The 141185-nt window shown below is 42.9% G+C and overlaps 1 protein-coding gene across 1 annotated transcript; it reads left to right on the top strand.

The window, feature by feature from the left end:
* Nucleotides 1–19638: 19638 nt before the first annotated feature.
* Nucleotides 19639–94150, top strand: FER1L6 (fer-1 like family member 6). Its single transcript, XM_013302347.3, has 42 exons — nucleotides 19639–19761; nucleotides 19878–19882; nucleotides 21934–22016; nucleotides 25067–25193; nucleotides 25816–25870; nucleotides 25966–26097; nucleotides 26825–26887; nucleotides 28409–28487; nucleotides 32205–32361; nucleotides 33332–33518; nucleotides 35127–35319; nucleotides 36368–36711; nucleotides 40095–40203; nucleotides 41981–42161; nucleotides 49431–49551; nucleotides 50851–50951; nucleotides 51583–51673; nucleotides 52460–52579; nucleotides 53675–53827; nucleotides 55168–55354; nucleotides 55926–56050; nucleotides 57982–58116; nucleotides 58680–58829; nucleotides 62654–62764; nucleotides 64933–65094; nucleotides 66245–66428; nucleotides 66629–66813; nucleotides 68312–68434; nucleotides 68566–68605; nucleotides 70321–70433; nucleotides 71565–71696; nucleotides 72730–72855; nucleotides 73877–74004; nucleotides 75865–76035; nucleotides 77216–77376; nucleotides 79372–79514; nucleotides 80831–80919; nucleotides 82899–82997; nucleotides 85421–85662; nucleotides 86008–86171; nucleotides 88886–88986; nucleotides 93637–94150. The coding sequence occupies exons 1-42, from the start codon at nucleotides 19639–19641 to the stop codon at nucleotides 93815–93817; spliced, it is 5676 nt and encodes a 1891-aa protein (XP_013157801.2). The 3' UTR covers nucleotides 93818–94150.
* Nucleotides 94151–141185: the final 47035 nt, after the last annotated feature.

Raw genomic sequence — 141185 nt, 5'->3', positions numbered from 1 at the left:
ATTTCCTATTCGAGCTTGTTGTGTGATCACTGTGACCCACTTACTCATGTAGCATCAGTTGCATGAAGTGTAGAAGGGACTCTCCCTTTGAACATCCAGCTCAGCACTGACAGTCAGAGCGCCAAGAAGAGCTGTGCCTCAGTACCAACCACTTCTGAAGCAGCTTGAATCTCTTCATATGCTGCCAATATTTCTTTTTCCATTGGAGTACAGCAGGCCTCAGATCCTCTGTATCCCTGACTCCAAAACCCTAAGGGTTGACCTCTAGTCTCCCCTGATGCTTTCTACCAGAGGCTCCTGGTAGGGCCATTCTCCTCAGCTGCGCTGTAGACCATGTTTTTAACATCTTGTCTTGCCTGGACTGGCCCAAGGGCCACTGCATAAACTATCTCCTGTTTAATTTGTTCAAAGGCTTGTCATTGTTCAGGGCTCCATTTGAAATCATTCTTCTGGGTCATGCAGGTAAAACCACAGGATTGTCCATGGTGTGTTCCCACTATATCCTCTCCCTTGACTAGAGCAATGCTTACTCCTAATAGCTGAGATACTGATCTGTACAGGTGGGGAGCAGGACGTACCTTCTTCAAATTGCTGCAACTCCTGGAACAGTTTTTTGGATAGTTTCTCCACAGTCAAGACGCAGGCCTAATACTTCCTCCATATTGCTGGAGTTGGCCAACCAATTCATCCATCAGTTGTTCCTCTCTGTCTTTCCAGGTCATTACTGCCAATGAGTTGGCATACAATGATGGTGTGCTCCATATAAACTTCTGCCACATGGGTCATGTGCACTTGACTTCATCTGGGTCTTTGGATAACTGCTCATCATCATAAATCAGCTCCATTATAGTTAATTCCCTCAGGTACTGGATACCTCTCTTAATGGTGGTCCACTTACCTATGTAACATACATCATTCTTGAAGAGATATCTTTCTTTCACGCTTGACAGGAGTCATCTCCAGAGGCTGAGGGCTTGGCCTGTGCCCCTTTTCCAATCACTTTGTCAATGCCTCCTTCCCTAGGAAGGGATCCCAACTGTTTGGCTTTCCTACTCTCTTATTCCAGGCTACTGGCCCTGTTATCCCAGCATCAGAGCAGCCAGGTGAGAATGTGCTCTCCTGGGCGATGGCTGCAGTGTTTTCACATATCTCACAGCTCGCTCAGGAAGAGGGATTGTGTTACTGCCTTGTGTATGGGTTCTGCCTCTTCCTCCTCCTGTCCTCGTCATGGCCTTGCTTTGGAGTAGCCTGCCTCATCCACTTCTTCCCTTACCGAGGGAAGAGTTTCTCCCTTTACTAGACAAGCTGACTTTTCACTTCCAACATTTCTTCTTGTGTGTAGGGGTGACTGATGCTGGCACAGGTTGGTTCTTGGGTTCAGCTACAGTGCTTATCACCGGTGTGAAGTGGCAGCTGTGCCTGTCATGGTGGTTGGAGTAGCTGCAATACCTGTCACTTTGTCACCAGATCCAGAGACCTTCCCTTCCCCTGGAGGGTACTGAATAGTGTTGAACTGGGCTCGTTAGGCACGAGCCAGGCCCAGCACGTTGCAGTGATTTGTGTCGCTCTGGAATTGCCAGGGTGACAGCATACTTCTAAGTATTTTACCAGTTTTTCAGGATTCTGCACTTGTTCAGGGGTGAAGTTCCAAAACACTGGAGGTACCCACTGTTCTAGCTACATGCTGATACTATCTCACACACCCCACCACTCAAAACTCTCCAGAATAAATCTCCGGATGCTGTTCTTAATTAGTTGTTTAACTTTAAACAAGATCTGGAACACATTCAGGAGACATATCAACAGGAACGTGCCAGTCTGAACTTCCCAAGAATATTCAAAATTCTCAAGAGCTATTGTAACTAGCTGGGAGGAGAAGGGGAAAGGGAAGGACAAAAGGAGGTGAAGGAGCAGGGTCTGGGTCTTCAAGGAGGAAAGATGATGTGTGTAATTATTAACAGTTTCCAAGAGATGGCCCCCAAAGTATGGAGATGATGGCAATGCTGAGTACAGATATCAGATTAGTCTCATGACCAGAAATTTTATCAGATCATTAGCTAGTATTACAAATTACAACAAAATGATAACCTTAATCCAGCCCCCAGAGGTGAGAAACAGCACAACAGGGAACATATATAGCAAGTAAGACATCATGCAGCTTTCTGAACAAGCACAACTCTTGAGACCAAATAAACCAACATCATGACCAGTCTATTAAACTAGTACAATGAATCCTTATAACAAATGTGGTTTAACATGCTCTGGTCAGTCTGTCACTATCTTAACCCTTTGGGCCCCATCTTGGGTGCCAAAGAGGACTGCTGTGGATGAACTAAGCACCACACAGACGCTCACTCACTCTCCCCGCAGTGTAAGGGTAAAAGTGAGAAAAATCACGGGCTGAGATAAGGACAGTTTAATAGGTAAAGTCGCATGCTCAAGTCAAACAAAACAAGGAATTCATTCACCACTTCCCACGGGCAGGCAGGTGTTCGGCCATCCCTAGAAAAGCAGGGCTCCATCATGCCTAACAGTTACTTGGGAAGACAAACGCCATCACTCCAACCATCCCTTCTTCTTCCTCTCCCAACTTTCTATTGCTCAGCATGATGTCATGTGGTACGGAATATCCCTTTGGTCACTTGGGGTCAGCTGTTCTGCCTGTGTCCCCTCCCAGCTTCTTGTGCACCCCCAGCCCCCTCGCTGGTGGGGCAGCATGAGAAGCTGAAGAGTCCCTGACCACTGCCTAACAACATCTGAAACATCAGGGTGTTATCAGCGTTATTCTCCTCTTAAATCCAAACCACAGCACTATACAAGCTACTGGGAAGAAAATGAAAGTTATCTCAGCCTAAACCAGGACACCTAGTCTCTGTAGGACAATTTACTTCTCTGTTCCTCGATTTTGCCATCTTTAAAAATGAGTCTATGCTTGCCCTTGAAAAGTGCTCTGAAATCCTCGGAAGAAATGATTTCTAGTTATTATCAGATAGGTACTTCTGTTGCGTTACTGAGGAATACATTTACAATAAACAAAATGGAAGTGTCTTTTGAAAATGGCTTGTCACAGTAGAAAGGTGGCTGGGTGGGGTTATTCTGATTAATTTTAGGTACTGTGTAGGATCCATGCTGCTTGGTGTCATTGAGGGAAGTATTCCTCCTGAAAACAATTCACATAATGCCAGATAAGCTGTTGCTGTTAAATGCTGTCTGGAGGAGCCTGTCTGTCTCCACTCGTCTGCTAGGAAGATCCTGCCTTATGCACTGCTACTACGGCGTGGAACCCTCCCTTCCTCAACCCCAGCAATGGCCAACACAGTGGGTGACTTTTATTTCAAGTTTGGGGCAATATGCTTTACATGAGCAGCAGTTCTGTTAGGGACTGCAACACAAGAAAAAGCAAATTGACTGTCCTAGGGAAGAAATGTTTTTGAGGCAGTGGGTATGGAAAATGTCTTCAGGGGTGTATTCCTTGAGTAACATGAATACCTTGAGTAATATGAATACCCTCAGCAAGTTTGCAGAAGACACTAAGCTGAGTGTTGTAGTTGATTCACTTGAGGGAAGGCATGCTGCCCAGGTGTAGCTTGACAGACTGGAGCAGTGGGTCCATGCAAACTTCATGAAGTTCAACAAGACCAAGTGCAAGGTCTTGCACCTGGATTGGGGAAATCCCCAATATCAGTACAGAATGGGGAATGAATGGATCGAGAGCAGCTCTGCAGAGAAAGACTTAAGGGATAATGGTGGATGAAAAATTGGACGTGAGCTGGTAATGTGTGCTTGCAGCCCAGAAAGCCAACCACGTCCTGGACTGAAAAAAGAAGTGTGGCCAGCAGGTGATTCTTCCCCTCTACTGTGCTCTCGTGAGACCCAACCTGAAGCCACCCACCACCACTGCATCCAGCTCTGGGGCTGCCGGTACAAGAAGGACATGGACCTGTTGAAGTGGGTCCAGAGTAGGGTCACAATAATGGTGAGAGGGCTGGAGCACATCTCACGTGAAGAAAAGCTGAGAGAGTTGGGGTTGTGCAGCCTGGAGAAGAGAAGGGTCCAGGGAGACCTTATTGTGGCCTTTCAGTATATAAAGGGCACTTATAAGAAAGATGGAGAAAGACTTTTTACCAGGACTTGTAGTGACAGGACAAAGGGCAACAGTTTTAAACTGAAAGAGGGTAGGTTTAGATTGGGCATAAGGAAGAAAACTTTTATCATGAGGGTGGTGAGGCACTGGCACAAGTCACCCAGAGAAGTTGTGGATGCGCCATCCCTGGAAGTGATCAAGGTGAGGTTAGATGGGGCTTTGAGCAACCTGATCTAGTGAAAGATGTTCCTCCCCATGGCAGGGGGGTTGGACTATGTGATTTTCAAAGGTCCCTTCTAACCCAAACTATGATTCTGTGATTTTATGAACAGAATCACACAGAAGATTAATTATTTCTCTGTATGTTTGTACAGAAGGGTGCATATTAGTCATTCCTCCAACAATCTTTCTTCATACAATAATCTGTATCTTATTTCATGTTTGTGTACTTTTCTTCTTTACCAAATAGTCCCAGTAAAATATGAATGAAATTTGAAGCACAAGGGTTGCAGACCTGATCCTTCACAAGGAGATTCATTCCAAAATTTTATTTGGAGATAGGCTCCTTGCCAAACTACGCAGACAGCTATTTTTGACCAGTCACTTCCATCTCTGGTACTAACAATGCTTATGGCAATTGCTGGAGCTTGGCTATTTGCAAACACCTTGAGAGGTACTGCAGTAACTGAAAGTTCTTAGTTCAACCAAATGTGCTTATTGCTGGCAAAGTGTGAATCATACCCCTGAAACAGCAAACTCCTTTGAGTTGCACCCTGTGTAGGCAGGATGAGTTCAGAGACATTGATGGGAAGCAAATATTGAGACATGAAAATGTTTATTTTAGACACTAGTAGTGCTCTAGCCATTTTATACAGCCTTTGTTTGAACAGCTTCCCTCCAACTCCTGTAAAATGAAGGAGCAATATTGATGAAAGCTGTTACGTTGATGGCTATGATAAAGGTGGAGAGAGGAGATGTTTGGGAAACTTTCAGTCCCTCTCATCTGAAAGGTACAGCTGGCTTTGAATGAAAGGGTGATTTTTTGGAAAGTCTGGGCTGGTGGCACTCTTTCTTTTTACAGGTTTGGATTTTCTGGTAGCAAATGGAAACTGAATTGCTGTAGCACCAGTGAAGACTGATTTCCAGTCCAGTTTAAAGGCATTTGACAGCATCAGTGTGAAGTATGTTGTCCTGATTTCAGCTGGGGTAGAGTTAATTTTCTTCCTTGTAGTTGGCATAGTGCTGTGTTTTGGATTTAGGATGAGAATAATGTTGGTAACACCCTGATGTTTCAGTTGTTGCTGAGCAGTGCTCGCTTTCAGTCAAGGACTTCTCAGCTTGTCAAGCTGCCCTGCCAGCGAGGAGGCTGGGGGTGCACAAGAAGCTGGGAGGGGGCACAGCCAGGAGAGCTGACTCCAGATGGCCCAAAGGATATTCCATACTGTATGACATCATGCTGAACAACAAAACTGGGGTATTTGGCCAGAGGGTGGTGGCCCTGCTGCTCAGGGACTGGCTGGCCATCGGTCAGCAGGTGGTGAGCAATTGCATTGTGCATCACTTGTTTTGTACATTCTTTTATCATTATTATTATCCCTTCCTTTTCTGTCCTATTAAACTGAATTCATCTGAACCTGTGAGTTTTACCTCTTTTCCAGTTCTCTCTCCCATCCCACTGCGGGGGAGTGAGTGAAGGCTGTGTGGTGTTGAGCTGCCTGCCGGGTTAAATCACGGCACACGTGCACTTGTGGCTGGCCATGGCTGCCTTCCTGACCAGCACCTCCAGCGGGTCACCTGGTGCTGAGTGGCAGCAGCCCCCTGTCCTGCTTGTAGCCCTTGGAAGCTCCCTGGGATTTGGCTTGGGCAATAACCTAATGCTCTACAAATAATTGTTCAAGGTGATATTATTTTTTTCTCTCTCTTATGACTAGCTCAGGACTAGAGAAGGAAGAAGTCTATGTGGCCTGAGAGGGTACAGGCTATCCAGACTGAAAATCAAATTACCCTGCAATGATTGCTGTCTGAAGTTGTACACGATTACTGTACCAGCTATATCATAAAATGCTCCTTTTAAACTTGTTACCTGTAGAAAGGCTGAAGGCAGCATCTACTCTTCTAGCTTTCGAAAGTGTAAGTCTGTTATGGGGATAATCCTCTAAAATCACACTGAAGATTAATTTGAAAGTTTTGCAGAACAGGAGGTTGTTCTGGAAGATATCTGAGTGTTCAGCCCTAGCATTTCACAGCCCCACTGAGCCAGAAATAAACAAATTCTTAGCACTTTAAGAGAAGTGGGACATTCATCCTGTTACAAGAAATGTCAGAAACACCTGCTACCTCTTAGCTAGCCTCTTCATCTAGGAGCGTCTTCTACATTCTTCAAGGGCTGTCTTGTTACATATTTAGACTGGGACTAAAGTAGGCACAATAACAACAGATTTTTGATGGAAGGATATATTTAAAAAGGAAAGAGATACAATGTTCGTGATGTAGGATCACAGGGACATGGGAAGTAAAAAAGTGTTGTCAGCACATGCCAAAGCAAAACCCATGACTCTCATACATAGGCAGTTGTAAATAAAAACCTGCATTACATGCTCAAGAATTGGCAGTAGCTTTTGGTAAAGCTCTGGGAGGGCAAGCTACATCCCTTATCCTTCACATCTGTCCATCAGGGTCCTTGCGTGTGCCCAACGGGTATCTCGCTGCTGGACCTCTGTACTTCTCTTGGCAAGGTAAGCTACATCCTTTCTGAGGATGGAATAAAAAAAGGCTCTCTGCCAGGTGGAGTGACTTCTGAGCTGCTCTGTGCTCAGACACCTTTTTGATTATGGAATCCAACCTGCTTGGCCTCCTGAAGAGTGTTTAAACTTCATGCCTACTTGGTAGAGAACCTCACCATGTGTGTGATGAGCTCAGATGCTGAGCACTTCCCATAGCAGTCAGTCTGGTTTGTTCTTATGCTGGAAAGGATTCATTTGGGATTAATACTCCCTGCTGAACAGCCAACAGTTACATTCCAGTGCAAACAACATGCTGATAAAACAGAAGCATTTTTGCAAATGTCACTGCTTAATCGGCATTATACTTTATATCATCACTGGAGAGTGATGAACCAGCCAGCAGCTTGGGGGTCGTATTTGTGGGCTGTAATTTTGGGCCATAAGTCCTAATAGCTGTAATGAGCAGAAGGAGCATGGAAGAGCTCTCAGCTCTGCCTTTGGGACTGACAGGGTTTGGTACAAAATAGGGCAGCCCTAAGAATGTTTTGTATCCATGGTCTAGGCAGCCTACGATGACTGGGAATGCTTGTATGGGGAAGGGAGAGAGAGGAATTAAACCACTGTGGCTTAATTCATACCTTGACAAGAGCCTAACTACTAACTTGGGACCGATCCTACAACCGTGTCCAAACCTCACGTATTACTATGTGCTGAGTCCATCCAGATGGGGCTTTTTCTTCTTCTCTTCTAGTTCCACATTGCTAATAACTGTTGCCAACTGTCTTTGGAAAGTTGAAGATTAAGTATGTTGGGAGTACCATAAAATAACAAGACCACTGGGGAGAAGCAGGATGCACAGCTGAGCTGCAGAACACGGGCGTGAATGCTGAGACCTGGCACTGACTGTGAAGGGTTGAACCACTGCTTGTGAGAAATGGCTTGGTAAGGGGTGCTTGTCTGCCTGACTTCATGGGAACAAAGCTTGGCTGGGAACAGTTCCTGTCCAGCACGGTGACCCAGGCTTGTTTTTACACCCACAGGGCACTGAGTGAGGTATCAGCCCTGACTGCAGCCTGATTGCAGACCCCTCCTGGCAATGAGGCTTCTCTCTGCCTTTCTGGCTGAGCAGTTTCTTTTGCATACCAGCACAGACCCAAGCCTGTCACTGATGCTTCATTACTTCTGTAAATACAGTAGGGTTTTATGACATTGCAAAAGTAGAACCGAAGGCATTAGAAGGTGTCTGAGCCACTTTGTGCTGCCTGAGCCACTCTGTAGCACCCACTGGACAAGCCGGTAGGTGGAAGGGGAAGCAGGGGCAAAGAGACCTGCCAGTAGCTGCTTGGTTGCCTTGAGGCAAAATTGGGATTACAATTCAGGGCTTTCGAGTACCACCCCCTCTGCACTGCAGTATGTTTTTTTCTTCCTAGAATAAAAAAATTTAGTAAAGCAAGTGCAAAAAGATTGAGTTTGAGATCTTATCACAAAGCCGAGCTCGCTCTGGGTATGTAATACTTCACATTCACAAAGCGTTTGTTTTATTTTTCAAATTTGAAATATTTTGCTTTACATCGAAGCAGCCATCAGTTCAATATTCAGGAAGAAATGCACTCACTGAGGGTAACCCAGCAGCATTGCCCCACACCAGCCAGGCCTGGCAGCAGTCGGTAGCTCACCATCCTTGGCTGACAACCCTCCAACAGCTGCAAGAACCCTCCCCGGAGCTGCAAGAAGCATCGGGAGAAAGCTCCTGCTATGGTCCCGTACAGATACTTCCATCTCTGCACTTATCTTGACCCACAGTCAGGTCTGCAGCGTCACTTACAAAAGCCAAATCCTGCTTTTTATACTTGACTCTATCAAACCTCTTTACTTATTTTCAGCTGGATCGTTAGCTAGATGCTTCTGCATAGTTTTTAGCACGTGGATTCTCCCATTAAAAATCACAGTAATCCCATTTCTAGGGCCACCCAGTCACTGACATAGCACACCAATTTATACCTGCTGAGGAGGTGGCCTATTGAAGCTTCTCAGTTTTTCTAATCAAGTATCGCTTTCTCTCAAATCAGATTGTTCCAACCCTTTGAGGACTCCCTTGTAACAGATGATTTATGGCTGATGTTTTCTGGCATACCACAAAATGAATTAACTCCTGTTTATAGCTGCTTGCATTTGGCATCAACATGCCCTGTTTGGGGTCATTTAGATTCATAGAATGGTTTGGGATGGAAAGGGCCTTTAAAGGTATCTAGTCCAGCACCCCAGGAATAAGCGGGAACATCTTCAACTCGATCAGGTTGCTCAGAGCCCTGACCAACCTGACCTGGAACGTTTCCAGGGTTGGGGCACCTACCACCTCTCTGGGCAACCTGCTCCCATGGCTCAATGGAGCAAAAGGCACCAGGTCCCTCAGGGTTTCAAAGATGATTAGGAAATGCACTCACTGAGGGTAACCCAACATTCTGCACCAATTCCAGAAACTGAAAAACAACACACGTGCATCACTAAGTGCTTATGGTAGTTGTGAGGAACCACTTTGTTCAAGCCTTAGATGCACTGGCCCATCTCTGTAAACACTGGTTTCAATCAGAGCACTTCTAAACCAACACTTAAGTCTCCTGATGCTCTTCCCATTGGATAGGTAAATATTTTAATTCCGTTAACTTGCCAGACCACCCGAAGCTATTTAACTTTATGGATGTGGCAGGAATAAGGCTGGAAATAGACTCTGTATCTCAGCTTTCTTGCTATCCGTTCTCTTCCACTGGAAGCCTGGCTTAGCCCAGGGCTGGTCTACATTTTTATAAGAGAAGAGGAGCTGAGTCACTTTTAAAATGTATTGACTATTGAAAACCTCCCCTTATGTAAGCTTTCTGTTTCTTTACATCTGATAACTTGGCGCTGGGCACAGCCCCCACCTTGATTTATCAGGTAGCTCAGAGAAACACCCTATTTGTAAATACAAGGGAGTTTTTGCTTGGCCTCAGATTCATAAGATGCAAACCCCAGCACTTTCTGAGAAAGAATGAATGAGCGAGAAAGAGAAAAAAGTCCCAATTAGGTCAGAGCAGCTGCTGAAAGGTCACCTCAGCTTTTGCTACTCAAGTACTAATTCCTTTGCTACTCAAGTACTAATTGGGTGCTCAGGGTAGAGCCACTGTTTCCAGCTGAGCAAAGAGAAGGCTTGCTGGCTTGTTTCAGGTGCTTCAGGATGCTTTGTGCAGTTAGCAAAGAAGCTGTTTGGATGATGGAGATGGCTTGTAGCCTGGCAAGGGAGGCTCTCAGCCTTCACAAGGAGAGTTTGTTTGCCTGCTTGCCTGCTGGCGAGAAAAATTGATCAGCAACTGGTGGGTACTCAGGGTGCCCAGGACCTTTCTCCTGTAGAGCTGCCCGTTCAGCTTATTCAGTGGCAAATTTTTTGGGTAAGGTAGCAAAACCATTCTGTATTGGTAATGAATCATTTCTGAATTCAGCCCTGCAAGAGAGACGGGGTTGGAAGTCATGAAATGAAAAAATGGATTTTTTTTAAATTATGTTTTCTTTTTTTCCTTTTTTAAATGTTGCCAGACTGTGAGCAAGCCTCCACTGGGAGGGCTCATTGGCTGCTCATGGTGTTTAGGATTTCATCTAGAAACAGAGTGCTTTAAAACCTGGCTTTGGTGAATGTGCTTTGAAGTGGCAGTGTTGTGTGGCATGTCCTAGGGGACCATGCTTTTTTGCTATCAGACAAATCTGCCCAGACTAGATGTGCTATTGTACACGTTGCTATACCCTTCCTTAGCTCATTCCTTTCATTGAAAAAGTTAAACCTTTTAAGAGAATTAGGTAGATAGAGCAACAGTAACCCCCTGGGGCATAGGCACGTCACCCAAACCTAAGGCATGTGCTGCTGGTGATTTCTGTCCTTATTACTATTTCTTACGGTGGCTTGTTTACATTAGAAAAAGAAAGAAGATAAGAGAAAGTAAGAAAAGAAATTGAAAAAAAAGCACTCCCAGAGAAAGCCAGAATAAGACCTCGGGGCTGACTGCAAACTTCAGAAGTGTGAATGAAGAAAAAAAGCATTTAGTTTTCTGTTCCAGTGGAGAAAAGGGGATTTTGCATGTGCTTTTTAAAGATGTAGGATTGTACGAGATACCTGATTTAATTACCATTTTTCCTCCTAGGAGAGCTTTGCCCAACCACTCAAGTCAAACAAGAATGGGATTGGTGCCAGTGAAGGGCAGGGCAGCTTCTGGACAGCTACGCTGGAAGCTCGTACCTTGTTGAAACGAGGCAGAGCAAATAAGCCTGACCTGCAGAGGCAGCCGTCTCCCAAAAGTCACCCAAAAGAAATGAAAGGATGCAGAATTTTGCACCTGGCTGATCGCTTGGGTTAAGCTCCCTAATGTCATTTCAATTTCTCTGTTATATTTCTCACTCCAGTAAGACTACTGATGCCTTGCATGGTATGGGTACTTCATCACAGCAGGGAACTTAATTATGCGCCTTGGGAAGAATGAATCCCTCCACTCTGCTGGGGTTCAAACACTTCCTTCCAAAGGTGTCTTTAGAGACACTCAGCCTCATAGTAATAGGCTTTCTTCTCTATAGGTCAGTTCCCATCAGACAAAGGTAGGAACTGTGTGAAAATGGTCTTGTGGGAAGTGCAGAACAAAAGAGATCTTGTGCCTCTGTAACCTGTTCTCAGCAAGGAGTGGATCATGTCCAAGAGGAAATGTCAAGGAGGTAGCTGTACATATGAGGCTGGAGGCAACAGCTGTGAATAATGTGAAAGTTTACATTAAGCCTTTTAACTGGGAAGACAGTAGAAGGGGGAATCGCAATCCAGGAGCTCTGTACACTGGGCTGCAATAGAGAGGTCAGGCAAGATATGGGTGGAAAAAGTGAGAAAATAGAGAAAAAGAAATGTTGTTCTGTTCTTATTAAATAATAACTGGACGTAAATACACGAATAGTTAAAATAGGCCTGTTTTTTCCAGACAGTGGTTGCTTAGACTGACGTCCAAACCTTTCCAAGGTGTGTTGGTGGGTGTGAAAATCTCGGCATCCTTTTAGCTTGGAGCTGTTGCTCGAGGGCAGCATGTGGCTTGCTGGCTTGCTCCTGCAGGTCTCTGCAGAGCCAGAGGAGTTAATGTTTGCACAGGGCTAAGTCTTTGTTCTTGTTCAGTGTTTACCAACTTGACTAACCAAGTACCACATTTGCTACCAGCAAGTAGCAAACTTGAATGCAAATATAAGCTTAGAGAGCCTGCTCACGATGTAAAAGGTAGTGACTGCAAGAAAAATAGCAGGATGGAACCCTCATCAGTGGCACCTCAGGCCCACAGGTATGTCTAATTCTTCCAAGGTTTGAGTTAAATTCAGCTAATTATATTTAAAGACTTCTTGAAGGAAAAAGAAAAAAAATAAACAGGTCCTTAAATGCTTGTTTAACTGCTCCTAGCAGACATGATTATTATTCCTGGTATTTATCTATTCAATACTGCCTTGTGCTTTCTTTAATCTTTTCTACCTGCACAAAATCAAGGGAAAACTTTCTGAGACCAGCAGGTGATGGCTTAAGGTCCCTGTGGAGGGAGGAAAGGACTCTTAAGAAGTGGTGCAGGAACAGGAGAAATGAACCCCTTTGTGTATGATGACTGCATTCTTTATTTTGTAGACATATGTTAGTATTTAGTAGATCTGTTACCCGGCTCTTGTGCACTGACTTAAGGAAAGTTGTTGAATATGACCGCTACTTTGCATCTGTTCAGGATGTGACTTCTTTGCTGTCATGACTCGGGGTGTATAAAAATGCTAAATGTGTCAATAAAACATCATCGCTTTACTGCAGAAGGGACAGGATTTTAAAGAACCGAGGCTGCATGTGCCTGGGTAGATGTCCAGTGTTTGCAGAGGTCCTGTGCTGTGGTGCTGCTATTTCTGAAGCCTTCACAGATCTTTTAAGATCACTTGTGGCAGAACTGTGCACAATTAAAAAGTTCAAATTATAGGTTGTGCAGAGTGTGTTTGAATACACCTGGTATTTCCTCTTCCAGACCATCTTTTAATCATTCTGTATATAACAGCATCTAGGGAAATAATATTTTTCTTAACTGAAATGCTAAAAACATAGAAGCAACTAGATCAAACTGTAAAGTCTCCTTCACCTCTGTTTCTGCCTTCCAAGAAGGGCCAAGTGTGGATACTTGGGAAAAGGGTCTATGAAACGGGTATGAGCAAGTAATCTCGCCCTTAGCAGTTCCATGCACTTAGGAAGTTTATGAGCTGGATAGATACCAGACCCTGTGGCCACAAACTCCATAAATTTACCTGAAAACTCTTAGAATTCCTTGATCTCAACAAACTGCCTTGCAACATGTCTCATGATTTACGTGTCTCATTGAAGAACACTGATGCTAATTTGTTTTAAATTCGTTGCCTGATAATGTCATTGAGTGTTCCTGTTTTGTTGTCTCAGGACTGAAACTGAGAAACTCTTTATCTGTTCCTCTCTCCATGTCACTCATCATTCCAAATGCCACTTCAGCTGCAGTTAGATAATATAGTAAATCCAGGTACCTCTCAAGAACATGGTGATCACACAAAACCGTGCTAACTGGGGATGAACCGTTCAAGTGTGTTGAGAGAACAGATGACTTTTTTTTTCACTGTCAGGCTTTATGCTGGATCAGGTATAATTCTGGAAAAATCTTGTATTGTGTGCTTTGATCATTCTGACAGAAATGTGGTAACGAGCCCATACCTGAATGGAATCTAGCATGACTTCTAGGTGACCCAGCCATGCACAGATCTGGTATTTATGATGAGGGACCCACCAGAATATGAGAAATACCCCATGAGGTCAGATCCAGTATCGATCTGGCATGGTGCTCTGTCTCCAGCAGTGGCAAAAGGAGGTGGTATTCAGGGAGAGCACATGAACCTGGCTACTTTCTGTGATCCATTCCTCCCAGCATCCAGAACGTTTTTATCACAAGTGTTAATGATTACATCCCTGTCTGGTCCTTTTAATATCTTTAGACTTGTTCCAACAAATGCATCCTCATTCTAGTGTTGTGGGTTTTGCTGAGCAGCAAGCAGCTCTGCCTTCACCTTATTCACCAGCTTAAGTTTATAAACTTTGATCCTATTCCCACTGAGTCATCCCTTCTCCAAACAAAGAGCCCCAGCTGTTTCAGCCTTTCATAAGGTGGCTTCTCCACCCCTTTTCTGTGCCTCCTCTAACCCTGTTTTCTTCCTTGAGGGGGAAGACCGAAGCCATGCACAGTATGTGAGATGTGAACACACACAAGATCCTGAGACAGGATCAAAGAATAATTCAGGTTGACCAGTGCTTTAGAGGCAAAATGACACTCACTGCCTTCTTCCTAGTACCCATCCTGACAACACCCACCCAGCACCGTGCTGGCTTTTTTTACTGATGCTGCACACTGAGCTGCTGACTTTGGAGACCACTGGTGATGACTCCAGGACCATCTCCTTGAGTCTGATTTGCCAGTTCAGTGCTTCTCAGGCATGCTTAGTTCTTTTTACTGCACCACCTTAAAAACACAGGCTGTCATCTCTTATACAGGCTGAATAGACCCTGCCAAGAGCAACTACCATCCTCTGATCGCGCTTACCAGTGTTTTCTGCACATTGCTAAGTTCTGAGTTCCTTTTGAGATGGGCCATCAAAGCAGCAAGCAGTAGTCAAAATGCAGTAATCTAGTGGCATATGATGTTCCCTGTCATATTTTGGTCTAATTTCTTAGACTTCCTAATGGCTGCTTTCAGTTTTTGACTGCTGCAGCGTGATAAGCTGAAGTTTTCCAGAGAATTATCCACAAAGGCAGCAGAATTTCTTTCTTGAGTTGCAATAGCTGATGTAGTGCCTGCTCTTGATTATACAGAGTTAGTGTATAATAATGTTGACCACTGTATTGGCATCTTGTAATTTTATTTTCTTATTGATGAGATACCAATAGTTGAGACAAGACCTAGAATATCGTAGTCACATAGGTGTGAAAAACCCCAAGCTTCAGAACTGATACTTGTGCGTGTGCCACAGGTGGTTTTTAAATAGCAGCTTATCATACAGGACTGTGCATTCACCCCCTTGAGGAGCTGAAGATTTTCCATTGCAAATCCTTAGACTTGTTACAACAGCAGAACCAGTGGGAAATCAGGAAAAATGGAAACAAGTTAAGATAGCTAGTGAGAGCCCTCAGCTGTGAAAGAACCACAGCAGAAGTAATGGATTTTGAGATAAAGGGAGTCTTATTACTGAATTGGGATAAAGTATCTGACAATACACTGTAGAAAGCAACCCTGCACTAGCAAAAGAGATACATTAAATGAATAAACAGGCAAAATCTTCCATTAACTTCTGTAATCCTGAGAAAAGAAGGCATGAAATGAGTACATCATTAACCATTCATTAAGATGTTTTTTGCTCTCTGTGTGTTCAAGAACACAGAATCTATTTTATCCAGCTGTCTGTGACAATTAAATGTAATGCAATAAATTTCTTCCCTGGGACTTCATTTATTATCACAAATGACATACTAGCTTAATAAAAGATGTTTCAGAGTTAAACAGTTATGCCTCTGTTATAGTTTAGATTGATTAGGCTTTTTATTTGGAAGCCCCATCTTTGTATTGTAATTATGTTTTACTCTGAAAAGAGCGGTTTAAATTATGAGATAATTTACTTTTCCTTTCAGTTTCATTGACTAGTACATATTGTGGAAGGATAAAATGAGCTGAGAGTCTTTCTGATGTTTTTGCATTTAAAAAGGAAAGAAAATATTTTTATAACATAGAGAATTAGAGAATCTTTTTGCTTGTGTTTATTTGATAAAAATTAGAACTAATCACACAGCGATAATTATCCAGGTTGTGCAATATTGTTTGATCTACTGCAAAATTCTTTGGAAAATGAAATTAAGTTGACAGAAGCAGAATTTTAAGGAGTTGCAAAAAAAAACCCAAAAAACCAACAAAAACAAAACCCCAACCAAACCACATTATAAAATGCAAATAACAGAATGCAAAGATATAGACCAACCTAACAAATTTTACATCTGTGTGCGAGAAGGCTGAAGGCTGTTTTTCTTCTTTCTTCAGTTTTGAACACTTTCTCAGTCACGGCAGTGACCGTACTCATAGCTTTACAATGCTCAGGCACTGGAGCTGGCTCAGATCTGAGCTGCACAAACCTTTGATTATCCCTGAATGAAATCATTTTGATAGTTCCAGAAAGTTTTCTGAGACTGCTGCTTCCGGGGAGGAAGGGACCTGGGGGAAAAGCAGAGCAGCTGCTCCAATAAGGATTTTCTGCTGCCAGGAGCGCCCTGGCAGCTCACTCATCCTGTCCACTTGAGGACCTGTGGATGGTCTCAGGAGAGGTACTGGAAAAATGGGGTTTGTTTCTGTGTCTGCCCTCCGTGTTTCCAAATCCAAATACCCTGGTTTAATTCCTTTGTGCCCACCAGGAGCATGGCTCACACACCAGCACTAGGGAAGGGCATCCCAAGGCTCATGGTTATGAAACTGACCTTGACAAGTACCTCGGTCTGATGCAGGTTAAGCCCAAGACGGGGTTTTGCTTGAACAAGAGGAAGAAAAGTGTGCTGAGAGAAGGGGGCCTTATGGAAGGGGACAGAAAATCCCTTCTTGAACTACACATGCCTGTGTTTAGAGGGCTGAGGTTATTCTTCTGACTTCATAACCAACGGAAAACTGGCTTCTGCCATCCCGCAGTAAGTATCTACAGTGATCTATTACCTGCACCCTAGAAGTGCCCGTTTGCCTCTGGATGATGTGTGACCATTGCCACAGCAAGAAGCTGCTCTCCTGATATGTCAGTTTTCTGGGCATACGGACTTTTTGAAGGATTTTGCTGGAAGAAGAAACTAAGTTTAAACAATGTGGAAAAACTCCAAGGAGATTCAGTATTTAGTAAGGTCACTTGTACTCTTGTGGACTACTCCGAAGTGGGTTTTTTTTTGCCATCTTTCCTTTTAAATTAGACTGCAAATTGCAATGATTGGATATCTGAGAGAACATTATGCTGTGCAAGAAGAGATCGTGAAGCCTCTGTGATGACAGGACAGATTAAATGAAAAAGAAATGGCACGAGTGGATTTCTTTGAAAGCTAACAAGCTGGAAAGCTGGAGGCTGCCATGGATAGATCTTGACGTGAGGAGAACACAGTTTGTGAGTCTTTTTCAAAGAGTATGAAAATTAATTCACTGACAACGGGAAATGAACCTTCATATGTACAGATTTCTGGTGCAAATCCAACGTGGTCTGAGTACAGTCAAAATGCTGTGGGATGGTTGGTGTCCCACTCTTATATACTATTTATAGCAGGGAAACCTCAATGAATCACAGGCATAAACTAGGGCCCACATTGCCACTGTACATATGCAGAACAGAAAAAGTTGTCCTTTCTCCAGCTTTTTTTACAATCCCCACATGGAGGGAGCTCAGAGACTCAGTCCTCTTTGAACTAAGCAATGTTCTTGATTAGCTGAGATGGCTGATTTTTAATTGCTTCTAATCAAGGCATTTATGATAGAAAACCTGTTGGTAGTGTGTAGGAACTCTCCTCCACCTTCTCTTTGGACATTAATTTGTTTTATTGTATCTTAAATTAGCTTGTTGGATCCAGGAAGGAGCAAAATCCTTATCTGTGTTTGTGCATCTTGTAGCATATGGGGGCTAATCTTCTCTGAAGTCTGTCAGTGCTGCTGACAACCTCACCGGGTTTCAGCAGGTCCAAGATGAAAGATTTTTTTTCTGCGCCCCAAGTCTCTCCTGGTTTCCCAGGTTCTTGCAGTGCCATGTTTGTGCCTTGCTGACAGCCAGGAGGTCCTGTGGGGAACATGGGAGACCCTTCCTCATGACATCTCTGGGGTCTACCTAGAGGTGGCACACAGTTTTAATGCCTGGCTTAGGGCTGACAGATGGGTGTGGATAACTTTGGGAACATTATCAAGTTTGGTGAAACAGCATGGAAGCCTGAAACTTTCCCTTCTTGGCAAGATTTTCCTGTGAAATTTTTCACAATCTCGGGGAGAGAGGAAGGAGTAATTTCCGAGTTTTCAACAACTGATTGAATTTATCTTGAAGCTGTGGTGAAAAGGAACATTTGTGGAAATTGGAAGAAAGATTACTCTCTTTTTTGCTTTCCAAGAGAACAGACTTTCTATTGCAAAAAGGGTATCCACAGAACATTTTAAAGAAGCCTAAATGATTTTTTTGAGCATCATGGATGTTACCTATGTACACAATATTTGGAGCAAGTACACTGTCACTGGATGACAAGCAGTTTACCTATCAAAGTGATGGAACATCTCTGTTGTGAGGGATTGATACCCTCCATTCCCTGAAATCTTCATTTACTTAGCTTAGACCTTTACAGAGAAAATTCTCTCTGGCAAATCCTGTGTATAATGAATGCTGCCCTGCCATCTCAGCAAACAATCCCGTGCTCTTCTCCTTTCTCATTAGCTGAGCTTTGCAAGTGGCTTGTGCTTGCTGCCTCCCCGGTGCTTTTGAGGGGCACTTCTCTGCATGGTCACAACTGCCCTTGGCCGAGGTAGCCAGTGGGGCCAGGGATGCAGGAGAGCTCAGGTGCACCCTGGTGCCTTTCTGTGCCCAAACCTCTGGTAGACTAAAAAGCTGAGACTGAAATCTGATTTTCTTTGAAGACAGATTTTGCTGTTGGCACCTGTGGAGTGATCTCAAGCTTGGCTCTTTCTGTCGCTCTATGGCACCCACTGCAGTTCTGTTTTTAAGAAGTTTCAGTGTTATGTAAATATGAAAATCATGGAAGGTGGCCCAGTTTCCACATCAGGCTTTAATAATGGCCATTCCCTTCAGTTGTCATCTGACTCTTTTTTGCTCAAGACATTTTTTGTTTTGGTACTACACTGCCACTTGTACTGGTCCAGTTTTGGCATTCTTTGGTATGTAGTTGTGCATTTGCTGTGATTGTGCCCAGCATTGCTGACATTCCTCTTAGGCCTGGTCAGTAAACTTAATTTGCTTGCTCTGAATACAACTTTGAACGTTATCAGCTTTCCTTTCCAGTATGCAGTAACTTTTCCTCTATAGCTAAATGCACTTTGAGTTTGCAGGTGATTTCAGATGTCTGAGCACTGGTTGCTATCAGGTTTGCTCAGCTTGTAGGTGCCTGCTTGTTTGGGCTAGGCAGGCTGTGCACTTCCCCAGGTGGATTTTTATTCCTACAGCAATTTAGGCAAACAAGTTCTTTGATGATGGGGGGGGGGGGGGGGGGGGGGGAGGGCAGAAAATGTGCTGAATGTTTATCACTGTGTGCTTGTGGCTAACAGAGAACCTGAAAAATAGTGCCTTTATACTAAATCCTTAATTTTTCCACTCACATCCCCTGGTTTGTTTGTCAGTAGAGTTCATAGCACAAAATTCTCACGCAGCATAGGTTGTTTCTCCTTTTTAAATAGGCGGCATATTTGTTTCCTTGGGAAAACTGTAGAATGAAATCATGCCCAGAGACCTCCTCTTTAAATTATGTGACCAATAATTGGGAAAAAAGTACAGAGCAATATATTAATAAAAGTGAAGTTCTAGATGGGTTAAAACCCATCACTGCTCACAAATTTGCAGAGGATTTAGTGAATATTTTTCAGCTCTCAAAACGAGGTGTATAGAAGTATATATTTTCAAACTATAAACCCATGTAATGTCAAGATTTCAAAATGAAATTTTCAGGTGTTCTGAAGTGTTCTTGACACTTCAAATTGAAAAGGACCAAATTGCCTGCAAACAGAATCACATATTTCACTACTATGCAATATGAAATCTGAACTATGTTCATTTCAGCAAGCAGTTAAGATCTGCAACAGTGGGGTTTATATTTTCACCATCAAAGAAAGCCAAGTGACCTGTTTGCAGTTTGGATTTCTGAGTATAAGTCAGGTTGGTCTGCTTAATTCAAGACAGTAAGTCCACAGGCTTTTATTTGATGAAAATAGCTTCTCAAGCTGGGATTGGTTCTACTGATTTCTTTCCCATTTTTTCTTTTTTTGTTTTAGTTCAGGTATTCAAAGCCAAGAGTCTATTATCGCCCACTCTTCTCCCAACCACTGCCCAGTTTACCATTAAGGAAAAACTTTTGTGTATGTTTCCTGCATTACTGTGACTGTTTTACCAGATCTTGATTGACAGCAAGAAAAAACATGTGCAGCCTCTAAGGGTCATTATTAAACATTGGTTCAAACCTCCAGAAACCTGGAAAAATTAAACTGCACGCTCCAGTGCTCAGAGATTTGATTTCCATTCCCCAACACCCTCTCAAATGATGAATCATGTGGCTTAAAAACACACACTTTGTAAAAGGAAGAAAAGATAAGAAAGTCATGACGATAGAAAGTAGCCAGTCCTTTCCCGAAGTGCAAGGATAACTGTGCAAACTGCCAACTTTAAACTCTCAGGCAGGCAATTGCAGGACAGCCGGCTGCTTCCCACCCTATTTCCGAAACCTTGGGTTGAAAGGGCCTCTCTGGGCACAGCTTTAACACAGAAAATGGTATTTCTCTTCCACATTGCTAAGAATGGATGCTGTGCTGAGCCCTGCTCAGGGGCAAGGGGGAGAAGTCCCACCTTCTTCCCACAGGTTTCCCTCTCTGTCAGCCCCTGCCTCAGCTCTTGGGAAGAGCAGAAGTTGGAGCAGTAGGTCAGGTGTAAATTGCAGACTGCTAAAGGTATTAGTCTTGTAGTCATGCTTTGTTCTGTTCTTGCAAAATCTCAGAACAGCATCGGTGTCCTATTGCAGGACAAGTGCTCCTGGATCCTCACATGGGGCAAACAAAGTTCGGTGGGATGAGGCTGGCTGGCAACCAAGAAGGGACTGGGGGCTATGGGAGGAAAAGAAGAGACCCTTTGTTGAAGGGAAAATACTGTATGGCATTTGTAGAGATACTTTCACCTCCCTCTTTAAAACCAACTCTACAAAACACAACTGTTCTTTCTACTCTGTCTACTCGCTGAAGAGGTGAAGGACCAGTAGAAGAGTAAAGTAGGAAAGGAAAACCAGCACAGACCTCTGAACAGCCACCCTGGGCTTGTGCTGTCACTGGGAGAGGTGCTTTATCTTAGCTGGGCAGCTGTACTGCCTTGGAGTCATGGGGAGTTTTGCCATCAGTTTCCCAAGAAGCAGGACTGCACTGTGAGTCCTTGCTGAATGTCTTGGCATGTTTTATCCGTGATGGCAACCAGATGGGGGCCATGCTTCCCTTCCTACATCTCATCCCATGAACACACCTCATTCCTGGATGACTATGGTAGGCTCCCAGCAAGGCGCTGTAGCCAAAACTGAGTTGAATGCGAAGAATAAGGAAGGCCTAACGAGGCTGTAGAGCCACCGTAGTCAGTTATGATCTGAAAAATGACCTCACCAAGCTTTAACTGCATTAGTTGGTTTCAAGCTGGATCAATTCCCTAATCCAGTACAGGAACAAGTGGGAGGCAAAAAAGCCCCACGCAGTGGTAGCTGGGGTTGATGCTGGGCAGAAGCCTTTCTTTAACACAGCTTGAGAAGAAACCCTTGTCCAGTCCTGTTCACAGCTTTGCTGCTGCGAGGGAGTGAGAACTAACTAAAGAAATGGCAAAAGCTTTTGTGGTGTATGTGCTGCTGCTACAGTGGGTGTGCTCACCAAGAAAGTTAACACAATTGCTTTTATGTTTTGCTTAGTTCACTGGAAAATTGCTTTTGATCTGGAACCTGTAATTTGTGAGAAGCTTTTATCTCTGATCTTGTCACAGGTATAAGAATTACGTGTGTGGGAAGTCAGTAGGTTGGAAACTTGTCTTGGATTTCCTTTCTTTGCCTCTTGCTGTTTTGGTTTGAAAAGAACTTTCGGTTCTTCTTTCAGTGTGTTTGCCGGTAGCCAAATTTTAAAAATAAACAAAGTTAGATGTACTATAAAATCGGAGCCTTCTTTTGTTTGTTTTCAATAAAAGAAAAATCCAAATATAATGATCTTACTTGGAAATCAAGACTCCATCTTAACAGCTCCTTGAGTTAAATTAGAGTCCATCTCAGAAAAGGGCTGAAGATACCGTACTGATTGCTTTTCTTTACTTTTTTAGAAAGGGGCTGTTTGCTGGCATGAAGCTGAAGAAGAAGAAAAAAGGCGAGAAAGGGCTGACTATTGCAAACAAAGATGCACTGGGTAAGGCCTCATAAATGAATATTGCAACTGGAAGAGCAGGTGGGGGATTATATTATATCTAATTTCATGTGAACTCATTTGAATTGTGTCTTAGGGCTTAGTATTGATAAAACGGGCAATAAATCCTTGGCACTCCCAAGTAAACAGAGAGTTAATTCTTTTTTGTATTAACTGTTTCATTAAGTCTGCATTCAGACTCTGTGAGTTTGGACTGCTGTATGTGGTAGAGTAAAACAAAAATGTCAGCATGACTCTTACCATAGAGAGACGACACATTTTTGAAAGTTTTTTTTTCTGCTCTAGAGATAGATAATTCATTACAGGTATGTAATTCCTCCAGATCTGTTGCTTCTAGAAACCATAAGAACAAAGCCTGAGTAGGCTCTGATGGCTGGATGGGCTGGCTTGGTAAAGTTGGGAGCTTTACTTAGTAGCATTTCTCCTCTTAAGTGTACGGCAGGTTTCTTTTTAATTATTTTTTATTTTTAACAGATGTGGGTACATCCATATGACATGCAGGGTCTCCTGTTTCTTTCCCTTAATACACCATTGGTTTCCAAGCTAAGGACACATTCCCTTGCACATCCAACCACTGTAATTTTTTCTCCTATCACCACAGTCCTCCCAAGCATCAAAATCTGTAGTTCAGCCGTGTCTTCACCTTCTATAGCTTTATCTTGCATTCTCATGCCTCAGATTTCATGGAATTTTTAAAACATGGACTACTATGTATTTAGTACAGCCCTTGAATCACAGTGTTGTAATAAACCAGCCATGTGAGTCTGTGCTCACTGTTGGACAGAAACAGGGATACCTATTTTGTGCCATAAGCATTATTTACCTAAAGGGCACACTACTTCTGAAAAGATTCTGCTCTGGTCCTTACAGCAAGGTGTTTAGACTTCTGGACCATCAAACTTCTTACCAATTACAGATATGTTGGAGTTTATCTTATGCCCCATGAAAAATACCATGCTCTACAAGATACAGTATACTCTAGTTTACTTCAGTCTTCCATGTGAGCATTCAGATCTCTGTTTATCTCAAATGACTGAATCATTGAATAGATTGGGGTACTTATGCTGCATCTTCATCTTTTCATTAGTGTCTTTGTTGCTGAAGAATCTGAAGTAGCAAAGAAAACAATCACCAGTTCTCTCTTGTCTTTGTTGGGATTTGGGCTTAGGAGATCTATCGGGGAAGCGTGCAGTAGGGGAATGTTGTCACTCAGTGAACCATCTGCATTTTCTGTCATTGGATCCGTACAAGGGAATAATTCCTGCTGGTTGGTTATGCACAACATACATATGGTTATTGAGAAGGGGGAAAAGATAGCAATTCAGATATTCAAGTTACAGGAAAATGGAGCTATAAAGGGAAAGAAGCTTTGGAAAGAGTTTCCATCTCAACAGAAACCACATGGAACTCACAAAAAGTGGCCCAGACAGGATGTCATACTGACACATCTGTCCCCCAGACATGTCATGGGGGGAAGTTTAACGTGCTTTGGCCTCAGAGCAAACAATACAGACTACTACACACCCATAATCAAACAGCATGTTCTAGAGTAAATAGGATATGGAGGGTAGTCATGGGAACTTGGTGCTACAGAAGCAAACCCATAGACAGACGCCTTTGCCTCAAGGGCTGAAAATCAGGCTATGCCTACATGGATGTGAAGGCAAGTTCACCTTCCCTGTGCTCTAGGGAAGTTGGACAAGAGCCAGGGCGGCAGTCAGGGAGCATATATGTTACATGAGGTTGCTAGTGGAGGAACCTTCATTGAGTGGACTCCTGCCTGGCTGCCTTGCAACACAAGCAAAAGTTGTGCCTGCCTGTACCTGACGGGTGATTTGCCTCAGAGTAGGGGCTTGTGGAAGCCAGCTTCAAAGAGGAACATTCACACCTGATGAGGGCTATCCATGCGAATTTTATTGTACAGTGGATGGTCCTTTGCTACCATCACCAGTTTCTAAACACCCCTCAAGTGACCAAAGAGACAAGGAAGCACTGTTACAGCTCTTTGTCTAGTTTTGTAGTGGAGCACAGTGTTGTAGAGTACTTGCAGAAAATGCACTTGGATGTGTTTCCTTTCCTTTGATGTGAGATCATCCATAAGGTCACCTAGGCCCCTGGATATTGCTGGGCAAATCATCTTTACTGTTGCAGCTACCACTTGACAGTTTCTAGACCTGAAATTACACATCCAGAGTCACTGAACATTTCTGGCTTAAAAATGTAATTCTTGGAATGAACTACAGGCACCCAAATTTTAAACTTTCACCTAAAGCGCACAGCTCCCTTCCCAAGGCAAGTGTTGAACACAGACATGTTCAGCAAGAGGGAGAGATCCTGGCAGGACTTCTGTCAAACCACGAGGACAAAGCCGAGCAGCATGGGAAGGGCCAGATGTAGATGTGTACATCTGAGCTAGCTGCTGAGATTTTGTTTATGGTCGGGAAGAAAACCAAGTATTTTTGGAAGCAATTTTTCTCATTTAAATATAACTTTCTACAAGAAAACCCATAAATCATGCTCTTCAACTCTATTTCTCTGTCTTTGATTCTCCAGTTCATCATCTCTGCACAGAGGAAAGGTGAGAAATGATTTCTAAGCTAGGCTCTGCTGCTTTGGTTGCTTGGAAGGGACTGAGGTGTGTCAAACTGTTAAAGACAAACCATGAATGGCAGGCTCACTGCTGCAAATTAATACCTGCAAAACCCAGCAATAATCTGTCCCGCTGTCTTTCTGGCAGATGAGAGGTGGGGCAGTCAGACGTGACTGGTGTACATGTGACTGTTGTGTGTGCACATGGGGTGAAGAGAGCTGCTATAGCTGCAATTTACATGGTATATGATATTGCACAGGAGGGGAGCTGCTGCTGTAATCAGCACTGCTCAATACAAACCACTACTGTATCTCTAATTGTGATACCCGAATAAATAAAATATTCAGTTCATGCTGATGAGTTTGTGGCTCTGCTCCAAGTTAGCTTTTTGCAAGCAGAAATCGGAGGTGGGTTTTACTTTCTTGATTGTTTTCTTCATCAGGTGATCATGATGAAAGTGCAAATCTTCACCATGACACTCTCAGAAGACAAGAAGAGGGAGAGGAAGACCTAATGAACAGTGATGCACGGTCCAATGTTTTGGGATCCTCAAGCCCAAAGAGGAAAAGGTATTTCTTGGTGTACCTTACCTAACATCCTCTAAAAAACCTTTACCATCATTCTTGGGAGTGGCATTGCCCCAGGACAATACATCTGCTGACAGAAAATCCATTTGCTGACAGCAGTGATCCCTTCACTCCTGCTCTCCCACATGATAGAGCGGGATGTACTTGTCAGCAAAATATTATCAGCTCAAGACCAATTGTCACCAGGTGCTATTCAGTTCAGGGAGAGATTGAAATGGAGTCTGAGTGCCTCAATTGTGCTAATGAACTCTGCTAATGAAAATGAGTCAAAGGGGCCAGCAATCTCTATAGCTAAGAGTTTGTGTAGTTGTGTGTTTTCCATACAGGGGAGGAATGGAGTCAGGTTTAATAGGATCAACAAATGAAATAATTCTCATGCATGGCAGGTAGCTGCACTGGTCAGTGTGGATGCAAAATATTTCCCTATCACCAAGTATATTAGAAAAATCGGTGGTCTCTGCTGATGAAATCCAGCCTAACAGTTCACAACCAAGCTACCTGCCATAAACAGTGCTTGTTTAGTGACACAAAGTCTTTCCAACATGTGTCCAAGTACCAGCTTTTGCCTAGACATTCGTAATTACCTGTTTTGTTATTTAATCAGGGCGAAGCTGGTGACCCGAATTCACGGAGAGGAGCTGAAATCCCAGAACTACCAGGTGAGCAGGGGCTGACTGCCCTTACGTGCCTGTGAAATTCTCGGACAGGCCAGACCTGATCCCAGGAGTGCACGCTGTGTCCTTGTACCCCACAGATTGCCATCACCATCATTGAGGCCAGACAGCTGGTGGGTGAGAACATTGACCCTGTGGTGATGATCGAGATAGGTGATGAGAAGAAGCAAACGACAGTAAAGGAAGGCACAAACGCCCCTTTCTACAATGAGGTAGGTGCTTGCTCCTGAAGAAGACACTTTCTTCAATGCCTCTGGGTAGCCTCCACCACTTGGTAGCTCAAAAGGGGATGAACTAAGTTTGTAGCACTTACATGTCTGAGCAGGGAGATCTGTGCAGGAACTGCTTGAGTTTCAGTCTTGGCCAAGCACCACCAGTAGCTCCCTTGGGTTTAGCTCTGTTTGCTCTTTCTCTTCTCAAATTCAGTCCATCCTGTTCCACACCCCGTCCACTGCATCCTGCCCTAATACAACTGCCTCTGCATTTTTTCAGATGGCCCATTTGGGAGCTTTGTCTTAAATGCCCCCCTTCAGCCTCCCGTTTCTACCATTTCACCATTTCAGCGTTTCCTTGAAATATATTTGTCCCAGCTGGTAACAAATGAGACCAAAGCAACCCCCAAAACCAACCAGTCCTTTGGGTTTCCTTGTGCCGCCTGTCCCTTTGGGCAGTATCCTGGGATGCAGAGTGAGGGCTGTGGGTATTTGCAAAGGGCAGTGCTGTGCAGCCACACAAGGAGGAGAGTGGAAAACAGGTCTGGGCTACGGCAGACATGAGCCAGGGAGCAAGGAAAGGGATTTTCTATGTCCATCACTGCCTCCTCAGCACCCCTACACCAGGACTTTTTAAAGCAGTAACCCAAAAAGCTAAATGATGCTGCTGAGGGTGCTGGCTACCAGCACAAAGACAATTCTGATCTACTGTTCCCTTTTCCCACAGTACTTTGTGTTTGATTTCGTTGGACCACAGGTGTTCCTGTTTGACAAAATAATCAACATCTCTGTAAGTACTTAGGAAAGCTTTGCACAGTAAGTAAAGGTCAATGGTGTCACTTTGGCTCTAAATGATTCTTCTTAATGTAATTAAAAAGAGAAATAATTTTAGGTACCAAGGGCACTATAAAGTCAGCATGAAATATAGGAAAGAGAAAGGATAGGGAACAGAAAAAGGAGGAAAGGCGGCAGCTGGCAGTGATTTGAAGGAGCATAACCCTAAAGGAAGATTGTGTGTTTTCAGGGACACTCATTGCTGGCTTGGCAACCTGTGAGGTAGAATGAGAAAATTCAGCTCGGTTAAGTGTTTTCAGCATTGTCTCCATCCCTCTAATTTTTAAGCTACCACTTGTTTCAAATGGCCGAGTTGAAACTTCTGGCTTACCTCAGTTCTTCAGGTACAACTGTTTCTACCTAAACTATCCAGGTACCTTACCCTCAGCAGCAGCTCCCAGGCTGCCTGGAAGTGTCACTGGCTGGTTGCTATTGGCATGGGAGTGGGCTCCGGTTGCTCAGTGCTGCTTCCGCAGCTTGCTGCAAGTCCTGGTGAAGCTATGTGACATCTTAGAACAGCCCTGATGGAAGACACACATGCTCTTGGACTTCTTGCAGTTTGGAAGGCCAAGCCTATGGAGCCATGCTAGTTGTCTTACCAGAGGCTCCTGAGGTTCATCACCACGTTCAGCAAAGCTGCTAAGGAATTAAGGAAGATGTCCTGAGACTGTGGACAGCGCTGTATTTGTGTTACTTAGAAATATCACAAGCTGTGCTGTTCATGAGCTGTTTTTTGCATTTTTAATACCAAAAGTCCCACCACTTGGCCAGAGAAATGAGCACTGAGTTGTTGCCCCAGGAAAGGTGCTTTCCCCCTGAAGTTCTTTGTCCATTTCCAAAATATACACCAGGAAAGGGTCGGTGCTGGTTGTGCTTGACAGAGACACACTCACTGGGGCCTGCTTGCCATCTCATTTACATCTATATCACTTCTCTGATTTCATTAATGTTGTGAGAGGTAAATCAGAATTGAGTCTCTTAGTTTATATGCACATTGAAATATTGCAAAGAAACATTTTAATTCTTCCTCCTCTGGGTGTACTCAGTTCTTATGGCAATTCGGATATTGCACAGAGAGTTACATGGTTTCTGCAGCCTAGTGTGAAACCAGTTATGCCCCATGTGTTTATATTCATCACAATTTATTTAAACCTGCCAGGGTAAGTAATAACAACTGCATCCTCTGAAGACGCATCCATCTGATTCCTGCACTGTATAATCCTGGGACCTGGGATGAACCTGTGTGATTCCACTTGGATGCAACTATATCAGTTTCTAAATTGGCACAATATTGGGTTAAGAACAGATTTCAAATGCTTGCTGTATCTGCTGTGGTTGTGTACACCCAGTTTTGGGTGGTGTTGGATGTCACGGCTTATTACCTCCGAACCAAAGGAGACCTTTGTTTGGATTACTTTTGCTTATGCTCACTGGGAAGAGAGATAATGATACTCTTTAACCAGCCTTTTTCTAACAGGTTATGCACAATAAACTGATTGGGAGTGTGCTGATAGGCTCCTTTAAAGTAGATCTGGGGACAGTCTATAGTCAGCCAGGTAAGTCGTGCATTTTCTGCCCTTTTTGGCTATTAAATGAGATGTGAGGCAGGGAAGGAGAGGAGAGGGAGGTGTGCTGCTATTTCACTTAGATGCTTGTGGTTTATGCCAAGGGATAAACTTAACAAGGTTTTTGGAAAGATTGTTTTTCCATTTGGATACCAGCCACATTTTTGGAAACAGGTTCAACACTGGAAACACCTTGAGAATCTGCCCATTGGTGGGAAGCACTTACAAAGAACAGCTTTTCTTCAGGGGTAGAGAGGGCAGCTCAATGCTCTACAAAACCTAACTCCACTCATTGGTAGCAGAGCATCCAAAACTGTGCAGCGTGTGTTGGGGTAGAAGGGATGGAGGGAGGGAGAGTGGGATGGAGTGTGGAAGGAATGATGAGGAGAGCATGAGACGAGAGGAGGAGCAGCCCATAATGGGAGAGAAAAGAAGGAGATGACAAAGATGTGATCATGGGTCCACTTGACCTGCCATCTTCAGAGCTGTCCAGTGCTTTTGGAAATCTAAAGCTAAGAAAAGATCACTTGTCTCTTTTTTGGTCTGTTTTTATAGCCATCCACAAAACATGTATCTTTCTTCTATAGTTATTGAAGGACCTAGTCTTTTCTCAGTCTTTAAGAATGAATGTATTTAGGCCACTTCCTATAGATGTCACCCAGTTATGGCAGAAGTGTAGAGTCATTCAAGCCCCATGCTGCCTTCAGGGTTTCTGCAAGAGTCAGAAGAGAGTATTGGCCTGACTGGAGTGAGCAGCCTACGTCCGTACTCAGACTGCGTTAGTCTCTGAAGTCTGTCCTGTATCTTCTGCTCACACTTCTACAGGAGGGTGGTGTCTGAGGGGTGATCCTGAGCTCATATCCCTGGTATATTCTGGTCTCTCCCTCCCACTCCCTTACACACCCAAGGTGATGGCCAAGGACTTTACGTAAAGTTTTAGGGGGGTTGCTGAAGCAGGACTGCAGCAAGGGCTGTTGTGGGTGAATTGTCTTGTGCATTTTCCCACTGGAAAGATGGAGCCAAACCTGCTTCTGGCTGCTGCTTCTTCCTCTGATAGCTGCCCAGCCTCCTTTCTCAGCTGGCTGCCGGTGTTATGCCTTGCCATTGCTCTCAGCAAGGGTTTTGCCGCTGGAGAGTTCTGAGATCTTCAGACAGTTCTCATCAAAAAGTTGGTTTTCCCTCATAAAGCCTCAGCCTTAATTCAGGTTGTCCTGGTTTCAGTTGGGATAGAGTTAATTTTCTTAGTAGCTGGGGCAGTGCTTTGTTGCTGTGTTTTGGATTAGGTGTGAAAACAATGTTGGTAGGACACCGATGTTGTTAGTTGTTGCTGGGTGATGTTTATACCAAGTCAAGGACTTCTTAGTTTCTTGGGCCCTGCCAGAAAGAGGGCTGGAGGGGCACAGGAAACTGGGAGGGGACACAGCCAGGACAGCTGACCTGAACTAGCCAAAGACGTACCATGGGACATCATGCTTGGTGTATAAACTGGGGGGGGGGAGGGTTGGCAGGGGCTGCCGATCATTGCTCAGGGACTGGCTGGGCATCAGTCATCAGGTGGTGAGCAACTGTATTGTGCATCACTTGTTTTCTTTTCTCCCTTCCCTTTGGATTTCATTCCTCTCCCCTTCTCCCTTTTTATTGTAACTATTTTTGTTCTTTTGGTTTTATTTTATTTCAGTGGTTAAATTGTTCTTATCTCAGCCCTCAAATTTTACATTCCAATTCTCCTCCCCATCTCTCTGGGTGAGGGGGAAGTGTGCGAGCAGCTCTGTGGTACTTAATTACCAGCTGGGGTTAAAACATGACTGTCATGTGAAAGAGGGTGTGCGTGTGTGGTGTGTGTGTGTTATCCTCTCAACCCCAGGTGTTTGATCTGTCTGTTGGCACCCCAGGAAAGCCCAGACCCTTGTGCCGGGCCAGTCTGTCAGCATCCCGTTACAGGGACCCTTTGCTGAACAGTCCCGCTGGATCGGAGGGCGATTCAACTGCCTTGTTCAGGGAAACACGCCAACAGCATGAGGGGGACCCCTCAGCTGGTCTTCCCACTTAATTTGGATGTGTTACCCACTGCTGGCAACTGCTAGTGCCCACAAAGGACCAACACCAACAATTTACGGAATCGCACTCTTTATTAGTATGACATCATGACAAATTAAGGTTTGTGATTGCCGATGATAGGGACTGCCTGCAAAAACAAGCTTGAAATGATATGCAACTAAATTACATACAACTAAATTATAATCACTAATAACAGCTGTTGTGAGTTAGTTATTTAGCATGCATAAGTCAACGCATCCCTATGGGGGAGAAGACAGGTTCAGCCTGTCGACTGATCCCAGAAGTTATGATGGAGTCTTCCCTCACTTCTCCCCTCATCTGTCCACTTTTTATACTTCATAGTACATTGCATATTCATTCATCATACACAGGATTGGTTACAAGTTTCTCGCTTCCAATGCAAATTAGTACTCATCTTCAGATAGGGCTACTGAAGTTCTCTACTAACTATGCATGCTCCTCAAGTGGGGTTTTGCCCTCTTTCAGGGGGACTATTTGAGTTGGAGGTCATGATCTCCCACTACCACAATTATCTTTGTCTTATTTTCAACTAATTTTCTGATGATGTCAGTGGATTGCAACACCTTATCATCCTGTTTCTTCTCATAGCCAGAACTTCCCTCACTTGAAGGCTTCTTTCTGTGTAACTTAGATAACGGTGTTCTTTTCACTGTCTGTTCTTTGTTTCTCATCCTCCCCAAGGGCGACTACCTTGATTAGAAGTCCCTTCATAACAACTTTAGAGAGTGATTCAGCTTGACCTAGCTTTGTGAACACTGAATCAGAGTTGGGCAATCCAGGAGTTTAGATGATAATTCCCCCGCTTTGGATTTATTTCAGTCCAGGACTAGTCCATTTCCATGACATTTAGGTGGAGCTTGAGTGACTCTAGTCATACATATTGTTTTTACTAACTGGTATCGTGTGCCCAGTGAGGTGTAGAAGTACCTTGGAAGCAGATAACTTTGAGATGGAGTGTGCATTAGTATTATGAGATTATTTCATCTGAGGAAAGTAATTGTACCACGGTAGTTGGCTCAGCCACAGGTATCTCATGGATTCTTCATGCAACAACTGGTATGCAGCTTATCAGCTGTATGGTGCTATCGAGTTCCCATTCCTGCAGGGAGCACAACAGAGCATGGTCGCAGTGTTTTCGCTCTGCTCCATTCTCCGTCACTCCTACCAGCATGTGCTGAGCTGGCAGGATGTGTGGCTTAGGGAGCTGTGGTGATGTAGATTCTGTGCATACCACCCATCCTGAAGGTGATACCTGGATTTTAGCCTAAAAAAGCTTTCTGTAATACTGCACTTGTTAGGACCCAAATTTCTCTGATTTCCCCCCCTGAAGGTGATTTTCCCACAATGACACAGGTGCTGAAATCTCACCTGACCTTCCACTGGTCTTTAGTCCCTGATCTCAGTAACCTTTGATGAAGATGAGCTTGTTCCTGATGAGCTCTAGATCCGTTCTTTTTGGTCACACAACATTTTGGACCCTCCAGATGTGCCTGGTAAAAAAGTGTGCTTCAGCATGACCCTCCTGAAAGCAGGCAGGTTGTTTGCAGTGCCCTTTCTGAGAGTGGAAAGGAGAATTATTTACATTTTTTGCATCTACTGTTTGGATATTTAAGTTTGTCCTTCTTACAGGTCATCAGTTTTGTGACAAGTGGGCGCTTCTCACAGACCCTGCTGACATTAGGACGGGAGCCAAGGGATACCTGAAGTGTGACATCAGTGTGACTGGGAAAGGTGATGCAATACAAGCTGCACAGAAAACAGCTGATACTGAGGAGCAGATTGAAAAGTACTGCAATAGTTTCTTTTTTACTGCTTTCTTCTTTACCAAGTACCTCAAGGGGGTCCTCTGTGCTCCTTTCAGTCCTTTCCTTGCTAACTTAGGGTCAATAGCAGGGTGGCATTGTACACCTGGCTGTTCTGATGTGCTCAAAGAGAGCTTTTACAATCCCCTCAATTAAATTGAAGGGCATGTTAGGGTCACTTCTCTGCAGCTGATGGAGTTGACCATGCATTGTGGCTAAGTGCCAGATTACCCCTGACAGAAGGTTCATTGGTCTAAAACCAGCTAAATATTTCTGAAGAGCAGTGCAATATGAATTAAAAATATGAGGAAAAGCTATTCCTTCTCCTCTATCAGATGTGTGTGTATGGATATTTTCCATACCCTTAGATAAACTCAAGTGCATTGGCATTCTCCTTCAAGGTGGTAAAGTATGCTGCCAGCATACTTCAAATTTTACAAGATCAATGTTTCTGGTCAATACTGACATACTGGACCAAGTCCATGGAGAGTCACCAAGATGATGGAGGGCTGGAGCACATGGTCTACAGGGAAAGGAGTGTGTGTATGTGTGTGTGAGGTGGTTTCTTGGGCCTTAAGAAGAGCAAGTAAAGGGGTATCCTACATGAAAGCATTGGAACAGGCTGCCCAGGGAGGTGGTGGAATTATCATCCTTGGAAGTGTTTAACAAGAACATACATGTGGTGCTTAAAGGCATGGTTTAGTGATGGACTTGGCTGTCCTGGGTTAATGGTTGGACTTGATGGTCTCAAAGGTCTTTGCCAACCTAAACGATTCTATGATTTTCTCATGGTAACCAGAAATTTTTTTGGTTTAGATGCAGAAGCAAATTCTTACACCTTTTTTTGTCTTGTCAGGGTGCAAGCTAACTAGAGATGACAATTTTGTTGGAAAAAATACTGCTTCATTGTTTGAGTTTTCAGTTTTAAGGAAATGGCTTCTTTTTGTCTTTCAGGAACCTATTGATCCCCAAAGGCTTTCCATCTGAAAGACCATGGGCCAGGTTTTATGTGAGAATTTACAAAGCAGAAGGACTTCCAAAGATGAACTCTAGTATCATGGCCAATGTCACCAAAGCTTTCGTAGGTGACAGTAAGGACCTTGTGGATCCCTATGTGGTGGTCATGTTTGCAGGTCAAATGGTAATTGGGATCCTCTTGATTACAAATGTAGGACTTCTTTCCTATTAGCTGTGCTGCAGGCATGTGATTATGCTTATGTCCTTTATAGTTACATAAATTAAGTAAAAAGCGTATTTCTGTAATCTGAAAGAAAATTTTCAGTTCTTAAATTATGCAGGAACAAAGTGATGGAAACATTTAATGCCAGCTGATCTAATATCAGCCTCACAGCAGTAGGTTAGAGTCAGGCAGCAGGAGGGGAAGGAGAATTCTGTAGATCTGTTATTAAAACATCAAGTTACAAGACAGTGAACTACCCAGTGTGGTATTAATTAAGTGCTATGTTCTGGTCTTCCTAGAGTGAAAAAGGGAAGCAGGGATGAAATCAGTGAAGATGGTTCAGTCTGGATTGTAGGGCTGTGTTTTGACTTCTGAATTACTCTGCTGTGATTCAGGACTTCTGTAGCTTTTCTGTGGGTAGCAGAAGTGTTTGAGTAGACTGTCTCAGTGTTGCCTGTCTTCATTGCTCCCAGAGCTCCTTCAACATCAAACATGGTGCTACAGAGACCTGCCGAGAGGGACCTTCTGACTTTGGTGCAAGAGGAGTACAGAGGAATTCCAGGGACCTGGTCCTCTGGGGTACACCTGTGAAGCACCGTGTCAGCGAGTTTGTCTTGATTATTGGTGTAAATAGGGAAAGAATCAAACTGGAAATGATTTTAAGCCAGCAATGCTTTCTGTGTGCAAGGAAGCCTTAGGGAGAACTCCAGCAAGTAATTTACAGATGTTTCAGGCATGAGAATGAGTGCCTCAGTGCTGATTTTGTGTTTTGCTGTGAATCCAAACTGCAAAGTATTACATCCCAAACCAGTATGGGTTAAAACGGTCGGATGCATGCAGCTGCTGCAGGTTTAATAGAGGGCTGAAGGAGACATGAGAATGGATCAGTGATGTGAGTTTACATGCTGGTGTATAAAACATGGGTTTAGAGGTATCGTCAGTGTGTTCCCTGACTCTGTTCTCCCCACCAATGTGAAAGTAGAAGGCCTCCCACAGCCTGTGGCTGCACAGACTGTGATAATGGCCCTACTGTCTCCTGCAGGCTAGGAGGCATGGCTCCAGTCTCTACATCCCTAGCACACAGGCATATGCCCAGAATGTGAGCTGCAGCAATCATATTTTATACTAGATAAATTGCCTCATTTAAGGTAGTTTCATTGGTACATGCTGTCTGGCAGCTGTAATGAATTTCACGTTTTATGAGACAAATTGCGCTGCATTACCACTACCCGGGTATTTCAAAAGCCATTTGAAGATGTGCAGTTTGTAACAGAAATGCCAGAGCCTGGCTTCCTAGTTATGTTTTGTGCATAAGGGCCCTGAAGAACTAGATCTTATTCCAGGCTCTGCCGCGTGGAGGTGAGAATTCTTTAGCCATAATGTGGTCTTTTATTAGATATGGAGGGGAAAATAAACAAGCTGATAGAAAAGCCCAAGTACTTTCAAGACAGCAATTTGTGCTTTAAAAATGTCCGGAGAGATGTTGCTAAGTGCAATTTGTGCTACACTCATTGCTATTCTCCAGAGTCTGACCCCTCTGGGGTTAAATTTGCTGGACTTTCATTTCAGGGTCGAACGACAGTGCAAAAGAGCTGTGCAGATCCAGTATGGCACGAACAGATTATTTTCAAGGAAATGTTCCCTCCACTCTGTCGAAGAGTCAAAATCCAGGTCTGGGATGAAGGCAGCATGAATGATGTGGCTTTAGCTACCCACTTCATTGACTTGAAGAAAATATCAGATGAACAAGACGGTGACAAAGGTAAAGGGGAAAATGTCTGCTCTAGAATATGCCCTTAAGGTAAAATCTGTTTGCTTGGTATCTGGGCACTGGCTAATCCCATTTTAGGAATGCCCAGAGCTCAAGTGAACATCCATATAGTTTTTGTTGGTTCTGAGAGACCTTTTCTTGCTTAATTTGAAGCTACATTACATTGTGCTTGGTGCATGGAGGTCTGTCACTGCTTGTCTTGTTACAGAGCTGCTACATAACTTGGTACCCTCTTTGTGACTGGCAATAGTCTGCTCTAGTCCATTAGGGATGACTGATATAAGCTTATAGTTTGTGCAAGTTTCAGTTGGGTGATGAAAGCACAAAGTGCAAATCATGGACAGAGTAGGGTTGTGGTTTTGATCTATCCAGTAAGAGCAAGGCGTTTAGGTAAGGCTCAGCTGGGTGCTATCGCATCCCAAGGAGGTATGATGGACTAGTGTGTTTGTCCTCACTTATGTGAGGTAAAGCTCGCTACCTGGAGTCTTTTTACTGATGCTTGAGTCTACATGTGTAGCCTTATTGACGTTCTGCGATCTACATGTGGAACATGGTCAGTTATCACCGCTCAGCAAAGGCATAGTAACTCCTTAAACTTGGCAATTCAAATGTGTATCTGAGTCCTTGATCAGAAAATAAAAGATAAACCATGTAAACTGAGTAGTGACATGGGCTTGGGAACAGTTTGAACTGGGTGAAAAAGCCTCCGTTCCTCTCCTACCATGTCCCAGCCCCCAGTCTGTGGGAGAAAGTTCTTTTTTTCAAGAGGTGCAACAGACCTCATGTCCCAGCACGTGTGGTATGAACACCTTCTGAGAAAGAGCTCCACACCAGCAGAGTCCCTGGCTGGGTATTGGCAGAGGCTCTTTGGTGCCAAAGAATTGCTCTGAAAATAATGCTGAATATGAGGTATCCCAGCCTGCACAGAAATGAGTCCTGTCTGGCTTTTGGTTGCAAGAGGCAAGATTTCTTGGAGCAGACAGTAAGGAAAGCATGCTAACACCTAGCAGAAATGCCACAAAAGGTGCTTTATCTCCAGGGTTTTTGCCTACCTTTGGGCCTGCCTGGATCAATCTCTATGGTTCACCCAGGAACCACAGCCTCATGGATGACCACCAGGAGCTTAATGAAGGTTTTGGAGAAGGGGTCTCCTTCAGGGGGCGTCTCTTCATTGAGATTGCTGTGGAGATACTTTCAGGAGGAGCCCGTGAGTCGAAGTTTTCAAGTATTATCAAGGACATCAAATTGCCATCTAAAGACTTCAAAGCACCCAAAGGAAAAGACAAAACTGAGAAAACAGGAGAGGATCGAAAGTCACCTTCTTTTTCAGATAAGATGAACTCAACTGAAGTGGAAGTGGAGCCATTCGATGTGCCTTCAGAGGTCAGTATGATATTAAGAGATTGATTGACATATGTCCTTAAACCTCCAAGGATGGCACTGATATGTGTATTTGGGTTCAGGCCATGTAATACTGCTTTTATGTGCTCCCTACGGCTTCTTGCATGCCTCCATAGTCTTGGGACTTTCCCTTAATAATGCAGCAAAAATGGAGCATTAATGTGTACCTGTAACTCATAAAAACATCGCAAGTAGGACTTGGTTTCCATAAAACTTAGTCTCCTGTCCTGTTGTCCCTTCTGCACTAGCTGCATCCATGTGTTCCTGGTAGAAACTTACATGTTGTCATATCTGCTAAATACAAATCTGATAAAGAATTGACAGAAAGCCAATCGCAGCAGCTGTTAATTATAAATTCTAATTTCCTGCATTCATTTGACAAAATCGGTAGTGGTCAGTTTTGTCAGTTGAAGTCAGTAGGGAATACCTGACACGGAATTTGTGCAAGTGCAGAGAGATGCATCCCAGCCTGTTTTACTCTCCTCCTTTAACCCTAGATTTTCAACATAGTTTTAGATTGCTAGTCTCTTTACGAGAAGGGCTGCAGATCATGTGCTCAGTCTCAGCTGGCATTAACTGGTGTTACTTTCCTAACTCCACCTGTTGTACTGGGTTACATTATAGGCAGATCTGTGCTATGATGCTCTGAGAAGGTCATGCAGTTGTGGCAGGACATGTGGGCTCAGGTGCTGAGCCACACTTAAGCTTTAATTCCCTGCTCCATCACATCACTGTCCGGAAGCAAAAGCACATTGGTACATGTATATGCAAGCTCTATTTATTTTTTTTTTTTTACCCAATAAATAGAATCCTATAATCATTTAGATTGGAAAAGACCTTTGAGAGTCCAACTGTTAACCCAGGACTGCCAAGTCCACCACTAAACCACGTCCCTAAGCACCATGTGTGCATGTTTTTCAAACATCTCCAGGGATGGTGCTTGACCACCCTTTCAATGAAGAAATTTTTCCTAAATCCAATCTAAACTTCCCCTGGTGCAACTTGAGGCCATTTTGTCATGTCCTGTCGCTTGTTCCCTGGGAGAAGAGACCGACCCCCCCCCTGCCTACAGCCCCCTGTCAAGGAGCTGCAGAGAGCGACAAGGTCCCCTCTCAGCCTCCTTTTCTCCAGGCTGAACACCCCCAGCTCCCTCAGCCGCTCCCCATCAGACTTGTGCTCCAGCCCCTTCCCCAGCCCCGTTGCCCGTCTCTGGACACGCTCCAGCCCCTCCGTGTCCCCCCCTGCAGTGAGGGGCCCAGCACTGAACACAGGGTTCGTTTCCTTTATTATATCTGATTCTTAGTGTTTTGACTCCACCTCTACACGTAAATAGGGGAGAGGAAATTGTCCTTTGGTCTTGAAGCCCAGCCCTGAGAAGTGCTCTTCCCTGGCCTGTGCCCTGGCATTGCCAGCATGAGTGCTAGCTGGAGCAGATCAAGGAGTATGTTAGCGGAAAAATGGCAAGCCAGTTGGGCAAACCTGTGCACTGGTCTTGCTTTACCTACTCATATAGTTGTAAATTGCCTCTGTCCCTCGGTTCGTCTCTGAAGATTGTAATCAAGGTGATATGAGAAGAAATTTATTTCTATAATATAGATTATCCTTTATATGGCAGAAATCCATTATTGTGAGGGGCTCAAACACTATGGTCTTAGGTGCTAGCTAAATACTCCAAGGTGCTAGCTAAATACTCCAAGTAGAGGAACAAGTCCCTTTGTACACCAATAAATATTAATAGTAGTAAAAAGGATTTATTTCTGGCTACTCTGCCTCAGTTTTAAATACAGAATGAATAAAAGGCAACAGCATAATACAGTGATGCTTAATATTCTTTTGTTTTTGACATTCAGCAATATTTCATGCTACAGAAGACACAGTAATTGTATTACAGCTCTCTGAAAGGAAAAGCAGGAACTGGGGACATTACAAATAAGGCAAAAAATGTCTCATAGGGCCTCTGAGGCAACAGAGGCAAATTGCCCAGCCCCACCGCACAACTTTTTTGACCTATTCTGGCAGCAAGATGATGTAAAACATATGCAATTTGCTTTCTTTATAATGAGAGATAGATGTTTGTGTCATAGTTTCTGAGCCTCAGCTTTATTAGACACCCTATGCTCTGGGTTCATGCTGAAAATAATCAAGATGCAAGGAAGCCAAAGTTACTCCAGAGCTGCAATCTGTTTGTGGTGTTATCTTTGATGTGTGATGCTGCTAATCCTTTCACCTAAACCTATGCCCTTCTATTGTCTATAGCAGATGTTTTTCAAAATTAAGAGATCATGGGCTGTGTCAAAAGCTGTTTCTGCTTTGCAAAGTCAGGGAAACAAATATTCATATACAGCTGATGTTTTATTCAGTGCCTCACTCGGTTGCAAAATAAGCTAGTGGTGATCTTGCCTAATGGGCTTCAGCACACTGGTGCCCATACTGTGAAATGAGTAGGGTTTGCATTGGAGAGATTGTGGCAGTCAGGGTGTAAATCTGGGGAAAACTCAAAACTTAAAACATATCACCTTTGAGCTTAGCCTTGGTTTGAGGCTAGTGATACCAGGGAAGGCAAAGAGTGGAGGAATGTGCTCCCCTTGGCCCCTTAGATCCCACCTTTGGCTCTATGGTTTAAAACACAGCAGGATAAAAAAAAAAAAAAGGGAGGACTGCTTGGTTTCAGTAGGCTTTGGCATAGGGCTGCCATCTAAAATGTGGATACCAGAAATCTCTCTGTCTTACTGGTGTCACTGGGAGCTGAGTGTCAAAGTCTTGACTTTGGGCAAGGTCAGAGTCTTGGCAGTACAAACACATGGGCAGTAGGTCAAGGTCATCCTGGGGAAAGCAGAGCTGGGTGAGCATTCCCCTGCCTGGATGCAGTATGGTGGCAGCATTTACTATTGCAATGCGAAGGAAGACTACGGCCACACTCACTGATAAATGACATATTCGGATGGTGATAGTTTGTTACTGCTGCGCTAAAAGAGTGCCCTTAAACTGCCCTTGAACGGCCATAGATGTATAATTTGAATGATGGTACAAGAGTATGTGAAGGTGCTGAAACCATTTAGCAGCGACCACTGGTGAGGCAGAGTATGAAGTGAGGGGTAATGACTTTTATGTAACCAGTTCTGATATAAACTAGACAATATTGACAAGGCCAAAGCACATAGGCTTATCTCTTTTTCCAGTCATACCTATTTCTCAGAGAAGACGTATTACTTCTTCCTACAAATTGTGCCTCGCCAACCACTTCAGACCAATAGGTTTACGACAGTAACACTGCTGCTAAAGGCTTATAAAGACTCCTCTGTGCTGCAAAAAAAGAGTAGAAGGTAAAATAAATGTGATTTTCCTGCTTCTTTCTTCTCCAATAGATCTATGAAGAGAAACTTCAGGAATTTCTCCTCTTTGGGACATTTTTTGAAGCCACGATGATTGATAGGAAGGTCGGAGACAAGCCAATAACCTTTGAGGTTTCCATTGGTAAGTGTGTTAAGCTCTTCTCCAAAGGAGAGAGGGAATCTCAGGAGCAAGTGAAGGCTCTGTGTTACTGACGGCTGTGTCTCAGGGCTCAGGAGTCAGCTTCAGAGTCGGGCTTACATTTGAATTAAACCCTGATCATAATTTCACTGGATAGTAGTCAAACTAGGCATACTGATCTGTCTCTAGTCCCAGATACCCAGTGTTAATACAAATCCTCTCACCCACTATATAGAGCAAGTTACCCCATATTCAGCCTCCTAATCTCTTGGGAAACAAAACTCAAGTAATTTACTTTAGGTTAGAGTTCATTCTGTAGTGTCCACTGCAATTAGTCCCTGGCTGTGAGGGACCCCCTTTGCACAGAAGATCCATGTGGACCATCTTGGCCAACCCTGCTGAGCTGCATGTGAGTCTGTGAGTGGGGCATGGGGGTGATGTAGAGCCAAACCTCAAAATGCATGCAGCAGCTTGTCCTCTAAGATCTCTCTGGTAAGGCTTGTCCTCTTTCTGAGTAAAGCAGGACTGTACTATGCGAGTGATACCCTCATGGAGGAGCTGAATTGTCCCCAAGAGCAGACTAAAGAGAAAATGAAGACACTTTCATGAACATTGAGTGGGTATTTTCAAAAGCAGAACACATTTCCCTTGAGAGAAGCTTGAATTTGTCTCATTTCCCATATAGAAGTTTGCTTATGTCTGTACAAACCCCACTTCGAATCCGAGTGCACAGTAGCACCCTGGCACTTCCCATCTTTGTGCTTGTGTACCTTAGTGTGCTCAGCTGTAAGGCTATGTGTGCAGGGAGAGATGTCTGTGACAAACAAGACAATCAATGAGTGATATAGATTCCTGCTGAAACTTAGCAGGAAGCTAAGCTGAGAATGACAAGAAGCTCGTTTGTATAGTTAGGCAAGAAATTATACTGATTCTTGTCAGAATTAATACTAAAGATAAATCTGGCTCTGAATTCTGGACCTGAACATCTACCAGCTACCTGTGCAGTTGAAATTTGGATCCGAATTTGGCAAATGGCCATTATTTACATGAAAAGCTGGACCAAAAGTCCAGATCAAGATGTATGGGGTGATTCTTCTCCAGCAGGGAATGGTTTCTGCCTGTCTGTAATAAAATCTGTAATTACCCGTCTGATGGATGCACCTCTTTCCCAGTGCTGATAATTGCCCTTTAAGGCAAAATCCTATGAGAGAAGATGGCTGTATTGTTAGCAGAGTTGTCTGGTGTTAGGCTTGAAGCTGGGGCCTCAAAGCATTGTTATTACTAACTCTGCAACACCACTATGCCAGATTTGCTTGTCTGAAAATGAGCTTTAGCCCTTCTGAGATCAGACTTTGAAATTATCATCCATATGTTGTAAACAAGACATACATTTGCTGTGTAAATCAAACACATAATTTGGGCTCTTGGGTCTAGAAATATCAACAGCAGTATTGTTTCGCTTCTGAGTTTCTTTAACAAAAGCAGAAAGTCCTGGGGGCCAGCAATCAGAAGATCACATCACTTAGTGGTGGGGGTAGTATACCAGGTATATATCACATAGGGCAGGTAAGGAAGCACAGTCCTGGAGTCTGAAAAGTCATTGGGACCAACATACCCCGTCAGGAGCTTTATAAACTGCGTTATGGCTGGAACACCTAATGAACAGGAGGGGATAATGATTTTCCACTGGTATGACTGGTCTTTCTCTTTTTTTTAAACCTCATTCAGGTTTACTGCCTCCAAGCTAGTCATCTCTTCACTTGTAACTCTCTGTCTCTAGGTAATTTTGGAAATATTACTGATGGGGTGTCAGCAGGAGCTGGAGGGAAAAAGAAGTTACATGATGGAGAAGCAGAAGAAAGCTTGCTACATGAGGTGGAGGGTGAAATTTCGTACAACCTTGGAGTACCCCTGATATCCACCACCCCCCCCGAGAAGCCACTGATCACAGGTGGGAACAGGTAAGAATTGGTTTCAAAACTTCATTGTGCAGGATTCTAGTTTCTATTTTGTGATCCTGCAGGACTCATTCATGAACCCTGGCAGCACTAAACAGGTAGTGTGCAACTGAGGATTTCAAATCCTCAATTACATCTTTCACAACAGTAAATTTTGCAGGCTACACTGAAGTGAATGGGATTTGAGCTATTTTACACTCATATTCTAATCTTGGCCTCATGAGCTCCTGAACTTCTGGTGTTTCTAAAAAGGAGGTGTTACACCAGCTATAGATCAGAAAGCTATAGGCAAGTGCAACTCCTTTCAGTGCTGTCCTTGGTGTAGGGTCCCATAGTCTGATCACAAGTAACATCCACCCAGTGACCACTCCAGAAGCAGAATAACACATCAAAAATATTGAAATCTAGTCGAAACAAAGTCAGCTTCCCAGAACACTTCCCAGAGCTCATAATTATAGATGCAAACTTAAATAGCAAAAAGTAACAGAAGTAGGAGGAAATAGTCCTTGAAAAAAGGAATGGAGCAATGGATTAAAACATGCAGAACAGTTTTTTTAAATAGCCTTGATTTTAAGGAAAGGTTTTAAGGTGTAAAGGTTTAATTAATTTCAAAGATGCTAATAAAAATAAATATTTTCTTTGTTAATTTTGTAGGTGTAATGATCCCTGTACTGCTGAGTGCCAAGACTAGGCAGTACCTCTTTCTTTACCAGGCCAGGCACTGCCAAGCAGTTTACAGATCTAAGGACCAGGTGGGAAATACCAACCTGGATCTGTTTGGTTTCTGGACCTCCCTCAGTTAAAAAAGTACTTTCATCCTTTCTTGCAATCAATGGCTCAGATTAAATCAGAGCTAGTAGAAGAAAAAAAGACTGAAAATACCATAGCAGAAATTTTTGTTTCTTCAGCAAATGAACAGAGAAGGGAGAAAACCCCCAATATTTGACAGAAAGTTGTCTCTCCTCATTAAAGGACTGCAGATTTGGGTACATGCTGGGTGATTATCCTCTCTGGGAGGTTGTGGGATTTTTAGTTTTTCCCTTAACAAGAATTTAGATTTAAAGAACTGCTGTAAAAGAATGAATCATTCTTCAAATCTTCTATTCACTGCTTGGCTCACTCCAATATTAACAATTTTTTTTCTCATTAAAGAAGATCTCTTTTCCTCAAATTTATGTAAAATGCTGCATCTTTTTTTCCCTCCTGTGCTATCTAAAACAGTTTGGCCAGCCACAGACACCAACTACTGACTTTATGACTGTCATCTTATATTGGCATCATACTGGTCTCATCGCTGGATGTTTTTAGTATAATCAGTACTTAATGGGATAGCCAATAGTTTAGATAAACTTTGCATTTTAAAATCATAAATGAACAGTAGAAAAGGATAACAAGGGTCCATTTTGGAGATTAAAACCACTAACTAATTAAAGGAGAAGGCAGAGCAGTAAGACTTGTAAAGCAGACATCATGAAATTGCCAGGAATTTTCCACATTTATGTCAAAATGTATAGCAAGGGTAAGCTAACATTGAAAAAGTGGTTCCTCTGAATTCTCATAGTGGGAATAAGAGACATGGAAGTTCAGTCTTCCATGTGAGTTATTTCATGGCTATATATTTTTCTTAGTAAATCCTGTAGGAAGACTCCATAAGCTCTATGAATTTCAGGTTAAGACGTTCTGGCATTGGGGGACAGTTGAAGTGGTTTTCCCTCTTATGAAACCACCAAAATTAATGATTGCCTGAGACTCGTGTAGCTCTGCTATGCACCGAGTAGAACGGGTAATGCTCACCTTGCTGTAGGTTATTGAGGAGAAAGTAAATGGAAAATTCTGTTTCTCTTTTGATATCCCATAGGGCAGTAAAATGAAGTTGTAGAGAAAATCTTAATCTTTTTAAACAGAAACATTCTTGCATAAACCTGTTAGGCGTGTGTGAAGTTAGGAGTTAGGGATAGGACGCTCAAGAGCAACAAGTGATTTGGTTTCTGTGGGCTTAGCTTAGTGGTTACACACGTGTGCCCAGTTCTATCTGAAATGACTTAGAGTATCTGAGGGATCCTTACAAGCAAACATGAGAATCCCAGCCCCTTCTGGTCCCACAAGGTGAATGACCATGCCCAGCTAACTCAGCCTACTGGGACTCTGGATTTCAGGAGCAGGTGAGCAGGACTTTCTAAAAATTTGGCTGTGCTCAGACAGAGAAACCTTGAAATGGAAGAACAAGTCTTCTCTCCATACCAAGTGCACTTTCCTTTCTTGGATACCACAGCCTTTCCCAGGGTAGAGGAAATAGAAAATGCAACCATTTTTGCAGCTAGTTGTTGAACGTTCTGAAGAGCAGGAGGCTTGGGTAGTTTTATTTATTATTTAGAGAATCGGTTTCTGTGGAGAAATACTGAAGGCAAGTTGTGCTGGTTTTGACTGGAATAATTTTCTCCATACTAGCTTGTATGGTACCATCTTTTGGATTTGTGCTGGAAACAGTGCTGATAACACAGGGAAGTTTTCGTTACTGCTGAGCAGCGCTTACACAGTGCCAAGGGCTTTTCTGCTTCTCACCCCACCCCACCAGTGAGCAGCTGGGCGGGCACAAGCTGTTGTGAGGGGACACGGCTGGGACAGCTGACCCCAGCTGACCACAGGGATATTCCATACTATATGACACTATGGTCAGCAATGTAAAGGAAGAAGCAGGAAGAGCCAGCAGATGAATACCTGGCTCCCGAGCCTGGTGTCACTGGCAAATTCTGGGGTTTTTGATCATGGCTGGTCTACACGACAGCAGGCCTGCTGGTGGCAGGTGGGGTATTCTGGTCTCAAAGAGGGAAAAGGATCTTAGCGCAGGAGTTAACAGGGCTCATTGAAAGAGCTTTAAACTGGATTTGAAGGGGAAAAGGGTTATACCCAGGCTGGCTAGAGATAAGCCTGGGGGAAGCATGCCAGTGTCTACGGGATGATGTGCTGGTGAGGTCCTTGGATCTTCCGTTTCAGTGGAGGTAGGGGATGAAGATCCATGTGCAAAGATGCAAGGGTTATTCATGTGTTAGAAACCGCAGAAATGCCTGAGAATGGTCATGTAGGAATGAGGGCTTCTCCCTCCAAAAAGGTGGTAGGATCAGGCCCAGCTGAATTGCATTTACACCGATGCACGCAGCATGGGCAACAAACAGGAGGAGCTTGGAAGCCTTTGTACAGCAGGAGATCTATGACATAGCTGCCATCATGGAAACATGATGGGATGGGTTGCACACTGGAGTGCTGCAATGGATGCTGTAAACTCTTCAGAAGGGATAGGTGAGAAAGGAGAGGCAGGGGGGTAGAGCTGTATGTTAGGGAGCATTCTGATTGTCTAGAGCTTAATGATGGTGACAATAAGGTTGGGTGTTTATGGGTAAGAATCCGGTGGAAGGCCAATGAGGCAGATATCATGGTGGGAGTCTGTTACAGACCACCCAACCAGGATGAAGAGGAAGACAAAATATTCTACAAGCAGCTGGGAGAAGTCTCACAATTGTTAGCCCTTGTTCTTATGGGGGACTTAAACTTACGAGATGTCTGCTGGAAGGAAGCAGTCCAGGTGGTTCCTGGGATGTGTGGAAGATACCTTCCTGACACAGCTGGTGAGGGAGCCAACTAGGGAATGTGCCCGCTGGACCTGTTGTTTGTGAACAGAGAAGGACTTGTGGGTGATGTGATGGTTGGAGGCATCTTGGGCACAGTGAATGTGAAATTATAGAGTTTTCTATTCTCAGAGAAGTAAGGAGAGGGGTGAGCAGAACTGCTACCTTGGACTTCCAGAGGGGAGACTTTGGCCTGTTTAGGAGCGTGGTTGACAGAGTCTCAGGGAGAAAGGGGGCAGTCCTGAAAGGCCAAGGGGTCCAGGAAGACTGGACATTCTTCAGGAAGGGAATCCTAAAGGTGGAGGAGCAGGCTGTCCCCATGTGCCAAAAGACAAGCTGGAGGGGAGGAAGACAGAGGAACAGAGAGCTTTGGCTGGAACTTAAGAAAAAAAGGAGCACTTATGACCTTTGGAAGAAGGGGCAGGCAACTCAGGAGGACTACAAGGATGTCATGAGGTTGTGCAGGGAGAAAATCAGAAGGGCCAAAGCCCCACTTTGGAACTTAATCTGGCTACTGCCATTAAAGACAATAAAAAATGCTTCTGTAAATACATTAGCAACAAAAGGAGGACTAAGGAGAATCTCCATCCTTTTTTGGAAACATAGGATGAGGAAAAGACTGAGGTACTTAATGCCTTCTTTGCCTCAGTCTTCAATAGTAAGATGAGCTGTTCTCAGGGTATTCATCCCCCTGAGCTGGAAGACAGGGACAGAGAGCAGAATGAAGCCCCCATAATCCAAGGGAAATGGTTAGTGACCTGCTACACCACTCAGACACACACAAGTCTATGGGGCCAGATGGGATCCACCCAAAGGTACTGAGGGAGCTGGCAGAAGCGCTCACCAGACCCCTTTCAATCATTTATCAACAGTCCTGGCTAACTAGGGAGGTCCCAGTGGACTATAGGTTAGTAAATGTGCTGCCCATCTACAAGAAAGGCTGGAAGGGGGATTTGGGGAGCTACAAGCCTGTCAGCCTGAATTTGGTGCCGGGGAGTGTCATGGAGCAGATCACCTTGAGTGCCATCACATGGCACATACAGGACAAGCAGGTGATCAGGCCCAGCCAGCATGGGTTTATGAAAGGCAGGTGCTGCTTGCCTAAAGTGATCTCCTTCTATGGCAAGGTGACCTGCTTAGTGGGTGAGGGAAAGGCTGTGGATGCTGTCTGCCTAGAGTTTAGGTAAAGCCTTTGACACCATTTCCCACAGCATTCTCCTGGAGAAACTGGCTGCTCATGGCTTCGATGGGTGTACTCCACGCTGGGGAAAAAAACTGGCTGGATGGCTGAGCCGAAAGAGTTGTGGTGAATGAAGTTAAAGCCAGTTGGTGGCTGGTCACAAGTGGTGTTCCCCAGGGCTCAGTGCTGGGTCCAGTCTTGTTTAATGTCTTAATCAATGATCTGGACAAGAGGATCGAGTGCATCCTCAGGAAGTTTGCAGATGACACCAAGTTTGGTGGGATCATTGATCTGCTTGAGGGTAGGAAGGCTCTGCAGAGGGATCTGGACAGGCTGGATCGGTGGGCTGAGGCCAATTGCATGAGGTTCAACCAGGCTCAGTGCCAGGTCCCACACTTGGGTCACACCAACCCCAGGCAGTGCTACAGGCTGGGGCAGAGCAGCTGGGAAGCTGCCTGGGGAAAAAGGACCTTGGGGTGCTGGTTGACAGCCGGCTGGGCATGAGCCAGCGGTATGTACAGGTGGTCCAGAAGGCCAATGGCATCCTGGCTAGTATCTGAGACCGTGTGGCCAGCAGGATCATGGCAGCACTTGTTCCCCTGTACTCAGCACTGGTGAGGCCAAACCTCAAATCCTGTGTTCAGTTTTGGGCCCTTTGCTACAAGAAAGACATTGAGGTGCTGGAGTGTGTCCGGGGAAGGGCAATAGAGCTGGTGAATGGTCTAAAGAACAAGTCACATGAGGAGCGGCTGAGGGAACTGGGGTTGTTTAGCCTGGAGAAAAGGAGGTTCAGGGCAGACCTTATTGCTCTCTACAGCTACAACAGGAGGTTGTAGGCAGGGTGTTAGTCTCTTCTCCCTACTAACAAGTGATAGGATGAGAGAAAATGACCTCAAGTTGTGCCAAGTTTAGATTGGATATTGGGAAAAATTTATTCCTTGAGAGGGTTGTCAAGCAGTGGACCAGGCTGCCCAGGGAGGTGGTTGAGTCACCATCCCTGGAGGTATTTAAAAGATGTGTAGACTGGCAATTAGGGACATGGTTTAGTGTCGGACTTGGCAGCGCTGGGTTTATGGTTGTACCTGATGATCTTAAAGGTCTTTTCTAACCTATAATGATTCTATGATTCTATAAAGTTGGGGGAAGAAGAAGGAAGGGGCAGAGGAACATTTGGAGTGAGGTTTTTTTGTCTTCCCAAGTAACTGTTACGTGTGATGGAGCCCAGCTTTTCTGGGGATGACTGAACACCTACCTGTCTGTGGGAAATGATGAATTAATTCCTTGTTTTGCTTCGCTTGCATATGCAACTTTTGCTTTACTTATTTAACTGTCTTTATCTCAGCCCATGAGTTTTCTCACTTTTACCCTTTCTGATTCTCTCCCCCATCCCACTGGGGAGGAGTAAGCAAGTGGCTGCGTGGGGCTTGGTTGCTGGCTGGGGTTAAACCACAACAGAAGTATACAACAGAAAATAGCTCTCCAGTAGCCTGTTCTCAGCTGCAGAGCATGTATTGGATTAGAGCCATTCCCAGAAGAACATAAAGGATTATATAGATCTTCATTTCCGTTAAAAACCTTTCCACTGTGCCACCATTAGTAAGGAAAATTATGAGACCTCAGGTGTTAAATCCAGTATGCCTGAGCATGGTGTTTCATAGGGCTAGAGAATTTATATAAAGGGAGGACAACGTGCTTATCAGGTTCAAGGTTTTGACATAGTGCATACCACAACTCCAATCAAACATCAGTCTTTGTGGCCGGTGTGCGTTGAAGTCATCAGAGCCTCTGGTTATGCTGTCATCTTGCTCATTCTTTTCAGTACAAGATATTCATACAGCTGGACACCCAAAGAAAGTAGCATTGCAAAAAGAGTCAATATGGCAACTTGGACCTAAGAAAAAAAGAGAAAAGGGAGATCAGCAGGTGCATTTTATCACAGAGTTATTATAAGCTTGGTATCCCTTTTACTAAGCAGGGTCCTGCAGATCAGCTTCTGCCAAGAAATGTCAATCTCTGCTAGCTATTTCTTCTGAAAAAAAAAGCACTTTTGAAAGTAATGTGGTGGTGAGACTCTGCCATGCCTCTCCTGCTGTGTAGTATGCAGAGCCATTGCTCTTGAAGAGGTGATCAGATTTTAATTTTTGCTCCTTTTTCCCATGTTGCTTTCTGCCATTAACAGTATTTCAGAGCTTCTCTGCATGGCTCTCTGCCCAGCTTTTCTCCCACCCTGGAAAGCACTGAAATTAGATCTATTGACTTCAAGACGTTTCTCTTCGGGGATCTCACATGTGGCAAAAGTGAGGTTCATGTTTGTTCTCCCCAGCATTTACTGGTTAGCACATGTGAACACATCCTGTTGTGTCCTCACTTTCTGCGCTGTGAGAGAGCACCAAACAGTTTTTCTTTCCCACACCTTGCCCTGAACTCCTCTCTCACCTTTATGATCTGCTCTGTACTTTGTTTTCACAGGAACTATCAGTACCTACCGTATGATGAGAGGAAGCCCTGTATCTGTGTCAAGAGCTACTGGGGTGACCAGACCTTCCGTCTGTACTCTGCCAACACTCTGGAGAAAATGGCAGATCACCTGGTAAGTGGCAACTGTGTTCCCAGGCTCACGTATTCAGCAGGGTAAGTCAATGAGAGGTCACGTTCCTCAAAACAGCCCTTCAGAACTTCCCTCGACTGCATTCCTTGCTGTTTGTTTTGTGAAAGATTAGCCTCTTCTCACCGCGCCCCCCCCAGCTCCCAATTACTTTGATCTATTAGAGCTAGTGAAGTATTCCTGTCCACCGGTTCTTTTTTTTTTGGCTGTAGGGCTGTCTTGTTTTGTCAGAAACAGTTTCTTCTTTGTAAGAACAGTCTAACAATTAAAATATGAGATAAGAATAATCTGTCTCCTATGGCTCTTCCTCTGATGTCTTCATCCTCAGACCACATGGCTTAACCTGTGTTTATGCTGGAGACTCTTTAAAGGACACTTTTTGGTTTTAGTATTCCTAAAAACATTGATAAAGACAAAATGGCATATCGTCCCATGGGCAGTCACTGCAATGCCCTAGTCATAGCATTTTCCCATCATGATGGTTTTTCTACCATTGTTTGAAGTTGACTATCAAGTCTCAAGAAAGTAGTTGTATTTTTTTTTGAAGTGACTTCTAATGTTGGATATTTTAATTTGGGGCACTCAGATTAAGAGTCTGATTCATCCCTCATTTATCCTTATATACCTCATGAGCACAACACTGAAGTCATACTTACGCAAGGTTGTATCATGAGAAGACAGTGGCTTACGGGCCAATATTTTGAACCCAGGTATTTGAAAATCAAACATTTGACTATACATATAGAGAGATGTGTTTGTCAGTGTACCTGAACACCCACACGCCTTGCTGGAAATCCAGCTTTTTATTTTAGCTTGCAAGAAGAGACTCCATTTCTCAGTGATGACAGTACGTGTTGCGGTAGACCTTGCACGTGGATTCAGGTGCCCACTAAAGTTTAAGAAGTTTACTCTAGCAACTTGCTAAATTTAAGCAGCAAGGCTGGAAACAGAACCAAGGAGAACTACAGTTTTTCCTCCTACCTAGTGGAGAATCTTTCCCAATGGCTGATCTTTACCAAAGAAGTGAGACACCAAAGCTGCTCCAAGCAGTAGTGGCTTGGACTAGTAGTTGGAGAGGCTGGGCAAAGGTGAATATAAATTATGCTGCTGGAGTCCTCTCTGTGCACTTCAAGCATAGTGATATATCAAAGGTCCTGTTCTGTCAGGTTACAAAGTCACCTCCCTCATTCTTGCTAGTCATACAGTGAATAATGGTGTTATAAGACTGGCAGAAAGACAAAGTGCCATCCATTATGTAACAGCTTTTTCATGTGTTTCTCGTAGGAAGAATCATTAGAGCAAGTAAAGGACTTGCTCAAGGTTTCAGAGATAGCATCTGAGGAGAAAATGAGGACAACCCTAAATTATTTTATCAATCAAAGCAGGTAACTACATTTACTTTAGTAAATAAACTTTATATGTTGGCTACAAATTTGAGGCTAGACAAGGAAACTGATGATAATAAAAAAAAGTACAGTAAACTTACTGAGATATAAATTTTATTTATTCTGCTATAAAAGCAAAGGCCTTCCCCAGTTGTAGTTTCTGTTTATACGGAGAAAATATTGTCTTGTTTTTAATATTCAGTATTGGCAGTAGACTACTGCCAATGATTGTCATATTATTTTGGCTTTCTGGACTAGAATGTATATGGGATAAGTAGGATTTAATAAAGCATGTGATAGACATACTGTAAAAAAGGACAAGGTTAAGATAAAAACAAAGGATTTCACATGCTGGGATAAATCACCCAGTGGGCTTTGTGTCAGCTGACGTGATTGGGCTCAAAATAGATACAAACCCTGATTTCTAGATATAAACCCTGTTTCTGTGAAATGTGATGCAAAGTTTTTGGACCCTATCTTAGAGGTGTTCAATACTTATTTTAGAGAATTTCATCATCGGTTTTCTGGTTCATGTACTGCAGTAGGCAGAGAACATTTCATTCCAAAGTATTTTAGCAGCTCACATTAAAAAAATAGCATATTTAAAGACCCTGTTATTCCTTTGTCCTAGGGCCTTCATTACCATTGCTGAAAAGAAGCCCAAAGGGCTGAACTACACTGCTTTGGACAAAAAGAGACTCATGCTGTTCAAGCAACAGCTGGTAGGTGTGTTTTTTCCTTTAAGCATTGATGCAATGATATTAGCTGAAAGCACACTGGATGTATACATTTTCATTTCTATTTGATTTCATTATACTGGAATGCTTTGCAATTAGTATGAATGTAATATCCAAGAATATTTTTTTCAATAAACCCTGCTGTGCTTAATAAAGAGTTGTAAGTTATGCTAAAATAATTAATTCAGAACCTGTTGTTTTTAAATACAAATAAGACATTATAATATTGAGCTGATTTTTTTCGCCCTCTCATTTTAAGATGAGATGATGCTGAGTTCAGTGGAAAACCACCAAATTAACATGCTGTTATGCATTTAGTTACTGTGGTGGGGCTCAACTTCAAGACTAGTAAAGTCTGGCATTTGGTATTCCTGGACCTAATCACCTCCTGCAGGGAACCAGTGAGAAGAATCTGAATTGAGTGGAGGTCATCTGAGTATTTATTAGCTTTATTTACTGTTTTTTCACAGAATTTGGTTGTGACTTCTGTCAGGACCAAGGCCTGATAAATCTAGGTGGTAATCACATGTCTCTTGGGACTTCCATACATGCAGTATACATACAAAGAAAATGGGGGACATTCACATTTTATGTTACTCAGCTCCAAAGAATTGATCACTGTCTGTTGTGAGAAAGAAGGTAATTGTTACCTTGAACCAGGTGTCTCCATCTTTTCTTTTCAACTTGAATTGAAGACTGTTTTCTCCTGCTGTGTCCAGTTCAAACTACTTGATAATACATAAAAATACGTATTCTCTTTCCTGGCTGCAGGAAGCAATGTCCAGTGACGCCAAGGGAATTGTTCAGCAACAGAAAAAGAAGATGTCACTGGATGAAATGATGCGTGAGACTCAGAGCTTTATAGATAAAATTCGATTCTTGGTTGATGAGGTAATCCAACATAAAATCAGATAATTTTAAAATCTAGGCCTTGACTTTGATTTTCATCACCCTGTGTGAATAATAACTCCTGGCCTGGTTATTCAAAGAGGTCGTCTTTGGATATCTGGACCCAATCCTGTTTTGTATTAAATGGAGCTGTTAGCAGACTGGGGTAGGAAACACTGGGCTGTGTGGTGTGGAGAGGATGCGGTATGGAGAGTTTTTCCTTTTTTTTAAATAAGGTCATCTCATATATGCCCTCTTTGGGAGTGGTTTGGAGACAGCTTGTTTTCTGATCTGAATTCATGTCTCCGCTTGTATGGACACAGTGATTCGGACTCGCGTGAACTCGAGGGTCTCTGTGCTATACTTCATTGTGCAGACACTGCTTAGACATGCTATTAAGCCTGAAAATAACAGAACAGACATATCTCATCAGGCCAAAATGCAGTCAGTGCAGTGCTGTCCCTCTGAGAGCTCTCTCTGCTAGCAAACTAAACAGGGCCAAGGCTATTCCCTGGCTCAGAGAGCAAGGGGTACAGCCTGGCATGGTTTGCAGCCTACAGCTAAATTCCTTTCCTTCCCAAAACAGTGACCTTGCTCACAGTGCCTCCTGGGAACAGCCCCTGGCTGGTCTTTGCTTCAAAATATGCTCAGGCTTTGCTTGCAGAAATGTTACACAAGCATAATAGATGGTCAGATGCCAGTGCTTGAGTTTGGCCCCAGTCCTTTTTGGTTGCTGGTATAGATGAAATTGATGGCATTTCCATGGTAGGTACTTTCAACTTAAGCAGTGTATGGGTAAGTTGCTTCCTGAGAGAGAATCAGACCCAGATTTTTAGTTTCAGTTTCTCCTGAAATGGTTTATGGCATGGGTGCTCCTTAATCACTCGGCAAAGCTCTTTACCTTCAGCTGTGCTTAGGAATGGAGGTTTGGACTGCAAAGCATGAAGAGACAGCCTTTTTTAGTCCGAGTGCACATCTGCCACTCCATAGGAGCTGTGAGGGAATCAGCTCTTGGCAGGGAGTGTTTTAACAAAAAATAACGGTGATGGCTCATAGAAAGAATTCAGTTTTAGTTCAGTGTTCCTCATCATTTAACAGCCACAGAATACAGTGCCTGATGTATTCATCTGGATGCTCAGCAACAACAAGAGACTTGCGTATGCAAGAGTCCCAGCAAAAAACATCCTCTATTCCCCAGTGAAAGAACAGAAAGGCAAGGACTGTGGGAAGATTAAAACTCATTTCCTGAAAGTAAGTCTGGGGCACTCTGCAAACACAGGTAATGCCTGGGGAGCATTCGGTATTCAGATTTCTTCCAGGGGTTGTATTTTACAGGCTCATATTTGTAATGTAGTAAAAATGTGTATACATTTATATCTGCCGTTAGTTTTCTTCTTACATTTATGCTTGTCCTTCTTTAAGCACTGTTTCATTGCTTGGTTTTTGGTGTATGAGTAATTAATCCTCTCACTACTTGTTATGGCAAGTATGTAACATTGTCTATCTATATCTGTATACATAAACAGAAGAGGTACAACCTCTTCACTGGCAAAGATGTCAGAATGCAGCACATGAAAGTCTGGGAGGAGACTGGTAGGACATCAGCATGCAGCAACTCAGATAACAAGGAAACCTAGGTATTCAGAGGTAATACAGCACTTACTCATGCTTGCTATTTCAAATGTGCCTAGGTTTGTGCAATGTATGTTCAAAATATTGTTATGGAATTATTCATCTGAAAGGAAAGTGTTAGTGGATATACTCCTACAAAGGCACTGTGGCTGGGTAGTACCTGGCAGTGGAATATTATGCAATGTAATTGTTACTATGGCCATCTGGAAAAGCCCAAACTCACAAGACAATGATACCTTCATATAATAACATTTTAGTCATTTTCCACCTGGAGTTGCTGGGAGTACTCCCATAAAGCACAACTAAAGAACAGATAGAAATATCTAAGCTCCTGATCGTGGCCATGGGTACTTGTTAAGCACAGTACTCTTTGCCTGTATGAACAAAAAATACCACAAGTTACCCTCCAGCCCCTTCAATATCAATAATTACCTTAGGAATGGATAATGCTAAATATTTAGCTTAGCATATCTAGTTGAAGTGGGAAGGGAGAGGAAGGAAATAATTCTACTCTTTGTCAAGACTAGTAGTGTTTTATACTGGAATATGTTTTCTGACCCGCCCAATGGAATAGTATTTCTGGTAATACATGGGACTAACTATTGGAGACCAGCAAAACTGTGTGGAATGGAAAACAGGCTGAAGTCTGGGAAAAGTAGGGTATCAGCTAGCACTGATATGCTTGCAGCTGTTAGGGTAGCCTGCACAAACCTCTGCATATATGGCAGTATGCCATTTACATAGACTTTCAACTGAGCAAACTACTCATTTCTTCCCTAAGAACCACGAAAGTTCCTTGTGCTAAATGAGTCTCAGGGCCACTCACTGTGGAGAAATGCCATTTATCAGTATATCAACTCAGTGAATGCTCCTTTATTTTACTCTGGCTTGGTAGGACTCAACATCTAGCCATCTCTCTTTCTTGAGCTTGTTGGTGATGAGTGGATTCTTTTCATCAGTTACCAGGCAAGCGCCCGCTGGGCTGGACTGTGCAGGCAAAGGTGGACGTCTACCTATGGCTTGGACATGCCAGCTATGCCTACAGCATCATGGAGAATTTGCCTGTAGGATATGAGACTGAATTATCATCTAAGACCAACTCAGGGCACAGTGCGGTGCCCTCACCTGCCTGCCTGCTGTATAAAAGTAAGGCACTGTTTCTTCTCCATTTTAGTAACTAAGAGATGTGGCCCCAAAAGCTCTAGTTCGGAGGGTGGCACAACCTCTGTTTAAAGTAACTGTTTAAGATGATCATGACTTAGCATCTTTTCATCAGAAAAGGCTGGCTTTATTGCAAAGTCATCAGTCCTGCCACTGACACTTTGCAGATGTGAGGGAAAGAAAGGACCTATTTGTTTGCAATTTCTGTTCCCCGTCCCATGGGTCTGTCTCCTCGTAATGAGGAGTATCCTCCAGTTGTCTTGGTTGTGAAGCTACCATGTTGAACACCTAGTAAATAAATCAGTGATGGGAGATAAAAAGTGGCAGTTAACCACCTTGCAGTAGAGACTTAGATTGGGCATTGATTTTAAGTGAATACAGAAGTCTTACACAACTTCTGAATGTCTCGGGTGTTTCTTTAGTGAGCCAGCACTAGCAACAGTTCCCCTTGTCAGATACTGGTTGGATGGCAGGTGATGATGAATCTTCCCTTCCTACCTATGTCCTGCATCACTTCCATGAAGCTGACATGACTGTTTTCTTTGCAATGCCATAGCCCCGCACCTCTTCCAGCTGAGAGCCCACATGTATCAGGCAAGGGGGCTCATTGCAGCTGACAGCACGGGACTTTCCGATCCATTTGCAAAAGTTACTTTCACATCACGCTGCCAGACCACAAAGGTAAGTTCCAAAGTCTCTTTCAGTAAATGAAAACACATTGTTTTTCCAATTAAGCTGTGAAAAGGAAAAATCTTGGTTTTGCAAGGAGGTACCTAGCAGGAAAACCTAGATGCGTGCTCTTAAAGGGCAACTCCTGACAGTCCACTGCAAGCAAGGCAAAAGTTTAAGCATAACCTGCTACTCTCCTAACATGAAGTGCAGTAGTACTGCTTTATTTTTGGCCAGATGTCACATTCTCTGGGGCTACTGGGACTTTGTAGCAAGTGAATTACCTTTGTCTATGTCTTTTTCTGTATGTTTTTAATTTGGGCTGTTGTCACTGCTTGGTATGAGGATGAACTCCCAGAGTTCTCTTTTCCTACAGTCTATGCGTGCAATGATTGAGCAAAGAGTGAAGACCTTTATATAGCTTCTGTAGCCATGTGAGCCAGCATGGTTCTTTGCAATGGAATTTGGCAACGCATACTGGTGGTTTTAGAGTGGCAAAGTTGAAATAAGCTGAAAAAAAGAGGTGTGAGACTTTCTGCACCACTTAAATGCTGCAAAAATGTGCCCATAAGGAGTGATCTCACATCTCCCTCAGGCAGGCATCTCCAGGGGGAGAATGGTCTCCTGTGGACATTTAATTGACCCTCTAAAGAGAAGGGGGATCTTCAACAGAGCTCCAGCAAGAAGGGTTGAAGTACAACCCTGGCAAATAAGCAGGAAGATGGTCCCTCACAGAACATGAAGACTGAATTTCCCAGGTCCTGAGGCCTCTACAATTACCCTGGAGTTAAAATGGGTCTGGAAGTTCTGAAGCCCATGCCACAAACAGAATTTCCTGTGTCAAATATGGTCTCACTTCAGGAAAATTATTTAACCCCTCCATCCATCCTCTCCCCCCAAAACCACCACAGAAGACTGTCTTAATTTAGTTAAATATAAAATTCCTGTCACCTGCTTTTTTTACAAAGCAAGTTCTCTAGCATGTGCTAAATGGAGCAAGAAGCAAAAACCATTCTCTGCTCTAAGTTGTAGGTGCCTGTTTGTGCTGCTTTTGCCTCAAGGATATGAATTGTTTTTTCCCTGTGATGTGATTTTATCTTCTAATAGAAGTTGGTGAATTGTTTAGATACACCAGGTTCAGAAAAGTAGAATTTGGCCCAGGAAAAATAGGATTTTATAGGCACAGTGTGTTAAGTTTATTTGCTACCTGAATAAAATATTGCAGTCAACAACTTGCATGTTTTTAGAAGACTGTCAGGCAAGTGCCAATAAACTAGTTAAGAGATTTATTTCCATTCAAAAGAATGATAGCAGCTTATGAGTTATTTTGCAGTTGGCATATTTTTCCTTTAAATATTATCTTTGTTAAATATATTTCCTGCCAAGACAGATAAAACATTGTCTATGATGAAATGCCATAAGCATCCATGCAAGCCAAATTACAACAAATTAAAAACTATTGATTTATTATGAGTGATTTATTAAATATATTTCTCTTTTTATTTTTTCCCCATAAAGTGTTGCATCATTACGCTGCAGTAAAAGCAAGATTGAAAAAGTGTACCCCGGAGAACTGAAAACTGGCCTTGGTTTAGGGCAAAGCTTTATTTTAATATCATCATCGGACCTGAGCCTGCTTTCCTAAGCCTACAGCTTTCCTCTAAACTTAATGCTGAGTTTTGTCTACACAGACCGGGGGTCGTATATTGATATGCTTGTGGGGGGTCTGTGAGGCAAACGGGATAAGGAAATGGGAGATACCGACCTCAAAGTGAAAGAATCCTATTCTTCTGGCTGGGAATAGCAGCTGAAAAACCTGGTGTCTCAGGCAAGGAGTTGTTCTGGCTGTGGGAAGGGACGTCACCAGCAGATCAGCATGCCCTGCAGAAGGACTCCCAACCAAACAGTTCATAGCTCATTAAACTTCTCCTCTCTTTCATTAGATCATTTCTCAGACGTTATCCCCCACTTGGAACCAGATGCTGCTCTTCAACAGCATTGTGCTTCATGGTGACCGGGAGGAGATTGCTCAGTTTCCACCAGAGATCGTCATCGAGCTGTATGATGATGATGCAGTGGTAAACTCAAAATCCTTCTTAGTAAAAACCTGGGCTCTTACATCTTACTGCCAATGTGAAAGCAAAGCTGTATAACTGAATAGGTATTAAATGCATGATCTTGCTGAATGGAGCTCAGTTTTACAGTGGTTTGCAGTTGAACATCTGAAAACAGCCTTGAGATTCACTTTATGTCCTTGCAAAGCTGTGGTCTTTTTTTTTTTCCCCCAAGTGAATCACGCTCCCAAAGACCGGCTTACAAAAATCAGAAGCATCTTGCCCCCACATTCCTTGCACACAACCGTAAATACTGTATCTAAGTCTGAGGAGATACAGATTTATCTCTGATGATGCAAACTCTGACACAGTCTCACTGACTGAATATAGAGCTCAGAAACTTTTGATGCTCTGAAGAGGTAATAAATAGTCAGCTTCCATTTTCATAGCTGCCTTGCGTTTTACCTTGCTCTTTCCTTCAGGGGAAGTTGGGTTTGTTTTCTTCACAAATACTAACCTCTGAATCACCTTGGCCGCTATGACAGCTGTGTAGGTCAAATGCCTTTGACACCTGTACTCTCCTTTAGGGTAAGGCAGAATATATTGGGTCTACAGTGGCTGTCCCTGTGGTGAGACTTGCTGATCAAAACTATGAACCACCTAAACTTTCTTACCACCCACTGCATTGTGGAAATATTTCAGGAGGAGACCTTCTTGCTACATTTGAGCTTCTGGAGGTAAGCGAGACTTTCTTGACTGTTACACCTTTACACCCCGCACTCACAAAAGCAGTCATGGCACCAAGGCCTATCGCACTCTTGAATTAATGGGAATTGCAGCTGGAGCAGGACCATTCTGCTGTTGGACCTCACAGTCCCCATGGAATCTCTGTCATTCCCTCCAACCTGCCAGGGGCCACTGTCCATGCACACCACCACCAGCCCCTTGCATACTCTGAGCGTCATTTGCCCATCACTTTGCCCTTCCCTAAACTGGGTTCTGGCCTGTGAAACAACTGGGAAAATCCTACCGCCGTCGCAATGACCTCCTCTTTGGAGTAGCATATGGCCCTGACTTTAGCAGCCTCAAAGGTCTCAATACTGCTTTCACTCTTAAGGAAAAGAAAGTGGTGAATAATAAGGATTGCATTAGGGAGACTGAGTTTTCAGATATCCCTAACACGTTGAAGAGAAATGTTACACTGGTTTCCAACTGCAAGGCAAAAGGTAAATTCAGCAGATGCATGAGTGAGGTGTATCATGCCTGGGATTTCAGTGAATTTCAGTGGAATCTACAGAGCCACCAGTTAGAGGAAACTTCTCTCTGCTGAAAAGCTATATCAGTTTATTCGGAAATCTGAAATGGGAAAAACGTGGAACTCCATGACACGTTTTACAGATATTCCCAAGGTAAAACAGGCTTTTAAGCATGATGGGCTAATTATGTTCTTGATGAAAGCCTAAAATACGACACCATGTGGAACATTTCCTCATTATGGTGGGTACCTAGGGATAGAGTCTAGTAGCTTAGCCATAATTTCCCTGTTTTTTAATTGAAATCAACTTTTTGGTGAATAACGAGAGCATTGTATATTTTTTTTGGTGATCTTTTGGGACAAGGGAAGCAGCACTGCTTCTGGGATATATCCAAATATACCCCTAAGACTTCTCTAGAGTGTTGACCAGAACTTTAAGTAAAGACCCCACAGTCCTTATTTTCAAGCTCTGTACTATTATTCTCAGTGACAACACTCTAGAGCATCTCACGTAGCAGATAATAGCAATATGGACATTATAGAAATTTTTAGGTAAAGACATATGTAAACATCTGCCAGGCTTCAAAGCACTCCCAAAGCTGATGTGCCGGTGGCCTCTTCCAACATCAGGAGATTCCTGATGATGCTCTGTGAGGATGGAAACAAAAATCTCTTATCGCTAATCTATTCTCATTCCGAGCCCATAACCTTTCCCATGACATACCGTGTTTGATAACACTGATCTGCAGGTACCGTTTGCTTCAGCTGAAGGAGTTTTGTGTGAGTTAATGCTCCTTTTTCAAAATGAATGCTATTATGTCTTGCTGAAGGGACAAAATGATTCTTATAGGAAAGCACCCTGGCATTTAGGAAAATAGGAGGCTTAAAAGAATACTAGGAGTCATGGTTTTGCTCAAAGTGGGCTCAGGATTTACTGGTTTTATTTTTTTTTATAATCAAAAAAGTAAAATCCCCTTTTAAACACACCTTGTGGGTATTTTCCTCAAGTGTCATTTGAGTGCTAGATCAGCCTTCACCTCTTGCTCTGTGCAGTTTCACTGTAGCCATGAAGCAAAGTCCTTTCTGAGTTATACCAAGCTAATTTCACTAAAATTAACAGTGTAATACAGAAACACTCTCACGTCCACTAATGGCTGTTAGATTTTGGAAAACTGGGGACCTTGCAATAAGAACTGTTCAGTTAACTGCAGTACTTAAAAAGAACAAAAATGAAGATCCAGGTAATCTTGATTTGATATCAGTCTTAGGTTTTGCAGTCACAGAGTGCAGTTTAATAAAACTCTTTACGAGGCACTTCTGTCCTCAAATGTGAGCTCTCACTAGCCTTACGCTCCTGAGCTACATCCTTTGGAACTAGTCCCTTCTCACAGCTGTAAGAGGAGACAAAATTAGCTATGTATGTTATAGTTTAATTTTTTTTTTTAAATAAATGGTGAGGTTTAGAAATTACATATGCATAAGGTCACTGTAACGTGCAGATTAATATATTTTTCTTGATCACCTGTCATCAGAACCCAAGTCAGAGAATGCAATGGAAGTGGGTACCCTGGGATGTGAACTGTGTGCAGGGACACGGCAGCTGGTCTGTGATCTGGTTCAGGTGGTCTTTGCCTCTTCTTTTATTTAAAGTACCAGTTAATCTATTATGGGGTAAATTCTTTGAGCATTTAATGTCAGTTAATGTAGAGTTGTAAGCTTGGAATATAATTAAAGCTAAACAGGTGGATTTCTAGACAGGCAAGTATTGTGAACAAAGTTGTGTGTTTCTGTTTGGCTTTTTAAATGGTATGACAGAGGTGACTGATAGAAACCAGATACATTGGGGAACTAGACCTAGATCTCTGGCCTCAAGTTCCATGAAATCTATGAAGTGAATTGCTTTGGATTTTTAGTGATAAAAGGTGTTAAACATGTGCATGTGAGTTATTGCTGTTAGTTGTGTGAATACTCATATATGCTGCAGGTGCTCTGCTGAAAGACATGTTTTCCACCCATCTCCCTCACCTGCAAGGTACTAGGGCACACATCCTTTCTCCCTGATGCTAATTAAACTCCCGCACAACTGTACATCGCTGCAGATAACAGACAGGTGGCCTAGTTAAATGAAGCAGAAGACTTGAACTTTACAGGTCCTTTGAAAGCTGCACCTCAGTTGCTTCACCTTTCAAAACTGACAAGTTAGCTTAGGAGCGCTGAAGCGCTCCAGCAGTTGCGTTTCTTTTTCCCAGAAGCTGTACGCACAGTACGCTTTAGGTACTGTACTGCCTGGGAAAGCTGAGGAGAGCTCTGTCTGTAGGTTGTTAGCTCACCTGTGAAACCTGTGTTCTTACTGATCTCTGCTATTGCAGCCTGAGCTCCTGGTAGGGCTCATCGGCATGTGCTGGCTTCAGCTGTTCTATGTAGAAATTTGCTAAGTCAGGCCAGGCTTCAGATCTGCCCTGAAAGGACTGAGAAGGTCATGGAATAATAGTTGATCATTAGAAGGGACTGGGAAATGAAGCCAGGGAGCTTTCTCACAGCAGGTGAAAGCAACAGGCAGCAGAGCCTGGAGCACAGCAAGAGACAAAGAGACAGTCAGGCCCCAGGGCTGTGGTGGAGCCTGCCATCCTTGCAGCCACAGGGCACTGAGTGCTCCCATACACCCCAGTAAGCTCCTGGAGGTGGGGCAGGCTTATGTGCGATCACAGGCAAAGAATGTAAGTGCTGCCCGCAGCAAGATTTTTGTATGGCACTGAGAAGACCCAGCCCAAACTCTGGAGACGCGATCTGCAAGTTCTTAAATGATGGCAGCATGCAATGATGCAGGACAGCGCTTCCGCAGCGGCCAAAGGCACACTTGCCTAGCAAGTGTGCGGTTTCGCTGATGTGTGCTGTCTGTTCACCAGCCTTTTTGAACTAGAATCAGATCTAGAATTTTCCCATGAAAGTCTTCTAAGCATTTTTTCTTGGGACTTTTTGTTAAACAGAATTACCATGCTTTCCATTTTTAGTAAATAGAACTATGCTTCAGCACATGTATGTCTTCAGGGCAGCCTAGGACAAAGGAGCCTTTTTATTGGAAAGGTGCATAAACCAATTCTATGGAATACTCTTCCTGCCAAATGTTTTAGCGTCACAGCAGGACACATAGCAATCCAGGTCACATTCACAGCACAACCTGTCTGCTCTGCAATGTGTCTTATAAAACTGCATTAAATTGACGTGTTCTGCGTGCCATTCACAGAGACTTCTGATTTTTTTATTCTTCTGAAAACCAGCCTAAGTTATGACTCCTTCATTTTTCAGATTCCTGAGTCGGGCCCAGACAGACTTCCCCCACTTGATCCACCAGATGTTGGCCAGATTTACACAGTCCCAGCTAATATCCGACCAGTTTTAAGCAAGTACAGAGTGGAGGTGAGCAAGTTAGAATATTTCCATTTCCAAATCTCAGCTTCTTTTATTCTGTTCCTGAACTGTGACAGTAAGAGTTGATGAGTTTAAAATCCTGATCAACAGGAATCACCTAAAAATAGCGTATGGATCCCAAATTACATGCGGTAAGCTCAGATCACATTGATTCTCTGTGGCTGGGCATGCAAGGCAGTGCTTCCACCTGAGGCCAGGGAAGGCTACATCTCAGTCCTGACCTGCTGGGAGGGGATGGCTCCAGTGGCAAAGCGTGGCTGGCAGACCTGCTCTCTGTGCCACCCAGGGAGGTGTTTCCATGAGATGGAGAAATTCCCCTTGCAGCTGACCTCACTGGAGGTGAAGTTCAGCATCAGCCACCTCCCAGGCTTTTTCTGATCCCAAACTTCAGTCAAGCAATGTCTCCTGCCTGCTTACAAATGTTTGCACCTTCTCTACCCTCCTCTCTTGCACCATTTGGGTCTAAAGTCCCCTTATGTTAGAGAGCAGGGAAATGTGACATCTTTTCATATCAGCATAATGCTTGGATGCTGCCCAGACTCACCACTCACTGTCACTCATCCTGCAGCCTTCACACCACCTGCCTATTTGCCCATTTTACTGTGCCAAGTCAGATCCTGCTTGCGTTACCTGGTGGCTCTTCCACAAAAATACTCCTTCAGGAGCCCAGAAGCAGTTCCAGCTTTGCCTTCAAAGATCAAGCAATCGAGGTGCTGAAAAGGAGAGAACAGTTATTAGCCCTGCTATATCATTTAGTTAAGCTGCTGTTTTCTGTACATAGGGAAGAGGTTTTGTTAGCAGTGTTACTTTTTTTACACCTGATATTGCAAGGTAGATAAGCCCATGAACTAATCTGCTGATGCTTAAATCCTTAAACTTAGGTGTTCCTCTAAGTTTTGTGCTCTGAAAGCCTTCCTCCTGCCCTTGCAGCATGATTGCTTTGTGCTGCTTGTACATTTTCTATTTCACACTGCTGTGACATTCATCCTAACTAACTGTAAGGCACTCAGCTTAGAAGCATCCTCGCTGCAGGCTTCTTGTTTGGACAGCTGAGCAAAGCAGCCACCCTTCCAGAGTGATTCAGATCTTAAATCACGTTTTGAAAGTGCATATCTGTCTCCTTTGGTTCTGGAGAGAGCACAGGATAAGTCTGCTTCTCAGTCTGATACCTCAGGCACCTTGAAATCAGGGAAATTGCATCCAGATCCAGACAGTTAAATTGCTGCAAGAACAGGTTTATAGTTGAAGTGCATGTATGTAAAGGAAAATATGAACTCTGGAGGGCATCCAGCAAGGAAATAACACAAAATGAATGTAACACAACTGTATTCGTTAATATACTATAAACTGTATCTCACACTAGTAGAAAAGGCCACAGAGCCACAGAAGTGTTCCCCAACTCTAATCGGGAGCCTCTGGGAACAGAGCAGGATCTCACCAATCCCCACGCCCCTCCAGTGCCCCTTGCCAGTCCCGGACTCACACGGATCTCCAGTCCTGCCAGTGTTCAGTTGTCCACAAAGCCACCCATGCTCCCTTTTGAAAGGTTCCAGTCTTCATTTTAGGTTCATGAGACTCACGGCTTCTCTCACCAACTGTAACGTAACCATCTCTCGCAACCCCAGTGCTCTCCTTCATGGCCCCCCATCGTGTGCTGTATAAAGTCCCATTTTTCCTGCAGACCTCTGTTTTACAGACCCAGTCTCCTTGTCCTCCAGACCAGGAGCATGGTCTTTTGAAGGAAAGCTGCTCAGAGACCTCCTGTCATCCGTTGCAGACCTGAGGGCTAGCTCAGCTGGCAAACCTCTGCTCGTATGGGATTTGTTTGCTCCTTCAACAGCTCTGACACTTTAAACAAACCAAGCCCCTGCTGTTCAGATGAGTAGTCCCCTGGCCCTGCTGAAAAGACAACTTTTTCAAATGTCACTATTATGTCTTGCTGTTGGCAATTACTCCTTGATAACTGTTTGATGTTATTAATTGTTTTAACTTCCACCGTTAACCCTGATGGATATTGAATATTGGATTTAAGTTGTTTTTTTTTCCTGGTAGTCCTGCATACCCAAAGGAATACAAGGTGATGGGATCCCAGCAGTGGCTTCCCACAGACTGAGGGGTCTCTGCAGGCTGCTGATGTTTCTCTCTGCCCACCACAGGTCCTGTTCTGGGGTGTTCGAGAGCTGAAGAAAGTCCAGCTTCTCTCTGTAGATCGCCCCCAGGTTCTCATCGAATGTGCAGGGAAAGGAGTGAAATCCTCTGTCATCCAAAGCTACAAGAAAAATCCCAATTTCAGTGGCCTTGCAGACTGGTTTGAAGTGGTACGTAGAGCATGCTGCTCCTTGCCTCTCTGTTCTCTTGTTAGGCAGGGTGTTAATTACTAATTTCCTTCCTTTCTTGTCAAATAATTTCCACTGTGTCTTGATTAAATACTAAGGGACATCAGTTCTCATGCAAAAACTACTGATTTGAAGATACCTTAAAAGACTTCTGCTAAAACTATATGATAAAAGAAGGTGATGTTCCTCATGTTATGTCCCAAGTAGGCAAGGAAATATGCTGCAATCAGATTTTTACTGATAGGTTGGAACTTGTTGGCAGATAACAGGGATATTTTTCATCATTTTTCCTCCTCCTTTCCCATTTTGCAGGGTAGTGCTGTTTCCTTTATTTGCTTTCAATTTTTTAAATTTTCCTTCATATATTACTGGGCCATTAAGAGGATTGATGATTTCTGGCTCGTGAGCTTTGGACTGTTTCATATTGTAACATTTGCTGTTATGGACTGTAAATCTAATCATTGCCTGTTGTCTGGGTTATAAAAGCTGGTACTTTCAGTGGACAAAGGTCAGCATTAGAAAAAAATAATCTATTCAATTTGCTCTAGTTACTAACACCAAAAGAGAAGTTTATTTATAAGGCAAAAGGATATCAAAACACTAACCTGGATACTAAAATACAGTTGCTAAAGTATATTTAGCTTCCACTGTATGTTACATGTCCAAAGAGCTGTTTTCCCTTTCGTAGTTCATCCTATAAGACATGTAACCACCCAGTGTTCACATCTCATGGCTGGGCAAACTGAGGCAGATAAGGTTAACAGCCCTCAACAAAGCAGCAGTGGCATTAAGACTCAGAACTTCCAACACAGCATTCATTCCTTCTGAATGTTCCTGATTCTCCCAGTTTATTCTAAGAAGAGATGCTCTTAAATGACAGCGTGGGACTCAACTCTGTAGCACAGTCACACAGTCCACTCTCTGTTCTTAAGAGCAAGGCTTTCTCCAGACTTTGCAGAAAACCATGAACAGAACTATGTTGCCTATGCTGTATGCATTTTGCCTCTTGAGTATGTTAATAGCTGAGGAGAAGGGAGGGAAGAGTAAAAGCCTCACTGCTGTGCAAGACAAATATTCTATATGTGTTCTGTATTCTGTAGCAATTCTCATGCTGCTATTTGTCCTCCACTAGGAGCTGCCTGAAAATGAACTTTTGCATCCACCACTAAGCATCTGTGTGGTTGACTGGAGAGCGTTTGGGAGGAGTACTCTTGTTGGAACACATAACATCAATTGCCTTAAGCAATTCCTGTGTAAAACTCAACTGGGTCTTGAAGCTGCACCAAACAGACTAGACGTTGTAGAAACTGAGAGAGGTAAATGTCCAACCCTGACCCCAAATAGAAAGACAAAGTACCTACTCGGAGGCTTAACACTAGGCACACACTTCGAGGATATGCTTTATTGTGTTGAGTGTAGGGTCAAACCCTTAATGATATGATCTTTTGATGATCACCAAATGTGGTGATAGCATTTCTGGCTAAATCTTACCTAACTTGCAAAGTTTCAATTGCAGTTTCACCTGAGTCATCCCAGTCTGCTGAGTTACCCCAAGAAGAACCATTTTCAGCTGATTACATCTATGCCGAGGTGGAGCAGGGTAAATGTACAGTGGTAGAGCCAGACCCATATCTCACAACACGTCCTGCTACTGAACCAGAGTACTCTGCCTCTGAACCAGGAAAAGAGAGAAAACGGAAGGTGGGTATAGCTGAAGCTGTCAGCTTACTTTCTGTTGCAGTCCTGCAGACTTCAACCCTTCCTTATAAAATGGTAATCTCTTACTTATCTCCCGATTAGAGATTCTGGGTACTGATGTTAACACCCATGCTATCTTGCTGGCCCTTGAGAGAGCTAGGTAGCAATGTGGCTTTGAGCCCATATAATTTCATTATTTCCATTAACAGATACTTCCTTTCTTTCCTTTTGTCCTAGACTGTCATCTCATGGGCAAGTACTACTGTAGTAATAGGATTTTTGCTTTTCCTGACCTTGAATGATCTACTTAATTGCAAAACTCCCACTGTGAATGACTGTTTCTGTGTCCATAGCATTTAGTCAGGGATGACAGCCTCCCTTGTGTTAGATGCTGTACAAATGCGGAGCAGAAAGTCTGTTTCCAAAAGATCTTGCAGTCAAAATATAAAACGGGTGTTAATCTATGGGTAGAGGAAAGGAAAGTATGTGAAAACAGGCAGTTCAAATCAGCATGGGGTTTACAATACAGTATATGCTTTAGATTGTACACATTATTTTTTATTCAGATGCACATGCTCCGCCTTGCTCTGTAGTTTCTCCCATCACAATCACTCTTTTATTAACAACAATAAAAGCAGAGGATGCAGGAGCGAGTTCCATTTCAGAAGCTGTTTCTGCAGCTACATAAAGCATGCTTCTTTATTTGATGTTTCAGTGGTCAGATGCTTCCAGCATCCTTCATGATTAGAAGGTCAAAGAAACTGCAGGGATGTCTGGTTCTCCAGATGTACACACCAGTCAGTCTGCATCTTTCATCTGGTATAGAAAAATTTTAAAGTATGACAGCAAAGTATAGTAAGAAAAAAGTCCTATAGGGAACCCCGTAAATTAACCATTTTTATTATTATTCCCACTTATATATCATTCCCAATTATCTATCTTTGCTCCAGCTTCCCCAGCCAAGTTGACAACTTTCTGTAAGGGTGTAGGATGAAATGAAGTCAGTAAGATTTGCCACATGAGCAGGTGATCTTCAGATTCAGATTTTAGCTTTTTGTAAGAAGAGAACAGCTGAACTGCAGCAACCATTGGGACTCTTTCTTCTTCCAAAAGGCAATAAAGTAATGATGGGAGTTGTTAAAATACTTGCAGACTTTAGTGGGAGAAGCCAATCTGTATCTGAATGTTTCCATCCCTTAAAACATCATTACCTATTTCTCTGTGTAGATTTTCCTGCTGTATGGGTTGCTCCTGTGACAATATTTCAAATGCTCTAAGTTTTGGCATCGTTGGTAGGTAATAGAGATAGCTTTAATAATATGATGTTTGTGATGAAGTGTCTTGGATTAAAAGATGGAGACACTAATTCATATTGCATTTATTTAGCTTTTGGAGGTTGATAATTTCTTCATATAGGTTTGTTCATGCTTGACCTCATGAGTCAGGTGATTAGTTTTATTCAGTTCTAGTGTTCAACAGTGTTTCCCCCGTTCTTCGGTAGGATATGAAAAAATCTATCCGACGGTCAACAAAGAGGAAAAAAAGAACAATTGCAGATGAATCAGCTGAAAATGTTATTGACTGGTGGTCCAAATACTATGCTTCTGTGCTCAAAATGCAAAAGGTAAGTCACTCAGCATGCCTAAAACTCTCATGGATGAGCAATGTTGTAAAAGTAGATTTACTGCTGAATGATTCCTCTTCGGTATTACGTTCATAATGAGGAGTTTGTCCATCGTCTTTTTCTTTTGAAAGGCAAAAGGAATTTTTTCCAGTGAGGGAAAACCTGAAGACAGTAAGTAAATTGTTTGCATTTTTCTATTTACTTGTCCTACTAATACTTTGCTTCTCTACTATTTTACTGTCTGGTAATGGAGTACTGGTGGTATACCAGATTCTTTCCTCTACAGGTCAGACAGTGAGTAGGTTAAAACTTCATAGGCAGTGTTGGTTAACATGAGGTTTCTGTCTTTCTAATCTCATGTGCAGAGATTTGGAAAGTCGAAGTCCCAAATGATAGAAGGTGGAGATTAGGATAATCTTAGGTTGCGGTTGTAACAGGTTCAGAAAAAGCAGCTTCTCTCCATCTTGAATTCAATTCAGCATCAATGATGTAGGAACAGCTTCTGCTAGGCGACTTCATAGTCATGTGTGTTACTTCCATAGCTGAAAAGCTTTGTGTCTAGCTTAGGTTCTAGCGGAATTTTTTTTGCACAAGAACTCAAAAAAGTTGGCCAGAAATAGGCTTTTGGTGTGTGTATGTATATTTGTCTCCATACCTGTATACTCCATGGCTTAGCAGGTCCTCCCACAATCAAACAGAGCTGTAGAAAAAAATTTTTTAGACAAATGTGACTGCTTGAGCAGGCAGGGAAAGAAAAAAAATGTTTACTGCTCCTAACAGTAGCTGGTATTCAGAATTAAGCTATAACATCTTCCCATGTCAGAGCTGACTGCATTCACCAGTGATTGAGGTGATTTCGGTTTTAAAGGAGGTGTTGAGATTGCTCTGGATGGAAGACACGACCTACATGTCAGACGGTATAATTCTGGGAATAGCAGCTGACAGTGTTTTAGTGATCATCAGGGCTGTTGAGAGATAAGGCAGAGATCAGTTTCTGACTGAAACTCACTTGTTACAGGGTGGAAATTGATAGAAAATGTTCTACAAAGGTGTGATGTTCACTTACAATTAGAAATTTATTTGCTATTGTGACATCCATCCACATGCTATTCAGGCAGCTGTGGCATGTTGTTTTGGACCACTGACTTCAGATCTCATAAATTCTCTTCTGATAATTTTTGTCACATATTTTCACTTACGATAATCATTGTACAGACGAGACAGAACTGATATAATATATACATATACGTATATTTCTAAACAGTGGTATCAAACATACATGAACTACTCAAAAAATGAAAGTAAAGTGAACTAAAAATCCAGATTTCAATCTACGAACTCAACCATCTCAGTGCCATATTTGAGAGCTCACCCTCTTTTTGTTGGGAAGTCCCCTCTCGGTGTTTGGAGTCTGGCTTGAGGCTGGTCATACCACCTCCCATTTCTCATACTTGTAGGTTATCACAAGGTGAGATACACTATTTTGTGATGCCTTTGAGCAGAGAAGGACTTGGATCAGTCAGCCTAAATAGCAGCTTCCAGTTTTAAATAAGCTTTAAATTTTATGTGAAAGCTGTTAAGATCTGTCAGTTTTATCTGGGAGGAGGAAGGAAAAGGGTGTTCTGTGAAATGGCCAGCAGGGAAGGAGTGATGCTGGACACCATCACACTCTGTCAACCAAACTCATCATGAAGACTGTTAGCCACAGAGACGATCAAATGCCACCTCTCTGCCTGGGAGGAGCAGCGGGAAAATAGAGGACCCCATGCTTCGCAGCAGAAGAATGAATGGAGAAGGAACATTTCAAATGTATTTTGCATCCTTATCTGAAGCATTTGGTGTGCTTTGCTCACTAAAACCTACATGATGTCATGAAATCTCTGCAGATAAGCAGACTTTGGACCACATTGCATTGATCATAGAAGAGGAGCCAGAAAAAAAGAAGGATAAGACATTGAAAAGGAAACAGAAAGAAACTCCAAACCTAGCAACACTGCAGGTAAGTGAGAAGTAAGGCTCTGAGGTAAGGTTGTTATTCACTGTCTCCCCAAAGCTTGCCATCAGCAGGTGAGTTTAGTAAACCTTCCATACATTTATTTCATACACCTTAAAGGAATAAACCAACCAAAATGATAGTGATAATGCACATCAGCACATGGGCCCCAGAGGAAACCAGGGCCTCATAGGGCAGGTGGCCTTAGACTGTCAGTTTATCAGTATAGACACACCTAGAGAGACTTTAGTGAAAATTCTGTTTTGTTGTTTGCCTGTAAAACACCAAATTTGGAAATACCCAATTTCATGTTGGAAATAATACAGCCTATTAAGAATGAATTAAAAATGAGTAATGAAAGCATTGCTGTAATCACTAGTGCATCGTCCCTGATGGGGAAGTAATATTCATCTTGCATTAGATTTGATTGGGTAACGATAGAAGGAATTCAAAGAAACTATATAGGTCATGCAAAATGACTGGAGAGATGAAGAGGTTTGAAAAGATTAGAACTGCTTGGATTAGATTCTAGCTGAATAAAGGAGAATTCGGAACCGCTGCTTCCATTTTTTAAGAGGTGGCACTAGTCTAGGCCCTTCTATTTCACACTGAATAACTCTTAACAAATTACAGGGGGAGAGTGTTGAAAAAACCCCATCCTTTTAAAAAGGATTTGCTGTTTTTACATATCCTACAGCTCTGTCTCCACAGGACTTTATTGTATTGTCTGCTTCGCTCTCACATCCTGACATATTAATATACCAGAATGGGTCAGCACATCAAAGGCACATTGCAGAGAGAAAACAGAAGCAAAGAGCAGTGCATCCACATTTTTTTCACCCACACCAGTGCTTAGAAATGTTTGTTCAGGCCCTTCTAGAGCCGCTTCTACTTGCTGCATTAATGTGTTATTCCAGTAGTTGGGAAGGACACCGGTTAAGGACAAACCTGCTCCTGTTTTAAGTGGGGAATTAACTCCGCACCCCCCCCCTCCCCCAAGGAATTTTGCAAAACCTTGGTTTTATTAAAATCTGTATTTTGAGTCAAAATGGATTTCTAGTCATCCTGTAATAAAAAAAAGTTGCTATAAATATATTACCTGCACCACAAAAAATAAGCATTCTCCTGTTTTCAAAGATTTATGAAGGAGACTTGGAGAGTGAATTTAATAACTTTGAGGACTGGGTGAAAACTTTCCAGCTTTTAAGAGGAAAATCTAATGACGAAGCTCATGCTGACTCTGGAGACAGAATAATAGGAAAATTTAAGGTGAGCTTAACGTTGAATAAATGGGTAATAATTTAGAGACTTTATGTTTTCATGCATATTTCAGGTATACCAAAGATGAAAGAAAAAGAAATTGACAGTCTGTTGTAAATAGAATTATCTCTTTTATGGGATCTAGAGTCATATTTTTCCGTTCCCTTTACCTGATAGATGAAAGCAGCATCCACCACCGGGTGTTCACTCTTATTTTGAAACAAGGTATTACAAAAAAGTTTTAAATCACAGAAGGAAAATAAGAGATGTGTTATATAATCCACGTTCCACTAATGCAACTTGATTACTGCACTGTCAGTTACAGCACCTTGTATTTAATTTTCAGTAATTTAAATGAAGCTTACAGTGCTCCAGTTAGAAAAAACTGCACAGCCTGATCCAGGGCACCATTAGGCAATTTGAAAACACAGCTCAAAGTGTGAGTAATATTAGTAGGAATCCAAGCACTTTGTACTTCAGAGGAACTGATTAAACTCAGTGATACTGCAATCAGTTTGCAATGCAGACTTCAGCTCAGATTACTTGCTAGTTGCTTTCAGGCAGTACGAGCTACTCAGCAGAGTGAGTCAATATTGATTTATATGAATTCTATGGTGGCTGCAAAAATACAGTTGGATTCCAGTCACACTGTTGTGAAACTAACCCAATGGAATTCTCAGTTTGCAAATATACAGTTAAGGGCAAAATATTAATTTTAGAATATTAATACTAAGAAAACTAGATTTAGAACACCTGCAGGTGCTTTTCCTTTAAATAATAGAGAGTTAAGGGAATAAAAGTACTTCTTGCAGTCATCTAGATGTGATGATAGTACCATGTTATAAGTTAAAGACATTTTAAAAGATTATATTTAGTGCACTGAAGCCTATGTTCTCTTTGAGCGGTACCTCAAAATGTGTTGTGTATATGTATGTACTGCAGTGCAGGCTGCATGAATGAGGTTTTGTTTGCATTCAAAGGATTGTTTTTTGTATTGCACTTCATCTGTTTTCGAGGGAGATAAAAGGCACTGTATTACCAGGGCTCTTTCTGCATATACCCAAGTCCTGAGGATGGCAGCTTGTTGGATGGAGGGCAGCCCCGCATTCTGCAAGGAATACCACCAAACCACTTGGTCAAAGTCCTCATCAGGGTTTATATTGTGGCAGTAAGTAGGCAGATGTTCTTTTAACCTTGAAATAACTTGGATGTTTCTTTTCAACTCAGTTTACCTCCAGTATCTTTGCAGTGAAGCTTGTGAAAATCCTCATCCATGTGGTAGAAATGTTTTGGTCGTATTTCAGACGACGTTTCATGTTGTAGAAATGGGTGTTCAGAGTAGAAAAATTGTTACATATTCCTCACGATAAATCACAAGATCGGAGAATCACACTACTTGTTCAAACTGAAAGCGCTAGAGACATAGCTAACGTAGTATGGACAACCGGTTCCAGCTACATTATGCAAATGTATCCAGTTTCAATCAGTAGAGTTGTTTCAAAATTGCACACATTCAAACAAAACCTCAGTAAAGGGGAAATGGGAGCATATTTTTGAGGGCTATGAACTGCATATAATCAAAGTGGTAGATGTGAATGAGTTATGGGATGGAGAAAGAGGTGGAAATACAGAGGACAAGATGATGAGAGAGTGCAATGTGAGAAGTAAAAGGGGTAGAAGGAGCTGGTATTTCAGAGAAACAAGAGTTGCAGGTGGTGTAAGAAGGAAAGAATGGCAAATAAAACAGAAGAGAAGACTAGGAAGAAGAATAGGAAGAGATTGCTTTGTTTCCTGAATATAAAGACTTCCAAGCTATCTCATAAATACAGTCTGAAAAGTTCTTTTACACTGTTCAGTGATCTGGACCAGTATTTTTGGGAAACCTTTCCTGAATCCTACATGCACTTGTGCAGCCATCTTCTTCCTCAGTGTTGCCTCTCCCGCTCATCTTTTTTTCTATCTTAGTGGTGGGACAGCATTTAAACCTTCCACCTTTGCGAACTCTTTTCTCCAGATCATCTTTCCCCAGTACCTTGCAAAGCTAAATGCCCAATTTTATATTACATGAGGCAAGCAAAGCCCCTGCATTTGCAGGACACCCAGGATTGGGCAGGAAACCCACGGTCCTATGTCGTGACCATGCTGTGTTTAAGCATGCTTCGTGAGGACACAGTCTTTCTTTATAACAGGCGTTCAACCTCAGCCCAGCTGATCCAGATGGCAAGTCAGATCCCTACATTGTGCTGAGACTGGGCAACACAGAAATAAAAGACAGGGAAAATTACATCCCCAAGCAGCTAAATCCAGTATTTGGAAGGTCAGTGGTGGCTTATTTTCTTATTCAGGGGTGGTTTCTGCTTTATCACTTGCCACAACTATTGCTGTTACTATTCCAAAGTGTTTGTTATATGCTGATTCCTGCCTGTTTGGATGTTTTGCAATTCTGCTGGTTAAAATGTTGAAAAGTGGTGTCACCTTGTATGATTATAAATTATTTCATTTTCATACCAGTCAAAAAACATCGCAGAATACAATTTGTGAGAAGTTTTGCAAAATGATGCATGAGAGGAAATGAGGCAACAAATGATCTTGTCTGTGCAAATTAATGTAATTTTTAAGTTTAAAGTGAAAAAAATATTAGCATAGTAAAGTGTGATTTCACAACCTTTGTTGCTATTTCAGGTTGACTAGAGAGCCAAATAAATCTCCTAATTTTAGGACTAGGACAAAAACCCCTAGTTTTTTGAACCCACACAGCCTTCTGAATGGGGGAGCCAGGGGCAAGCTGTCAGTAAACATCAACTTTGTATTATAAATGTTTTATATGTATTTCTATTGTTAATTCTAATAGCTGTGATTTTTTTTTGCCAGTAAGTTTCCATGTTTTAGGAAGATCGAAAATGTTCTTCTGTAAGAACATTAAGACAGAGAAACTATATTATGTTGGACAGAAAGCCCCCTAGGCCAGGGTCCTGTCTGCAAAAACAGAGATTTAAAGAAAAAAGTTTAAGGGGAAAAGACAAGAACAGAGCGGTCCCTCCATAGCACGCCATCTCAGTTGTTATGATTTAAACTCTTCCTTAGTAGAAGTTCCAAGTGAATGATCATTATGATAAACTGTAAAGTACAGCCATCATAGATGCATATAGATGGAATGGAAAATTGCCACTGTGTTTATTTTAGACAAGGTTAGGAATGGGCTGTTCATTTGGATGGTCCTTGATGCTGCTGCCAGTGGCTGGGGTGGCTGGACCAGCAAATCCTTCACAGCAGTAGCATCACTCATAGTAACCACCTCTCATCATCCTGGAAGCCCTGGTCATCATGGCACCACCAACTTCTAGCAATAAAAGACCATTGCCAAACCCCTCTGTCCTCCAGAGACTGCTTTGCTGTTGCTACAAAATTTACTTTGGCCACTTTGAGAAAAAGGACAAAATTTGTTTTTCAGGAGACAAAGCTCAGTTTTACCTGTGCTTTGGAGAAATCTGGAGGCAGTGTTGTGCTGATGAGGATGTCCTGTCTTCCACCAATTTGTTAAATCCCTTTTAAAATCACTTTTATATTTTTGGCTTCCCTAAACATCTCAACGACAATGATTCCTATCCCTGACAAATGCACTCAGTGAAAAGGGAGTTCTGATCTTTGCTTCTTTGAGACTTGTTTAAAACTGTTGCCTGATCATTTTGTTGGGTGCCCCCAGATTCCTATATTCAATATTTAACCTGGAGCCTTTGAAAGAAAACAGCCAAGACTCAGATGTCCCTTTTGGGGCTTCTGAAAAGCATGTGAGAACTCTTACATAGAGCTTCATTAGCCTTGTAATTTCCATGCTTCCATCTCTATTGGATTCAGGATAAACCATTGCAGCTGACCAGCTCTGTCCCATTGCTCTGTCTGCTGTAGGTGGGAAGGATCTTAGAACTGTACAGGGGATGGTACGGAAGCAGGGGAAAGAAAAAAAATTTTGCCCTGTGTGTTTCCAGTGTGTTCAGGTATTTCATTGAAACAAAAAACACTACCAAACACTCATGCATACACACGCGCACACACACACACACACTGTCTCTTATTAGAAGAGACACTGTCCACATGTTGTTTGCACAGTATTTGTTAACTCAGTCTTTTGGGCTTCCAAACTGATTTGACTGCATGTAGGTCTCAATTTTTGCTGTAGATCATTTGAAATACAAGCTACATTCCCCAAGGATTCCTTGCTCACAGTCCTGATCTACGACCATGACTTCGTGGGAACAGATGATCTCATTGGAGAGACTAAAATTGATTTGGAAAATCGTTTCTACAGCAGGCATCGAGCTACCTGTGGGCTACAAAGTCAATATGAAATGTAAGTACCTCTTCAGACAGCAGCAGAGCACACAGTGAGTTACTTGACTTGAAGGAGAAATTCCAGATGTAGCTAAATATTGTGCTTTCTCCAGCACAAAAGTGCACAGGAGGCATTTTAATTAAAATTCACCAAAGAACTTAGCAGTGGCTTTGGGTAGCTGCCAGGCTCAGTAGGAAGTGGATATTTTAAAATTAACAACACTCTTTGTTCACCAAGTATTTTAGATGGTAACCAGCCTATGTTTAATATACCTGCTTGATAAACTGCCTTTGGACAGGCATAAAGGGCAAATGGGAAAAAAATCTGTCAGAAGTAATGACAGGGCTCTGCTCTCCAGTATTCATCTGCAACTGGAGTTGTTGCAGCAAAACTGGTGGGACGGGCGTGGCACTGAGGGGAGCAGGAGCAGAGCGGGACTGCTGTCATGGCCGCTGCAACAGTGGTGAGTCACAGGGCGGTGGTGCTGAGCTCCTGGTCCCTGTCATACAGCTGCAGCCTCGAGGACGTTGTGCACAAAGATTAATTAATGCAGAGAAAGTCAAATTAAAATAACTCCATTGCCCTGGGGTGGGGCACTAATGTGGGAGATGTGGGCTTGGGGCTCTTCCCCTGTGGTTGTTCCTCTATCTACAAACAAAGAGTGGGCAACATGGAAAAGCAATCCAGGAGCGCAGAGCAAACCCCAGGACTTCCCTTGCCAGCTCAGCCTCCAGTGCGAGGTATTTCTTTATGTGCTTGTTCCAGGTCCGAGATAATCTCAGCTTCTCCTCTGCATGTGGGAGCCGCAGAACACTTCTCATTAAATGGAGGTAGAACATATAGACATGAATCCTTTAGGCAGAACAGGGAATGAGCTCTAGTCCTTGAATGAGCTCTGCTCCTTTTCCTCTTGGGGAGCATGCCAACGTCTGGGCTACTTTACCTAAGCTGTGGGTGAGGCTGCTTCAACTTTTCCTGTTTTTAAGAGAGAAGAGTGTTTGGCCCCAGGACCTGAGGAGACAGAAGGGGTGTCTCAAGTAAGACGTAGCACTGGACAATTCAGAGCAGTTTGCCTGAGCAGATGTTAGGGCCACTGACCACAAAGTGAGTCTCTGCACGGGAAGTCTTGATTTGCAAGTGGACTTTGCTGAAGGAAAATCTCACCCATTTCTCTTTGCTCCTTGTTCCCTCCTTACAGAGAAGGGTACAATGCATGGCGAGATGCAACCAAGCCTAGTGAGATCCTCACTAAGCTGTGTAAGGACTACAGAATAAATGGACCCTTCATGCGGCCAGGGGAGATACAAGTAGGAATGAAAGTCTTTAAGGGACAGACAATCTTCACAGAAGATGACAATGGTAATGAAGCAGTTCATCGTTCTTCAACTGCATTGTAGACGTACCAAGAGCCTGCCCAAGCTGTAGCTGGGGCCCTGTTGTGCTATGTGCTCTAAAGTCAGATTACTGGAACCTGCCTCTGCTTTGAAATACTGTGGTGATGAAAGCTGTGTCTACATTAGCTATTGCCATGGCTTATTTTCAGAGAATCTGTAGGGTGAGAGAGTTATTGCTGATCACCTGACATCCCCATGGTAGGCATTGGGGGATACTTTGGACTAGCTCCTGCCTGATCCCAAGGATGGGATGCCCAGGATTGGTTGGAGTGCAGGTGACCCTCTTGGAACATGTCTTCTGGCTTTGTTTCATCTGAAAGAAGTCCACGTGCATGCTCTGAGATCCTTCCACACAGCAAGTCAAAGCATGGGAAGTCAGGGAGAGTCTTCAAAAATGCATTCCCTGTCTAAATTAAAACACTAGTGTAGGCAGGCCCAAGAAGTGAGAAGAAGGGGGAAGGGAAATACAGATGTGAAGTGAGTTACTCAGGGTCAGACTAAGTCTCTGACCAGTTAAGTTCTAGGCCAATTATCTGCCAGTCCTACCTTACCTACTTTGCTTTCCTCTCTGCTTTTTTCCTCCTCTTTATTATCACTCTGACTGGTCTTCTGAAGCACTGACACAGTGCTGTGGATAGCTGGGTATCTGTGGGGTCCATGAATCCAGGGTGTAGGACAGAACTTGCTTTCAGAGCTCCCAGATTAAAAAGAAGTCAAAGCTACCAGGAAGTTGAGTATCCGTATCGCTTAAGTGTGGAGTGGGACAGAGCCATCAATGAAAGATGTCTCTGCACATAGCAGGGAGTTTGGACAAGATGATCTTTAAAGGTCCCTTCCAACCCAAGCCATTCTATGATTCAGTTTTATACCCAGGGTAAGGAAAAAGGATGGAGACTTTCAAGGGGGAACAAAAGGAGCTGGTCTTGGAGACAGTAGTGGACAATGTGGCAGTGTAGGGAAACCTCTACTCCCTTATCTGTCCTTTAGCTGGCTAAAATCAGATGAAATACATCACATCTCAAACACACGTTGGTGCCCAAAAGGGAACCAGGACTCATAACCACAGGGTCATCCTTCCTCACTCTTTAAGCCATTGTGAAGTGTTTAATATCTACTATTTAAATCACAAACAAACATTTTTGTGAACTATCAGCAACTCAGAGATAGCAACACCCCTAGGAAAAGTGATATCAGTTTGCTGACACAAAGAAGCCAACTTCTCACTTGGGTACTTCTAATCTAGGAGATACCCCTCTTCAAAAGTCTGGGTTCCTTTTGTGTTGAGCCCACAAAAAATGACAAGAAAGAGAAGCTCAAGAGGTCAAAAGCCTGTCTCTGCTTTCCAATATCCACCCTACTTTCAGTATTGGCACTGATCCTTCCTTGAGGTGCTATCTCTGGCGTCTCCCTTCCTCCAGTGGCCAAGCTAAAATGGTCAAGAGGTGACATGTTGTTGCCTGTGAACTTCAACCCTTTTCCTTTGAGGTGTGGTTCAGTTGTCCAGGAGGGTTTTCACTGCTGCCATCATGAGGCAAAATAAGGCGCATTATATAATTACTAATGCCTATTTTCTGTCAGCTTTGTCACAATCAAGTCTCCTTGTCTTTCATGAGCTGTAAAAAAGCCTCACATTTGCAATTTTCTGTGAAAAGGTTAGTTCAGTCTTCTTTCTTGCTGTTAGAAACTACTGCTGTAATAGCAAAATTACTTGCTGTGTGTTGCAGATAAAATGCTGCCTAAGTGCTAATCTCCTAGTTACCATGGTGTGTACCTTTATTTACAAGAACTAAATGCATTTCAAGACCTTTCTTTACTTAGCTGGGATTCATAAAACCTTCCTTTTAGCTCAAGAAAATTTTTAATGACCAACTTGAATAATTAATGGAATGTGTTACCAAGGGGTCCAACATTGTAATTCAGCTCTCTCTGTTCTTTTTGTTTGACTTTTTTTTTTGTGTAGAGGAGCCAGTTGAATCGTATGAACATCTCTCCTTAAAGGTTTTACATGCTTGGGAAGAAATCCCTGGAGCTGGATACAAACTGGTACCAGAGCACATTGAGACTCGGCCTCTCTACCACAAGGATAAGCCAGGCATGGAACAGGTAGAGCAGCTCAGAGGTGGTGGTGATGGACCACCTTCTGATAGTTGCTTCTGGTAGACCCAGGAGCAGTTTTTCTTTCCTCCAGTTATTGTGGTTTCTATTTGCACCTGCAAACTTACAGAGCATCCAAGTGTTGTACCACAGATGAGACTTTGTACTGTATCAACCTGGAAATTGTCACACATGTATGTACGGCCAGTTACCCAAATACACAGTAATCACAAAAGGTGTAACTTCACATTTTCATACTTTCAAATGCTTTACTGCATTAAGTTAACCCAAACTCTGCTTGTGTTTAGACTTTAGTTCTTGGGAGTTGCTCTTTGTGTGAGAGAGCAAATGGAAACATATTGAGCTCTGCCTAGGGGCGCGTGAAGAACGCATTGAAAGTTTATGGGTGAGGATTAAGGGGCAGGCTAATGTGGGTGACACTGTTGTGAGTGTTTACTACAGGCCACGTGATCAGGAAGAGGAAGTTGATGAGGCCCTCTACAGACAGCTGGAAGTACCCTTATGATCATAGGCTTTGGTCCTCATGGGGGATTTATACCAGTCTGATACCTTCTGGAAAGACAATACAGCTAGGACACACAGTCCAGGAGGTTCCTCAGAGTATTGCTGATGACTTTTTGACACAGGTGGTGGAGGAGCCAATGAGGCAAGGTGTGCTGCCTGACCTTGTACTCACAAACAGAGAAGGACTGGTTGGGGTATCCTTGTCTGCAGTCACCATGAGATAGTGGAGTTCAGGGTCCTGTATGGAGGAAGCAAGGCAACAAGTAGGATTGCAGCCCTGGACAGGTGGTTCTGTCTAAAAATGAGGACAAACTTCTTTACCTTGGGGGTGACAGAGCACTGGAACAGGCTGCCCAGAGAGGCTGTGGGGTCTCCTCCTCTGGAGACATTCAAAAGCCACCTGGACACGATCCTGTTCAACCTGCTCTAGGTGAACCTGCCTTAGCAAGGAGTTGGACTAGATGGTCTCCAGAGGTCCCTTCCAACCCCAACCATTCTGTCATTCTGTGAATCTTTTTTTCCCCATTCATAAGGTACTATTTTAATATGATTTTTACCTTAAAGTTGCCAATGTTTGAGCTCAATTCCAACTTCACCAAATCCCTGAGAGACTGATAGAATACGTGTATGAAAAAAATACATTGTATAGTAACCTTATAGATTAAATCATCGTTACAGGATAGTGAGCTGGTTGGTGTTTATAGAGGAAGTGGTGGTTTTGGACATCAGGACTACAGTTAAAGGCTTTTAAAGTCTCTCTAAAATAGGGTTACAGAGATGTTTCTCTCTTTGTTTTCAAGGGGCGTGTACAGATGTGGGTCGACATGTTTCCTAAAGACATGCCTCTGCCAGGACCCCCAGTGGACATTTCACCAAGAAAGCCCAAAGGGTAATACTATGTGCTTTCCTCCCAGCCTAATGACATAAGTCTTCAAAGACTGAGTCTTCCTTAAATGTCTGGAAAGAACTATAAAAGAACTATCACAACAAACTTCTGTGATCCTGAGAAAAGTTTTCGTAGCTTCACGTGACTTCAAGGCAAATGAGAGCATGTAGTTTTGTCTCCTCCATGGAACTACTGAAAGAACATTTGGGATATCACACACCTCTTTGTAAAAGATCCCCTTTTCATACAGAGATTTCAGCTAGCTAGAAGGAAGAGTCCTTTAATAATTCTGATGCTATCATCCACTTGTTGAGCTGAAAGAAGTAATTCCAGTTTCACTACCTCTTTCAGCTAGATAACTTATTTGACCCTGGATGAGATCTTCAGTCTGATGCAGTAGTATTACATCTATTGGATCCCAGCACTTCATTCAAAGATAAGATCAAGAAACACATAAAGCAGCAACATATAGAAGAGATATGTTTGGAATAACCTGTCAGATTTCACACAGATACTTATGACGCTTTATATGCAATGCTACACATAGTTCTTCAAGCTGAGTGAATGTTTGTAAATGAAACACAAAAACTACAACAGAGTTCTCAGCCCATCCTGTGTCAGCTTTATTCCAATATTTTAGGAAGGCCTTTCCTGATAATTTTATGTCTGAAGCAGCACCAGGTACTATTAAAGTATTATTTATGTTTGAACAAGAAACAACGTAATAAAAACTTTTTTCCTTTCACAAAAGCCAAGATTTGACAAAAGTAAGTCTATGTAACTACTTTCTTCAAACCAGAACTTTCTGTAAAGACCCTTAACAACAAGCATTTTCCAGTTCAAAAAGCTTTAGAACTAATCATACCCACAAAACCAAATTGTCACTGCCATTTTTGTAGTCTACACAAGCAGGGGAAAATATTGTCTAACAGTTAATTTTGAGAAAGAAAGTAAGCATGCAAACATGAGTTACACATTTTGCTGAGAAAAGCATATTTGCTGCAGCAAAACAGGCTCCAGGCTCCACAAGACTTCAGACACTTTGTGAAAACATTTCTTGTTGACAGTCTTCAACTGAACAAGACTCTGACGGAGCACTGCAGATGAAAGTTTCTTTGGTTAGTGCAGAGGCTTGATTTTCATGGTTGACACCTCCTTAAGAGCTCCATTACCTAGGGTATCTGGTAACTTCTAGGGCAAACTGCTTCACATCTGAGGCTGAGGCTATTTCCGAGACAACACGTTACATCAGAAAAATCGTATGTTGGTTTTCTCAAACATAGGGGTTTTTTATTTTATTTTGCAGACCATACAATGACTCAAGGCATACCTAAATTTTTGAGTATCAATTTTTTTATCTCACCTGCAACATCTGTATTTCACTTTGTATTTCTAGAGCTTTGGATGGCCACCATAAATGTCTGTATATAGGGAGTGGAAAGGATGGGAAAACATTAATTCCTTTTACTGTTGCTTCTAAAGATGATTGTGCTTGCTTACATGAAAATATCTCTAAACAGTGCCTTTTAATGCACTGCATTGCACCAAAAATAATGGGTTTAGGCATTTCTTCAGAAAAGCACCTCTGAGGGAACTCTGTTTTTTATTGGCAAACTGCTGGCTGTTTTGGAGACTGATTCGATGATGTTGTTCAGATCAGCTTTGCTTTATTTCACTTCAGCATTTTTGTGAAAAGAAATGAAAAGGAACAGGCACACAAAAAGCAAGGAATTTTCCATCCCTCCAAAGCTGGCAGTGACTCCGCTGTCATTCAGCATATTCCAAGAGTTGAGAGGAGCTACTATCCCCACTCTATCTCTAGACTTTTTTAAACAGAAGAGGCCTGAGGCTCTTTTTTTAAAAGTTTTGCACAGATACAACATTTCTCACTTCATAAAACCATGATTTGATAGAAGTTTACATTAGTGTCTGACCAGAGCTTAAGTATATGCAGTCATACTTTCTTCTCTTTTCTTTTCCAGCTACGAACTGAGGGTAATAATCTGGAATACAGAGGATGTAATTCTAGAAGATGAAAATATCTTCACGGGGCAAAAATCAAGTGATATCTATGTAAAAGGGTAAGTTCTTCAGGACTTGTTTTCATAAGAACATGTAATATTTCATTCAAAAATCAGACAAAAAAGTTATGTTGTTGAGAATATCCAATAAGCTATTTCTGTGACCTGGGCATTTTGCTCTAAATGCCTGCCTAAATTACTCAGCTGTATTGCATACTGCTTTTTTTTTTGCTTTTTTTTTTTTTTTTCTGTTCTTAAAATCAAGTCACTGTAAAATGACACTATTTGTTCTTTCCCGCTCAGGCAGAGATGGCACAAGAAGAGAACCAAGCCCACGGTTTAGCAAAATAAAATACTTAGAGAATTTGAACTGTAAGAGTTTCCACAGCTGCAGGGAGATCTGGCATAATCAGAGAAAAGGGAATTATGAACATATCAGAAACGAGAAATCAGATGTTTGCCAGGTTATTTCTATTGGAAATATTTTCTAAACTTCATGTAGGGAGCATGTGTGGGTGAATGACCATGGCCATGCTGGGAGGAACATCATGTGTGCTTTCTGCTCTCCGCCTCCTTCCTGCTGCAGACAAAATGTCTGCCACAGCTTCACAGATGTAACTGGGATAATCAGTAAACCATATCAAATAACAGAAATGAAAAGGGAGAGAGCAAAAGGGAAGCTTGACACTCAGACCAGCTTTTTCCTGAGATTTTAGCAGGTTACTTCCTAAAATTACTTGCCTGTTTTGGAGTACTGCTTTGCACCTTTTGCTTCTGAGCAGGATTTGGATGCAGGTACCAGAAAGGCTTGGGGGGAAATTATGGTATAAGTGTTAGTAGGAAATATTGGAAATCTCAGATGCAAGATTGGTCATAGATTTCTTGCTGTGTTTCCACTGCTAGAGAGTGAGATTAATATGCCAGTATGAATTGTGTCATTGTGGAGTCCTGGAAAAATCTGAATTTGTAGAGTGCTAGGCTTATGGCAACATGAATTTCCCTAAAAAGTTGTTTCAGGATTGCCAAAGACTAAATGCAAAGAGCTGGGGGAGGGAGCACTGGGACTGATGGAGCAGGGAAAGGAGGATGTTTTCCACCTTGCAGGTTCTGAAAATCATGTGAATGCAATAAGAAATCCAAAGTAAGCGTAAGACAGGGCAATCTGGTAGCAGCTCTTACTTCTGTTTAGGGTATACCTACCTGCATTTTACCAGGCAAACTTGCATTAGCTCTGACCGAGCTGTGTGGGGCACCAGGAACAGTACCACTCCTTTGGAGTGGGTGATACTAACCCAGGTAAAGCAGGTGCTAATACAGCCGTACGGCCCCCAGCGTGCCACAAGTGCAGTTACTGCATGCACTGGCTGAGCAAACCTCCCCTTGTAGTTCCCTGAGAGGAGCTGCTCTTAAATCACTGGTGTTTACACAGATATGTCCAACTTAGCAATAAACTAATGTGTTCAGAGCAGTAGCAGAGTAGCTCTGAGAGTGAAAAATTGAGGGAATAACTAGGAGCCAGCCTTTGGGCTGAGCTGTGTGATAACATGAGGACATCACTATCAATGCCAGAGCAGTGTGACAGGGAGTGGAAAACTTTTTAATTTTGTGCCTTTATGATGAAGACGCAAATCTCATTGTGTTCAGACATTGCATGTGGCACTGGATCTGTCCCCGGGCATGGATTTGCACTGGGGGACATGCCATGCTTGGGATTATTACTGTTTTTCCTGATTCCTTTTTGAAATAATGAGGCTTGCAAGGGAAAAGCCACACTTTGGATGTAGCACCAAAAAATGCTAATCTTTACTCAAGCTGTGATAAACTATCTTCACAGCTAAAATATATCTAGCTGGATCGTTACCTCAGTGGAGCTCTCCAGAAGAGAAGATTATGTTTAGGAAAGTGTTGTCCTTTTGTACCGTAGCATTGCACATCAGATCTTGTGCACACTGTAGCAGAAACCAAGAGGAAATCATAAGAAAAAAGAGAGACCTTTTCAGCCATACTTTCACCATGTTTATACCCCCAAACAGCAGCTGCAAACAATTTAGACTCTAATACCGAGCACTAAAATCAGTCTTTGACGCTGACACATTATTTATTAGTGTGGCACAACATGAATGCTGGGTGGTAAGTGGTGGGCAAATGACTGATTCTGTCTTTGTCAGTCCCAAAGAAGACAGACTTTTGGCCAAGAGCAAATTCCAACTGGTATTTTGGGGTCTGATCAAAATAGAAATCATATTCTCACTCTTGGCTTTTGGTCATCACTGGCCATTGCTGCAGCCTGTGCCATGGTGGGGAGGTGGTGGCTGAGATCCCGGAGCCAGGGCTGTTGGTGCATGTCGCAGTCCTGAACGGTGTGTTGCCTCTGACTGATTAGGTAGGAATTAGTAAATGATCACGCTTGTAACCAAATAATGGCAACCATAATTCAAGCTCCCCTGGTGACAGCAGTGCTTTCCACTGTGTGCTTGCTACAGATGGATAAAGGGCCTGGAAGAGGACAAGCAGGAGACAGATGTACATTACAACTCCTTGACAGGAGAGGGTAACTTCAACTGGCGCTTTGTGTTCCCGTTCCACTATCTCCCAGCAGAGAAACAAGTGGTGGTTAGTAAAAGAGAAAACATATTTTCCTTGGAAAAGTCAGAGCGCAAAATACCTGCTGAGCTGGTTCTTCAGGTGTGGGACTTTGAAACCCTCTCTTCAGATGATTTCTTGGGTAAGTATGCAATGGATCTGCCTGAACATCACTGGAGGTCTTGCCAGACCTGTGTTTTGTAGAGGTACATACAGAGAGGTGTCTGAGACCCAACTTTTTGCTTGTCTTTCTCTGAAGCACTACATTGTAAACTTAGACATTTCTTGGAGAGGGAATAATTAGGAACTCAGATAAGACAATGCCAGGGCAACACAAATGAACAACTGACAGTACAGAGAGATCCCCAGCTCTGAAGCTTGGGCCCAAGCTGCTGCATTGCTCCATGTATCTCATTTGGAAGCCACTGTTTGAATGCCTTTGTGTCTTTCTGGTTTCTGAGTCTTGTCACATTCCTTCTCCCTCCAGGCACGCTTGAACTGAACCTGAATGGATTCCCTCGAGCAGCAAAGACAGCCAAGAGCTGTGACCTAGACATAGTTGTGGCAGCAAGTGCAGAAAACAAGATCTCCATATTTCAGCAGAAGCGCGTCAGGGGCTGGTGGCCTTTTATCAAAGCTGGGGAGCTCACGGTAAGCAGCTCGCTACAGATGAACAGCTTTTCTCTGGGACCGATATGCTCTGCTAAGGTCCTGAGACAGACAGGTGCTAATTTTGGATATGGTATCTGAAGAAGAATCACCACTGGCAAGCCATAGGGCTCCTCTAAATGGTTTAGTGGTTCCCCATAGATCTGGTTCAGATCATCCCAGGCAACCAGAGCACTTCGTACTTGTTCCTTGCTTTCTTCCACTGTTCATTGCCCAGCACAGTGGATGGGTAGAGTAGAAAATCAGGTGTTTACAGACAACTTTGTCAGCTGAGGAAATCCTGGGAGGAATCTCACCTGCGTATTTATTTCTTTACTATTTATTTCTCACTCCAACTAGGGCAAAGGAACAGATTTTGGAACCTGCCATTATTCTCCTTGACAGTGACACATCTCAACTAGAAAGAGCACAGCCCCTGTGTGCTCAATAAGCCAATTTTTTTCTGGTTTAGTGGCAGGATACAATTGGTATAAAGGAATGCAAAGGGCAATGCAGCTTCCCCCAAACTCTACAAGACTTGTTATGTTTAGAAGTATCCTCCTAGGAAGAATATAAATGCTGCCCCAGAAGTTTTCATTTACCCCAAATCTCTAGCATAACAAGGCTTACAGGAGTGTGTAAATCTCACTCAGCATGTACCTAGCCATTTTTCTCAGGGGTTTCTGCTGCAGCTTCCCTTCATAATGTTGTAGTGCTTTCTGTGTATAATCTGGAGCTACTGGAATACTGAATTGGATAATGAAATACAGAAATTCTCAGTGTTTAAAACAACTTCTCAATTTTTCCTGTCTTTAAGGCCTCTTTGTACTGTTACAGCAGTATAGGGATTCTCAGTGTAAATGAAAGACAACTCTGATCCTCTGTTTCCTAGGTGGAGTGCATATATCTAGGCATGAAGTACATTCTGATGATTAACTCTGCACATGATCTTTGGGGTATGTCTATATGAAAAAGAGCATGAAGCAGAGCTGTGTGAGCTAGTAAAGAAACCCAAGCTGGTGTGCTCACGTGGCCACAGAGTACTTTGGGAGCTTGGACCTGAACCCAGGCATCCTGACAGTCCAGTCCAGGGATTAGTGTGGTTGAAGTCTCTTTAGGTGCATCCAGATCCCTTTGGGGATGCGCACCAAGAGCTACAAGCTGCCTTCCTGTAGCATAGCCCTCTACAAATTCACCTGCTTTGGCCCTTCTCCCTCCCTCCCTCTCTAGCCTTCCATTGATTCTCCAAGGGTTTTCCTAAACCTCACCCTTCCTTCATATTTCTGTCCATTCCAGCAAGAAGAATGCTTTAATAAAAAGTGCCATCTTCAAGTTAATTGCCTTCTTCAGATTGCAGATGACTGCATACTTAGTGAATGGACTCTGCTCCCAAATCCCTGCTTTACCTCCATTTTCTCAGCCCTAGTACAGTTGATTCTTTCTCCCAGTCCACTTTCATCTATTGATCTCCTAGTCTTCCACACTGATCCCTTTTATCTGCATCCTTCTTTCAGCCCAGTTCTGTGCTGAATCCCAGCCATTAGCCATAGATTAACCCTCTAGTTTTTGATATCCACGAAGGTATGGGGTAGGAAAATAACAAACAAATGAAATGCCATTTGTCTGGTTTTCATCCATCACAGCAGATTTTATGAAGCTGATTTGATTTACCCACTCTTAATCATTACTAGAATCTTTAAATCTCTGAAATATTTTATTATTTTTTTTCTTTAGCCTAATTGAATCTATAGTGGCAATAGTACTGAAGAACATTACCTGAAAGAACAGGGAAAAGAGAGCACATCCCTGTAACCTAACACAGACAGAAATATAAACAGATTTGTTGCTGTAAATGAAAAACAGATTTTTAATCCATATTTAGGAAGCTCTAGTTTCCATAGCAGAAACCACAGTTGATACTATGAGTCCAAATAACTCATATTACATATTTCTAAGGCAAGGCATAGCAGACATGACCTTTTAAATGTGCTAATATTTTATTAGTCACTCAACAAGTTTTAATGGCTTGTTACAGTGAAAACAAGCAGTAAATCAATAGTTAAATCACATTATGACTTTTCTGAATTCTAGAAATTATCAGTAAGTTGGGGCTGAACAAAGTTCTCCTTTTGTCACAGCTCTGAGTATCATCTTCTGGCCATTCGTCAAGAAAATTGACTGAATCCATCTGACAGACCACTATTCCTTTACTCTGAACAGAGCTCTAGGACTGCATGATATTTTCTGCACATAGATCTCACTTCTACCCACCTTCCTTTTGTGAGCTGAGACCCCACAGCTCAACTGCTCCAGCACTTGTGACTGGCTGAATTTCCTCCCTGTTGGTGGGCTACACCTGACCCATGTCGGAAACACAGCTTCCAGCTCGGCAATTCAGCTCACCCAGGTGTGCAATAGATAGAAGACAGGTCTTCTTGGATTAATTATGTTATAGTTTAGGAAACAGAAAACATATTTATGGGTCTGGAAGAAAACACCCTACCTCTCTTTCCTCTTGGTCCTTGAACATAAGTCAGAACTTGGTGCCTGCATTTCCTTTGTGCTTTTTCTTTAATTGCAAAAAATTTATCTTATTTTCTTTAATCAATTTCCTTTGCCCTTGGCTGGTTCCATAATTTCTCCACAAGCCAAATCCTGGTGTGATTTACTAATAATAACCTAGGACTGGATGCTTATGTATGATCTCTCTGATCCAGGGCAAGGTGGAAGCTGAGTTTCACCTAGTCACAGCAGAAGAAGCTGAGAAGAATCCTGTAGGAAAAGCTCGAAAGGAGCCCGAGCCCTTGGAAAAACCACAGTGAGTAAGAACATACTCATTAAATGAACTTGTGAAGGGGAATTCAGCAGGAGATGTGAAAGGTCAGGTCTCCTTGCTTCTCTGCTGGCTTTTCTCCTCTTTCCTGCTGTAACCTTGAGCAAGCCATTTGTCCAACTTGTGCATTGCCTTGCTGCTGGCATTTGTAGCTGGCACCACCTTCCAGGTTAGATTAAATGCTGTCCTCTGCAAGCCCAAATAAATAGCATTGCTGAATGTTTGTCCTCAGCTAGAGTTCACATGTGAGCTCATTCCATAGCTGACCTGGCACGTGATAATCTCTTAAGCCATCATAACTTATGCATACACACAACACCTCACTTTGGCCACCTATAGAGATCAGATGAATTCTATTTATTAGATTAATCATAGAATCATTTTGGTTGGAAAAGATCTTTAAGATCATCAAGTCCAACCGTTAACCCAGCACTGCCAAGTTCATCACTAAACCACGTCCCTAAGTGCCACATCTACACGTCTTTCAAATACCTCCAGGGATGGTGACTCAACCACCTCCCTGGGAAGCCTGGTCCAATGCTTGGCAACCCTTGCAGGGAAGAAATTTTTCCTAATATCCAATCTAAACCTCCCCTGGTGCAACTTGATGTAATTTTGTCTTGTCCTATTGCTTGTTATCTGGGAGAAGAGACCGACCCCCACCTGGCTACAGCCCCCTGTCAGGGAGTTGCAGACAGCGAGAAGGTCCCCCCTCAGCCTCCTTTTCTCCAGGCTAAATACCCCCAGTTCCCTCAGCTGCTCCTCATCAGACTTGTTCTCTAGACTCTTCACCAGCCCCGCTGCCCATCTCTGGACACACTCCAACACCTCAATGTCCCTTGAAGTGAGTGGCCCAAAAATGAAGATATTTTAGGTGTGGCCTCACCAGTGCCAAGTACAGGGGGACAGTCCTGCTGGCCACACTGTTTTGGATACAAACCAGGGTGCTGTTGGCCTTCTTGGCCACCTGGGCACACAGCTGGCTCATGCTCAGCCAGCAGTTGATCGCCATTCCCAGGTCCTTTCCCCCCAGTCAGCTTCCCAGCTGCTCTGCCCCAGCCTGTAGTGCTGCCTGGGGTTGGTTGACCCAAATGTGGGAGCCAGCCCTAAGCCTTCTTGAACCTTATACAACTGGCCTCAGCTCAGCCTGTCTAGAGCCCTCTGTAGAGCCTTCATGTTTATGTGCTTTAAAATGACTGTATGAAGTATTTCCTATGTCATTTGTTTGTTTGGGGCTTTTTAATTATGAGAACCTCGGATATTAGGGAAAAAATTCACTGAAAGGGTTGTCAAGCATAGGGACAGGCTGCCCAGGGAAGTGGCTGAGTCACCATCCCTTCAGGCATTTAAAAGATGTGTAGAGATGGTGCTTAGAAACATGGTTTAGTGTTGGACTTGGTAGTGTTAACAGTTGGACTCCATGATCTCAAAGGTCTTTTCCAACCTAAATGATTCTGTGATTCTAAGAATTATCTGCACACATTTAAAGATGTCTTAGTTTCTGTGTGTCAGTGGAAAACTGACCTCTGCATACATCTCTCTATCTTTGCATAAATTAATCACTTGCAGATGAAGGTCATAAAACGTGAAAACCAGGTCATTCAGGAATGATACAACTTTAACAAATCTATCTCTAATTTTTTTGTACTTCATAATCAAAGAATGAAGATGCTTATTTTTCATCATAAAACTTTTTAAGTGGTTTAACAAAGGCAGATGATCTAGAAGAAGCATTTTATCTTTCAATATTTGTCACATTAAAAAAATACTACGGGCTGAGATTTTTGCATTCAAAAAAAACATATCTCTAATCTGTTTTGGCTCACGCACTTTGTCCTACTAAAGTAACGAGCTAGATTTTTTTAGAAAAAAGAGAGTAATTGATGTTGTATTTCCTGCTACCAAAAATCAATTGCTAATCATAATGGTAATCATTGCATGTTCTGTTTAATTTTGTTGTTTTGATATATATCTCAGGATAAACACAAAAAAGGATAAAATAGCATAAAGGTGGAATTGCCAATACTCGTACAAAGGTTATAAATTTAGCCTGTAAATTAAAGGTATCAGAGGCTTGTTGAAAATTAACCTTGGAAAGACTTTGATTAATCATATCACCCAACATCTTTATCCAAAAGTAGGATGATTCATGCCTGACAGATGTCTGCCTGAAAGATTCCCAGCAATGGAAGCTAAAGCACTGTCTTACAGAGGAGAGAGGACTGGGGTAGCTCTGAAATACATGTGGTGGGAAGCAGTCAGCCAAGGCAGTTTTAAGAGCGAGTGTTGTATGTAACAGGAGGATTACATGTGCAGGTTGTCAGCAGCATGCACAAAGGCATCATGTAATTTTCCTCTCATTTTTTCAGGCCCAGCCCACGCACCTCAGGGCCATTTTATCTGCAAATGGGCCAAGAGGTTGTCACTAACCTTGGAGGTCCCTTCTCTGCTGTGCAGCTGGCCTCCAGGTGTTTTGACCCAAAGCCACAAAACCAGAGCCTCCCTCAGGATCTTGCACTAGAGAGGCTCCACACCTAGGTTTTTATGATGAAATACACAGCCAACACATGGCTTAACCCAGTTCTACTCTTAATTGAGATGTATGCCTCAACTGAAATTAGTTTCACTTAACATTACCTGTTTCAGAAGCAAGCCATTCAGGCTCCTTCTGTAGCTGCTCAAGTACAGGTGGGGTAGTCATCCCATTTACTTAACACACACACCTTAAGATGGATCTGGGGAAAGAGATGAATTATCCTCCAGAAGGTCCTTCCTCTCCACATACAGACAGCTCACAACTCACCAGGCTGAACACCCAAGTTTTAAAGTTAAGCAAAATAAATCCTAAGTGGTGTTGCTAAAGCAACACCAGCACGTGGATAGTAAATACTATTTTAGCTAGACCCTCACTGGAAAGGAAATAAACTATAACTGAAGGCATTACATACCCCAGGTCCATAAAGCTGGTATTAAAATTTGCCATCTCACTGCCCCCAAGTGATGAAATATGATGTGGTTCATGCATGCAGAGTAGTCAGAATCAACAGAGAGAACAGATAAATGTTTCTGAACTTCAAATGAGTTCTCCAGGAAGAAGTGGATCTCAAGGAACTTCGTGTCAGCACGTCCATATATCTATGCCAATACTAAAGGTTCACTTTTTTTTTTTGCTAATCATGGAGGCTCACACATCAAATTTTTCAGATTGTTTTACATAATTAATTTTTTAAATTAAGAAACAAAATACTTTCAAACCCAAAATTACCTTAAGAAACTACAAGAGAGTAACAGACTCTTTAATGTACCGGAGCAAAGGTGGACAAAAATTAAATGTCTGGGAACTAAAGAAAAACATGCAAATGAAAAATAAAGTGCCGTGACTGTAAAGCACCACAAGGATATCCATCTCTTCATCTCTGCCAATCAAGAAAGGGTGCTTTTGCAGATGCAGTCTTTATAATAAATACGCTGCTATAGCTGATAGGGAATTCTATTGCCTATGTTGCAAAGAAACAAATTAAATGAGCAAGTCTGGCTTCTCCCCTCCCCCTCCCGTCTTTAAAGGTTATGAAAAGCCCTTAAGGAGTTGAACACACAGACTAATGGTTTTGTTACTCAAGGCTGCGATTCAATAAGTACTCTTTAGTGCATACATTTTTTTAATAATTCCTTTTAACCTGGAAGGGTTATTTCTTGATTTATTTCTGAGTCTACTTCAGAATAACACACAGTCTTTATTTAAAAGATATTCAGCTAGTCTTTTTAGATTTACAGACTTTGTTACATTGGCATTCACTTCCACAGGCTAAATGCTGAATTCTCCAGGTGACTAAGACATTGCTTGAATTCCTTCAACAGGAGAGACTACACCAACATTTTCCCTAAGGAGAACATAGTTTTCCTCTCTGTATGCAACCAGCTTTGCTGTACAGTGTGAAGAAACTCCTTGTTAAGGAGGAGAATATGACATGGGGTAACATTTGGAAAAAAGTTAGGATCATGGATGCAGATATTCTCCACCAGAAGAAGGTGGCTTTTCTTTAGTACCCAGGCAAACTACCTAGGTTTTGGGTTTCCTTCAGCTCCCTGTTTCAGAAGGCCTGCTTTAAATTTCTTCTGAAAATGTGCTGTTTTGGCCCATATGGCAGACCTGAGCTGGCTCTGACTGCTATGGCACTATGACTCACTGAGCAATCGGATGTTTTTGTAGTGCCACATTTTTCAAATGCTTTTTTCAACTTTCCTTTTCAAATGCTAAATTCCTTGCAATGACCAGAAGGCTTTTGTTCTCAAGTTCAAGATGTCTGTATTTCTTCTTAAGGATTTATCATAGTCTTGTCTGTAATTTTGAACCCCTTATCCTGCCTTAAATTGGAGTAGTTATGAAGAGTGAACTGGAATTTCATTCTGAGTGGTTTGTGGATCTTGGGCTGTGGAATGGATGGAAGAAGATTGACCCAATAGTATGTGAAACTCGAAGTTCCCTCTAAACTCTTTAGTGTGTTCCTAGGAGTTAAAGGTCCTTTTCAGACTCAAATATGTATTTTGCAGCATGGTCGCTTTGGAAACAGCTGGATCTGCTTTTACAAAAGTTCTTCTTTTTTTTTTTTTTTTTTTTTTCTCCTTCCCCCTTAGCCGACCAGACACATCCTTCTCTTGGTTTGTAAATCCTTTCAAGTGTTTGTATCACCTGATCTGGAGAAATTACAAGAAGTACATCATCATCGGCATAATTCTGCTTATACTCACTGTCTTCCTGGTGCTCTTCATCTACACACTGCCAGGTGCGATCAGTCATAGGATAGTTCTAGGATGAGCGTAGGTTATGGCTCTCACTGTAACCAATCATATACAAACACTCCAGTTAAAAATAAAATTCAGGCATACAGAATTAATCAACCTGAAACATCTCATTCCTTGTAAAAAGAAAACATAACTATTCTTACCAGAAACTGGAACTCTCTTGGAATATTTTAATGTCTTCTTTGGCTGCTCATTCAGACTCAGCCTTAATGTACATCTTCATTAATATACTGCTGCAGCTTCATTGAAAATGGAAGTTTGATTCTGCACCTGAAACTGAGTTTGAAAGTAAATTCCTCGATGCTATGGAGAAACTGATTTCTCAGTCAAGTGTTTATTACAGACAAGTGATTAAATATTAACAGCAAAATCTGTATACAAAGATAAATGTTAGTTCAGTCTTTGCATAGTTTTGTAATTATTTGAACTGTTTTTCAATGACCTTATAAAGGCATGATTATTTTGGGATAAAAGGTTTATTAAAAAAAGCTAAAGTTAAATTGTCTCATTTGCTGTCACGTGCAGCATTCATCCTGCACCTCTCAGTAGGAGCTCTGTGCTCACGCACTTATAAATGAGGTAAGTGTTGGTGATGGGGAAGGTAGAAACAGAGATGGGAAGAACTTGTTTCAGCTGGAGTTTGAAAGTGCTGAAGGTCGCAGGAGGGATCAGGAAGATCCCTCAGCCACAGGCACTGTGGTAGCAAATGATCCTTGTAAAGGAGAGGGAACAGGGAGAATCTTGCTGCTTGACAAAGAAAGGGAAAGAGGAATGGAAAAGAAAAGGGCTGCAGAGTGGAACAAATCATGGAAGATTAAAGAAAATAAGGAACAAAACCTTACACAGCTGTCAATGTGAAAATCCTCATCTACTGAGGAACACAGAAAACGCTGCAGCCTGTGTCATGCACAAAGCAAAGCTTGATAACTTAATGATCCCACTTGGCCTTAAAATGAGTGATTATGAATCTGAAGTAGCTATAGCAATCTTCTCTAGTCTCATCCATGGTTAGACATGTTGTAAAGGTGACCTTTGAGAAAACGCTTTCTATCACGCTCCACTTACACAAAGTGGGAGTACCCTTTGCAAATTTTAGGCAAGAAAAAGAAATCCTAGAAATGCTGATAGTTCTGCCAAGCTCAGGGTGCAGGAGTAGAAATGTAGGCATCTGCATCATTCTCAGAGGCCACTTCTATGGGAAGCCTGTGTGGTGCCGCTTGTACCTGGCCTGTTAAGGCTATGCAAAGAGCTCCTGTGATCCCCTCTGGCCTACAAAACAGGTAATTGCATTTTTCTGAAAATGGATCTCAGTGAAACTTCCACAGAGTAAATATTTTACATTTAAGAAGCATTTTAGAGCTTGGTTTCGATGGGATGAATTGCTCTAAAAGTGCCTCTGCCTCATTCCACTGACAGTAGAGGCAGATGGCTAAAGGCAGGCTGAAAGCATCCCATCCCCACCTCATCCAGCAGATTGTGACTTAGTATTTCTTCTGAATTTCACATTCTAAGGATACAATAAATATAACTAAATTATTTGGGTATGTTAATAATTGCTTTACAACGAGACATGTGGCAAAGGGCCACATTGGGTTTTTGCTTTCAGGCTATTTACCTTTAGAAGTGTATTTGATATGACTAAGAAGTCAGAACACAAATGGTTGAATCTGCTCTCATCAAATGTATCAGTGCAAGGCAGCGATGTGGAAAGGTGCCCAAGTCCCTCTGTCTCCTATCACTCTGCTCTGTGCCCTCGTCTGGTACAGTCTCTGCTTACACAGCATGTGTGACACATTCCTCTGAAGCCACTTGTTTGTCGATTTTTCCCTATTTGCAGCTAAGCCTGTATGAAACAGAAAAGAAAACGTTATTTCTCCTAATGTGTCTTACCACACCATAAATATTGTAAATGCAATTTAAAACTTCCAATAAGAGCAAAAGAAAATATTTTGGTGCAAAAGGTGGGAGATAAATTATGACAACCAGAGTATGTTGTGACAGCCATAAAAGCAATGGTTCTGATTTTTTTCCCAGTGTGTCAGGGAAGTAGGCCTGATCCTGCATGGCAGCTGCTGAGTCCATCTGTCCTTACTCTGCTTGTTTGCCCTTGTTGCCAGGACTGTGGCTTGAGCACCCAACCCATGCCGGAGGGTCCTCCTGCACGGCTCCAGGCCCAAGCCTTGGCTCTGGCCCCAGCAACAAGCACGCAGTGGCAGAAGTTCTCTTAGGACAAGATGGATTAAACAACATCTCCCTCCAAGTCCTAGTCTGAGTCTGGATGAGCAGGGACCATGCAAAGACCTGTGTCCCTTCATTCCTTGCATCCCAGTGCAAAGAGCCATCTCCTTCACCTCCTGCTGCCCCTAGGGTCTTCAGTCCCCTGCAGCACAATCATTCCTGAGCCCCTTGTATTGCTGAACACAGAGATTCCTTTACCCCTGCATAGCCCTGCAGCCTGGGCTAAAAAGGGTACCACACAGCCGAAACACAAGCAAGATAACTCTTCCACAACTCTCAAACCGCCTATCATTACACTCAACAAATGTAGGCTGAGCTGGACAGCATTGTCATATGGACAAAGCTAAATCAAATACCTTTTCATCATCTTCCAGATGGCTGCAAAGTAGCTGGAGAGGTAGGGCTGTCAGTAAATATTACAGAGACGAAATATAGCAGTACTCAATGCTGGACTACTCATATAGATGACAGATGTTATGGTTTTGCATCTTAAATGAATTTATGGTGACATGGGCTTTGTGGTTAATAGGCAGTGAGGAGTGAGGTTTATAGCAAGGATTGTTGTTATTGTCAAAGGCTCTTACCTATTTCATACAAGAAGACGGGATCCTTGTCCTGAGCAGTTATCTCAACATTAGTCTACAATTATACTGGCTCAATTTTGAGGCCAGCTGGTAGAACTTGGAGTTTTATCAGCTGGTTTCTGACCACAAATAGCTCATTAAATAGCTGAGTGCTACCACTGGCAAATTCAAGATCTGTGGACAAAAGATTGTACTCTTGGAATGGGAAGGCTAGCCAGGAATCCCCCAAATATTTGGAAATAATAGCCTGCCACTTCTGATCTAAAAAAGCATGTCCTGCTTTGAGACATTTGGCTTGCAACAACAAACACTGCTTTTTGCATACAAAATTCTTCTCGGATGGGAGCAGATGTCATCCTTCTGGGGGGCAAACTTGAAAGATGGAAAGACCTATGCCTAAACTGTTGAAGACAGACTCGTGTTTGGGGTGTAATAATTTCCAAGTGCATGCCCAATTTCAGGTACCCTGTGTCAGATTTTTAGACACAAACTCACCTCCTGCTGGCATTTAAGGAGCAGAGTGGGAACAGATTCCCATCCATGATTTAGTGTTGTGGAGCAAGTTGGGCATTGATCACCCCTTCCTGCTCTAGGCTCCAGTTGTAGCTGATTCGATACGGGCACATCAAGGTGGGTGACTGGGGTCAGATGTGTCAGAGGATCATGCTGACCATATTGAAGCCAGCTCTGGCTTGGAAACATGCATTGGTGCCAAAGCCTTGCTGCTTTCAACAGGACATATGAGGACACAAAGCAAATAGTGGTCACCCACACCTGTGGCCACTGCTGTAGGTAGATGTGCTGCATTTTCAATCACTAGGCAAATCTTTGCACCAAAAGGAATTGTACAGGTTTATAATGCTACCAGCAGATGCCAAACAGCACATCAGCAGAGATGGGGCAACAGAGGAAGATGGACCTCTGCCTTGCTCTGGTGATACAGCTGAAGAACATTCAAGGAAAGGAGATTGAAAGTCTACTTTTAAGCAGGAAAACCAAAGAAGAACCTAACACCTAATCTACAATGTGAACCACTAGAAGAGGAATGGTTCTCTGTGGGGGGAAAAAAAAAAATAATCTCAGCTCCAGGCATATTCCCAGGCACACTAAAATGAATTATTTATAAAACATTATTATTACATCAGCCAGAATGAAGAAACATTGCTGCCTTTGAAGAACAGAGATGTGAAGCCACTTGCTTTAACAGAGTAGAAGGAAAGTGATAGAAAATTGCTATCGGACCTTTTCTGTCAGGGCCTCCCATAAAAGGGAAAAATAGTTAAAAACCCCACCAGATTACTGAATGGCAACTCCTTGAGCAAAATATCTATTAATTTATCTCTCTGTCATTTCTATTAGCTCGGTTCAGGAACATACAGTGGCATGGTAATACTACAGGTAAGCAAGAGCATGAAATGCTTAAGCAGCAGCAGAAGTTTTGAGCTTGGCCAGTAGAAGCAGACTGTAACCAGTACATAGTGGGGGTTGCTGCAATCTTGCCTGATTCCCTACTGTAGGAACAGAAAGGAGCTGTTACCATTGATTTGGCTACCTGATGATCAGGTATATGACAGTAAAAGGTGAGTCTTACAAGGTCTTATTGACCTTTTTTGACAATTTTGCATACCATATAGCAATTAAAACCCAGTAGCTAATTAGAACAAAATAAAATCTTGTCTCACACTGCACAGTGTAGCAGCTCCCAAAGAACACACTTGCTGATCCTGACTCTTGCTACGGAAGCCTGCAATACAGAAACAACATTTACCTGTGTAAGCAAAAGCTACCCCAGCCCAGCTGCTGAAGTCCAGCTGTTTATTTGTGCTCACCTGGGGCATACCACAGTGTGAAATGATCACCAGACTCACGAGGGGTTAAGGATGGGGCCATGTGCAGCACCCATTACCAGATATTTCCTACTCATAACATCCCAGCCCATCACCAAACCCTCAGGAAAACCCCAGCATAGACTTCCACTGCCACCACAACTAGGGAGCCTGAACTACCACAGCATAAAAAAAGGATTGGAGAAAACGCCCATAATTCCTAACTCCCCCTCCCTGCCCATTAAGTGAGACAGAGAAAAGTAGCACTTGATTTCCCTGTAAGCCAAGCTCTCACCAAGCCCCTGCTGATGCTGAGCCACCCAGCAGAGCCAGGACAACTGCAGCATCCCACACAGCCCTGGCTCTGGCAAGATGCAGCCCTGAGGCTGTGCCGCAGGAGGAGGTTTCAAGCCCAGGTTCCTGCTGTGCCAGCCAGGAGATGCTTACCATCATCCACAAAGTCTTTTCTGCAAAACTCACCAGGTCCCAGTCAGTTCCTCTGTGCTGTGCCATTAGTCTGCATTTCAGACGGCGACGTGTGTCCTGGCAGCATGCAGGACCAGGCTAGTACATGGGCTCCCCAGACCGGCTACGCTCACATCTGCAGCGCTTTCTTCAGAGACCTTCTCTGGAGATCTGTTTTCCTTTCTTTGCGGTGTGGCCCCTTGGCAGCAGGTACATCCCTCTCCCATCTCTGCATGACCTTGGCAAAGGGCTGATTTGCTTCTGCTGTGAATGAGGCAGCACATCTGCCTCCCTCCCAAAATAAATGGGCTTTGCCAAGTGGAGGCTTTTCTGACAACCTAGCTGATGGACAAGTGTTTCCAGGTCCTGTGCTGGCAGACATCACACTCCGAGCATGGTGAATGCTCACCTCTCTCCCCACACCAGTACAAGCCAGGAGACTAGGAAGAACCTCTGCAGCCACTGTAAGAGGTGCTGGCAGGCTCTGAGTCACTGCACCAGCCCAGCCCGGCATCTTGTCCTTGAATTGCTCAGACTCCAGAAGAGCAGGACATGGAGGGAAGCAGGGACATCAGAAGAACCCTTTCACACACGGGAGCAACTCCAGCAACTCACGCTGTCCTTCTCATCAGAGATGTGCTAATTTGTTTCTGCAGAAGAAAGAAGGTTTGCTGGCTATCATTTATATGCAGTTCTTTCTATTTTGGGGGGAAGAGATGGAAATGCATGTATTTGCTGACTGCCCCAGCCCTTTAGCACCCCACTGCAGCTGGACCCTTGGTTGCTCATGCTGAACCACAGCTCCCTCAGAGGTGTCAGTGAGCAGCCATTGCACAGCCGTGGTTGCAGTGGCGCAGCTGCCACCTCCATACCTGCTCCAAAATGCCAGGAACGTCACAAAATAGACAGTTCAGCAGGTCAGTCCAAGGGGATTGATACTGACCGAAAAAAAATCAGCCTGCACCCCTGGAATGTTTCAGGGAGACTAAAGCTTTCAGGATAAACCAGGCTCCACCTCAGAGGTAGAACAGTCCTTTCCTACACGGGAGTGTAACCGTGCGTCAGGCCAGGTGCTGGTGTTTGAATTCTCTGTGTAGAAAAGCACCACAAATAAAGAGATCTGATGCTATTTCCTCCTCTGCCATGGACTCCTCTTTGCCTTTTGAGAGGCCACAGAGTAGTTGTCCTGCAAACCACACAAAGCATCAGTAACTGTCTAAATCTGTAAAAACTCCCATGTAGAGACACGTAACTATTGCCTAAATTGTAATAAAAGTAAAAGCTCTTGAAAATGTATCCTCCAATTTTCAATCTGTAAAGAAGGGATATCTTTTTTGAAAGCCTAGTCTTTGTACTTTTTTAGCTTCTTGCTAACACGGCAAAAAGGGAAGATAGCAATATGACTGGCAGAAATTGTGGATAACACAATTAGTTTTGGTGGGATTACCATACTGAAAGTGGCCGTTGATAGCTAGGCTGCATTAATGTTGTATTGAGTATTGAATTTGTGGATTGGCAGAACAATTTATCCTACAAAGCAAAGGGGAAAAAAGCTAAGCTCCAAAATAGACCGTATACATCTTTATCCCGCAATTATAATTCTGAGAAACTAAATTCAACAGCTCTGTGCCTCTTTGCAAACTTAATTCTTTGTGGTTTTTAAGTCCAATATGAGATGGCCTGAATCTTCTGGGTTTGGGGAGTTGGATACTTTTTATTTAGTTTGGGGTTTAGTTTTGTTAGATTTTGGTTTGGGTTTTTTTTCCCCCTCAACAAACTTTCTTGCAAGTTAAGATTCTGGACAAATTGAAGACATATTACCTGTAAAGAGATTTCTTTCTTGTTCAGAAAAGATTTGAAGGCACTATGATTGATGTTCATGTGATCATAGTTCCAGAAGTTAGTTTATCAGAAGGTTCAACACCTGGGGGTCTCCCTTTTTACACTGCATGTATTAAACCATCTTAAGCCAGTCCTGGCACCTTGCAGTAAGTGCCGAGTGTCCTCAGTTTCCACTCTGACTTCAATACAAAGGAACATGTTCACCAACACCCAAGATATATTAAGGGCTTATCAGAAAAAGGAAGGCAGTACTCAGACCTTTGAATCTTATTCCTCATCTAAAGGTACCCTAGAGCTTCATGTTTAACTATGACCACTCTGCTTTCCATATAGCTAGACAGCTGTATCCATCCTACATGGGATATTATAAATCAAACTTCCATCTCAGCGCACTGAATTGTTTCACAAAGCACAGAAATATCTTGTGATATTGCAGTTGCTGCTTCCGAGGTGTTTGTTGGGAAGGTGGCTTGGTTGGGGTTGTGAAGCCAGCGGTGTCTGGGGAGGGTTGGAAGGAGTCTGCCCTGTCCTGCTTCCTGCAGGATTTTCCATGCCTCACTCCCATCCTGCAAACTGCACTGCACCCAGCAGGTTGATCTCATAGTGACTAATGACTACCTTAAAATGGCTTTTACATTTGAAGAAACAACCCCCCTGATGAGGTGTTATAAGAATTAGTTTCCTCCACATGTTAGTCACAAAAACGGCTTTTGATTGCCAGGAGGAGCTGCTCATTGGTTTTTTTGTGCTGGCTGTGAGCTCCAAAAGGGATATTTATGAGCTTGGCTGAATAGCCTGCTTGCCTTTGGCTCCAAAGTGCAGAGTGCTGTCTCCTTTCAGACTAATTTATATATTTTCTATCAGCTATTTGTGACTGGGGAAAATCTCAACCTGAGATCTGGTTCCAGGCTCCCAGACATTTGGTGCATGACAACCACCTCTCCCTTCCACTTTCTAATTAAGTCTCCATCTCAAAAACAAACAAATAACTTTTCACATACTTCTGATGAAGAAAAGATGATTTGTAAAAAGTCTTCCAGACTGCATCTCTTTTAATCACTTCTGCAAGCAGGAACAGAGACTAATCAGAGCTATATTAATTAGCAGAAACTATGCATCCGTTTCCTGGATGCCTCTGCCATGGCTCCAAGACTGTGCGGCAGTAACAGAGGTCGCCTTCATTAAGAGCAAGCTAGAAACATCTCTGGCTGTTCCCTCTCTCCCACTGACCAAAGAGTGGCCCTAGCTGAACTCTCTCTGATGATGCTGACAGCTAATTAACAGGCTAATTCCAGCACCCTCCTCTTTTAGTATTACCTGCTCATCACAACACAGAACTTTTTTCACATTGCAGCTCTTCAAAAGGGCTGTGCTTCACCTGCCAGCACAGGAGGACACCATTACCAGCAGTTCCTCCACCTTTTGCTGTGCTGGTGGCTGGTACTTTTTTTGCAAGCAGCTAGCTCCTGCCAGTGAGCCAGGTAGAAAACAGAAAATCCACTGCATGCAACTGCTGGCTCAGAAGCTGGAGTGAAGACTGGAGAAGGAAACTATCTCCAGTTTCCATGTCCAGCCCCAGGCACATACAGAAATTTTGCATCCATTCATAGGCAAAACTGAGAGTCACTAGAGGATGGGAGCTACTGCAAGATATATATAAATATATTAGAAATAAAGATCAAGAACTCTTCAGATACCTACATTGCTAGGTGAGATGATTGAACAGTACAGACATACTGCTGTTGCCTTCCTCAGTTTCCTTTTATTCCAGTTCTTTATTATTTGTTACCATTCTCATCCAGCAGGGTCTCTGTGTGTGCTCAGTCCCTGAAGCAGGACAGCTGACCACCCTGGAGTACCACACCTCAGAGGGAGGCCTTCACCCACTTTTGTTACCTGCAGCCTAAGTGGCTACAGCTGGTCCTGCTGCCTCGTTTGGAAGCCCTGCCTCTCAAACTTTCATCCTTGATCAAAGCTCCTTGCATCCATCAGCAGTGGTTACTGCTGTAAGCCCCTGCTGGGCTAAGGGACAGGTTTCAAGCACAAGGAAATCCAAATAGGTTTGTCATTCCCAGAGCCTGCTGGTCCATGCCATTTAGCTCTGCACTGCAACTTACATGCCAGATTTCAGGAAAATATTAGAAAAAGATCCAAATGCAAAAGCAACTCCAAAGGCTGTTGGCATGTCAAGAGAGACAAGGATTTATTTTTTTGTTTACTTATTTGTTAGTGATGTTTCTCTTTTTTTTTTTTTTTCCTGACAGATAAGTGATAGTTAATCCATTCCAGAAACAAGCACACAGTTCTGAGATACTGACAAAGCACTGGCCTGTCAGTATGACTGTACAGCAAATAAACATTGGCTGTGTTTGGTGCACGTGATGAACTTTTAATTAGCCGTCAGAATAAAACCTCACCAAAACACTAAACAAAGCGCTTTTCAAAAGCCTGCAGCCTCTTGACACCATCGTTATGTTCTTGGCTCGTGCTGTGTGAATAGCTTCACCCAAGAGAGCAGCTCTGCCTTCAACTGACAGCTCTCAAGAGCTGGTACCCACAGTGCAGATGGATAAGCACAGCTTGTGTGAAAGTGCTGCCCTATAGCAGCTTCAAAGGCTATTTTAGAGCCTTGGAACACAATTGCAGTGGATATCATACAGTAAAGTCAATATATTAAGCAAACAGTAATAATAAGAACCACCCGCTAATCAGAGGATTAATGAGAGTCATCTTGTTCTGCTCAGTTCACACATTTCTCCTCCTTCAATATCTCTATTTGGCAATTGTTTGCATGTCCTAGGCTCTGTTTTGACTGATTCCTGATGGGGTACAGCTCACGCAGATGTCTCAGCAGCAGCTATGACCACAAAGAGGGTTCGCTCACAGCTCTGGGAGTGTGGGTGGATTTTGATGTACCAGGGCCAGGTCTTCCTGTTCTGGGCACGAGGAGCTGGAGTAGCTATTTGTGAGGATAACTTACTGACTGGATGTGTAAAACATGATGGTATGGAGGATGTGTTTCAGAGCCAGGCACTGTGATTTTCCCTCCCAGGAGCATGGTAGACCCTTAACAGAGTTGAATATCTGCCTTCTCCAGCGCTGTCCATGTGATCCTGGGTCAACATCTCTCACTGGCGATGCTCATTGCCCATTAGGACAGACCTGTGCAGTAAGGGGTCAACACATGTGCTGAAGAAATAGGAATTTATTAGCTCATCCATGTGTTGGAGTTTTGACATGAAAGGTTTTTCAGCCTGTAGAGTGAAGCTGGGATGCTTTGTCAGCATTTTTTCCCTATAACATCTGTGGTGGGGAGAGAAAAGATGGAAAAGCTGAACGCTTTTTACTGACTCCATAGGCTTTGGTCAGAGCCTTTTTTTGGCTCATAAAACGAAAGATTTTGCAGGCAGCTATAAAGGGAAAGTTTGGCAACAACTATATTTGTAGTCCAAATTCCACTACAGCCCTCTAAAATTCCAGTGGCCGTAAAGCCCCCACAGCCCCTTGACTAAGAGTCATCTTTATCTCCAAGAACCTCACTTTCCCCCAAATCACCTCCAATTTTGAGGCTAAAATTTTATAGATTTGCTTTAGTGTTTCCATTCTTATTTAGTGGTTTGAGAAGTTAGCTGGATTTAAGGACAGGGAAGCAGAGACTGATGAGAACTGGGGCTTGCTGTGTCAGGTTGGACCATGAGCCATCAATAAGCCAGCTGTCCACCCAGCAGCAGCTGGCAGGGACGGTGGCAGAGCTGTGCCCAGAGCTGTACAAGGGGCATGGTCCAGTCTGAGTACTTACATCAGTCCTTGGGGGCCTGTACCACAAACACGCTCCAGACTGCGAGATCTTGCACAGCTGAATGCCCTCTTGCCAAAGCCATTTCTTACTACATCAGGCAAATTACTTCCCAGCAGGTGTTAGGCCATCCAAGGTGTTCTTCCCACTGGACCCAAAAAGGGAAGCTGCACCTGTAAATCACTTGCACCTGTAGTCACTGGGATGCTGACTGGATTCCCTGTGGCATCTGGGTGTGTGTCAGATTCCAGACACTCCACTGCTTATGCCAAGCACAAAACCTTTTTTAGGAACAGAATAAAAAAGGTCTGACATCTGCCTGAAAGGTTGTTCCACTTGGTTAGTATTCAAATATGCTAATATATTCATGGCAAGAAAATTATCTTGCTGCACACAAAACTAAACACTGACTTCTGCCGTCACTTACATTTCAGTAGCTTCACAAAAAGCGTCGGGTTTGAGTCTAAATTTACTCCCATTAATCTTGCTCCCCCTGCAAGGAGGTTCCTCAAGAGTCACAACGAGCATCCCCAGGAGCCCCCATGCAGGCTGGGGGATTGACACCTGGGGAGAGAAATATCAAATCAATTTTTAACCAGCCCTGCTGATCATGCCTTGCTTTGTTAATTGATCACATCTGACAGGGCTGAAGGATGAACAGAGTGTGCACTACAAATCCTACCCATTAAATACCTTTCGGTCACTCCCTGCTTTCAGACCTCTCCTCTGCATGCTTCAAGGGCACAAGACTTTTCCTGCAGTTCCTGATCACAAGACAACAAGCTTTCCAAATCAGCTTTCAACTCACTGCTAAAATTAAACATTTCCCATCACCAAATGATCAGCTAAACCCCATCTCTTTTCCCCTGTGCCACCCATTCCCAGTACTGCCAGAGCAAACAAGTAATTCCCTCTTTGGAAGAAAGCAACCTTGTGCGTTCTCCTTTCATCGTAAATACCAATAGAGCAAGCTCATCTTCCACCAGCAATGAAAAGCAGATGTACGCCTGGTTTAATGGGGCTCACTCTTGCTTTGTGTGGTGCAAAGTACCCACAGCATGTTATATACGGAACCTCTATTACTGACTTTCTTCAGTTATTGGCTACAAATCAAAGGATAAAAGCAGGTGGATTACATCTCTGCAGTCCTTGGGACTGGAAAACATGCAGCCTGCTTGGAAATAAGTGAAAGTGCATTTTACATAGAGGTAGGTTTGGCAGCGCAAATCAGACCCAGACCTGAAACTCAGCTCCTGCGCATCTCACTTTGCAGCAGGAGCACAGAGGAGGAATCATCTCCAAATTCCACAGCTGGTCCTGCTACCTCCAGGTTTCAGAGCAGCTTGAGCATGACAGGAGCAGACTTACCTGCTGGACCAAGGTGCCCTGTGGGATGTGTGATGGAGGACAGGCTCTGAGGCTGCCGAGGCTCCTCAGCACCAGACAGGATCAGAGTTCACTCAGCACTAGCTCACCCCTGCATGATCTGGTTTCAACTCAGCTCAGCTCTCTGGCTTTGATAGCATTTTTGCAGGTCTTTATGCAAGCTTCTCCCTTCGATTCAAAACCACTGGCAGTTTCTCTTGGAACTGAACTAAATAAATTATGATCCCTGTCTCAGAAAAAACAGGCAGTATTGTTCTGTCAGTGCTTTTGAGGGGGCAAGGCAAATTTGTTAGTGAAACCTGAGGCAGCTTGCAAGTACTTCATCTGTGAGAGCTCTTTGATCCCACTGCTTATAACTACATTAAGCCAGAGCTTTCACCGGGCTATTGACATGAAAATGCATGGCGGTGATCTCCTTTTTTTAATCCATCAAATTACCTTCCATCCCAGGGTCATAAGGTCTTTTACATAGGATTCCTTGTGGGTTGTTTTTACTTCACCTACTGCACTGAAAGGGAAGCAAGCTGAGCGCAGCTCTGAATGGCATGTGCGCAGCTGCAAGTTACCTGCCGAGCTGTGTGCAGCTAGAGCATCCTCCTTGCACCTCGCACAGCTGTCATGGTGACACCCGCCATCAGAACAGAGCTCCTGAAACATTGGCATGCCAGAGCATTCATGCTCAACTAATTACTAAACAGACGATATGGTTTGCACTGTCAATCATCCACAGCACAGCTTCAACATTAATCTGAAATGGCTCTCTGCCAGCGTGTAGCCCCTCATTTCACATGGGGAAGCAGTTCTGCTCTCGCTGAACACAGTGGGAGCTGTGTTTCGGATGTGTGTGGGGGCCTTGAGATTGCTGGACTTCAAGCAGTCAGCAGATTGAGAGTTAAGTGACTTTACTGCTGAAAGCTTTGGAAAAAACTTCTGTTGCCTCTCATCAAATATATGTGCTTCTGATAGCTTGGTATGTTGGAGGAAACTGAACACACAGTTAAGATAGAGCCACTGTGATCAAATGCTCCATTATAAAAAAGCTGCTAGTAGCTCCGGTTTTCATAGTTTCAAGCTTTTGTTGTGCAGGACTGAAGATGAGGACTGGGGGGAAAAAAACCCAACCCAAACCAATAAATCTCTCTTTAAAAACAAAACAAACAAAAAAAAGCTTCTCTAAACTCCTGCAGTGTGACTGCTGCAGCCCTGGAGCTCAATTTCTTGCATCCAGGATCACCAGGTGCAGTTCTCAAGCAGTGGGTGGCATGTAAATAACACCTTAAGGGACATACTGAGGTGGGGCAGCCAATGCCACAGAGCATTTTTAGCAGTCAGTAGCTGCAAAGTTGAACCTTCCTAGTCAAGGGCATTTCAGTGCTGGAAAAAGGAATGTACAGCACACACTAGGGCGATTTGGAGCAATGGTGGAGAGAAACTTCCCTGAATGCTTTGCAGCAGGGACCCAGAACAAGCTGTTTCAACAGACCTAGCTATCAAACCACCGTGGTTATGAGATGGTGCTGGGTTAACAACCAGAGAGTTCAGCAGAGCAACGCTGGGCCCAATAGACAAACCTACTGCCTTCCTATTGTGCTGGCTTTTGCAAAAGCTGGAAAGGAGTCTAAATAATTTCTCAGCTGTGGCAAAAGAATAAGTAACATTTCAGTTTGAAAATTAGTAAAAATTCAGAATATGACCAAATGAATGAGGTAGAGAAGATTCTAGCATGTCATTTGTGATTTTCAACCACATCTACCATTTTCCTTACATTTTTATTAGAATGTCAATTTTTATCCATAATCTGTGCTGTGCTTTCACTGATCACCTCTTACTATTGACTGAAATGGAACAGACTCATGCCACAAGTCTTTCATCTCATCATAGCTCCCTGCAGGTTTATATATTGGCTTGCCATAACCCAACTGGTAAAGCATAAAGCAACCGGTTTCACTAAAGAGCAGAATGTGAGTTATCTACCTAGAGTGTTACCATTTGTTCCTTTTTTTCTCATTTTCTGTTTGTAGAATAAGTAATTCAGAGTTATATGTGGTTATATTTTTCAAGTCCTTTAGCAGAAAAGCTGTTACGGCAGTGCAGTTACCGTGCTGCAGGGACTCTAAATCCACCTGGCCTAACGGGGATGTTGGTGATGCAAATGCGGCGCTCCCTACACTGCAGACCCCAGCACCGAGCTCAGTCACTCTGACATCCTAAAGCAAATCCCTGTGTAAACATTTCTTTAAAAAAATTAAGAATATAATTTTTTTTAAGACAGGACAAGGTATGTAAATTAAGACACCATCTCTTCTTAGACCAGCCAGGGCAAAAGGAAGAATTAGGCAAGTTTTGGGGCACACAAGAGCTTCTTCAGATCTGCAATAGAAGCAGGAAGCTTCACAGGCACCGACAGCAGAGAAAAGTTGTCACAGTTTGATGAGCTGTGTATCAGACCATCACTGAAGGAAATGTGGTTGGTACCTCTCAAGTGGAAAGATACTAACAGGATGGAAAGAAAGGTGCTGAGGCAGATATCACCTGAGGAAAGGGAAGGCAAGATAGTGTAGAGAATGTGGAGCACAGAGAGGGTATCAGGAAGAAGAGAATCATGCACCGTAAAAGCAATATTGCTACAGAGCCACAAATTTGTGGTACGCAACAAGATACGAATTTTAATTCACAGGGTTGTGTTTGGCAAAAGTTTTGTAAGTTTCCTTAATTCATTTTTTGAGAAAACAACTAGGAAGAGTTTGGATTTTAGGAAGATTTTTTTAAAGTCTTTATATAACAGTATACCTTAGTAGGAGTGTGTGTGTGTGTGAATGCAGTATACTTTGCTACTGCTTGAATTATGATGTATATTCAAATAGCATCTTCCCATATCCCATCATATTGTCAACTCTGAAGAGCTGAAGAGGACGTAGCTAGGATAGCAGGCTGTACTTAATGCCCCTGTGTGGCTACTGGGAATGGGAGTGGCTGATTTAACTGTGGTGGAACTAGATTTAAAAATATATCAAGTCTGTATGCTTACACTTGTACCTGCAAGACCATTTAAGGACTGAGAATTTGTAAGGAAAGGCCGTTCACAGTGACCTGCCTGCCTGAGGTGGGCACAGGGGATGGAAACAGGATTTTGGGGTGGCTGGTAATTTTAAGGAACATACTTGCTTTACAGAAATTAATTTTTGTGAACTAATTTTTGAAGAAAAGGAGAAGTTTGGTGGTGGCCGTAGTTTTTTTCAGGAAGGGGCATTCTCTAATTGCTGCACAGGGATGGGTTGCTCCCAGGCACAGGAGGAACGGGCCAGTGTGGAGGGACCTCAGTAGCCTGCCAACTCACATCTGTTCACACTGTTCACAGCGGGCTCTACGTACCCTCATTAAGCAGCCATTAGTGATTCCTTTGAAGAAAACTTTAAACTGTGATTATCGTGTCCCTTCTTGGGACCTCATATATGGTCACACTGCGGCTTTTCTTCACCTTGTGTGTTCTGAACAGGTACATGGCCCTAGTTTTGAGTTGTCTTTTTCAGCATATTTATTATGGGGATGCAGAAGCGAATAGTCCCTGTGCTGTTCATGGAACTGGAAGGCCTTGTAAAATGAAGATTGAAATTCCTGCATTTCAAATTGTGCTCTTTGTGTCTTCTTCTGTTGCTGGGTACCACTGGGTACCATCTCAACTCTGTCTTCCTTACTCCCTCTCCATCAGGTACTTATGGATAAGATCTCCAAAGCCTTGCCTTCTCCAAGATGGACAATCTCAGCTCCAGAGAGATGCTCCAGTCCCTTAATTATCTTCATGGCTCTTTGCTGGACTTGTTCCAGTATGTCCATGTCTCCCTTGCACTGGGAGCCTGGCCCTGGGTTCAGCACCCAGACATGCCTCACTCGTGCTGAGCAGAGGGGAAGGATCACCTCTCGCTACCTGCTGGCGATGCTCTTCCAATGTAGTTCACAACTCTGTTGGCCTCATTATTACTTATTCTTACAAGTCCTTTTTCCATCTGTAAAATCTGACATCATATCAGGGAGGTGATAAAACTCTTTAAAGAACATGAGGCCCTCAGAAAATATGCCAATGGAGTCCTTCATAGTTATTTAAATCAAGGAAAATATTTTGCTCTCTGGTAGTGACCAAAGTAATGAAAAACTCTTCAGCTGCTGCCCCCATACCCCACATCACAATAAATAAATAAATAAATACTGACTTCCCAGCAAGCCCGCTATGAGTGGTGTGCGGGCAGGTGTGGGAGTGAGCAGTTTAGACAACTCCATCCTCTGCATCAGTGATGTAGTTCTTGCTCCCTGTTAAGAGATAAAGCTCAGTAGGACCTTGGGTTGCCTAGAGTATATGCACAATAAATGCATCTTACAAAGGGTGATTTACTGCAGGAGAAGGAAGGTCTCAGCCAACGAAGATGCTAGAACTGAGGGGCCACCTGGGAGGATGAAGGAGCTCCTGTTACCTTTGCATGTTACACTTCCAAGCCTGTCTCCAAAAGACATGACAGGGGAAGGTGTCAGAGCAGATGGTGCCATATAGCAACAGTTTGAGCCACCAAGGCTGCTTCCCTGTTACAGGAAAGAACCAGCAAGTGAAATTCAAACACAGCTGGGAAAGGAGGTCCATCACAGGTGAAAGCAGCAAAAGGGAGCTCAGCCACAGCTACCCTGGGAGGGACGGGGAAGGTGTTTGGTCAGGGCTAAGACCTCAGGGGTTGAACCCCTTTAGGGTTCAACACTGAACAGCAGCAGCATGCAGGGAGGTGACTGGTGATGTCTGAATTGCTTTTTGCTCTCCAGCCGAGAAAAACTGTAGGGCATCTCAGCCAATACCAGGGAGGAATATTTCTGCACAGGTAGGATCTGAGGTTGGGTTCCTTTATTCTGCCTTTCTCTTCTATAATATTTTCTCCTACTTGAGGTGCAGCTACCTATCCTTTGACTTGGCTGAAATAAACCCATCACGTTGCCATCCGTGCTTTGCCTGGTGTTAGAAGTCTTGGGGAAGTGAGAAGACTTCAGTAACAACAAGGTGAATTAGAGATATGCACAGGTGGCACTGCTGGGACCTGCCACCCAGGGCAGTGAGTGATGGCACGCCTTCTGCGGAGCTTTAATGTTCATCAGGTGGTGTTCCCTGGCACCAGCTCCCAGACAGAAGTCCCTTTCCAGCAGCTGAGGGATGGCTTCCAGCCCCAGGTGACCTTCTCTCTTTGTCTGCTCTTGTCACATATCTCACTTGTCTGAGGGAATGGGGAGTTTTACACAAGGCACTCTCCAAAAACACTCAGAACTCTCCTGCCTCAGTGTTTATTTTCTGTGTTTTGATCCTGCTGAGGTCACAGCCCAGGCCCAGCACAACTGCCCCATCAGGTATCTCTGTTTCCTGACATGGACTGCATCGCCTCCTCTCAGCCAACGTTGGGGCACGACCCTATCCAAGATAACTATAAAGAAAGGAGGAACTATCCCATCCCTATATTCGGCCAAGTGGAAATACCATTATCCTTCTACCAGCATAGCATTTATCCATCAATCTCTTTTGGGGAATATGAGAAATCTGTTTATTTTTCTTCATATAGTGATATTATTGTCATTTTCATAACTGTTCTGACACAGATGTTTCTTGTAATCCTGCCTGGGGTTCAGGGCATTGCTGTTCTTCAAGTAATCAGCAGGAAAATCACTGCAGACGCTTCAGAAATCAATTATGCTCTTCCAATCTGCTAATTACTATTACTAAAGCTAACTAGCAAAGAAATTAAACTGCGCTGCAGATAGGTGTTTGATTGAAAAAAAGCCCATTTCATAATGAAACCAGCCCAGAAGCTGGATGGTGCTTCCATGAATGGCAACAGGGAGCAGATCCTGCTCAGGAATTCTACCAGGATCTGAATGGTCCTCTGCCCCTGAAAGCATCAGCAGGATGCAGATGAAGGTGTGGGGGCTTTGTACTGCTCTACAGCCACAAAGGCAACTGATCCAGTGACCCTGGCAGACTAACATCAAGCAGATGGCAAAGGCTTGTTCATCTCAGTTTCCAAATTCAAGGAGAGTGTTTAAAGTTAGCAGAGATAAGGAACTGAGACAGGTCCTATACCAGTTCTCAGAGAGGTAGCCACACTAGCATCACTTTTTCATGTAGTTTATTGGGGGGTGGAAAGCTGCATGTGAGACATTAAAGGCATCTTGTGAGAGTTCCAAAGTAGCAATAGAAGGAACTTCTCTAACACCTGATCAGACATCACTTATTTCAAGAACTGGTAGGGGCTGAGCTCATTTCCCTGAGCACAGAGCCTTTCTGTTTGATAACCGCAAAATATTGATGTCTCTACTGGACATGTACAAACAGAGGTTTGGGGTTTTTGAAAGTAGCTTCTACAGTTTGGAGTGGTTGACTGAGAACAGCAAAACCTGCAGTTTTCCCAGACCAAATCCTTCCAGTCCAGGTCAGCAATAGAGCCAAGAAAAGTGGTGGAAATTGAAACTTTGTCACTGCTTGGGCTGAAAGTTTCACTAAACCTCAGGTCCAGGGAGATTTCCCAGGCTAGGAAATGTCAGCTCAGTTGCACCTGAGCAAAATTACAAGTGATAGGAGACAGGCTTATAAAGCCAATTGTACGACTGGAAGGATCCTTCCTGCCTTCAGAGCAGGCAAGTAGATCACTCCTCATTTATTGACCTCCCAGAAAGGTTTTTCTTATCCTGCCCATCATGGGATGGAAATGGGGATTACTCTTTTCTCCCTCACAGGAACCTGATGTGTATTTCAAGACCTTTTTAATATTTCTGTATCACTGCCTCTGATGACCCAAGTGCTCCAGCTGAGACCTCATCCATGCTGAACAGGGCAGCAGGAAAACCTCGGGGGCCTTGCAGGGTAATTGCAAAAGTCACCTTAATAATTAGCCTGGTGTGACCTGCTGAGCTGTATTGCCTGGGGAAAGGTGAGGGAGTCAGGTGTTTCACAGGCATGTACAGCAGCCAGCTCAGAAGAAGGAAGAAAACTATTTTCCCCATCATTAATCTCAGTGGCTCTATAAAGCCATTCTTAAAACTTTTCAGTTGAAAAGGTGCCTGGTGAGCATAAGAGCATCAGGACAGATGCACACAACACATCAAATTGTGGAAGACGCCTTATTGTATCATGACACTTTTTTTACTCCTATGTGTCATTATATGGAGAGTGACCTTATGGACTATCACGTGCAGAATCTGAGCAGAAGAGGTACCAAGAAAAAGGCTGCTGTAAGGATTCAGAGAGAACACAGACGCTTCAAAAATCAAGTGAAGGGCAGACGTGGCTTATTTGCATATCATCTAAATTCTGTGTCTTACCCTGACCTCAGATCAGATCACGATTAAGTGAACTTTGAGGATCAGACACAAAATGTACCCCATAGCAGTATCCCCCCCCAATGGAAACTCAGCCTCCCACTCCTGTTAATAGTGGATCACTTGTGACAGACTGGGCGGAAGGTTGATTATTGTTATAAATTATTCCATGATCCCTCTTCTGGTGCAATACAAGGCAGTGATTCAGCTATCCAAAGAGTGGTGAATGAAAAGAAATTAAAGGCTTGGATCAGAAATTGGTCGATGGAAGATTGTTGAATCCATTTAAAATTCCACTCATTTATCCTTATTTCTGTAACATAAGTCCATCTGAAGTAAATCAGCTATAAATCCAGTAGAACTACAGCAGCATTACACTGTGTGAGGTTGTACCTCGACTAACCATAGCTAGTGAAGCTTTTTCAAACAGTCTATTTCTGTTTTAATGTATTCTTTTGTTTAATAAGATTAATATTTTCCCATGTTTCCTACAGAGTACTGCAGTTCCCTTATCTGTGTCAATGCAGCACAAAAATATGCCAGAGGTTGGAAGAAAGGAAATGTGTAAGAGAAACTGGTTTCTACTAGCGGCAGAAATTCATGTACTGGTTGTCAAATGGATGCTATGTTTGCTAGAAGGAAATTTGAAGTGGATATTGAAAGGATATAGCTACATATCAGTTCAGGTTTAAAGGGTTAGACACAAAGGATTTTTAAGGAAAAAATGGGATATTACATCAAGGGAGACCTGGCAGTGACCCACCATGGAAGTCTTAAAGATGAGTGAGTGAGGTCCATGAAGGGAACCAGCAGCACACAACGTCCCAGCGACTGGGACTTGCCACATCTCTGAAGTCTCAGTCTGAGCTGAGCACCTGAAGTCTCAGTGGGATGCATGGATCATATCACACAAACGCCACAGGGGTAAATAAGAGTGGTGCAGTCCCTAAGCCACAGCAGGGCATGTGACAGGGAGGAGACAGGTGAAACGCACCTTTCTCTATAAAACTTTCCCTGGACTTAATGCTTCAGTCAGGACTACTCTTTCTCATGGAAAGTGGTGGAAGAAGCTGTTCCTGTCCCATCCCTCACTAAATGGAGCAATAACCCCATGATGGCAACACTTCATCTGGGGAAGCCTGAGGTATAAATCTTGTTTCTTTCTTTTCTGTAGTTGAAAATAAAATCTGAGTTTTTCCTTTTGCCCAATTTCCCAGTCATAAAGCAATCTCGTTTGGTTCATAAGAAAAAGCCATTTCTGTGGGCTTGAATATAGCTAAACTAATGCATTTTCTGTATGCGGACTCCGTGTTGCTTAAACAACTGGGCAACATATTACCTTATATCTTTGTCATTTTTGCTCTCCCCATGCCAATAGGAAATGATGTAAATTCAGTCAGGCCCCTGATTGCTGTTGCTGGGATACTGTAAACAAATAAATGCAAGACAAGGCAAAAGAAAATATGTAATACTGCGACTAACAAGTGACAAAGCATCACAGATGCAAAATTTCTCAGTAAAGGACCTAAAGGGTAGACAGAAATCCCTTTATTTAGAATTCATTCATATCAAGACATTTAAAGATAACAAACTGGACGTTAACAATATTTTAAATTGAAAGGAAAACACAGCAAAAAGAGAGGCTGGGATGTGAAGATTGAAGGACCATCAAGCGTGTTATAGGAATTACCCTCCTCCCGTGGCTGGAGGCTTGCCCAGTGAGGTCCTGAGCAAGAAGGGATGCCTGCTATATACAATATATTTTTTTGTTATTCTGCTTTACCTAATCTGACAAGAAATTAATGTAACCTGTATGACAAGGTTCTAGGGTTTTCTTTGTTATCTTTGCCTGTCCAATTATAACAATGATGTGACACGTTAAGTGATTATTTACATATGTAAAAGATAAACCCTTTCAACTGAGGACTGAGAGACGGCATATGTAGTACCTAGGAATAAGAACATTGCCCTGAAATCAAACTGCTTTTGTCAGAAAAAAGGGATATTTGAGTAATGATTATCATATTTACAGGAATGATGGTCTTAAGTAAGGCTTCAAGTGGATTTGTAAGGTCACTTGTTATTATGGAACCTGATATTATTGGGTTTGCTTTTACTGAATGTCGAAGCCATGACCTAAAAGCATTTCCATAAAGTGTTCTTCAGACAGGGGAGAAGTACATCTCCATACACCTGTATCTCAGGTATCAGGTACCAGATCTGAAGGATCTCCAGCTGCCATAAATCCAGTGCGAGATCATTGCCTCTGTCTCTCTCTGCCAAGGACTATGATGGTGGCAGCCTCTTTAAGCTGCTTTTGTCAAGCTGGCCAAGAATTGGTTGTTATATAAAAATTATATGTGACTCTTTCATTAAAAGAAATGGTCTATCTCCAGGAAAGGGATCATAATTAATTGGATTTAGGATATTACATCTGCCTGAGGGTGACTCCAAACATTACAATGTAGAATTGAATGTAATTAATAGACTCAGTGATGAGAATTATTTTAATAATAAGGGAAGCCAGGTCGCTCTGTAGCCTGGGTAGGTTTGCACATGCACACTGTTCCTCTAAAAGGCGTGGTAAGGAGATACGAGTGGGGCTTTTCCCAGGTCTTTCACTCAGAACAGGCTGAACACGTGGTCTCCAGGAAAGGGAGCATCTTTCCAGCCCTGGAAACTGCTCTCCTTCACATATTGGTCAAGGGTCATTCCATGGTTAATCACGCAACTGTGATTTCCACCTACCCATCCCTCACTGGACTGCGACACTGACAAGGCTCATTCCTGGGGTGAGGAAGCTGTCACTTCAGTCGCTGAGCTGTTCATTTCACAGAGCCGTGTTGTGAACCTGTGGCAACTAGAAAAAGGACTAGAGCTGCTACTTGGTGTTCACTTCTGGAGACGGATCAGACCCTGCTGCTGGAGTTGCCTGGAAGTCTCGTGTACCCAGGGAACACAGCACCATACATATTCTCAGATGTGGAGAACTGCAAGTATGCACTAAGAAACAGAAAGTAGCCAAGAGTTTCCCAGACCCCAGTGTTTTCTCACCAATTACTTCTGCCATCACGAACCTCCTGCAAAGCTGTAAAGGCAGCCTTAGAAATAATTTCTTCAACAGCACTGAAATATAGCAAGGAATCTTTGCAACTTCCCTGAGCCATCCCAGCACAGCACTTTTTCAGGTCTTGTTTAGATTCCATTTCTGAGCATGTAAAGATGATTTCTCTCTCAGTAACACCCTGCTGAATACCCACAATTTGCTCATACCTATTTTTCATCCTTGTTTGCAGTCTCGCCAGAGCAAGCCTAGTGACCAGTGCACACTTCCTCTAAATCATAGGCTCTGAGAACAAGCACATCAGTATTCACATTGCAGTATGTTCCCATGGACCTAAGAGACGAGGAGAATCCCCAGTATGAATCTTCCTCACTGACTTGCAAATGCTTCTGGTACTTCAGGGAGTCTCATCCTCACACCACTGTTATTTCCCTGTGGGCTTGTCACCTCTGAACTTTTCACTTTGCTTTAGAATTTTTTTAAATTTTTTTTTTCTGAGCTCATAATACTTAATGTCTGAAATTCTGTTAAAGTGTCTAAGTGATCTGACATCTGCAACCCACAGGGAAAACGGCTGCCTCTGGTGCTTGGCACGTGGAAAATTGCAAGCATCAGCTATTGTGAAAAACCATTTTCAGCTTCAGTAAGTTTGTGTGTCAAAAGTCCTTGTCCCTCAGAGCCTGCTCTGTGTTCCCTAACCATGGCTCTAGGGCAGACTCTGCTCTTTGAGCCCCAAGCAGGCAAAGAAGGATCATCCACGGCTCCAGAGGGGATCCAGGCTCAGACCACTTCCTCTGGTTCCATCAGAGGCTTCTTCCACTTGGTCCTCCAAGAGAAATCCTAATCTCCAGACTCGCCAAGAAAATCAAATGAGCGCTGCTAGCTTCTTCCATGTCAAACGTTGCTCTGTGCTGGGAGCATCCCATAAAGCACAGACAACCTTGGCAGCAAAAATTCTGATCTTGGGATGAGGGCAGCAGTGCAGCTTCCATATATTGACATTAGGTAGTTGGGCATGAAAACCTTTCACTACTACTCAGTGATACTGTGTTGCATCTCACTATATTTCTCTTTTCTAGAGCATCCTATAGACACACAGAGATTGCCCACTGTGTTGCTAGCTCTCCTAAGACTTAAGGCAGCGTTCAAGTAACTGAATGTTAATACCCAGAGATACAGATTTCTACCTCTGAGCTAGTCAACCCAGATTTCTCTTGGAGGTGATATAATCCACAATGTCATGTGTGCAATTTAATGTGATCCTATGGCAGCAGCTGGCTGAAACAGCTCACATTAATTGCACCTAGCTTTTTATCTTGTTATTAAAAAAGATTCTCCAAGAATCATATTCACGTGCCTGGAAACGGTTTCTAGGATTAGCTGCTCCACCACCTCCCTGGGGTTCGAGGTGAGGCTGACTAGCCTGTAGTTCCCTGGGTCCTCCTTCTTGTCCTTCTTGAAGATGAGTGACATTTGCTTTCCTCCAGTCTTCCTGCACTTCTCCTAATCACCATGACTGATAAAAGATTATCGAGAGTGGCCTTGCAATTACATATGACAGCTCCCCCAGCACTCATGGGTGCATCCCTTCAGAACCATGGAATTATGTATGTCCAGTTTGCTGAAGTATTCCCTGACCTGGTCCTCTTCCACCAAGGGTACATCTTTCTTTCTTCAGATTTTCTGCCTGGTGTGTGGGACCTGGGATTCCTGAAGGACAGAAAAGCATCAGGTAGTAAAAAACATATGGAAAAAGAGGCTTGATGAAACTATAAACTGGATAGACTCATCTAGCATTGAAGAAAAAGTACGTTCAAATTTCTCCCCAAACAAGAAATCATATAATTTTCTTGTGCATCCATTTACGTATTGTTCTAATATAACTGACCAAATTGGCTGTGACTGGGATTAATCATTATTAAATAGGATCTTCCTGGATATAACTTTGTACCAATTATTTCTGAGAAAATGAAAGAAAAGATCCTGGTTTATTCTTTCTCACAGGAAGACGTGATGATTGAAGTTCTCAGAATTACTGCGTGTTTCCCTGTGGCTGTTGTGCTGACAAAGCCTGGCAGGAACCAGGAATGCACAGCTGAGCACTGGCTCTGCTGCATGGGCTGAGCTGCAGCTCATGTCCCTAGTGTGGCACGGGACCAAGCTTTCATCTGTGTGGTCTGGGTAAGTTTGGAGAGACTGCTCAGTTGGTGTTGAGTTGGCAAAGAATATTAATTAAAGCATACACTGCTATTATGCCACTATTTTTAAACACCAATAACCACCCTTTCAGCATGGAATTCTACTTAACCAGATGAAATGAACCCAGATAGTACCTCTGACAATTCACCCATTGATAAACTCGAGGAGGGTGATTGATAAATTGAGCAGGAGCCAAGAGCATCCATAAAATCACCTGTGATCAATGTGTTGCTACCTTTACAGGAAAACATATGACCCTATACGTTTCTGGTACATAATATAAACAAGAAAAATGACTTAGTGCCTCAGCACAATGTTTGTAGCTGATGGCTGCTTTTGTCAGGAAACCAAAACATGAGGTCTAGAATGTCCTCAGCCAGAAGGGCTTAAATGGTGCTCCCAAGAAAACTTACACTTTTTAATCCAGTGATGGTTTGATGTATAGTTATGAAGAGTCAGGGATCATACACATGCACACCAAGCCTACCTGCTTGTTGATACACTCAAACAGAGAGCACAATGAACTCGAAACGTGGGATGGCGGGGGAAGAAATCTTTTCCCTTCTCCCTGGAGATGGGTGGGCTAGGGAGAGATGATACATCCATCCCTACATCATACGTCATACATCATACACCATACATCATACACATGAGGCTATTTGTATACTGAATGTCAGGGAGACTCAATGGGTTTGTGGAAAACTCCAAGGTGACAAATGCTCCACAATATGGCTTAGTGCTCTTTAAGAATACACAATATGGAAGGAATAAAGTTAAAATCCATTTTTCTAGCTCTTGAAACTGGGCTTGAAAACTGGGCCACACTTCAAAGTAACAATGGGTTTTTCAGGGAAGGACTTCATCCTCTAAGCATGGGTTTCCATAGCTGGGACGCGCAGCTTCCTGCCATGTATGTGACAACGGCATGCACAGGAAAGCTTGTCTTCCCAAGGACGTCTGTGTGGTGTCTGCACCAGCTCTCTCTCCACTGTATTCCCCTTGAGATCTTGACTTGCACCTTCCACAGGACCATCACACCTATCTCCACTGCTCAAGGTGCCTTCATGTTTTCTCAGGCACTACTTGACCCAGGCTTCGAGAACTGCTCAACTCTGGAGCTCACTCTTTTTCCTCCTTCATCTTCCTCCTTGTTGCTCTGTTGTAGCATGTTTGATGTAGTTTACAATGCTGATATCCTTGTTCTCTTGGCACATGAGCTTGTGGAAAAAGGAGAAGGCTGTTGTCCTTCCCTGCAAACATGCATTGCACGGGCCATGCCTCTGAGACAGGTAATTGCACGAATCACACGGTCTGTATCTCAGCAGACTGTGTACTTCAGTCTGTGTCATGTGACATCCACTGTACATGACATTATAAATTAACAAGAAAGACCAAATTAATCCCTCATGTATTGCCATGGACACAAGAGCTTATAATTTTCCAGCTCAGAATTCGGTGGGGACAGAATACCCATAAAACCTCCGTCATAGCTCTGAGTTTCTTACTTAATTTCTTACTTAATTTAAGTAAGAAATTACTTAATTTCTTTCAGTCAACAGTATCTGAGATGCTGAAATCTGTGAAATTTACTTTTTCCTCTGAGTTTGCAGCCTTGTGTTCTTCAGCAAGAAAAATCAGCTATCAAAAATGTCAACCTCCTTTTTTTTTCTTGTTTTTGAGGGTAGAAGGAAGAAAATCAGTGAGAGTTTCGATGAAAGGCAATTAAAGGCTCAAGAAAGGAGCAGAGAGAAAGAGAGGCGTCATCCTAGGAAAAACAAAAAGGTCTATGTCTGGAAAATGTGGATTGTGAAAGCAAGACTGCACAAGCAGCTCTCCTTCCTGGTGCAGAGGCATAATACACACGTTTTGTCATTTATAGCTCACACATACTTCTGAAAAAGTAGTATGGTGTTTGAAAAGTGCTCTAGAAACTGTCGGTGGATTTGTAAAAGCCGAGTGGCAGAGAAACACAGTGCCTGAGAGGCTGGGGTGGCAGGCTGTGTCAGCTAATGAGCGCTGTGAGATGAGAGAGCGGGCAGTGAGTCAGTTTTGAGCTACTCCTGCTAAACAAGGTTTATGTGACTTGTGAGAAAATGTCAATCCACTCAGACACTCAGCACATGACTTTCAGACTTGGCTGAACCAAACACTTAAAAATCCATTTCTTCTGGGCTTTTTACTTCCTCTCACCATTTTTTTTTTTTGGGGGGGGGGGGGTGGGTGATGCTTGTTTGTTTTCTTGTTCAGCTATGAATTCAATCAGCTCAACTTAAGCGAAGAAAAAGACAATATTGCAATTACCAGAAATTTTGCTTATAAAAAAGTTCTCATGGAAATGGATGTGATTTCAAGCCCAGCATGGCTCAGGTAGAGCTGATTCTGCCCTGCACAGAGAAGCACAAGAATGCTGTAAAAGCCAAACATATTCCTCCTTTACATTTCACTTTACTGTTTTATTTGTGCTGGCCCGGCTTGCAAAGCTGATGTCTGTGTAAGACTTAACCCAGAAGAAATGGAGTCCTTATTACTTAAAAGTCATAGATGAAAACCGAAATGATGATCAAGCAGCTGTCTGCCCCTTAATCTTTCTCTCATGGCCTGTACGCAAATGAATGGATTGATTTCTGAATACAGTATCTGCTTCTCAGTTTGATTTCATCTTTCCTGGTTGATTATACCAGAAATATCAATCTCAACAATTAATTTAGCCAAATCGATATGACACTTTAAACACATCCACCCTCCCACTCCATTAAAGTTATGTCTGAAATATCTTTTTTTTTTTTTTTATCAGGAAGAAGTTATAATATTTTATCTCCCTGTTTCCTCTGGTTAAATCAAAATGACCCTTTCAGGCATGGATAAATGGTTCCTGTGGCACTAAGAGTATCAGGAGAGACTCAAAGGGCACTGGAGAACAACTTCCTCAAGAAGATGTACATCCCAGTGGCTATACCAGCAAAGATGGAACGACTGTAATTCATCCCAGCTAAAGATGACTGGTTGTGCTGAGGTAAGATACACTTCTTACTCAGGAGATATGATTTGTGTCTTCTTTACTGGAATATATGATGAGTGAAAAGTACTTCATTTTAGTTTTATCATACAAGATCATAAACCTGAAAATACAGAGAAAAGGAATATGACGTGTTCATACTAACTAGAGACCATGGCTATGCATCGCACCAATCCTACAAATGTTTTCCAAAACAACCAGCAGTATTGAAGGCAGGTTCTGGTGATGGAGCTAATAGTGGGTAAACTTGCTAACCTGTGATAATTCAGAACAGGACATTTTCTACCTGGGATTGGCAATGGTCCTCACTTGGAAAAACCTGTGTCTCTTCAGAGATGTACACCAGAATGTGGTGGGTGGGATGGACGTGGCTTTCAGAAGCTACAACGGCCTGCAAAGCAGTTTCTCATTCAGTTGTTCTTTTTTTCCTGTTTTTTATCCTCCTTAGTCAAGGCTAGTTGGTTCTAAAACTTTATAAAGCTGACTAATGCCAAGACCACAAAACCAGTTCTTTCATCTTGTTTTCTCACCCTTTTACACAAGTTCAGGCTGACAAACCGCCATTGTAGTGAACTACTTTGTAGAACTTTTTAGTTCTAAAGTTTGCTGAATCCATGAGATAAGAAGTACATGTTACACCTAAGGCCAAGCAACATCAGTCTTGTTTGTACCTTGGAGCTGAGTCTGGACATGATGTACATCACAGATCAGCCGGTAGTCTTACGGTTTATCAAAAGTGATGTGAGAAAACACTGACATCTATCACAACGGTTGCAGTGTGACTCACTGAACATCAGCTTCTAAAACACAGACAGGCTAGTCATCACTAAATTACCTTTATGATCAATGGAGAGGAATAAGTGCAGTTCATCTTACCCTATCACAGACATGAAGAATCACACTCTACTTCTCTCCACTGACTGGAAAGGAAACTTAGGGTGACTAGTTTGAATGGAGATGTCTAAAGTGGTGATTATCTTACTGTATTGAGCACTGGTGTGGCCTCACCTTGAGTGCTGTGGGCAGTTCTGGCCCCTACCATTTAAGAAAGGTGTGAAGGTCCTTGAATGTATCCAGAGAAGGGCAACAAAGCTCATGAAACGGCTGGAAGGAATGTCCCCTGAGGAGCAGCTAAGGACTTTGGGCTTGTCTAGTCTGGAGAAAAGGAGGCTGAGGGGCGACCTTATCGCTCTCTACAGCTTCCTGAGGAGGGGACGTGGAGAGGGAGGTGCTGATCTCTTCTCCCTGGGATCCAGTGATAGGACACATAAGAATGGTTCGAAGCTGCACCAGTGGAGGTTTGGACTAGACATTAGGAAGCATTTCTTTACCGAGAGGGTGGCCAAACACTGGAACAGGCTTCCTAGAGAGGTGGTCAATGCCCCAAGCCTGCCAGTGTTTAAGAGGCATTTGGATAACGCCCTTAACATTGTGCTTTAACTTTAAGTAAGCCCCAAATTGGTCAGGCAGTTGGACTAGATGATCACTGTAGATCCCTTCCAGCTGAAATTTCTTTTCCTTTCCTTTCCTGTCCTGTCCTGTCCTGTTCCAGTCTTCGATAAGAATTGTTTTGTTGGGTGGCCCATAGATATAGAGGAGGCATGTGCAAGCAGTTAAAACTAAACCTGCAGACTTTCAGACATCTAAAGACTGACATGGATACTGCCCCACAGTCCTTATTTTCCCCTTCTGCCTCAGAGACCTCTGACTCAGAAAAATGAGATGCCAACTTACAGATTGTTGGAGTGTTTTGAGAAACATGAAGGACATGAGCTATAAAGTATCACAATTTTTCATTTCACTTACAGATGTCACAATGACAATTTTCTCCCCTAAGGCTCAGAAAGAAAAGAAGGGGAGAAGAGGTTGAAGGTATTTAGCCAGTGAGATCCCTCTGCAGGATGGCTTGGGAGGAGGATGCCAATCGAGCCTTGGCCTGAGCAGAGCTTACCCTGATGTGCAGCTGTTGCTCACGGAGGAAATATTAGAAGGCCAGGACAGAGGTGAAGTGAGGTGATGGCTGCACAGTCCCTATGGGACTGGCTTTCTTGGTAGTGCTCTGCTGATTTTAGGTAGGACCCAGAAGGTACAGAAGAAGCTCACGTTCAAGTGCACACAATATAAAATCCCCTCCTGAGCATGCAAATATATGCACTCATTGTTTTCTCTAACATATGCACAGAGTAAAATCCCTCTGCATCCTGTTGTGCTCTTTTTGGTGCTTCATATCCATATTTTCTATCAGCTGGAGAAAAGCTCTTCAAATTCACTTAATCAACTCTGTCCCTTTATTAGGTGCATTGGTTTACACCAGAGATGCATCTGGCATTTCCTACCTTTGCCATAGAAAAGGCAAAACCAAGAACAAAGTCACCTCATTAGCATAAGAAGAACTACAGGGAAAATGCTCATTACCTCATTGTGCACATAAGGTCATTACTGGCATTACAACAGGACTTTTTAAGACTGATCATTTCTTTTTAATTGCACAAACACAGAAGGTGATTCCATCTTTTACATCATAGTTTATGACCAGAAGCCATTTGCCAAACAGAAATCACAGTAGCAAATGAACTTCAACTTGCTTTGAAATTAGAAAGGTAGTCACAATATATATGTTACTGTTTATACCAGCTACCCACGGGCTATCTGGGGAAAAGCTACTCAAATAATATGAGCAAATGTTACAGAACAGCATGCTGGCAAAATAATCTCTTTTAAGCCAGTATCCTGTCAAGTGAAATAAGTAAAAAAATCAGAACTGAATAATGGGGTAGGCTTGGCTGAAAATTTCCTAACAACTTTCTTTTGAAAAATATTTGTTTAGTAGAATTCAAACTTTCCTCCTTAATTCCTGCGCACACAGCTGCAGTTGAAAATGTCTGTACTGGTATAAAATTTTGGATTTCCTTTTTTTCCCCCAGTTTGGAATGAAAGATCAGAAATGCTAGGGTTTCCCAGTGGTGGAAACTGCCATTCCTGAGGAGCTCGAAGGACAGACATGAATCAAGAACATCCTCCCCAGACTCTGATTTCAGGCCTACTGCATACTTTTCATATCCACCTTGAGCAGATATAAACTTTCAAAAATAAAAAATTCTGTGGAAAAAACAAAGATATGGCAAGAAGCTTCAGGAGGAAGACAGGGAGAGCAGGATAGATCAACAGCAGAAGCCAAGTGGAAATTAGTCACCTAAATACCAGAGTATACCCGAGTGTGCTACTGAAGACCAAAGGATCTGGGGGAATCTTATCGATGCATTAGATCTTTATAGGCTGATATACTACTGTTCAACACCTGTTGTAGCAGGATGAGAAAAGACTAGACTGCCTGTCCTCCTAGCAATATGCTGTAAGGTATTCTGCGAAGTACAGCTCTTGCAGTCCTTATCACAGCTAGGAAGTGAAATGGGTAGTACTCAGGCATCACTGAAGATGCAAAGTCCAGAAAAAAAAACTGCTTCAGAAAGTGCTACCCAAGGGCATAGGTCTGTCGGTAGCCATAATCATAATCCTCCCAGGAGGTGCTCTGCCTGCGAGTACCCAGACAAAGGTCAGACACTACTAGCCCTAGCCCATCAGTGAGGTTGTCCCAGGTGACTGTCAAATACTGTAGGTTGAGATAAACCAGCATCACCACATGGGGTAGAGGGTTACAGTTACTGGGCAGTAGTGGCAGCCTGCACAGGCCAAGGTCTCTTAGGGTGAAGTACTCCTCTGGTAGGATTCATCAAAGGTAGAGAAATGAACGTCAGAGACATTTATCTGGCTTCACTTAATAGTGGTTACAACTAGGGTTATCTCACTCCATTATCTCACTCCAAAGTCAGTATCTAAAATACACTACATAAATCATATTTTAAATTGCCTAGTTTTTCTTTCCATTGACAGTGGAAAAGCTCAGGATGAGGAGCTCAGATGGAGATCCATGCACTACAGCTATCCAGACAGGTATGATATATCTTTCCCTATCTAATCACAGCAGAGGTATTTTTGACACAGAAGTCTATGCCCAGCCCATTTAAAATTAATTCTCTACAAAAGCATGTACTTTGATCTTGTTTATTGGTTTGCATGCAGCATATAATCAACAAAAAATGTTTTGTTCTTCTTGCAATGCATTGCACTTTATTTGGTTACACTGCCAGTAAATTCCTGTACTGAGAGTGCTTTGAGGCTGTTTGCTAAGGGCCCCTTGAGAATGATTGCTAGATTGCTCCGGCTGATGTGTGTCTGCTTCTGCCTATTCCCATTTCTGACATAATCTGGTTACTTTAGGAAAAGGTCCCTTCCTTGCCAGAAGCAACTGGCTGCAAGCATTAGTAGGGATGCAAAACAGTGTTTCAGAGCCCTGGAGAAACCAAAAAATAAAATAAAATAAAATTAAAAAAATACCTGCTTTGACACAGTAAATTACATTTGTAAGAGTATCTGTCCTCTAAGTAACCTCTCAAACTGTGGGACTGAAGAGAACATCAATGCACTAATTGGAGAAGAGGCAATAGTTAATATTGCACGTCATCTTCATTTTCCCATGAAAGGGGCTGCTCAGTAGGAAGACAAGAGATTTCCACGTGCTTTCCTGGCTCCTTCTGAATCTCAAGAAGTAGAAAAGCTGGATGAAGATGGTAATTTTCCCCCACCTTAGCATTTCAAACAAAAATCTGCTGCAGCCACCTGCTTGTCTCCAGGACTTTCTGTTTTGCCTGGCAACTTCTATTTTTGAACTGGCTGAATTCCTCTCTGTAAGGAACTACCACAGCTACCGTCACCCCCCCAGTTCTACCCTGCATTGCGCTCTGGATTATGTTTCCTTGTACATTGTGGTCTTGTTGCTATTTTATCATTTTTGATAAGGTGTTTCTCTGGTTCCTTCGCAATACACGTTGCATGGAAATGACTGGCATAAGGGATTTCAGAAATGAGTCCCAATCCTTTCTGCATGTCTCCACGCTACAGAGCACATTGAATTTTGCTACTTGCTATTTTTATTTCCCCACACACACTTCTTATGTCTGTCTTTATTTAAAATAAGAACTTCATATTTGATTACTGTGGTTTTTAATTGCCTTTGACTTAATTGTGGAAAAACCACAGCTGTTCAGTGTTAGCTTGCAAATTTCAGTAGCTTTTGCAATGATTTATACCTCAAGCAACATACTCTCCTAATACACTGGCAAAAGGTCACTTGAGCATTATTGCTTATTTATTTACATGACACTAGGCCCTGCCTACCACATGCATGACCCAGGATTCATGGTCCTATGTGTTAATCATGAATAAATGCAAGCATTTTTAGCACAAGTCAACAACAGATTCGTTTATCATCTGAAATTTTTTAGTCATTTGCTTTTTCTCTAATTACTATGCTTGAACATCTATTTTTCCTCCAAATGACCGAGGAAAGCATGCAGCCAGGACAGGTCACAGGACACAGGACCATGCTCTGCTGCAGATCTCTTCAGTCATGTTCTGCACCACACAGCACACAAAACAGCTCAAGGAGCTTAATGGAACTTGGAAGTGCTGTGTATAATTTCCCATTACAAGTGTATGTATCTCCCATGAAATGCTACCTCCTTTGTTTAAGACATTTTAAACCTGGTTTTATTGTAATTCCTATCTTATGTATCTCCCACAGCCTTACACTTGTAGCACAGTTTTCAGAATTGGGCTCCCCTACTACGAAACGATGCTGTGATTCTATGATTCTGTAAATGCAGTGAGAGCCAATAATTTTAGAAATCCAGGTCAAAACCTGAGTGTAGACAGTCCAGGACCAAACCTTCAGCTCTGAACACTGGCACAAGAGAGCCTGCATGTGGCCTGTGCTCGGTCTCATTTATGTCCAGATGGTAAATTCATACAGGCAGGGATTTTTGTCTAGGTTTTTTGCCCAGTGTTTAGCACAACCTAATCCCAGTGTTTAAGACAAGTAATAAATGTTGAAAGGAAGTTGTTCACATGGGCTTAAATCAAGCCAAGCCTTAATCCTTCATTTCCCCAAACTCTGTGATTTCTTTATCCTTATGTCTGATTACATGCCTACCTATAATCTGTAACACAGAACAGAAGAAGGGAATTAATGTTCACTACATTACTTAAATAATTTCCAGTCCCTCATTACTGCTCAGTCCCTGTTTAAAGGAAAATTTCCTCCACCATCCTGATAGCTGAGTCTTCTAAACAGGAATTAATGAGGGAAAAAACGATCCTTTATTACAAAACCTGTCCTGCATAATTCTATATCATTAGATATACAAGTCCACCACCCTGGGAAATTGCAAGAATACACCTACAGATAGGAATTTAATTGGTAATAGCATTTTCTGTCCCAATCCAACACTAAGGTCATGGAACCATAGAATTGTTTAGGTTGGAAAAGACCTTTCAGATCATCAAGTCCAAACATAAACAGCACAGCCAGCTCCACCACTAAACTATGTCCCTAAGTGCCACATCTACACATCTTTTAAATACCTCCAGGGATGGTGACTCAACCACCTCCCTGGGCAGCCTGGTCCAATGCTTGACCACCCTTGCAGGGAAGAAATTTTTCCTAATATCTAATCTAAACTTCCCCTGGTGCTACTTGAGGCCATTTTGTCTTGTCCTGTTGCTTGTCACTAGGGAGAAGAGACCGACCCCCCCCCGTGCCTACAGCCCCCTGTCAGGGAGCTGCAGAGAGCGACAAGGTCCCCCCTCAGCCTCCTTTTCTCCAGGCTGAACACCCCCAGCTCCCTCAGCCGCTCCCCATCAGACTTGTGCCCCAGCCCCTTCCCCAGCCCCGTTGCCTGTCTCTGGACACGCTCCAGCCCCTCTGTGTCCCCCCTGCAGTGAGGGGCCCAACACTGAACACAGGGTTCCAGGTGCCGCCTCAGCAGTGCCGAGTACAGGGGGACAATCACTGCCCTGGTCCTGCTGGCCAAACTGTTTTGGATACAAGCCAGGATGCTGTTGGCCTTCTGGGCCACTTTGGCACACTGCTGGCTCATGTTCAGCCGGCTGTCAATGAACATCCCTGGAATTTGCATGGCCTTGTCCCAAACCCCTGCAAGGTCCAGTTGCTGGTGTAGGTCCACAGCCCCCCAGCAACACCAGTAATTCCGGCACCAAACCACTAAGACTTTGCAACAGTAAAATGAGGCACCAAGTCCCCAGTGTCCAGCACATGGGCAGCGCTCAGTGTCCAGGAGCATGGCCCAGAGAGACAACGAATGTGGCAGAATGAGGCAGGAGCTGAGCAGGGGGTGGTAACGAGCCTTTGATCTCTTACAGGCTTTTTTGGCTCTAGCTATGAGCTTCTGTTGGCCTGCACTCAATGGCCTTTATGCCATTTAAATGTTACTGCCTTAATAGTCCTTGAGAGTGGAATTCCTTACCAGCTGTTCAACCCATCCTGCCGTCTTGAGACATGGAGGGGGGATGTCTCTTTTACATATTAAAGACTAAATGCATCTTGGAAAAAGACATAATGCAGCCAATTTACATACAAAGGTCTTGGCTTCACAAAGGCACTGGCCATCCTTGTCTTTACAACAGGGCAAACCCAGCCTCAGAGCCCATACAGCTCTGTCTGGGGCAGTGCAGAGCGGGCATCATGTGTTTACTGTATAATTGTTTGATCTGGGTTTTCTCAGCCCAGAGAATCTAAGGAACAAAAGGAACAGCCCAGCATCTGTGACTGCACTTTCTCCTGCTCAGAGGCTTTTCTGGAGGCTGCCACACATGAGCTGTGTAGCTCCCTTGGACCTGCACCAAGGTGGTTGCAGAAGGACATCCCCCCTTGGCACCCGACCTCACCCCACTGCTCGCAGGTAGGGAGCTCGAAGTGCTCTTTGACTGCAGATCGGCACCACTAACCATGCCAGCCAGGGCATGTGGGCAGGATCAAATGTTTTCCCAAGACGTGTAGAGATCACGTACCTCCTGGCTCACAGTAATGCGAGGGTTGCGCAATATGTTAGGAGAAGGTTCAAGGACACCCGGACATACGCTGCTTTCTGCTTACACAGCATGGAGAGGAATGGATAGGTCAAATCCTATGGGAGCTGCAGGAGGAGCACAAATCGAGTCGGGAAAGGGCTGTGGTACTCTGTCCTGCACAGATGTGAGGTGCTTAGGTCCTTTTCTCCCATGACAGGTGGAATCTCTTGAAGCCTGCAAACACTGGGAACCCCCCTGAAACTTGCTGCGCAGGCGAGGAAGGGGCTAGTGTTTGCCAACTCTCGCAGTCCCGGTGCCAGGCAGGGTAGCCTGGGGGCAAGGAGGATGGGGCAAGCCTCCTCATCAAATTATTTGGTAATAACAGTTTCCCCAAATCTTTGAAACAGCTATCTCTTCTCTACAGACATTATGAGGGGAAGGCAATGATAATTTACCACTGCGTATCCAGATTGTATGAATTTTCCTGATGTAATTTAAAAACCTAAAACCTGGTGTGATGCCTGTTTGCTTGCCACTTTATTCCTTTAATGAATTTTGGGGTCACATGAAGCAGGTGTTTAAAATAATACATGTGAAATAGCTTTACCTCTTATAGGAAGAGGAGGACGTACCAAAATACAGCAATAAAGACAATATTGAGGAAGATGGGTTTTTTTAAACATAACATCTTTCATGCTTCAAAAAGCTCTGGAGATTCAAACACAAGATGAAGGGAAGAAGGTAGTCTTGGGCTGAATTAAAGAGTGACACTCTTGATTCAGGAGCTGGAGAGAGTGGCGCAGCACAGTATTGTCCGTGTTTGGCACTGAGTGATGCCAAATACCTGGGGATTAGCAATACGCAGGAGGACAGACCCAAAGGACAGCTGGCCTGAACTATAAAGTAATTTATTGAAGCACCTACAATGGGGAAAAAAACCCCAAACAACAAGGTGTAGATATATCCTGTAAATCTTAGGAGCTTGGTGATGGTGGTAGGGGAAAATGCAGAAATGACAAGCCACATTCATGGGTCCCCATAAGCTTGATCGTGCACCACAAGAGGCATATAGGTCCTTTTATTCACATTCAGTGGTTGCAAGATCAGGCCTTACTTGCACAAGTAAATATGTGATCTGTGCATGTGACTGCATTGGTTGTGCAATTAAATCAGGACTATGTTGTGCACGTTTCGAAAAGTAAAACTAAAGTGCATAATCTGGAAGAAAAGTCCAATTTAAAGAAAAGCTTTTAAAGTCCTTCAGAAATCTAATTTGGTTTCAGAGCATGATTAGTAGTAAATTACTTTCATCTTCCAGGTACTTTTCAACCTAATAACCAGTACTGCTGAAATTCAGCATGAACTTGTGGTAATAGCTTTACAGACTTGGCTTTAGCATTTTGAAGGGTGTGGAACTTCTGGTGTGACCTGTGTTGAACTCTCCAGTCTTTGGACAGGTCTTTGAAAATCACCCAGTCTTTTGTTATTTTTGCAGACCAGTGGATCCAAAATAAGTGGATACTCCTAAGCACCTGAAGATCCAGATATATAGTGTGCTAAGGAGCTTTAACTGGGTAGCACAGCCAAGATTTATCTGAGTGGGTATTGGCTTCTGTTCCCCATGTTTACACCTGAACTGCACCATCTCATCACCCATTGGCGTCAGCAGGGTGGACCAGGCAGATTTAATATGCAGTTTGTCTCTTTTTATAATGGTGTCTAAATAGACAGAATGACTCCTTCTTTACAAGTCCCTGTCTTCATTGATTATCAAGAGAGACTGAGATGCAAGGATGTTCTGTGGGCATATCAAGTACATATAAAGCATAAATTTTGACAATCAGTAAACTTGGTTATCAATAAACTGTCTATGGGCAAGCTACTAGCTATGACCAGTCCAAAAGTAATGTGACAAGCTTTTTCATCTGGTGCTTAGTTGGTCTGTATTGTCTTTCACTGAATTTTGACCTACTACCTCCTCACTGTAGTAACTTGGACAGGTACTACAGTTCAGCAGAGCCGAGGGGACTTGTTCCATCTCCATTGTTTGGTTATTGTCTGAGCCAGACAGTCATTCTGAGAAGTCCAACCTTCACCTGCAACAGCCATTTGAACACGTGGTAATTTTTTTTCCATTTCTGTGGACAGAAAGGATTTACTCTGCATTCCGAAAATTAGGCAAATTCTGCAAGGAATAGAGATTTCTAAACAGGTTTACATTAATTTTTCCTTTTTTTTCCACCTCATCATTGCAAGCCTATTAACAATTATACAACTTAACATAAAAGACCCATTTAAAAATCCACTTCTGGCATAAGTTTTGATTGATGATGTGGAGCCCCAAGAGGTGGCTTGGCCAGAGGCAAACATATATTTAGAAAAAAACCATGCTATTCCTGACCTTGCAAGATATGGAAAAAGCACAGGACTTCTTGAATAATGAGATAAAAATTAATTTCCCAATGAGAATACGCCTTCAGCTTGTTCTTCCACACTATAGATCAGCAGAAGAAGGTTAGGGAGAGGTTTTGTGGCATTGGTGAACCAAAGATCAATCAGCAACAACAGCCATGTGACATAACACAATTTGTAATCTGTGTGTGGGCTAAGCCAGACCACTAAATACAAAGATAACAAGTGAATGCGGTTTCAGCACTGGCTGAAGTGAGTTCTTCACATAGGTATGTTTGTAGTCTGCAGCACTGACCGATCAAGAGCGAAATAAGAAGATATTTAGAATACACTTTCCATACAGTGCTGTCTTTTCATTCTGTTTGCATGGGACCTAATATCTGTCGCATACTGTACTGGTCCGTGCCTGATATGAGGCACCACAGTCACGCAGTCAGCCAGTTCAGAGGGGGAAAATTTGCAGGTACCTCTTGCCTTCTTCAGTCCCGCACACTGGAGCAAGGGCCAACCATTCAATAGCTCAGGATGTCCTGCTCATGCAACTATCTTCAACCAGTTGGAGTGAATAACAAAGCCATGCTTTGTTAACATGCCAAAAACCAGCCCAGGGCTGACAGTGAGAAACAGGAGGTGTGACCTTGCCTCCAAATCAGGACACTTCTGATTTCAGGTGAGTCTTTCTGTGGCAAAGCACTTGTTTTCATGCTAGATGGTCCCACTGCCCTTACACTGTAGCTGTAACAGAGGTGGGAATGAGGCAGAAGGGTCATGAATGATCTGTTATCTTCTCCATCTGCACCAGCATGGCACAGGGCAAGTTATAAAATATACGGGTATGCTTTTCATTTCTGTTAGGATATAGCACTAATCTGTCTTCCCAAAAGATTTTTTACTTCCTTTTTTTTACTCTTCTTTTATCCACACCCCATGTTGAGGACAGAGGTTATTTTCATAAAATAGAGAAAAAATAAAACCAACTTGCTTTTAAACAGGGATAGAATTTGATGAGGGACGAGTTCTTGGTGTTGCTCCAAGAATGCTGTCTTGGTTGTATGCTCCCTGTCAGAGAGATCATGTGTGTGAAGAGTCAGGAGCAAAACTGGAAAGCCTTCATGGAACTAAAAGTGCAAGCATCTGCTTAATGGTTCACAAACAACCCAGAAGTCAGCATCAGTCATTTAAAATTCCTGCAGCTGCCAATTCCTGTGGCTTTACAATGTATTTTTCTGAAAGTCCTTGATGCTGAGGTAGGTCATATTTGGCAATGAAAAAAATATCAAATTTTCTTTAAGCAGTTTCCATTCTAAATCTTAATGTGGACCTGAGACTCTTCTGCCTCTCTGGAAATCTTAACAGAACCACATGGGTTTCTGGAAGGCTTAATTTATTTGAACACATGCTGTTAGGCTTCATCCAAGAGTCACAAGTATTGTGAATCTAATCTCCTTCCATTCAGACTGTCACAACAAATTATTTAACAGTCTTTGCTGGTTTTAATATTTATGCATTTAAATAATAAAAACATGACAAAAGTAAATAAATCCATTGGCTTTTGGGTTTTTTGGGGGGTTTTGGGTTTTTTTTTAAATAATCTTTTAGGGGTTTATCACTTCCATGGTTATGCAATAGTTGGCAAAATTGATACTGGCTTCACCCTTCAGTCTGAAAATATTTTCCCATTTATTTTATATCTAACATCTACAAAGCAAAGAGATCAGATAAAACAGTCAGCAGGATAGATCCAGCGATGAGTATGAGCACAGTATCATCAAAGGCAGTGGATCTAAGCTATCTTTTGATGACAGCTAGGCCTCAGAGGTTCATTTAGCCTCACAACATCTGACGTTAGTTCTAGTGTTACTATTTTGAGTTTACAGATGGGGAAAAAAGGTATTAAGAGGTTATACAACATCATTATGGTCATTCAGTCTTTCATACAACTAAGAATTAATGTGGTTGCAAAAATAAAGACATTTGCAAACTTTTCATAGTCCATATTAGAAATGCCTGCACTAGCAAGTGATTTGGTAGATCGGATTATTTGGTGCTGAGGTCTTTTCCTCCATGTTGTATGTGGCTGGGGGGGGGGATGAATTTTGATGAGTTTCCATTTGGTCCCCTGGTCTACACATCTCTATTGGTTGTGCTGCCCAAGAAACCCCTGCAGAGGCTGCCCCAAGGGTTGTACTGAGATTGTGTGTGATGTGCCAGTGTCGGGAGCAAAGCACCTCCCTGTTGTCACCAGCCTTGTAAGGCTTCACATGTGGAAGCAACCCCTGCTATTGCTGGTGCTCCCACCTTATTTCACTAAGTTACCATTTATACAAAAATACATTGATTTTAATGACGTTATTGCTTTATTCAAAGAAAAATTATTGGGTTTCGTTCAGGAATAACCTATGAAATTAATGGCCTATGATGGATACACTAAGTTCCCAGCTATCCTGCACTAGCAAAAGTGAGAAACTTACAGACATTAAGATTCCCAAAAACCTTTACTGAGCCAGATGAAACTGTCCCAGGAACCTTCATAGTAAATCCATGTAGTGTGTCTAAAATCTACATTTCAGAATTAGATACATAGAAACGTTCCCTAGAGCTCAACGGTAACCCTGTGCTTCAGATTAGAGGTGTAGAGTTGGAAAAGGACGTTCTGTTGGCAGAGGCAACAGAGATCACATCATTACACAGATGAATTACATACTCTAGGTGCAGATTTTGAATATTGGAAGGGGTTGCATCCTTTTTGCTGGTTTTTACAGTCACTTGGAAAGAGTTCATTCCATTTCATAGACTTTTATTATGAATCTTCAAAAAACTTTGAGTTAGTCAACAACTATTAAGTCTTTCTCTACGGTCTGGCAAGTTACAGCATGGGTGCAGTAACTGTGGGAGTGGATGCTTGTTAACATCAGATGTCTTTAACCATGAGGAAATGAGTTTCCTCGGCTTCTTCTTACAAGTGTTGAATATCCAGCAGAGGATATATTTATTCAGACAATGGATTACAATACCATTCTGACAGGATGGAAGAAGGCTTTTTCTCCTGCCTGAAGCTGAGAAGGTAGAAAGACAGGGTCACACTGCATGTTTCCTCCTGTTTGGCCTGGTTTTGTGTATTTGTAGGGCTGAATGTACTCACACAACTGACAAAAGAATAAAACTGTCAAGAGCTGGAGCAATCCCACTGATTAGACATCAAATGGAGAGACTGAAATTTCCGACTAGTCTTAATATAAAGCTATTCGCATTTTCCTTTCAAACATATGTGCCTGTTGAGGACATGCTGCTCTTCTCATTGTTTTCTTTGAGCTGTCTGTCTTGTGAAGGCTTCAATTATCAGGTCGGACGATTCTTTATTAATGAATAGTTTGAAGTTCTTCATACATCTCAGCAGACATCATGACTCAGAAATCAACCCACTCTTCTGAATGGATTGTTTAGACGAAGCAGTTTCATCAATCATTTGATGAGCCTTTGAAACATATCCTGGTTTTCCCAGCCATTCTTCTCATTTGGATCTCTGAGCAAGATTACATGATGAGAAGGGACGATGGATGAGCAGCTGAGGGGCAGCATGGAGGCCAGATGGGTCAGGTTTGGTTCATCCCTCCATCCCTCCAATGCTGGAATCACTCTGCTTCGCTTAGACACAGGACTTCACAACCCAAAAAGGCATTAAAAGATATGTAAGTGTCTTGTGCAGATGGGGAAACAGACACAGAAAGGACAGGATACAATCAGATGTTTTTTTAAAATTTAATTCCACTGAAACTATAGATTTGTCTGCTGACAATAAGTCAAGACCCACTTTTTCAATGATCTGAGGTATGCAGCTTTCACTGATAGCTAAAAGGCTCCCAAGAACAGCGAAACTCCTCCAAGGCTGAGCTGTCACCTGGCCTTTCACACCCAGCAGTACTACCAAAAGGTGCAGAAAAGGGCATGCAAAAATACTTGGTGTCATTCCATCAGTCACCTACCAGGCAGACCGAACAAAGGCGTTAGTGTCAAGGGCAGTGTGCCCTGACACCCTGCATGGACTGGGGTTGGTTCTTAGGCACTGGTAACTTCGAATGTATTCACACCAAAAAGGATCAAATTTCAGAATTTCCACATTCCTCTGTTTTCTTTCTCCTTTTCTGGTGTATCAAAGCAAGGCAGCTTTTATGTGCTGCATTTCTTTAAAAGAAGTGAATTTCAAAGCCTGAATCTAATCCTTAGTCAAGTGTAAACCAGTGAATATTCATATATGACCCTTAAAATTTCTGCTGTTGGATCAGGAGGAGAGGACATATACCATGAAAACTGGTCCCTGCAGGTACAAAATTTGAAACCTTGGTGGCAGCCATGGAAGTCAAACCCATTTTCCACCCATGAGAGCCAAACCCATTTTCCAATCAAAGGCCATTTTCCACGTGGTCACCATGAGCAAACCCATGGGTGCTTCATGGTGTTATTATATGTTTAGGCCATTTCCTATATTTAGGTGCACTAAATGCATTTCATGCCTCTATCCCATCTGCATACTAATGTGAAGAGGTGATCTTTCTCCCACTCTCCCCTTCCAAAGAAAGTGACCCCGCTGAAGTCAAGGTGCTTTGGTCATAACTGTATAGCAGTGAGCCTTCATGTGCTCTGTTCACATCAAGAGTGAACTTCAGAACCAAACCTCTTGATCGTCTTTACTTACTTTGTTTCTGTCTGTGTCCCCAGGCGCTGCTGGACAGGACCTGCACTTCTTTCAGCTGAAGTAAATTCTGAGTTGTGCTCCAGGAGCACTCCAAGCACTCCCACTGCTGATGGGTGCTGATGGGTGTTCGGCCTTCAGAGGCAGAGTGGAGCTAGCCCAAATTAACCACCCTGAAATAATTATTATGTCCTTAAACAGTTGCTTTGATGATCTCTTAGGCAGAAGCTTCACCCAGATAACTGTGTCTAATACCTACTGACAGCGCATTACTGTGTGAATTTATCTATTCCATTTTGGAGCTTGTTTGTACTTTCGACCTCCTTTAAGAAGCCCAGCTGTGAAGTTGCCCTTCTATTAACCAGTATGTCCTTTTCTTTGTTTTAAACCTATTACCTAGTAATTTAATTGGGTTCTACCTGTGCAATGTATTATGAAAAGTAATGAATAGTCATTTCTTTCCTCCTCCATGTTCACAATTTTACAGACTTCTGCAACATCCCCTCTCTGTTGTTTTCATTCCAGACGGAGGTGTCTTTCAAAGCCTTTCCTCATACTAAAGCGATGAGATCACCCTTGTTGCCTTTCTCGGTTCTGTTTCAAGTGGTACTGTACCCTTCTGGAGACAGGGCGACCTGACCCCCACACACTATTCCACATGTTGATGTATTAAAGATAAGCATGATTAACGAGTCTGTTACTTGATATTCGCTGCATTGATAACTCTGGCAGCACCGTGGCAGTTTGAAATTGGATGTCGAGAGAATACTGGGGAACAAGGACTCAAAGCGTGAAATGAAAGAGGCAGAGGCACAAAAGGGTTGTCTGTGGCATCTGATGTTAGCTTAAATGAGCTAGGGAAAGCCACAAAAGGGTTGGAAGGCAAACGGTTGAATTTGCAGTCTGAGGAATCATCTCAATTTGAGGGACAATGGAATGCCAAAGTTACAAGTGACTGAGTTTTTTTATCTATTATAAAAATACCTAGTTAACAAGATTTCTATGTCACATCAATAACTTTTAATTAGGGAAAGTCTCAGCTCTGAAACACCAAATTCTGTGTTGGAGAAAAGGACAAGCAGTAAACCTGCCATTCAATCTTACTGAAGTGATTTATTACAGGATGCTGCAGCAGCAAAAATATTATGGAACTGACCAGACCAGAGAAATTATCTTTTTCAAACCAGTGTATGTTCATAAAGTGCATGATTCTGCCGCTTTATAGTAAATGGAATCTTTGTCATTACATTCAAGGCATGCAAGTTAAAAATAGTTTCTCAGGAACATTTTTAAATGGTACTTTCTTATGGAATAAAAGTTTATTATTCAGCTATATGAAATGGCCAAAATGCACCTCTGTGCTTTCTCCTGCTGTCACAAGTAACACTCCCTTCCTGCTTTGCAGTGGAGACAAATGTATTTTCAAGCATTATCAGGAGCATCCTGAAGCTTCATCAGAAGTTACTATATGAGGCCGACTATAAATAAAAATAATAATCAAAAAGTCTATGTGTATCTTTTAATACCACTCATTAAGATTAAAATTACAGCCATTTCAGCTCTCATTCTGAAGTGTCATTTTACAGCTAGGGATAATAATCGTTCATAAAACTTTCTGAGGGATTAGGTACTGCTTGCTGAATATTTCCCAAATTCTGCAAACTTTCCAAAGTCCTTCAAGTGAACCTTATTTCAAATCCTCAGCTCCATTTGCAATTCTTGTGTGGTCTGTGTATGAAAAGTTGGATATGGATGGTAATGTCAGAGCAGGGTAACAATAAAAGGACAATAGTTAAAGATGAACCTGCACTTGGAGATCATTTACTGTGACCAGTTCTGGTCCTCACAATTCAGAAAAGACACGGACAGACTGGATAGGGCCACAAAGATGATCAAAGGGCTTGAGAACCTGCCTTGTGTGAGAAGATGGAAGGAATTAGGTCTTTTCACCTTGGAGAAGAGAGGACTTAGTGGAGGACCTTATCACAGTACTCAAGTATGTAAAGGGAAAATACAAAGAGGATGGAGGCTCTCTTCACAAAGGAGCCACACAGAGAGGACAAGGGCCCATGGGCACAAGTTGCACCAGAAGAGGTTTCATCTCAATATAAGAAAGACAACTTTTACAGTGAAAACGACCATACACTGGGACAACCTCCCCAGCGATGTGGTGGAGTCTTGATCACTGGAAGTTTTCAAGATGTGATTAGGCAGGGTGCTAGATAATCTCATATAGGCTCCCTTTTCCACAAAAGGTTGGATCAGATGATGTTTCAAGGTCCTTTCCAACCTGGGCTGTTCTACAATTCTGTGATCATCAGACAGGGTTTCCTATGTCAGTAGAGCGAGACCAGGAGCTGGTGTGTCCCCATTTGTGTTTAATACGGTCACCAGATCACAGGAGAGGTCAGAGCTCCAAAATGGGGCCGATCAAGGCCACTCAGGGGTCCTTGTACCAGGACGTGCGATAGTTACAAATGCCTGTAGCTTTCATTATGGGCTCTCTGGGAGGACAGAGCGTGTAGATGGTAGCACTATTAAGACGCATTTTCTCTTCAAGGCTGGCTGAAATTTTTCTGTTAATACTTTTTTCTAAGAGGAAACTGAGTTTTTAAGAGAGCTCATTAAACCTGCTTTCTTTAGCTGTGTGCAGGGATATTGGCTCAGCACTAACAGAAACCCTCTCTTACTCTGTTCCCATGCTGCAGCCCCAGGAGAAGCCTGCTCTGAAACTGAGACCCACATCTACTGCAGTTATGCATAAATGACCAAAATTTTTCATGTCACAGCTCAGTGCCAAAAGCCCTCAGGCTTCTCCCACCTCTCCAGCTTCTTTCGTGTGTAAGAAGTGGCCAAGTAACCAAACACCAGCTGAAAATCCAAAAATTTCATGAAGTTTCAAACATGGAAAAATACCACAGCTGAGTGGGGGAGGTGTCACAAATTAGGAAGGGTCATAGTGGGAAGCAAACCTTCAGAAATCTGATCACCTCCAATACAGAGAAAGGGAACTGGAGCCTCCCTTCTACAGCTCAGCTCTTGATAATGTTAGACACATTGAAATGGAATTAAAGTGATATATTTTTTTGTAACTATCTTATGGAGGATAGAGCTAAGTCTAACTTCCAGGCTGGCCAGTAAGAGGAGTGTTGATGCCTCAGTATGTCATGGTAATGGTTGATGTTGGGTGATCCAACAGCACTAAATTTATTATTATGTCAGGCTGCTCGGTTTGCCTTGTTAACTTGTTATTCCTACCTTGAAAGTAATTGAATATAATGTACGTTCATGTTCTCCTTCTGCAAGTTTGTTTGAAAGAATTGCTATGGTGCATGAAACAAAATCGACTTTCATATTCTTCCACTGGGTTTTCATAAGGAATGGCAGCAAATGTGCTTTCCTCACTGGTCCATCCAGCTGGCAGGATTACAGACTTCTATTACAGTTTTAATGAATCAAAGTCCTTTTAGGATAACAAGACAAGCAGAAATGTGAATGGAAGAAATGTATTTGCATTTGACATGTCATCAGCCTGAAAACACTTTATCTGTTTCCCTGTAAGTTTTTTCTTATTTTCTGCTATTTTTGCATTTTAGAAATCTGAACACAAGTGTGCGTGCACACAGACATACGCACACACGCATGCAAACTACTTAAGACTATGTCACTGTTAATCTCACCCTGGCATTTTGCAAACCTGGACACTCAAAAGCACCGTAACTGCCAGTAACAGATCTATTCTGATGTGGTGCCATTTTTTCTGCTTGTAACACTTTTTTGAAAATGAAGACTGGTGTCTTTGACTGCTTTTGAGGTGCCAGTTTTCATTACATCCCTATAAAGAACAGTTTCAGTCTGATGGGGATTATAAGGCAGGGGGAGAGTACAGCCCTGTGCCTACCGGGGTGGATGCTGGGTGTCGTATCAGTTTGCTGCTGAAGTTTAAGTGACCCATACCCCAGTACACCCTGGAGCTCTCATGTGGAGGCACGCTGAGTTGGAGGCAGTGGCCACAGAGCTGCATGTCTGTTCTGAGCAGGATAAAACTGCATAGGCTGTTGCCAGCCAATACATGTCAAAGCACTTCTGTTGGCTGGTCCAATTTGCAGCCTTGACAAATGTGGACCTGCAGATGCAGAGACTGAAGAAACCATAAGAGGCTTCCAGACATCCTCCTGTGAGGCCAAAAGACAACTTCACTCATCTTCATGGCACTTTACAATGCTCTGAAAACTCTTGCACTACATAAGAGCAATGTACTTGCCACACACCTTTGTCTTCATAGACACCAGACTTCCAGCAAACTCCTTCGTTCTTAATTTTAGAAGGCTGGAATTAACTTTTCCATGAGAATAATTTTCCCATTTTTTTCCTGAGCATTTTATGGAAAACCATATCCTAGGCACAGAGAAGGATTGAACACTGTTTCGTCCACTGCTTCTTGGCTTGATCATTTTGGGGAAGCTAGAGAAAGATGTTTATGTCGGCATATTGCTATTCCTGCAGCTCTAACTGCTATTAGAAGATGCTCAGGGCTCTTGGTAAGGGCAGATGTATCTCCTGATGCCCCCAGGGATAGCCCCCAGCTGACAGCTTCGT

Source organism: Falco peregrinus, chromosome 3 (genome assembly GCF_023634155.1).
Source record: "Falco peregrinus isolate bFalPer1 chromosome 3, bFalPer1.pri, whole genome shotgun sequence".
NCBI classification, from domain to species: domain Eukaryota; kingdom Metazoa; phylum Chordata; class Aves; order Falconiformes; family Falconidae; genus Falco; species Falco peregrinus.
Note: the sequence above shows the minus strand (reverse complement) of the source record. Positions and strands in the feature narration are given on the sequence as shown.

Coding starts and splice junctions, on each gene's coding strand:
- FER1L6 (XM_013302347.3), top strand. CDS start 19,639: ATGAAATCTGAACTATGTTCATTTCAGCAAGCAGTTAAGATCTGCAAC. Junction 35,320..36,367: donor TGAACAAGACGGTGACAAAG/GTAAAGGGGAAA, acceptor CTTTATCTCCAG/GGTTTTTGCCTACCTTTGGG. Junction 80,920..82,898: donor TCACCAAGAAAGCCCAAAGG/GTAATACTATGT, acceptor TTTCTTTTCCAG/CTACGAACTGAGGGTAATAA.